We start from the raw sequence: 140,733 nt of genomic DNA on the forward strand, positions 1-140,733 counted from the left end.
ACAAGAGTAAAGGATGAGTGTTCAGCTCTAAGAACACTCACATGAAAATCATAAAAGAGTTGACATTTCTTGAAAAAGTCATTCATATCAACAAATGACTACGGAATGTATCATTTTAACATACATCGCCCTCTGCTGGATACCACTTTATGACCCTAATGTTTTATAAATATATTTTCACAGAAGAGGAATCACCAAGCCTAAACTGAGCATGTATCATATTAAATGCACATGCTTTTTTTTTTTGGTGTCTCAAAGTGAACTATACTATAAAGCAAAAACATGAGGATCTGGAAGGAGGATTTCTCCGTAGAAATAAGAGTAATAAATATCATCATGTGGGAATTCAAAAGATACAGTCCAGATTAAGCCAATTAAAATCCTATTCATTGTAATCCAATTAAATCCAATTAATTCAAATCCAAATAAGTCCAATTCATACAATGCCAATTAAAAATAAATAAGTTGTCTGGCTAAGAAAACCAACGGATCTCATTGAAAATTGTCTTCAATTCAATCCCCCATCCTGAGCATGCACGAGGCGACAGTGGAGAGGAAAACTCCCTTTTAACAGGAAGAAACCTCCAGCAGAACCAGACTCAGGAAGGACGGCCATCTGCCTCGACCGGCTGGCGCGCACTCACTTGTAGATTGTGCTTTCTGATGAAAAGCCATCGCCAAAGTCTTTACTGTCCAACTAACGTCGTTTACAGCTCTGCCTTTCTTCGCTGCTTGTACACTGTTCAGGGTCCATGGCCGTGCGCTTCCTCTTCTTTAGCGTTCTTGGATCCGTGAATCCGTCTGAGTCCATGTTAGAGCTTTAAGGGATGGACAGAAAACACCGTGAACACCATCAATTCCAAAACTGAACATGAGATTAACCATCAGAACATGTCAATAAACACTGAAAAACGCGACTCACAGTTTCACAGAAAGACGAGTACAGTTATGTTCCTGTATTAAAGTCCAAACACCTTCAGGTTACTAAAACACTTTTCAGACTTGGGGTGGTTGATATTAATGGCTTCATGGATCTATTAAAGTGAAAAACATTCTTTGACATTTCATTTGAACATTTCAGTATTCTTCACAGCTTCATTCAGACTTCCTGCTGCAGGAGTCTGAGAAAACAGAATATCTTTTGTAGTTCACCGACATGAATCCTGTTTTTAAATCAACGTGACTTTTTAATCTTCCATCAAATATTTGAGCTTTTGCTTCATCAGTGTCTGTTTTGTGTCAGCATTTTGTTCCGACTCTTACGTATCTCTCGTGAACAGGCTTTCCAGTGAGGGCCAAAATGTTTTGTTGCAGTCTGAGTCTTAGAGAGAGGAGACCTTCTCACTGTTTTTTTTTTCTGTGGCGATTGATTGAGTGTAAGGTGCTGACATGTATTGCTCTCATATCACAAACCTAACCTGCTCAAGAGCAGGAACCTCTGGAAACCTGGAGCTGAAGTTACCTCACCGAGCCTCTAAAGCTGCTTCAGGGTACAGGCCTCCAGATTTCTATAAGACTTCTAAATAAGTTGCAGTGATGCATGCCCTGCTGGCAGCTACAGATCTTAAAGCAAGAATGTACATCTGTCTGTGCTGTGAAGTTCAAACATCTAAGTGATCTAACATTTATGTGAACACATCTCTGAGTAGAGGCAGGACTTTCAGTCAGCACGAAGTCAAAGACACCAATACTAACCTGTTCTTGTGGTGCATTGTCGAGCTTATTTTAAATCTTTTAAAGTGCTGGAACTCTGAGCTGTAACCTCTCTGCTTTCTCAGATGATCAGCAGTCCTTTTGTGACCCTGACTCTCCCGTTTTGTAGCAGTAGCAGCAGAGGAACCACGGTACACTTTGCTGCAAACACAAAGAATACAAGATCAAAACTTTAGGCTGAAGTAACACGTTTATAGAGTGTCAGAAGAAAAAATAATGCAAATGTCAATACAACAAAGTAGATGTGCATAAATTATAGTCATTTTCATACCCATTCATACCCAAAAGAAGATTTGGATGGAACAGCAATGGCAGAAATGTTCTTTCTAAACTGAATATTAAACTTACTTTGGTAGACTGTGGTCAGTGTCTTGTCCATTAGCAGCAGCAGTCACAGAGGAAGAACTGCCGTGATTACTGCTGGAGATCTGAGGAACACAGACATTAAAATATTTCTCAATGAGATCATCAAACTTCTGTCAAAGCAAATTATAGTACACTAGAAGAAGGATCACTAATGTGAAAAGATTGAGCATCGCCTTTGTCGTGTTTGGTGTCAGCTGGGGATCTATGAAGCCATTGTTGTATTTGTGGAGGGTGGTGCTGATTTGAGGCGTCGCCGCCGGCTGTGGAGACACCTGAGCGGAGTTTCCTGGGTTATAGTCCCCAACTTCTGTCATATCCGGGGATCTAACAATGTGATGAAAGATGACATCAGCAAACTGAAGCATTTCATTGCCAGAAGCAAATGTACGGTGAAGTTGTTGGGTTTAACTACTTAAACCACTTTTTCCAAAAACAACAACAAAAAGTAGAGAATTTGGCAAAATGTCATGAACCTTTACCCTGGTATACAATCATTACCACAGCTAAAACAGTTTTTAATGATCTGGAAATATTACATTCATGCATTGTGTTTCCATTTACATTTCAAAGAGCATTCCAACTGTTTTTCTTTTTTTTTCGAAAGACAGTCGTGTTAATACTCTTTTTCTGTGGAATTGCCAACGTTCTGACTCCCTGCATGATGTTTTTCTTACCTGATGTAGAAAAGAAGATAAGCTTCTTCTTTGAGGACCGTATGGATGTCGCTCAAAGACAGTAGAGTCGTTTATCTTATACCACTGTCCGTCGCTGGCCTGTGAGACGCAACAAGAGATTTGTCAGGTTTCACTCTGTAGATTTAGTTTCTGAAATGGATTTCGAGTCTTAAATACAATAAAACCTGCTTAAAGGTAAGTACAAACAACATCATATGTGCTGTCATAGATTCCATTTCTGAATAATGTTGTGTTCATGTACCTTCCTGAGTTTCATTTAGTACATTTATTGATTGTACTTTTCAGTTAAGACCTCAGTCTGTTCAGACCACTATATGAAGGAGTTCTCCATTAATCTCTGCTGAAGTGAGTTCTTGGTGAAGTGTTGAGGAAAATGTGTGTGTGTGAGTGTATGAGGCAGTGTTCTGATGCACTGAAATCGTTGTTTGTGGGATAATCAGTACCTTAGTGTAGCAGAAGTAGTGTCCAGAGTGACAGTGGGCTCCAGAGTGAACCAGTACAGCGTGCAGCCCGTAGATCTGGGGCTCCCCTTCAGACTGAGACATGTAGCGCTGCAGGTCCAGGAACTCTGGATACTTCACATCCTGGTCAACACAAAAGAGAGGATTGATTTCAAAATACCATTCAAATATATGTGGTTGATAATTCAAACGCATGTGAATTGTTCCTATACAGTAAATATCAAAATATGGGTGTCACGGTACCTTTGTGATTTTTCTTGTAGAGAAGTTTGTGAATCGTTTGAGTGAGAGGGTGAGCACATTGGGGCTGCGGTGGATTTTAAATCCCTTTTTTGCTGTGACCATTTTATTGCACCTGAGGCAAAGATCGCCTAATTAGTTAGAAAAGTGATACATGACAAAGGAAATATGAGCATTTGTAGGAATTTTCATCACCCAGCTTTTCTGACTTGACAAAATGTTTCAGAGCCTTGGAGACACTGGAAGCTTCCTGCACGGAGAGAAAAATCAATTCAGAAGTTTAATGTGTTGTTTTTAGGAGCTCTGACCAAATCTAATGCTGTTACAGCAACAGAAATACAGAACATGTCAGCTCCACGAATGGATGAGGTGTAATTACCGTAACGTCCAGAGCAAGATGTAGAAAAGGCTCAAATGTATGAAAGCTGTGAAATATTAAAATGGGACTTCACACACAAAAAAAAGGATTTACTGAAAACTTACCTCGGGACCTGAGGCACCCGCCAAATACTTGATCGATGAAAGTTTGCCTGTCCATTCTGTCACCAGCATAGAAGAGGATGAAAATCAACTCATTGGGGCAAAGACACAAGTCATTGTGTCACAGGCAGTAATTCTTAATGTTTGTGGATGAAAACTCTCCTTCAGTCAAATACTTTTGACCTGAGAGGATTGTGTCCCTACTGATACCGTTCACCCTTTCCCACACCAGCTAGTACAGATTTTATCCAGGTGTGGAAGATGTTTGCTTTGAACAACCTTGACAAATTAAAATCACACTCAGGTGGTTTCAGGTAAACAGGACCTGTGCATAGCTTCCACTGTGTACCGCAGGAACTCATGAGCATCTTCTTGGCTTCCATGGCTGAAGTGCTCCGCAATAACTGTGTGGGAAAACAAATAAAAGATGAAGAAGAAACGTCAGCGTGATTAAGTATATTGCAGTTAATCTGTACAAATGGAACACAGAGATTCTCCTGTATGGATGCTGCTCCATTCATCAAGTTTCCAAAAACTGAGCTGGGATTTTTCTGCAGGAATGAAAACGATCCAAACACTGGTCAGTCTTTGCTGCTCGATGCCGCTGTAGTGTTTGATGACATCAAAATGTCGTTTACTTCAACAAACTGAAAGTCTGATAAACGTGAGAGTCTCTCGCCGGGTGCTGTGGCGTGCGCCTGTAATCCAAGCTACCGGGAGGCTGAGGTTGGTGGATCGCCTGAGCTCAGGAGCTCATCACCTCTTTATTGGTTTGATTAATTGAATACGTCCACAGAGATTCTTTTGGGGTGAAAATGAGACACACACAACATATATACTGTATGCAAACATTTTAGAATTCTTACTGTTAAACAGCAGAAGTGTAAAGTGAAACATGCTGTGTGTGTTACTGTGCTCATGAGTATTATTTCATGTCTTCTGCTGTGACAGAGGTCGTACTAATTCTGTGAATTACAACATTCGCTTTGCTCCAATCGTGCAGTTGTGTGGCAACATCACACTTCCACTGATATTTTTATTTGAAAATGTCTCTGACTGTTTCTGCAGAGGTGACATGTGGTTTTATCACAAGTGCTTCTACTTCTGCTCAGTTAACATGTTAAACATGATCTTTTTAAAACAACCTGATGTGTAATTTAAAGTGTGCGTTTGTTGTACCCTTGAACAAGGGAAATAGCGATGGGAGAAGGAATAAATGAAACAGTCGCTCTCTCCTTCACTCCTCTTTACTGAGTCTTCATCAACCATAAGCACAGCAAATACAAAATACATATCTGGCATAATCACACCCCGCTTCAGGGCCACAGCAACCATGTCTAGCATACGTTTTTACCATTTTCTAAATCATCTTTTTAACATAACCTACTATATTGCCATGAAGATATGATAAATGTTTTTTTTTAACTTTTACTTATCTTGCTGCTGACACAAATTGAACTCGAACAAATAAAAGAGTAAGCACATTCCTTATGTTAACACTCTTAACTCGCTAGCGTAGCCACGAGGTACCTAGCCGCTTAGCTTGAACCTGTTTCCATGAGCTATACACGACTTCTAGACACTCAATAAAACGATTCTCCTTATGTAACAACCTACAATTACACAGAGAAAACTCTTATGAACATGATATTAACAAATTTACATTGCTTTTTACTTATAAATACCTTAAACAAGGGAAATAGCGATGGGAGAACGAATAAATGAAACAGTCGCTCTCTCCTTCACTCAGTGGCGGTCCGACACTGATTTATGCCCCGGGCGAAACCCGGTGTTGGTGCCGCCCCCCCTCGTTTTTTTTTTTTTTTTTTTTTTGTTGGGATAGTTTTTTTTGTTTTTTGTTTTTTTTCTCATCGTTTTTTTTTTGTACCCCCCCGCCCTGCTCACGGAGAGATGTTGCACTTCACTGTGCGTTGTGGTGGGAGCATCGGTGTAGTGTAGTGTTAGGTTAGCAGACTGACCTGTCATTATTTCCTTTTCCGTCCGTTTTCACCCATTTGGTCCATCACCACCTGTAGCCTAATACTGTGCTGGCTCATTCTGTCTTCTTCACTTTCCCATTCGTACTATTATTGATACCACGTTCGTCGCCCTCTGGCACAGAAACACCTCCAATATCTTTCTGTCTGTATCCATCAGGGGAACCTTCGTGGACGCCAAAACGAGGCTGGAACTCGGCTCACAGGACGCAGCAGGAGGTAAGAAAATGTTCATAAATGATATTGCTAATATGGGATGTCATACAGCTTCATGTCAAAAGAGGCGAACTATCCCTTTAATCTTAAAATGCATTTACATTCAAGACCAAATTAAACTACTTCTAACTAGCAACTGTATATATCAGTTATAATATTACTTATCACATACTCCCCCTCAAAAATAAATGTTGTCCTCAACATCATTACTTTTAACCTGAAATACCCAAATGCATTTAAGCATGCTCAAAGCACTTGTTACTCTTTTTACACATTCAATGTTTTCAGTCCACAAAACACATACTAGTAATTGTCGCATATCTGCAGAAATGTCAAAACTGTTCACAGTATGTCCCTTGCAGAAACCACAGTCAACTTTGTAACAAAGTCCTCAACTGTGCAATGTCTTTGACAGCAACACTCTTTGCTTAAAGTCCATGGATGAAAGACACTCTCAACTGTCCAAGGCAGAAATAAGTCAATTAGTTTACATCCCATACAAACAAAGGTGCTGGTTGTAATGCTGCACTGGCTGTGTCCATACTTGGGGCCTTACATAAAAGGGAAGTGCAGCAAGACTGTAGCAGGATGGAGTTCCAATTTTGTCATATCTGAGGGTCTTTGGTGGCCTGCGTTGTCTCTGAGGCCGCTGAGGTCTCTTCTCCATTTCAATTTCCTGTGCATCGTCCATTGAAGAAAGTGATGCCTCATCCTTTGTATCAGCTGCGTTGTCATCCTTGCCATCCTGGCTTTCTGGTAGGTTATCATCACTGTTCTCTATAAGAGGTGGTTCTGTTGCAGGTTTATTTGGTTCTGGTTCAAACACGTCACCTGGCATGACAGGAGTCTCTCTCACTGATTCTAATGGTTGAGCCATGATCTGAGGGGGCATGAAAGAATACTCATCCTCATTTTCTTCATCCTCTGACTCCTCTCTGACATTATCAATCACTGTAGCTTTCCTTCTTGGTGTCGCAGGTGGGTCTACTTCAGTTTCTAGCGGCAGGTGATCACATGGTAAAAGGAGGTTTCGATGCAGAATCCTAGACTTGCCTTTCCCATGTTCAGGTCTCAGCTCGTAAATGGGGACATCCTCTCCGACTTGCCGAACAACAGTATAAACCATGTCTTCCCAGGGATTCCTCAATTTTCCAGGTCCACCACGAGGAGTCATAATTCGGACCAAGACACCATCACCTGGGAAAAAAACTGAACTTGTGGATCGCTTGAGCTCAGGAGCTCTGAGCTGCAGTGGACTATGCCGATCGGGTGTCCGCACTCAGCTCGGTACCGATATGGTGCTCCTGGGGGAGCCCGGGACCACCAGGTCGTCTAAGGAGGGGAGAACCGGCCCAGGTCGGAAACGGAGCAGGTCAAAGCCCCCGTGCCGCTCAGTAGTGGGATCGCACCTGTGATTAGACGCTGCAGTGCAGCCTGAGTCATACAGCGGGACCCAGTCTTTTTACACTCTTTGTTCTCTCCAACAAAATACTGGGACAACACACACGCTCCAACATCACCTCTTTACACGTTACAGGAGTTTCTCTATCTTCTCTTTTCCATTGAAAAGCACAGCTGTTTCTTGGACCTGCAGCGCCCCCACCTGGAGAAGACGAGCAACGACCATCAGCCACATCACTCACCGCTGCTTCACAGATACACTCTGCTCCATCACTCATTCAATCAAGCTGCTGCTGTCACATCACACACACTTTGAGGAGACTTTTACTGCTTTGATTAATTGAATACGTCCACAGAGATTCTTTTGGGGTGACAATGAGACACACACAACATAAATATGCAAACATTTTAGACTGTCTATCGTGTGACCTTCTCTACAGTTCTTGGATGTTTGTTAGATTGTAATATCAGCACTTGACATCTCCGAGTGTGTGCAACACTCAGACTATAAGACAGTGATGCAGATGAACTGCAAGAATTCTTACTGTTAAACAGCAGAAGTGTAAAGTGAAACATGCTGTGTGTGTTACTGTGCTCATGAGTATTATTTCATGTCTTCTGCTGTGCTTCTACTTCTGCTCAGTTAACATGTTAAACATGATCTTTTCAAAACAACCTGATGTGTAATTTAAAGTGTGCGTTCTTTATCTCAACAGTTAGGTGTTAGAAATGAGCAGTTTCTCCTCTCTCAGGTAGATGTGGTATTTATCAAAATCCCTTCCTATAATTGTACATTTTAGTTAATAGAGTCAAATAATCTGAGATGGAGACAGGATTCTAAATTGTTAGTGTTGCTGGGTTTCAGGGTGAGAAATGAATTACATGTTAAAATGAAATGAGGGCTGAGTCTTTGTACTGACGAACAGAACTGGGAGTTCTATAGTTCACTTCCTGAAAAATACTAAAGAACAAACATGAAGATGGATCACTGAAGGTTTCTTCATACCTGTGATGGAAAACAAACACAGTTTTGTAGCTTCATATTTGTTTTAGCAGCAATTTAACTGAAAAAAAAACTTGAATTTAGATTTTTTTTCTGTATTAGATACATAAAAAGGAAGAAACTGAAACATTTCCCCTCAAATTTATATAAACTATAAACTGTAATTATCGTCTGACTCTGTCTGAATATTATTCATGTAAGAGAAGGAGTGGATCAAACACTGTAAACAAATACAACAGCACAATGTTAAAACATATTTTCATGAAAGACAGTTGAGGAAATCTCATCTGTTTCACTCATCGTGTAAAAAGTTCTATTATAAAATGATGAAGCTGAAAGGGAAACATGAAACTGTACAAATGGAACACAGAGATTCTCCTGTATGGATGCTGCTCCATTCATCAAGTTTCCAAAAACTGAGCTGGGATTTTCTGCAGGAATGAAAACGATCCAAATGTTACAGGTCTCGGGCACGATGACCACAATAACAAAAATAATTAAATCTATAAAATAAAGGTGGAGTCTTATTAGCAAGAAACACATATACAATTTACAACCAGTGCATTTTCTTGTCCTGTTTACATCATAGCTAAAGTCTAAATGAAGGTCTAAATAAAGGTAAATTTACAGCAATATGCATCTGTAATTATCGTAGCTGTTATTACTGCCTAATACAGTTTCAGTCGACTTACAGACTACATAAGGGATCCTTCAACACCACATTCAATTCAATTCAAAAATACTTTATTTATCCCAGAGGGAAATTAAATGTTGATGTAACTCAATTAAATCAAGGAGTTATTATAGATGCTGATGGCTGTGGGCAGGAAAGATTTCCTGTAGCGGTCCGTTTTGCATCCAAACTGAAGAAGCCTTTGACTGAAGAGACTCTGTTTTCCGATAACAGTCTCATGGAGAGGATGTTCAGGGTTGTCCATAATTCTCTTGATTTTATGCAAAATCCTTCTTTGCATTATTGTCTCCAGAGGTTCCACAGTCGTCCCCAGAACAGAACCAGCCTTCTTTATCAGGTTGTTGAGTCTTTTTAGGTCCCTGGTTCTGATGCTGCTGCCCCAACAGATGACGCCAGAGGAAATGACGCTCTCAACAACAGACTTGTAGAAGATCTGAAACATCTTGCTGCAAACCATGAAGGACCTTAGCTTCCTCAAGAAGTACAGTCTGCTCTGTCCTTTCTTGTAGATGGCTTCACTGTTGTGTCTCCAGTCCAGTCTGTTGTCCAGATGAACACCAAGGTATTTATATTCCTCAACCACCTCCACTTCTTCTCCCATGATGGAAACAGGGTTTGATCTGACCCTGTTTCCCCTGAAATCTACAATCATCTCCTTTGTTTTGTTAACATTCAAGATGTCCCCTAATTTCCCCTAAGTTCACTACCATAAACATATTGCAAAACTAAGGATTGCTCATCTGTTTTCTTATATAAGTGCATAACACTTATCAAAATATGGACATGCACTTTAGAAAGTATATCAATGACCTCAATATGACTTTACCAAAATATTCCCATGTAATAAACCGAAATATGTACAACATGGCAAATTACATTACTTTACAAACAGGGTCTTTTTTTTTATCAATCAATCTTTTTATAGCTACACATAGAAATTGGTATGAAGAGTTGAACATTAAATCATATATATTTATTTATACAGCTGATAAAACTATTCACAGGACAGAAGTCCTCAGCTTCCTGCTGGGACACATAGTCACATGTAAAGGTAATGTGTAAATTGTGGAAAACCAATCACTGTAATGTTATCTTTTTCAATTTGGGATTAGAAAGGCATTCTTTCTTATTTGAATTGAATTGAATCCTAACTCAAAGACTGTCCTTTTTCCAAATAAGGTACCAACTCCCTGTCAAAAGATTACATTTGACCCCTAACCATGATCATTTCCTAACCCTCGCTAAGAAGTCTGGATTTTTAAAGTCCCAACCCTGCGTTATTGGCTAAACCTAAACAGGAAGTGACAAAGTTCCATCCTAATGTGTTGTGTTTACATGTGAACAAGACCACAAGTAAAATGAACATTTCTTGGATGTGCTTCTGTAAGTGATTATGGTACAGAGAGGCCAGTTATTTCAAAGTAAAAGCTTAAGATCTGTCATATTTAGGAGCACTTTCACATGTGACTGTGTGGGTTTTTCCTTTGATCAGCTATCACAGTCTTGAAAAGCAGGTGTCCTGCCCAACAACGGGGTCAGCCCCACGTCCTCATAAGATGAGTTTTTTTTATCTTTCTTTGCTCAGAGGTGCTGTGATATTCAGGCTCAATAATTACTCTTAAACTATGATTCCGAGCTGCAGGACTTTCAGGTTAAGTTTGCAGTTCCGTGAGAGGATTCTTAGCTTTCTGGCCACAGCCCAGAGGAATTCCATGATCGCCATGGTTCCCTCCTCAGAAGCATCATCGCAGCATCATTTAAAAACAAACATAAACACCATCAGTCTACACAACTTTTTTTCTTCACATTTCACTCCACCAGTTGTGGAAGATTCTAACTTCTGCTGAGGACTTGTTGCATCCCAACATGAAGAAAACACTCTCAGAAACCCAGAAAAGTGGAACAACATACTTCCAACAGGAAAAATATCAGGTTTGAGAAATGTCAAAGTCTGCACTCTTTTCTAAAGTTTCCACTGAGAAGATTTTGAAAAAGTTCATAGTCACTCATATTCAAATGACCAAAAACCTCTGAAATAAACACTTCCCACCTTCAGCTTAAAGGCAAAGTATGCTGAAGTCAGGTTTAAACTCATTTCAATAGAAAAATCAGCATCCAAACATTAGCTCTTCTCAAATTGGACTAAGTGTAGAACAGGGTCTTTTTTTTTAATGAATCAATCTTTTTTATAGTTACACATAGAAATTGGTATGAAGAGTTGAACATTAAATCATATATATTCATTTATACAGCTGATAAAACTATTCACAGGACAGAAGTCCTCAGCTTCCTGCTGGGACACATAGTCACATGTAAAGGTAATATGTAAATTGTGGAAAAACAATCACTGTAATGTTATCTTTTTCAATTTGGGATTAGAAAGGCATTCTTTCTTGTTTGAATTGAATTGAATCCTAACTCAAAGACTGTCTTTTATCTAAATAAGGTACCAACTCCCTGTCAAAAGATTACATTTGACCCCTAACCATGATCATTTCCTAACCCTGGCTAAGAAGTCTGGATTTTTAAAGTCCCAACCCTGCGTTAATGGCTAAACCTAAACAGGAAGTGACAAAGTTCCATCCTAATGTGTTGTGTTTACATGTGAACAAGACCACAAGTAAAATGAACACTACTTGTATGTGTGTCTGTAAGTGATTATGGTACAGAGAGGCCAGTTATTTTGTTAAAATTGGCTTTGTTCTTAGACATTATGAATGAAATAGTCTCTTTACTTTTCCACGATGACCTAAAGTGATCCAGGAATGGGAAGACAAAACAATTGGGAAAGCAGGTGCAGATTCACCCACACACATTGTTTGGCTGATCCAGAGAATATGACGAAGCATGTTGAACCTACTCATGTCCAATCATACTCGGTCGAGTGTGAGTCCAACCTATGAGGCTATAAATGCAAATGATACCCGGAAATCGAGGCTCAGTCTGACGGATTTCCTGCAGGAGCTCTGTTCCACTGAGCCCAGCGCTGATATGCTTGACGTGTGACTACCAATAAACACTTTATTTAACTTGAGATTCCTCCGGCTTGTTCTTGAGCTTCCATTGAAAGAATCGATCTAACATTTTAAAATATAACTTTTACACTTTTAGATGAGTGAAACAGATGAGATTTCCTCAACTGTCTTTCATAAAGATTTGTTTTAACATTGTGTTGTTGTATTTGTTTACAGTGTTTGATCCACTCCTTCTCTTACATGAATAATATTCAGACAGTCAGATGATAACTTACAGTTTAGAGTTGATATGAACTATATGAGTGGAAATGAGTCAGTTTCTTCCTTTTTAAGTATCTTATACAGAAAAAAGAGTTCCTCTTTGAGTTAAATTGATGCTAAAACAAATATGAAGCAACAAAACTGTGTTTGTTTTCCATTACAGGTATAAAGAAACCTTCAGTGATCCATCTTCATGTTTGTTCTTTAGTATTTTACAGGAAGTGAACTATAGAACTCCCAGTTCTGTTCGTCAGAACAAAGAATCAGCCATGTAAATATTGGTAAATATCTTGAGACTCGGGCCCTTACAATCACTGACCAAGTTGGTAACCTCGGAGTGTTGATAGACTCAGATCTGACTTTCAGCAGCCACATCAAATCTGTCACCAAGGCAGCTTTTTACCATCTCAGAAACATCAACAGAATTAAAGGTTTCCTCTCCCAAAAACACCAGGAGAAACTCATCCATGCATTCATCTCCAGTAGACTCCATTACTGTAATGCTCTTTTAACTGGACTTCCCAAAAAGAGCATTAAACATCTGCAGCTCATCCAGAACGCTGCTGCTGGAGTTTTAACCCGGACTGAGAGATCTGAACACATCACAGCAGTTTTAAAATCTTTACACTGGCTTCCAGTCAGTCACAGAATAGATTTTAAAAGCCTGCTGATGGTTTACAAATCCCAGAACGGTTTAGGCTCAAAATACATCTGTGATATGTTCAGAGAATATAAACCTAGAAGAGCTGTTAGATCCAAGGACTCAGGTCAGCTGGTCCAGTCCAGAGTCCAGACTAAACATGGAGAAGCAGCATTTAGCTGTTATGCTGCAAACAAGTGGAACAAACTGCCAGTGGAGATTAAACTTTCACCAAATGTAGACATTTTTAAATCCAGGTTAAAAACATTTCTGTTCTCATGTGTCTATGCATGTAATCTGCACGATATCTTTGAACTTATCTAGACTGTTGCTTGTTTTTAATACTTCTAATAATTTAATTTGTTTCTCTTTATATTATTTTATGTATTTTTTTAATGCTTCTTCCACTCCCTGCTGAAATGCTTTTATTTTATGTAAAGCACTTTGAATTGTTTTGTACATGAAATGTGCTATACAAATAAATTTGATTTGATTTGATCATTTCACCCCGTGACCCGACCGACGGATTCAGCGGTATAGATAGTGGATGGATGGATTGATCATTCCACTTTAACGTGTAATTCATTTCTCACCCTGAAACCCAGCAACACTAACAATTTAGAATCCTGTCTCCATCTCAGAATATTTGACTCCATTAACTAAAATGTACAATTATAGGAAGGGATTTTGATAAATACCACATCTACCTGAGAGAGGAGAAACTGCTCATTTCTAACACCTAACTGTTGAGATAAAGAACGCACACTTTAAATTACACATCAGGTTGTTTTAAAAAGATCATGTTTAACATGTTAACTGAGCAGAAGTAGAAGCACTTGTGATAAAACCACATGTCACCTCTGCAGAAACAGTCAGAGACATTTTCAAATAAAAATCAGTGGAAGTGTGATGTTGCCACACAACTGCACGATTGGAGCAAAGCGAATGTTGTAATTCACAGAATTAGTACGACCTCTGTCACAGCAGAAGACATGAAATAATACTCATGAGCACAGTAACACACACAGCATGTTTCACTTTACACTTCTGCTGTTTAACAGTAAGAATTCTTGCAGTTCATCTGCATCACTGTCTTATAGTCTGAGTGTTGCACACACTCGGAGATGTCAAGTGCTGATACTACAATCTAACAAACATCCAAGAACTGTAGAGAAGGTCCCACGATAGACAGTCTAAAATGTTTGCATATTTATGTTGTGTGTGTCTCATTGTCACCCCAAAAGAATCTCTGTGGACGTATTCAATTAATCAAAGCAGTAAAAGTCTCCTCAAAGTGTGTGTGATGTGACAGCAGCAGCTTGATTGAATGAGTGATGGAGCAGAGTGTATCTGTGAAGCAGCGGTGAGTGATGTGGCTGATGGTCGTTGCTCGTCTTCTCCAGGTGGGGGCGCTGTAGGTCCAAGAAAAAGCTGTGCTTTTCAATGGAAAAGAGAAGATGGAGAAACTGCTGTAAAGTGTAAAGAGGTGATGTTGGAGTGTGTGTGTTGTCCCAGTATTTTGTTGGAGAGAACAAAGAGTGTAAAAAGACTGGGTCCCGCTGTATGACTCAGGCTGCACTGCAGCGTCTAATCACAGGTGCGATCCCACTACTGAGCGGCACGGGGGCTTTGACCTGCTCCGTTTCCGACCTGGGCCGGTTCTGCCCTCCTTAGGCGACCTGGTGGTCCCGGGCTCCCCCAGGAGCACCATATCGGTACCGAGCTTAGTGCGGACACCCGATCGGCATAGTCCACTGCAGCTCAGAGCTCCTGAGCTCAAGCGATCCACCAGCCTCAGCCTCCCGGTAGCTTGGATTACAGGCGCGCACCACAGCACCCGGCGAGAGACTCTCACGTTTATCAGACTTTCAGCTTGTTGAAGTAAACGACATTTTGATGTCATCAAACACAACAGCGGCATCGAGCAGCAAAGACTGACAAGTGTTTGGATCGTTTTCATTCCTGCAGAAAATCCCAGCTCAGTTTTTGGAAACTTGATGAATGGAGCAGCATCCATACAGGAGAATCTCTGTGTTCCATTTGTACAGTTTCATGTTTCCCTTTGAGCTTCATCATTTTATAATAGAACTTTTACACGATAATATGAAGCAACAAAACTGTGTTTGTTTTCCATTACAGGTATAAAGAAACCTTCAGTGATCCATCTTCATGTTTGTTCTTTAGTATTTTTCAGGAAGTGAACTATAGATCTCCCAGTTCTGTTCGTCAGTACAAAGACTCAGCCCTCATTTCATTTTAAAGGGGACATATTATGCAAAACTCACTTTTTGCAGGTCTTTGTGCTCATATTTTGGCCTCTACTGTTCTTTTAAACACTCCAAGCGCGAAAAAAACCCATCCATCCATTTTCTGTAGGTCAGTAGAAAGACTTTGGTGTCAAGAATAATATGCTGCTGTGAGCCATTTGGATGGCTCCCTTATGCTGACGTCACTCTAAGGGAATTTGCATATACCTGTCAAGTCCCCACCCACTAAATTAGTTGAAGATCCACCATCTAGTATCGAGCATCGAGCATATGAGCGCAATGGCTACGAAAGGAAAATCACACATGAAGTGTTGTGTTGTTGGCTGCACGGAGCAACACAAATCTTTGCATTTTCTCCCGAGCAAAGAAACTCGAAGAACTGCGTGGCTCCAATTAATTTTTGATGGCCATGTCCCTGCTACAATTGGAAAGAATCTTGTGGTGTGTGCGAACCACTTTTCAGCAGACTGCTTCGAAAACCTCGGACAGTACACGGCAGGACTAGCTAGCAAACTTCGGCTGACGGATGTCTCTGTGCCAACTATCCGTGGCAAGTCAGCAGATGAAGGAGATGTAAGTACTTTCAAATAATGAGTTTCATGTTTCTATTGCAGTTTCTATTTAGCCAAAGCTAACGTCGCTTCCTGTCAGCCCTGTACCTGCTTAGATTGAGAGATGTTTCTCTCCGTTCTATAAAGGCGGTACACCTATCAAACGGTAACGCAGGTGTCCGCTGTCTCGCTGCGATCTATTGAAAGTCAGCCCTCGATCCAAGGTTTTGTCGGCCGGACCAGGGTCCGGGGCGCGGTGCAAATACTAGCAAATACTAAATGTTGTAAAGAGATGGCATTATGTTTCTAAAAATAACCTTATTAGGCTACATAGTTGTGGCAGACTAAACATGGTAGGCTGACAACTAAGGAGAGATGCGATGGTAACAAATAAGTATATTTAAAAAGTTGACTTAAATCAATACTATGTAACATTTCTACCTTAAAATAACAGCTTGAAAAAAATTGTGCAGCTAGAATGAGTTTTAATATTATGATTGGCCTGTCTCCTATGCCCTTTGGGAGTCTGAGTTGGAATAACTGCGCTATGTAACTTTGCTGGACCGGCCCGGGAGCTGAGCGGAAGAACTTCGACTTGCTTTCTAGCACACCTACCGCAAAAACAAATAGACCCCTCTCACGCTCCCAGGTATAGGGCTAAGCGAGCGCAACATTGTCAGTACGATCATCATGGCAGAGGCACTGAAGAATCAGAAGAAGACGTTGACTGATGAAGCAACGTACATTACCTCCAAGCCTGTAGGGGGAGCTCCATAATGGGCTTTTTGAGAAGTTACATAGTATTGCTTTAACATTCAGAAACCACTTGCTGCATTCTTGCTGTTTGTGCAGGTGGATCCTCTTCCTCTTGTTCGGGATCGGGGTCCGACTCAGGGTCAAACATATGTGGTTGGATACCGGCTCTGTTTGCAGTCATTTTCACACGTGAAACGCACAGGGTAAACAGTACACGCAGCCGGAGGCTTCTCATGAGCGGGGCGGGGCGTGGCCAGCAACAGCTTATTTGCATAAAAGTGACAAAGCCCTTTAAACGGCTCAATTTGGGAGAGACTGAAACTGGCAAGAATAGAGCTGGTGAAATCTCTTTATGTGAGAGTGATTTTGTGCAAAGAACTTCATGAACATGTTTTGTATAGCCCATAGACCAATTCTAACTTGTTTAAAGAGGTAAAATATGTCACCTTTAACGTGTAATTCATTTCTCACCCTGAAACCCAGCAACACTAACAAATTAGAATCCTGTCTCCATCTCAGATTATTTGACTCTATTAACTAAAATGTACAATTATAGGAAGGGATTTTGATAAATACCACATCTACCTGAGAGAGGAGAAACTGCTCATTTCTAACACCTAACTGTTGAGATAAAGAACGCACACTTTAAATTACACATCAGGTTGTTTTAAAAAGATCATGTTTAACATGTTAACTGAGCAGAAGTAGAAGCACTTGTGATAAAACCACATGTCACCTCTGCAGAAACAGTCAGAGACATTTTCAAATAAAAATCAGTGGAAGTGTGATGTTGCCACACAACTGCACGATTGGAGCAAAGCGAATGTTGTAATTCACAGAATTAGTACGACCTCTGTCACAGCAGAAGACATGAAATAATACTCATGAGCAGTAACACACACAGCATGTTTCACTTTACACTTCTGCTGTTTAACAGTAAGAATTCTTGCAGTTCATCTGCATCACTGTCTTATAGTCTGAGTGTTGCACACACTCGGAGATGTCAAGTACTGATATTACAATCTAACAAACATCCAAGAACTGTAGAGAAGGTCACACGATAGACAGTCTAAAATGTTTGCATATTTATGTTGTGTGTGTCTCATTGTCACCCCAAAAGAATCTCTGTGGACGTATTCAATTAATCAAAGCAGTAAAAGTCTCCTCAAAGTGTGTGTGATGTGACAGCAGCAGCTTGATTGAATGAGTGATGGAGCAGAGTGTATCTGTGAAGCAGCGGTGAGTGATGTGGCTGATGGTCGTTGCTCGTCTTCTCCAGGTGGGGGCGCTGCAGGTCCAAGAAACAGCTGTGCTTTTCAATGGAAAAGACAAGATAGAGAAACTGCTGTAACGTGTAAAGAGGTGATGTTGGAGCGTGTGTGTTGTCCCAGTATTTTGTTGGAGAGAACAAAGAGTGTAAAAAGACTGGGGCCCGCTGTATGACTCAGGCTGCACTGCAGCGTCTAATCACAGGTGCGATCCCACTACTGAGCGGCACGGGGGCTTTGACCTGCTCCGTTTCCGACCTGGGCCGGTTCTCCCCTCCTTAGACGACCTGGTGGTCCCAGGCTCCCCCAGGAGCACCATATCGGTACCGAGCTTAGTGCAGACACCCGATCGGCATAGCCCACTGCAGCTCAGAGCTCCTGAGCTCAAGCGATCCACCAGCCTCAGCCTCCCGGTAGCTTGGATTACAGGCGCGCGCCACAGCACCCGGCGAGAGACTCTCACGTTTATCAGACTTTCAGCTTGTTGAAGTAAACGACATTGTGATGTCATCAAACACAACAGCGGCATCGAGCAGCAAAGACTGACAAGTGTTTGGATCGTTTTCATTCCTGCAGAAAATCCCAGCTCAGTTTTTGGAAACTTGATGAATGGAGCAGCATCCATACAGGAGAATCTCTGTGTTCCATTTGTACAGTTTCATGTTTCCCTTTGAGCTTCATCATTTTATAATAGAGCTTTTACATTTATTTACTTTCTTTTTTAAATGTTTTTTTTATTATTATTATTTTTATAAGAAATATCCAGAAATGAATATGGCTGGTTTAAGGAGTTTTAAACAACATCCTCCTCAGTACTATGCATGTTTCCAGATAAATTCATTAGACTGAGCCGGCCCTCTGGCAAAAAAACCTGAAATATTTCCACATGATGCAGCTGAAAGAGCTGTGATGTCATGTCATTGTTAAGGAAACCTGAAGAAAAACCTGTTAAATTACAGACTCTTGGATAATACAATTTAATTTGATGCACTTCAGTAGAAATGAGTAGAAAAAAAGCTTCTTCTGAGTTTTAAAGGCATTCTACCAACAGGATGATATCTACTGTAAACTGCCTCCCAGGTTTGTTCTGTCATATCTGTGGAATGAGGCTATTAGTCAAAGAAGAAAGACTAAATCAAATGTTATAGCTGATCATTTAGAATTCAGATGAGTAAAATATTCCTTATGTGTCTGACAGACTGCAGAAAGCTTTGTAGGGTCTGCTTTTAAGTGTTGCATCAGAAGATGGTCGTTCTCTGAGGCAAAGTTAATGTTTGGTGTTTCATTTAACAGAGGAGAGGGTAAGTGTAAAAACTGTTCATTTTTATTGATTCCAGCACCAAAGCAGCATGTAAAATGTAAATGCAAACCATTTTTTTAAATACATAATTTACAAACAATGTCTTTAAAGAACAACATTGTCCCACTGGTTGTCTTTCAGTCCCAAATGTCTGCGTCTTGTCTGGACTGTGTTATTTCTGCAGGTGTAGGTGAGCAGATCTTCTCTGTGTCTGTGAGGAAATTCACACACGGAGACGGCTTCATCTGTACGGCTCGGTGTGGGATGCTTTTCATCGTTTCAGCTGGGGCCGATCAACAGTCCGGTGTCTGGGAGCAGATTTGGTGCTGGAGTGTGTTCAGGGGACGGCTGTGCTGCTGGAGCTTCCTGGGAATGGTCCATGTCCACTGTGAGGTGCTACAAGGAAGACAGAAAGAAAGTCCTGATTTAAGCTTAAGCATAACTTTGTGACAATTTTGTCATATTTTCTTTTTAAAATAGCAGCTTGTTTCCTTACTTTTCTCTATAATATCAGCTAATATCATCTAAATGCAGTATTTAATGTGCCTTTTATTCACGTTCTGTGACACTAAAAAGGACCTACCCCAAGTCCTCCTTTATTTCTTTTTTTTTTAACACCAGCTTTCCTCATCCGGCTGGGAGCTCCTCGTCGTCACGAAAACCCTGGGTGCATATCCGGCAATGTCGGGTCCACAGTCTTTCTCCTTCGGACCTGCGCTCGAGTCTCATCTCATCCATGATCACCTCGGTAAAACACAGCAGGAAAAGGAAGGAAAAACTGCACAAGTACTCAACATGTGTGAGCTAGCACACATTCATTTCTGTAGATTTCATTCATTAGTTAGACGGAATCATGCACTCACCTGTTTTGCACAATACGTTACCTGCGGTAGCTCAGGTGTTCCACTTTGTCCTCCGTTGGTGTCAGAGTTGTTGTTTCTTTGTCATCCGCTGGTCCTTCCATCAGCAGGAAGCCCACAGAGGCTTTTTTGAGTAACTACCCCAACACTGGTTATCATTTAAGATACTTGTATTATGTCGCCAAGACGTGTTTTTCTTTTTATTGTCTATGTGTAGGGTCAGATAAACAGGTGAATGATACCCAGGCTCCGCCCTCGCAGTGACGCAACACCTTTGGCTCTGCTACACTTACTCAGGCAAACTGCTCATTCAGGTGGATTCGAGTTCCCGAAAAAATGGGAACTCCATCCACTTTGTCGGGAAGCAATCAACTTTGAGCAGCGCCAACGGCCCAGGGTAGAGGCGTGTTCAAGGTAGTGACATGGTTGAACTGCCACTCAACCCATGGATTGTACACGGAAGCGCTTCATTTAATATCAACATGGAGCAGCGTCAAGCTTTTGACACTGCTGTAGATGCTGTAATGAAAGTGTTCGACGGAAGATTCTCGTTAAAAATCGAGCAAAGAACAGCCCTTGAATCATTTCTTGACAGGAAAGACGTTTTCGCCTTGCTCCCTACTGGCTTTGGTAAGAGTTTAATCTACCAGTTAGCCCCGCTGGTAGCTAAATCATACGTCAGAGGAAAGAGTGGTGTGATTGGCTTAAGCTTAGGCACAGCCTTTTCTGGCCACAACCAGTAGCAACCCGAGGGAGGCCGGTTGACCAGGCCATTTCGAATCGTATTCGTTATGGTCTTGGTCAGACCAGAATCTCGAAGAGATTTGAAAGTCTATGTTAATCAGGCTAGGTGAATGACATCTCGAATCCCTATACTGCACTCTTTAAGTCTGTGTCTGTCAGAGTTATATGTAAAGAAATAGTCAATTCTTGAGTGCACTCTATGACTTGCTGAATAAAATGTATACCGTCTTTCTGTTGGGGGGAGCTCCCTCCATACATCAATCATCCCGAGCTCTGTCAACATGTGTCAGCAGGACACAGTTACTCTGGTGTGGGAGCAGATATCTTTAATGTGTTAGAGGAGTCTAGCTTACATTGTAGCTGCATATTCCAGTCTCCTCCACATATTAAAACCCCAGTGGCTTCGGAAGCAATCAAACCAAAAATTTCTCTAATACAGGAATTATCCTTGCCAGGTGGTACATACACATTAACTAGTGTGACCTCTTTCTGTTTAAGGAACCCCTAGATTTCAGAAACCACTTGGAAATTCACTCTATTACGAATCATTATTGCTACCCCTCTTTTTCTCCCTTTCTTATAACATGAGTAGAATGTATTTCTAAAACCATATTTTTTTTAACTTTTCATTCTGTCGAGATGGGTCTCCTGCCAGAATATTACATGCAGTTTCTCTCTCTTCATCTTTGCAATAACCTTGCCTCACTTGATTGGATTGTGTAAGCCCTTTACATTGAGGGTAACTACCCTATATTCCTGACATTGCATTTATATCCACAGATAACACAGGTAGGGGAATGACATTGCAAGATAAAACAAGCCAGTAAATGGAAAAACTACCCTGTGTACAACTCTTGTTTCACAGGGTACTGAAAAAGATTTCAGGAAGCTGACGCAACGGAACGAGAATGCTACGTAGGTAAATTGCTTGGCAAGAGGCTGTAGTATGCCCTCCACTTTAAGACTACTGCCGTGACATGCCCCAACAATTTCAGCAGGCATAAAAAGCTATTTGGGAGTTTTAAATGCTTTCGTCCAATTCCTTCAAATCAGATTTCCCTTTTCCATCACTGATCCGATCCATTACATTGCTCACCTAAGATCATTCTTTAAAAGGATGTCTGTACATACCTCGTCCGTTTGACTACACATAGCCCGCTGCTAAATGGACAACGAGGCACAAGAGGCAACATCCATAGTTCACAAAAATCAAAGGCTCCCTGGTGGTCTGCTGGCTAGGATTTGGTGTTTTCACTGTCATGGTGTAGGTCAGGAATGTTTTATTTATTTAGTCATCTATCAACTGTTTTTCTTGCAGGGCTATGACACACTCACTCTTACTCAGGAATCTTTCTATTTCTCCCTGAAATAAGAGAGAAGTCTAAAGCGTGAAACTTGTGCTTGCTTGGATTCATTCTCCAGATGCGCAGAATTGCTTTCATCTAAGGCTAAAATGTTCACAACTTCAGTACAATGCACTATGCCAATTAATTTGCCAGTTAGGAAGAGTTTACCACAGTGTTGCAACCTGTACCGTGTGCACTGCTTTCGGGTCCCTGATGGTCTAGTGCAGACCTGGGCATTGTACGGCCCCCGGGCCGCATACGGCCCCCGGGCCGCATACGGCCCTTTGGTTGACTCTGACCGGCCCGTGTAAGGTTAATTGGAAATTACAAAATAAACATATTTTCTTATTTTACGTGATGCATGGACTGAAGCTGCATTTTATTTTTATTTTGAAGTTGTTTTTTATTCACGTACATGATGATGTAAAACGTATATCGAGACATGCACATGATTGGATCGTTGTCACTAGCAAGTCACAAGACGACTTTAGCCCTCAGAAATGTCTGCTCATGCTAAAAAAAGAAAGGTAGATGCCGAATGCAGGGTTTTCAACAAAAATTGGACTGCTAAGTATTTATTTACTGAAGTCAGAGGTAAAGCCGTGTGTTTAGTTTGCGGGGAGCAGATCGCCGTGTTTAAGGACTACAATTTGAGTCAGCATTAGGAGACGAAACACGCGGAGAAATTCAAGAACGTGACTGATGCTGAAAGGGCGCGGACATCGGAAGCTTTGCTAGCTAAACTGCAAAAGCAGCAAGGCTTTTTTACCAAGCTTCACACATCCAGGGATGCAGCAACCAAGACCAGCTTTGTGATATCCCACAAAATCGCTAAAAACAGTAAGCCATTCTCGGAGGAGGAGTTTATCAAAGAGTGCTTGGTGGACTCTGCAGCACTAATATGCCCTGAACAAAAAGAAGCATTTGAGAAAGTCCCGCTCTCCAGGCGAACCATGACGAGAAGGGTCGAGGACATATCGGGGAATCTGGAGCTTCAGCTGCAACGTGAAGTGGCAAGTTTTGACTTTTTCTCCTTGGCTTTGGACGAAAGCTGTGATGTCCGTGACACAGCCCAGTTACTCGTATTTGTCCGCGGGATAACGCCGGACTTCAAGATTACGGAGGAGCTGGCAGCAATGCGGTCGATGAAAGGGACGACTCTAGGGAGCGATGTCTTCACGGAGGTATGCGTGCATGGACACACTGGGACTGAAATGGGACAGACTGGCAGGTGTCACAACGGACGGTTGTCCAAATCTTACAGGGAAAAATATGGGACTTTTAAAAAGTATGCAAGATAAAGTGACTGAAATCGACACAGATCAGAAATTGGTATTTTTGCATTGTATTATACACCAACATGTGTTGTGCAAGTCACTGCTAAAAATTAACCATGTTATTGATGTTGTTACTAAAATAGTAAACTTCATTAGGGCACGGGCATTGAATCACAGACAGTTTGTCGCACTTTTGGAGGACCATGAGTCTGAGCATAGTGACATCGGCTACCACACAGCTGTCAGATGGCTCAGCCTGGGCAAAGTGCTAAAAAGAGTTTGGGACCTGAAAACAGAGATTCAAGAGTTTTGTCAGATGAAAGGCAAAGACATCCCAGAGCTCTCAGATGAGGACTGTATGGCAGATTTTGCATTTTCTGTTGATGTGACTGCACTGATGAATGAACTGAACACCAAACTGCAAGGCAGGGGCCTTTTTGTTCATGAAATGCACACCCTGGTGAAGGCTTTCATGAGAAAGATGCTGTTTCTTTCAAGCCAACTGGAGAGCAACAATCTCACTCACATGCAAACCCTGAAAGAAGTCACACCATCAGCTGATCACCTCCACAGGTACTCATCCATGTTAGGAGCATTGCATTGTGAGTTTTTAAGGAGATTTGAAGATCTCAGAAAAATCGAGGATGAAATGCACATGATTTCCTCTCCCTTTACCTGCAGTGTAGATAATGCACCCAGTGATGTTCAGCTGGAACTCATTGACCTGCAGTCTGATGCAGTACTGGCAGAGCACTTTAAATCAGGATGTCTGCTGGATTTCTACTCTTCTCTCAAGGAGGAGAACTTTCCAAACATGAAGAGACATGCTCAGAAGATGTTGGTTCTCTTTGGCTCTACCTACATATGTGAACAAACATTTTCAATGATGAAGTTTACGAAGTCCAGGTATAGATCATCTCTCACTGACGACCATCTGTCAGCTGTACTTCGCATCTCCACCTCAGACATTCAACCTGACTTCGATGCACTTGTTAAAGGCACAAAACTGAAATAGCAGATCGATGGAATTTTTTTATGGTTTTAAAATAAATTTAGGCCCCTGGATAGTCCTGATTAGGCCCAATAAACTATCACCACATTTGACTCGAATAGCCCGCCATTTGGCAAACCGGAAGTAGCAGACGACAGGTGCGTGACGTCACGAGTGCCAGCTGCTGGAACAACCCCCAACAATCAACATGTCTGATACTAGTAGTTCTAGTAGCGAAGCCAGCAGTTTGCCAGACCTGGACAGCTTCTTCACGGCAAATTTCGATCCGAATATTGTTGATGACAATGAAGAGCCTGAAGAAGAAACGACTGTGTCAGTCACACAGAAATTCCTCGTTAGTATAATGGACAGTATCTCCGCCTGTCACGCGGAAGATCGGGGTTCGATTCCCAGACGGGGAGCAAATGGGCTTTTATCAGCTGCCTGCCACCAAGTAATGATTGTTTTGATACTCTCACCCATCTTCGGCCTAAATGTCAATAGCCCCCTTCAAATAGCCTAACATGAGGCCAGGTTTCTTCGGTCAAAAGCCCTTTCCCGTTTACTATGGTGTTAAGTGCAAACCAAGACCTTATAATCAACAATGTGCCTTTTGCTAATGAAGATTCTTATGCAACAAGTGTCTTGGCTGTTGTTTAACAGGGCTCCTGAGGCAAACAAAAAGTAGGCATAGCATTTGGAAGCAAGAACTGTTCGGAAGTAAAGCGGCCACAATAATCTTTAAACAAGATGATGCAGTGGCAGAATAGCAATACGACATGGTATTGCTAAGCAAGGAGTAAACTTGGGTTGCCTTGCCAGAGAAAATCGTTCTCTAGGAGAAGTCTGCAATGTCACAAGTGGGATTTGAACCCACGCTTCCAGGGGAGACTGCGAACTTAACGCAGCGCCTTAGACCGCTCGGCCATCCTGACTACTAAAAGAAATATTTGACGACACTGTCGGCGGGCCCAGGCATCATTCCAGCGAACATGTGGGTCTGCGTTGTGTTCGTGTTGAAGGGGAATATTGACGAGGCATGCAGCTTCATGGAAGACTCTCCTTCTGAGTGATGGGACTGTGATAGCAATTTTCCTGCACCTTGAAACGGGACACCAAAATCTTATTTCACTCCTTGGCGATAGTTGTCTTTTCGTCTGACGACTGTATCAATCACACAGAAATTCCTCGTTAGTATAATGGACAGTATCTCCACCTGTCACGCGGAAGATAGGGGTTCGATTCCCCGACGGGGAGAAAATGGGCTTTTATCAGCTGCCTGCCACCAAGTGATGATTGTTTTGATACTCTCACCCATCTTCGGCCTAAATGTCAATAGCCCCCTTCAAATAGCCTAACATGAGGCCAGGTTGCTTCGGTCAAAAGCCCTTTCCCGTTTACTATGGTGTTAAGTGCAAACCAAGACCTTATAATCAACAATGTGCTTTTGCTAATGATTCTGTCCTGCCCAAAGCACTGTAGAAGGTTGTGACAACACAGCTAGTTGAGCTGTGGTCAGAAGATTCTCATGCAACAAGTGTCTTGGCTGTTGTTTAACAGGGCTCCTGAGGCAAACAAAAAGTAGGCATAGCATTTGGAAGCAAGAACTGTTCGGAAGTAAAGCGGCCACAATAATCTTTAAACAAGATGATGCAGTGGCAGAATAGCAATACGACATGGTATTGCTAAGCAAGGAGTAAACTTGGGTTGCCTTGCCAGAGAAAATGGTTCTCTAGGAGAAGTCTGCAATGTCAGAAGTGGGCTTTGAACCCACACCTCCAGGGGAGACTGCGATCTTAACGCAGCGCCTTAGACCGCTCGGCCATCCTGACTACTAAAAGGAATATTTGACGACACTGTCGGCGGGCCCAGGCATCATTCCAGCGAACATGTGGGTCTGCGTTGTGTTCGTGTTGAAGGGGAATATTGACGAGGCATGCAGCTTCATGGAAGACTCTCCTTCTGAGTGATGGGACTGTGATAGCAATTTTGCTGCACCTTGAAACGGGACACCAAAATCTTATTTCACTCCTTGGCGATAGTTGTCTTTTCGTCTGACGACTGTGTCAGTCACACAGAAATTCCTTGTTAGTATAATGGACAGTATCTCCGCCTGTCACGCGGAAGATAGGGGTTCGATTCCCCGACGGGGAGAGCTTGGTCTTTTATCAGCTGCCTGCCACCAAGTGATGATTGCTTTGATACTCTCACCCATCTTCGGCCTAAATGTCAATAGCCCCCTTCAAATAGCCTAACATGAGGCCAGGTTGCTTCGGTCAAAAGCCCTTTCCCGTTTACTATGGTGTTAAGTGCAAACCAAGACCTTATAATCAACAATGTGCTTTTGCTAATGATTCTGTCCTGCCCAAAGCACTGTAGAAGGTTGTGACAAGACAGCTTGTTGAGCTGTGGTCAGAAGATTCTCATGCAACAAGTGTCTTGGCTGTTGTTTAACAGGGCTCCTGAGGCAAACAAAAAGTAGGCATAGCATTTGGAAGCAAGAACTGTTCGGAAGTAAAGCGGCCACAATAATCTTTAAACAAGATGATGCAGTGGCAGAATAGCAATACGACATGGTATTGCTAAGCAAGGAGTAAACTTGGGTTGCCTTGCCAGAGAAAATGGTTCTCTAGGAGAAGTCTGCAATGTCAGAAGTGGGATTTGAACCCACACCTCCAGGGGAGACTGCGACCTTAACGCAGCGCCTTAGACCGCTCGGCCATCCTGACTACTAAAAGAAATATTTGACGACACTGTCGGCGGGCCCAGGCATCATTCCAGCGAACATGTGGGTCTGCGTTGTGTTCGTGTTGAAGGGGAATATTGACGAGGCATGCAGCTTCATGGAAGACTCTCCTTCTGAGTGATGGGACTGTGATAGCAATTTTCCTGCACCTTGAAACGGGACACCAAAATCTTATTTCACTCCTTGGCGATAGTTGTCTTTTCGTCTGACGACTGTATCAATCACACAGAAATTCCTCGTTAGTATAATGGACAGTATCTCCACCTGTCACGCGGAAGATAGGGGTTCGATTCCCCGACGGGGAGAAAATGGGCTTTTATCAGCTGCCTGCCACCAAGTGATGATTGTTTTGATACTCTCACCCATCTTCGGCCTAAATGTCAATAGCCCCCTTCAAATAGCCTAACATGAGGCCAGGTTGCTTCGGTCAAAAGCCCTTTCCCGTTTACTATGGTGTTAAGTGCAAACCAAGACCTTATAATCAACAATGTGCTTTTGCTAATGATTCTGTCCTGCCCAAAGCACTGTAGAAGGTTGTGACAACACAGCTAGTTGAGCTGTGGTCAGAAGATTCTCATGCAACAAGTGTCTTGGCTGTTGTTTAACAGGGCTCCTGAGGCAAACAAAAAGTAGGCATAGGATTTGGAAGCAAGAACTGTTCGGAAGTAAAGCGGCCACAATAATCTTTAAACAAGATGATGCAGTGGCAGAATAGCAATACGACATGGTATTGCTAAGCAAGGAGTAAACTTGGGTTGCCTTGCCAGAGAAAATGGTTCTCTAGGAGAAGTCTGCAATGTCAGAAGTGGGCTTTGAACCCACACCTCCAGGGGAGACTGCGACCTTAACGCAGCGCCTTAGACCGCTCGGCCATCCTGACTACTAAAAGGAATATTTGACGACACTGTCGGCGGGCCCAGGCATCATTCCAGCGAACATGTGGGTCTGCGTTGTGTTCGTGTTGAAGGGGAATATTGACGAGGCATGCAGCTTCATGGAAGACTCTCCTTCTGAGTGATGGGACTGTGATAGCAATTTTGCTGCACCTTGAAACGGGACACCAAAATCTTATTTCACTCCTTGGCGATAGTTGTCTTTTCGTCTGACGACTGTGTCAGTCACACAGAAATTCCTTGTTAGTATAATGGACAGTATCTCCGCCTGTCACGCGGAAGATAGGGGTTCGATTCCCCGACGGGGAGAGCTTGGTCTTTTATCAGCTGCCTGCCACCAAGTGATGATTGCTTTGATACTCTCACCCATCTTCGGCCTAAATGTCAATAGCCCCCTTCAAATAGCCTAACATGAGGCCAGGTTGCTTCGGTCAAAAGCCCTTTCCCGTTTACTATGGTGTTAAGTGCAAACCAAGACCTTATAATCAACAATGTGCTTTTGCTAATGATTCTGTCCTGCCCAAAGCACTGTAGAAGGTTGTGACAAGACAGCTTGTTGAGCTGTGGTCAGAAGATTCTCATGCAACAAGTGTCTTGGCTGTTGTTTAACAGGGCTCCTGAGGCAAACAAAAAGTAGGCATAGCATTTGGAAGCAAGAACTGTTCGGAAGTAAAGCGGCCACAATAATCTTTAAACAAGATGATGCAGTGGCAGAATAGCAATACGACATGGTATTGCTAAGCAAGGAGTAAACTTGGGTTGCCTTGCCAGAGAAAATGGTTCTCTAGGAGAAGTCTGCAATGTCAGAAGTGGGATTTGAACCCACACCTCCAGGGGAGACTGCGACCTTAACGCAGCGCCTTAGACCGCTCGGCCATCCTGACTACTAAAAGGAATATTTGACGACACTGTCGGCGGGCCCAGGTATCATTCCAGCGAACATGTGGGTCTGCGTTGTGTTCGTGTTGAAGGGGAATATTGACGAGGCATGCAGCTTCATGGAAGACTCTCCTTCTGAGTGATGGGACTGTGATAGCAATTTTCCTGCACCTTGAAACGGGACACCAAAATCTTATTTCACTCCTTGGCGATAGTTGTCTTTTCGTCTGACGACTGTATCAGTTACACAGAAATTCCTCGTTAGTATAATGGACAGTATCTCCGCCTGTCACGCGGAAGATCGGGGTTCGATTCCCCGACGGGGAGAAAATGCGCTTTTATCAGCTGCCTGCCACCAAGTGATGATTGCTTTGATACTCTCACCCATCTTTGGCCTAAATGTCAATAGCCCCCTTCAAATAGCCTAACATGAGGCCAGGTTGCTTCGGTCAAAAGCCCTTTCCCGTTTACTATGGTGTTAAGTGCAAACCAAGACCTTATAATCAACAATGTGCTTTTGGTAATGATTCTGTCCTGCCCAAAGCACTGTAGAAGGTTGTGACAACACAGCTAGTTGAGCTGTGGTCAGAAGATTCTCATGCAACAAGTGTCTTGGCTGTTGTTTAACAGGGCTCCTGAGGCAAACAAAAAGTAGGCATAGCATTTGGAAGCAAGAACTGTTCGGAAGTAAAGCGGCCACAATAATCTTTAAACAAGATGATGCAGTGGCAGAATAGCAATACGACATGGTATTGCTAAGCAAGGAGTAAACTTGGGTTGCCTTGCCAGAGAAAATGGTTCTCTAGGAGAAGTCTGCAATGTCAGAAGTGGGATTTGAACCCACACCTCCAGGGGAGACTGCGACCTTAACGCAGCGCCTTAGACCGCTCGGCCATCCTGACTACTAAAAGAAATATTTGACGACACTGTCGGCGGGCCCAGGTATCATTCCAGCGAACATGTGGGTCTGCGTTGTGTTCGTGTTGAAGGGGAATATTGACGAGGCATGCAGCTTCATGGAAGACTCTCCTTCTGAGTGATGGGACTGTGATAGCAATTTTCCTGCACCTTGAAACGGGACACCAAAATCTTATTTCACTCCTTGGCGATAGTTGTCTTTTCATCTGACGACTGTATCAGTCACACAGAAATTCCTCGTTAGTATAATGGACAGTATCTCCGCCTGTCACGCGGAAGATTGGGGTTCGATTCCCCGACGGGGAGAGCTAGGTCTTTTATCAGCTGCCTGCCACCAAGTGATGATTGTTTTGATACTCTCACCCATCTTCGGCCTAAATGTCAATAGCCCCCTTCAAATAGCCTAACATGAGGCCAGGTTGCTTCGGTCAAAAGCCCTTTCCCGTTTACTATGGTGTTAAGTGCAAACCAAGACCTTATAATCAACAATGTGCTTTTGCTAATGATTCTGTCCTGCCCAAAGCACTGTAGAAGGTTGTGACAACACAGCTAGTTGAGCTGTGGTCAGAAGATTCTCATGCAACAAGTGTCTTGGCTGTTGTTTAACAGGGCTCCTGAGGCAAACAAAAAGTAGGCATAGCATTTGGAAGCAAGAACTGTTCGGAAGTAAAGCGGCCACAATAATCTTTAAACAAGATGATGCAGTGGCAGAATAGCAATACGACATGGTATTGCTAAGCAAGGAGTAAACTTGAGTGGCCTTGCCAGAGAAAATGGCTCTCTAGGAGAAGTCTGCAATGTCAGAAGTGTGATTTGAACCCACGCCTCCAGGGGAGACTGCGACCTTAACGCAGCGCCTTAGACCGCTCGGCCATCCTGACTGCTAAAAGGAATATTTGACAACACTGTTGGCGGGCCCAGGCATCATTCCAGCGAATATGTGGGTCTGCGTTGTGTTCGTGTTGAAGGGGAATATTGACGAGGCATGCAGCTTCATGGAAGACTCTCCTTCTGAGTGATGGGACTGTGATAGCAATTTTCCTGCACCTTGAAACGGGACACCAAAATCTTATTTCACTCCTTGGCGATAGTTGTCTTTTCCTCTGACGACTGTATCAGTCACACAGAAATTCCTCGTTAGTATAATGGACAGTATCTCCGCCTGTCACGCGGAAGATCGGGGTTCGATTCCCCGACGGGGAGAGCTAGGTCTTTTATCAGCTGCCTGCCACCAAGTGATGATTGTTTTGATACTCTCACCCATCTTCGGCCTAAATGTCAATAGCCCCCTTCAAATAGCCTAACATGAGGCCAGGTTGCTTCGGTCAAAAGCCCTTTCCCGTTTACTATGGTGTTAAGTGCAAACCAAGACCTTATAATCAACAATGTGCCTTTTGGTAATGATTCTGTCCTGCCCAAAGCACTGTAGAAGGTTGTGACAACACAGCTTGTTGAGCTGTGGTCAGAAGATTCTCATGCAACAAGTGTCTTGGCTGTTGTTTAACAGGGCTCCTGAGGCAAACAAAAAGTAGGCATAGCATTTGGAAGCAAGAACTCTTCTGAGGTAAAGCGGCCACAATAATCTTTAAACTAGATGATGCAGTGGCAGAATAGCAATATGACATGGTATTGCTAAGCAAGGAGTAAACTTGAGTGGCCTTGCCAGAGAAAATGGTTCTCTAGGAGAAGTCTGCAATGTCAGAAGTGGGATTTGAACCCACGCCTCCAGGGGAGACTGCGACCTTAACGCAGCGCCTTAGACCGCTCGGCCATCCTGACTACTAAAAGGAATATTTGACGACACTGTCGGCGGGCCCAGGCATCATTCCAGCGAATATGTGGGTCTGCGTTGTGTTCGTGTTGAAGGGGAATATTGACGAGGCATGTAGCTTCATGGAAGACTCTCCTTCTGAGTGATGGGACTGTGATAGCAATTTTCCTGCACCTTGAAACGGGACACCAAAATCTTATTTCACTCCTTGGCGATAGTTGTCTTTTCATCTGACGACTGTATCAGTCACACAGAAATTCCTCGTTAGTATAATGGACAGTATCTCCGCCTGTCACGCGGAAGATAGGGGTTCGATTCTCCGACGGGGAGAAAATGGGCTTTTATCAGCTGCCTGCCACCAAGTGATGATTGCTTTGATACTCTCACCCATCTTTGGCCTAAATGTCAATAGCCCCCTTCAAATAGCCTAACATGAGGCCAGGTTGCTTCGGTCAAAAGCCCTTTCCCGTTTACTATGGTGTTAAGTGCAAACCAAGACCTTATAATCAACAATGTGCTTTTGCTAATGATTCTGTCCTGCCCAAAGCACTGTAGAAGGTTGTGACAACACAGCTAGTTGAGCTGTGGTCAGAAGATTCTCATGCAACAAGTGTCTTGGCTGTTGTTTAACAGGGCTCCTGAGGCAAACAAAAAGTAGGCATAGCATTTGGAAGCAAGAACTGTTCGGAAGTAAAGCGGCCACAATAATCTTTAAACAAGATGATGCAGTGGCAGAATAGCAATACGACATGGTATTGCTAAGCAAGGAGTAAACTTGGGTTGCCTTGCCAGTGAAAATGTTTCTCTAGGAGAAGTCTGCAATGTCAGAAGTGGGATTTGAACCCACGCCTCCAGGGGAGACTGCGACCTGAACGCAGCGCCTTAGACCGCTCGGCCATCCTGACTACTAAAAGGATTATTTGACGACACTGTCGGCGGGCCCAGGCATCATTCCAGCGAATATGTGGGTCTGCGTTGTGTTCGTGTTGAAGGGGAATATTGACGAGGCATGCAGCTTCATGGAAGACTCTCCTTCTGAGTGATGGGACTGTGATAGCAATTTTCCTGCACCTTGAAACGGGACACCAAAATCTTATTTCACTCCTTGGCGATAGTTGTCTTTTCCTCTGACGACTGTGTCAGTCACACAGAAATTCCTCGTTAGTATAATGGACAGTATCTCCGCCTGTCACGCGGAAGATCGGGGTTCGATTCCCCGACGGGGAGAGCTAGGTCTTTTATCAGCTGCCTGCCACCAAGTGATGATTGTTTTGATACTCTCACCCATCTTCGGCCTAAATGTCAATAGCCCCCTTCAAATAGCCTAACATGAGGCCAGGTTGCTTCGGTCAAAAGCCCTTTCCCGTTTACTATGGTGTTAAGTGCAAACCAAGACCTTATAATCAACAATGTGCCTTTTGGTAATGATTCTGTCCTGCCCAAAGCACTGTAGAAGGTTGTGACAACACAGCTTGTTGAGCTGTGGTCAGAAGATTCTCATGCAACAAGTGTCTTGGCTGTTGTTTAACAGGGCTCCTGAGGCAAACAAAAAGTAGGCATAGCATTTGGAAGCAAGAACTCTTCTGAGGTAAAGCGGCCACAATAATCTTTAAACTAGATGATGCAGTGGCAGAATAGCAATATGACATGGTATTGCTAAGCAAGGAGTAAACTTGAGTGGCCTTGCCAGAGAAAATGGTTCTCTAGGAGAAGTCTGCAATGTCAGAAGTGGGATTTGAACCCACGCCTCCAGGGGAGACTGCGACCTTAACGCAGCGCCTTAGACCGCTCGGCCATCCTGACTACTAAAAGGAATATTTGACGACACTGTCGGCGGGCCCAGGCATCATTCCAGCGAATATGTGGGTCTGCGTTGTGTTCGTGTTGAAGGGGAATATTGACGAGGCATGTAGCTTCATGGAAGACTCTCCTTCTGAGTGATGGGACTGTGATAGCAATTTTCCTGCACCTTGAAACGGGACACCAAAATCTTATTTCACTCCTTGGCGATAGTTGTCTTTTCATCTGACGACTGTATCAGTCACACAGAAATTCCTCGTTAGTATAATGGACAGTATCTCCGCCTGTCACGCGGAAGATAGGGGTTCGATTCTCCGACGGGGAGAAAATGGGCTTTTATCAGCTGCCTGCCACCAAGTGATGATTGCTTTGATACTCTCACCCATCTTTGGCCTAAATGTCAATAGCCCCCTTCAAATAGCCTAACATGAGGCCAGGTTGCTTCGGTCAAAAGCCCTTTCCCGTTTACTATGGTGTTAAGTGCAAACCAAGACCTTATAATCAACAATGTGCTTTTGCTAATGATTCTGTCCTGCCCAAAGCACTGTAGAAGGTTGTGACAACACAGCTAGTTGAGCTGTGGTCAGAAGATTCTCATGCAACAAGTGTCTTGGCTGTTGTTTAACAGGGCTCCTGAGGCAAACAAAAAGTAGGCATAGCATTTGGAAGCAAGAACTGTTCGGAAGTAAAGCGGCCACAATAATCTTTAAACAAGATGATGCAGTGGCAGAATAGCAATACGACATGGTATTGCTAAGCAAGGAGTAAACTTGGGTTGCCTTGCCAGTGAAAATGTTTCTCTAGGAGAAGTCTGCAATGTCAGAAGTGGGATTTGAACCCACGCCTCCAGGGGAGACTGCGACCTGAACGCAGCGCCTTAGACCGCTCGGCCATCCTGACTACTAAAAGGATTATTTGACGACACTGTCGGCGGGCCCAGGCATCATTCCAGCGAATATGTGGGTCTGCGTTGTGTTCGTGTTGAAGGGGAATATTGACGAGGCATGCAGCTTCATGGAAGACTCTCCTTCTGAGTGATGGGACTGTGATAGCAATTTTCCTGCACCTTGAAACGGGACACCAAAATCTTATTTCACTCCTTGGCGATAGTTGTCTTTTCCTCTGACGACTGTGTCAGTCACACAGAAATTCCTCGTTAGTATAATGGACAGTATCTCCGCCTGTCACGCGGAAGATCGGGGTTCGATTCCCCGACGGGGAGAGCTAGGTCTTTTATCAGCTGCCTGCCACCAAGTGATGATTGTTTTGATACTCTCACCCATCTTCGGCCTAAATGTCAATAGCCCCCTTCAAATAGCCTAACATGAGGCCAGGTTGCTTCGGTCAAAAGCCCTTTCCCGTTTACTATGGTGTTAAGTGCAAACCAAGACCTTATAATCAACAATGTGCCTTTTGGTAATGATTCTGTCCTGCCCAAAGCACTGTAGAAGGTTGTGACAACACAGCTTGTTGAGCTGTGGTCATAAGATTCTCATGCAACAAGTGTCTTGGCTGTTGTTTAACAGGGCTCCTGAGGCAAACAAAAAGTAGGCATAGCATTTGGAAGCAAGAACTCTTCTGAGGTAAAGCGGCCACAATAATCTTTAAACTAGATGATGCAGTGGCAGAATAGCAATATGACATGGTATTGCTAAGCAAGGAGTAAACTTGAGTGGCCTTGCCAGAGAAAATGGTTCTCTAGGAGAAGTCTGCAATGTCAGAAGTGGGATTTGAACCCACGCCTCCAGGGGAGACTGCGACCTTAACGCAGCGCCTTAGACCGCTCGGCCATCCTGACTACTAAAAGGAATATTTGACGACACTGTCGGCGGGCCCAGGCATCATTCCAGCGAATATGTGGGTCTGCGTTGTGTTCGTGTTGAAGGGGAATATTGACGAGGCATGTAGCTTCATGGAAGACTCTCCTTCTGAGTGATGGGACTGTGATAGCAATTTTCCTGCACCTTGAAACGGGACACCAAAATCTTATTTCACTCCTTGGCGATAGTTGTCTTTTCATCTGACGACTGTATCAGTCACACAGAAATTCCTCGTTAGTATAATGGACAGTATCTCCGCCTGTCACGCGGAAGATAGGGGTTCGATTCTCCGACGGGGAGAAAATGGGCTTTTATCAGCTGCCTGCCACCAAGTGATGATTGTTTTGATACTCTCACCCATCTTCGGCCTAAATGTCAATAGCCCCCTTCAAATAGCCCAACATGAGGCCAGGTTGCTAAGGTCAAAAGCCCTTTAACGTTTACTATGGTGTTAAGTGCAAACCAAGACCTTATAATCAACAATGTGCTTTTGCTAATGATTCTGTCCTGCCCAAAGCACTGTAGAAGGTTGTGAAAACACAGCTAGTTGAGCTGTGGTCAGAAGATTCTCATGCAACAAGTGTCTTGGCTGTTGTTTAACAGGGCTCCTGAGGCAAACAAAAAGTAGGCATAGCATTTGGAAGCAAGAACTGTTCGGAAGTAAAGCGGCCACAATAATCTTTAAACAAGATGATGCAGTGGCAGAATAGCAATACGACATGGTATTGCTAAGCAAGGAGTAAACTTGGGTTGCCTTGCCAGAGAAAATGGTTCTCTAGGAGAAGCTTGCAATGTCAGAAGTGGGATTTCAACCCACGCCTTCAGGGGAGACTGCGACCTTAACGCAGCGCCTTAGACCGCTCGGCCATCCTGACTACTAAAAGGAATATTTGACGACACTGTCGGCGGGCCCAGGCATCATTCCAGCGAATATGTGGGTCTGCGTTGTGTTCGTGTTGAAGGGGAATATTGACGAGGCATGCAGCTTCATGGAAGACTCTCCTTCTGAGTGATGGGACTGTGATAGCAATTTTCCTGCACCTTGAAACGGGACACCAAAATCTTATTTCACTCCTTGGCGATAGTTGTCTTTTCGTCTGACGACTGTGTCAGTCACACAGAAATTCCTAGTTAGTATAATGGACAGTATCTCCGCCTGTCACGCGGAAGATCGGGGTTCGATTCCCCGACGGGGAGAGCTAGGTCTTTTATCAGCTGCCTGCCACCAAGTGATGATTGCTTTGATACTCTCACCCATCTTCGGCCTAAATGTCAATAGCCCCCTTCAAATAGCCTAACATGAGGCCAGGTTGCTTCGGTCAAAAGTCCTTTCCCGTTTACTATGGTGTTAAGTGCAAACCAAGACCTTATAATCAACAATGTGCTTTTGCTAATGATTCTGTCCTGCCCAAAGCACTGTGGAAGGTTGTGACAACACAGCTAGTTGAGCTGTGGTCAGAAGATTCTCATGCAACAAGTGTCTTGGCTGTTGTTTAACAGGGCTCCTGAGGCAAACAAAAAGTAGGCATAGCATTTGGAAGCAAGAACTGTTCGGAAGTAAAGCGGCCACAATAATCTTTAAACAAGATGATGCAGTGGCAGAATAGCAATACGACATGGTATTGCTAAGCAAGAAGTAAACTTGGGTTGCCTTGCCAGTGAAAATGTTTCTCTAGGAGAAGTCTGCAATGTCAGAAGTGGGATTTGAACCCACGCCTCCAGGGGAGACTGCGACCTGAACGCAGCGCCTTAGACCGCTCGGCCATCCTGACTACTAAAAGGAATATTTGACGACACTGTCGGCGGGCCCAGGCATCATTCCAGCGAATATGTGGGTCTGCGTTGTGTTCGTGTTGAAGGGGAATATTGACGAGGCATGCAGCTTCATGGAAGACTCTCCTTCTGAGTGATGGTACTGTGATAGCAATTTTCCTGCACCTTGAAATGGGACACCAAAATCTTATTTCACTCCTTGGCGATAGTTGTCTTTTCGTCTGACGACTGTGTCAGTCACACAGAAATTCCTCGTTAGTATAATGGACAGTATCTCCGCCTGTCACGCGGAAGATCGGGGTTCGATTCCCCGACGGGGAGAAAATGCGCTTTTATCAGCTGCCTGCCACCAAGTGATGATTGTTTTGATACTCTCACCCATCTTCGGCCTAAATGTCAATAGCCCCCTTCAAATAGCCTAACATGAGGCCAGGTTGCTTCGGTCAAAAGTCCTTTCCCGTTTACTATGGTGTTAAGTGCAAACCAAGACCTTATAATCAACAATGTGCTTTTGCTAATGATTCTGTCCTGCCCAAAGCACTGTGGAAGGTTGTGACAACACAGCTAGTTGAGCTGTGGTCAGAAGATTCTCATGCAACAAGTGTCTTGGCTGTTGTTTAACAGGGCTCCTGAGGCAAACAAAAAGTAGGCATAGCATTTGGAAGCAAGAACTGTTCGGAAGTAAAGCGGCCACAATAATCTTTAAACAAGATGATGCAGTGGCAGAATAGCAATACGACATGGTATTGCTAAGCAAGGAGTAAACTTGGGTTGCCTTGCCAGTGAAAATGTTTCTCTAGGAGAAGTCTGCAATGTCAGAAGTGGGATTTGAACCCACGCCTCCAGGGGAGACTGCGACCTGAACGCAGCGCCTTAGACCGCTCGGCCATCCTGACTACTAAAAGGATTATTTGACGACACTGTCGGCGGGCCCAGGCATCATTCCAGCGAATATGTGGGTCTGCGTTGTGTTCGTGTTGAAGGGGAATATTGACGAGGCATGCAGCTTCATGGAAGACTCTCCTTCTGAGTGATGGGACTGTGATAGCAATTTTCCTGCACCTTGAAACGGGACACCAAAATCTTATTTCACTCCTTGGCGATAGTTGTCTTTTCCTCTGACGACTGTGTCAGTCACACAGAAATTCCTCGTTAGTATAATGGACAGTATCTCCGCCTGTCACGCGGAAGATCGGGGTTCGATTCCCCGACGGGGAGAGCTAGGTCTTTTATCAGCTGCCTGCCACCAAGTGATGATTGTTTTGATACTCTCACCCATCTTCGGCCTAAATGTCAATAGCCCCCTTCAAATAGCCTAACATGAGGCCAGGTTGCTTCGGTCAAAAGCCCTTTCCCGTTTACTATGGTGTTAAGTGCAAACCAAGACCTTATAATCAACAATGTGCCTTTTGGTAATGATTCTGTCCTGCCCAAAGCACTGTAGAAGGTTGTGACAACACAGCTTGTTGAGCTGTGGTCAGAAGATTCTCATGCAACAAGTGTCTTGGCTGTTGTTTAACAGGGCTCCTGAGGCAAACAAAAAGTAGGCATAGCATTTGGAAGCAAGAACTCTTCTGAGGTAAAGCGGCCACAATAATCTTTAAACTAGATGATGCAGTGGCAGAATAGCAATATGACATGGTATTGCTATGCAAGGAGTAAACTTGAGTGGCCTTGCCAGAGAAAATGGTTCTCTAGGAGAAGTCTGCAATGTCAGAAGTGGGATTTGAACCCACGCCTCCAGGGGAGACTGCGACCTTAACGCAGCGCCTTAGACCGCTCGGCCATCCTGACTACTAAAAGGAATATTTGACGACACTGTCGGCGGGCCCAGGCATCATTCCAGCGAATATGTGGGTCTGCGTTGTGTTCGTGTTGAAGGGGAATATTGACGAGGCATGTAGCTTCATGGAAGACTCTCCTTCTGAGTGATGGGACTGTGATAGCAATTTTCCTGCACCTTGAAACGGGACACCAAAATCTTATTTCACTCCTTGGCGATAGTTGTCTTTTCATCTGACGACTGTATCAGTCACACAGAAATTCCTCGTTAGTATAATGGACAGTATCTCCGCCTGTCACGCGGAAGATAGGGGTTCGATTCTCCGACGGGGAGAAAATGGGCTTTTATCAGCTGCCTGCCACCAAGTGATGATTGCTTTGATACTCTCACCCATCTTTGGCCTAAATGTCAATAGCCCCCTTCAAATAGCCTAACATGAGGCCAGGTTGCTTCGGTCAAAAGCCCTTTCCCGTTTACTATGGTGTTAAGTGCAAACCAAGACCTTATAATCAACAATGTGCTTTTGCTAATGATTCTGTCCTGCCCAAAGCACTGTAGAAGGTTGTGACAACACAGCTAGTTGAGCTGTGGTCAGAAGATTCTCATGCAACAAGTGTCTTGGCTGTTGTTTAACAGGGCTCCTGAGGCAAACAAAAAGTAGGCATAGCATTTGGAAGCAAGAACTGTTCGGAAGTAAAGCGGCCACAATAATCTTTAAACAAGATGATGCAGTGGCAGAATAGCAATACGACATGGTATTGCTAAGCAAGGAGTAAACTTGGGTTGCCTTGCCAGTGAAAATGTTTCTCTAGGAGAAGTCTGCAATGTCAGAAGTGGGATTTGAACCCACGCCTCCAGGGGAGACTGCGACCTGAACGCAGCGCCTTAGACCGCTCGGCCATCCTGACTACTAAAAGGATTATTTGACGACACTGTCGGCGGGCCCAGGCATCATTCCAGCGAATATGTGGGTCTGCGTTGTGTTCGTGTTGAAGGGGAATATTGACGAGGCATGCAGCTTCATGGAAGACTCTCCTTCTGAGTGATGGGACTGTGATAGCAATTTTCCTGCACCTTGAAACGGGACACCAAAATCTTATTTCACTCCTTGGCGATAGTTGTCTTTTCCTCTGACGACTGTGTCAGTCACACAGAAATTCCTCGTTAGTATAATGGACAGTATCTCCGCCTGTCACGCGGAAGATCGGGGTTCGATTCCCCGACGGGGAGAGCTAGGTCTTTTATCAGCTGCCTGCCACCAAGTGATGATTGTTTTGATACTCTCACCCATCTTCGGCCTAAATGTCAATAGCCCCCTTCAAATAGCCTAACATGAGGCCAGGTTGCTTCGGTCAAAAGCCCTTTCCCGTTTACTATGGTGTTAAGTGCAAACCAAGACCTTATAATCAACAATGTGCCTTTTGGTAATGATTCTGTCCTGCCCAAAGCACTGTAGAAGGTTGTGACAACACAGCTTGTTGAGCTGTGGTCATAAGATTCTCATGCAACAAGTGTCTTGGCTGTTGTTTAACAGGGCTCCTGAGGCAAACAAAAAGTAGGCATAGCATTTGGAAGCAAGAACTCTTCTGAGGTAAAGCGGCCACAATAATCTTTAAACTAGATGATGCAGTGGCAGAATAGCAATATGACATGGTATTGCTAAGCAAGGAGTAAACTTGAGTGGCCTTGCCAGAGAAAATGGTTCTCTAGGAGAAGTCTGCAATGTCAGAAGTGGGATTTGAACCCACGCCTCCAGGGGAGACTGCGACCTTAACGCAGCGCCTTAGACCGCTCGGCCATCCTGACTACTAAAAGGAATATTTGACGACACTGTCGGCGGGCCCAGGCATCATTCCAGCGAATATGTGGGTCTGCGTTGTGTTCGTGTTGAAGGGGAATATTGACGAGGCATGTAGCTTCATGGAAGACTCTCCTTCTGAGTGATGGGACTGTGATAGCAATTTTCCTGCACCTTGAAACGGGACACCAAAATCTTATTTCACTCCTTGGCGATAGTTGTCTTTTCATCTGACGACTGTATCAGTCACACAGAAATTCCTCGTTAGTATAATGGACAGTATCTCCGCCTGTCACGCGGAAGATAGGGGTTCGATTCTCCGACGGGGAGAAAATGGGCTTTTATCAGCTGCCTGCCACCAAGTGATGATTGTTTTGATACTCTCACCCATCTTCGGCCTAAATGTCAATAGCCCCCTTCAAATAGCCCAACATGAGGCCAGGTTGCTAAGGTCAAAAGCCCTTTAACGTTTACTATGGTGTTAAGTGCAAACCAAGACCTTATAATCAACAATGTGCTTTTGCTAATGATTCTGTCCTGCCCAAAGCACTGTAGAAGGTTGTGAAAACACAGCTAGTTGAGCTGTGGTCAGAAGATTCTCATGCAACAAGTGTCTTGGCTGTTGTTTAACAGGGCTCCTGAGGCAAACAAAAAGTAGGCATAGCATTTGGAAGCAAGAACTGTTCGGAAGTAAAGCGGCCACAATAATCTTTAAACAAGATGATGCAGTGGCAGAATAGCAATACGACATGGTATTGCTAAGCAAGGAGTAAACTTGGGTTGCCTTGCCAGAGAAAATGGTTCTCTAGGAGAAGCTTGCAATGTCAGAAGTGGGATTTCAACCCACGCCTTCAGGGGAGACTGCGACCTTAACGCAGCGCCTTAGACCGCTCGGCCATCCTGACTACTAAAAGGAATATTTGACGACACTGTCGGCGGGCCCAGGCATCATTCCAGCGAATATGTGGGTCTGCGTTGTGTTCGTGTTGAAGGGGAATATTGACGAGGCATGCAGCTTCATGGAAGACTCTCCTTCTGAGTGATGGGACTGTGATAGCAATTTTCCTGCACCTTGAAACGGGACACCAAAATCTTATTTCACTCCTTGGCGATAGTTGTCTTTTCGTCTGACGACTGTGTCAGTCACACAGAAATTCCTAGTTAGTATAATGGACAGTATCTCCGCCTGTCACGCGGAAGATCGGGGTTCGATTCCCCGACGGGGAGAGCTAGGTCTTTTATCAGCTGCCTGCCACCAAGTGATGATTGCTTTGATACTCTCACCCATCTTCGGCCTAAATGTCAATAGCCCCCTTCAAATAGCCTAACATGAGGCCAGGTTGCTTCGGTCAAAAGTCCTTTCCCGTTTACTATGGTGTTAAGTGCAAACCAAGACCTTATAATCAACAATGTGCTTTTGCTAATGATTCTGTCCTGCCCAAAGCACTGTGGAAGGTTGTGACAACACAGCTAGTTGAGCTGTGGTCAGAAGATTCTCATGCAACAAGTGTCTTGGCTGTTGTTTAACAGGGCTCCTGAGGCAAACAAAAAGTAGGCATAGCATTTGGAAGCAAGAACTGTTCGGAAGTAAAGCGGCCACAATAATCTTTAAACAAGATGATGCAGTGGCAGAATAGCAATACGACATGGTATTGCTAAGCAAGAAGTAAACTTGGGTTGCCTTGCCAGTGAAAATGTTTCTCTAGGAGAAGTCTGCAATGTCAGAAGTGGGATTTGAACCCACGCCTCCAGGGGAGACTGCGACCTGAACGCAGCGCCTTAGACCGCTCGGCCATCCTGACTACTAAAAGGAATATTTGACGACACTGTCGGCGGGCCCAGGCATCATTCCAGCGAATATGTGGGTCTGCGTTGTGTTCGTGTTGAAGGGGAATATTGACGAGGCATGCAGCTTCATGGAAGACTCTCCTTCTGAGTGATGGTACTGTGATAGCAATTTTCCTGCACCTTGAAATGGGACACCAAAATCTTATTTCACTCCTTGGCGATAGTTGTCTTTTCGTCTGACGACTGTGTCAGTCACACAGAAATTCCTCGTTAGTATAATGGACAGTATCTCCGCCTGTCACGCGGAAGATCGGGGTTCGATTCCCCGACGGGGAGAAAATGCGCTTTTATCAGCTGCCTGCCACCAAGTGATGATTGTTTTGATACTCTCACCCATCTTCGGCCTAAATGTCAATAGCCCCCTTCAAATAGCCTAACATGAGGCCAGGTTGCTTCGGTCAAAAGTCCTTTCCCGTTTACTATGGTGTTAAGTGCAAACCAAGACCTTATAATCAACAATGTGCTTTTGCTAATGATTCTGTCCTGCCCAAAGCACTGTGGAAGGTTGTGACAACACAGCTAGTTGAGCTGTGGTCAGAAGATTCTCATGCAACAAGTGTCTTGGCTGTTGTTTAACAGGGCTCCTGAGGCAAAAAAAAAGTAGGCATAGCATTTGGAAGCAAGAACTCTTCTGAGGTAAAGCGGCCACAATAATCTTTAAACTAGATGATGCAGTGGCAGAATAGCAATATGACATGGTATTGCTAAACAAGGAGTAAACTTGAGTGGCCTTGCCAGAGAAAATGGTTCTCTAGGAGAAGTCTGCAATGTCAGAAGTGGGATTTGAACCCACGCCTCCAGGGGAGACTGCGACCTTAACGCAGCGCCTTAGACCGCTCGGCCATCCTGACTACTAAAAGGAATATTTGACGACACTGTCGGCGGGCCCAGGCATCATTCCAGCGAATATGTGGGTCTGCGTTGTGTTCGTGTTGAAGGGGAATATTGACGAGGCATGCAGCTTCATGGAAGACTCTCCTTCTGAGTGATGGGACTGTGATAGCAATTTTCCTGCACCTTGAAACGGGACACCAAAATCTTATTTCACTCCTTGGCGATAGTTATCTTTTCGTCTGACGACTGTATCAGTCACACAGAAGTTCCTCGTTAGTATAATGGACAGTATCTCCGCCTGTCACGCGGAAGATTGGGGTTCGATTCCCCGAAGGGGAGAAAATGAGCTTTTATCAGCTGCCTGCCACCAAGTGATGATTGTTTTGATACTCTCACCCATCTTCGGCCTAAATGTCAATAGTCCCCTTCAAATAGCCTAACATGAGGCCAGGTTGATTCGGTCAAAAGCCCTTTCCCGTTTACTATGGTGTTAAGTGCAAACCAAGACCTTATAATCAACAATGTGCTTTTGCTAATGATTCTGTCCTGCCCAAAGCACTGTGGAAGGTTGTGACAACACAGCTAGTTGAGCTGTGGTCAGAAGATTCTCATGCAACAAGTGTCTTGGCTGTTGTTTAACAGGGCTCCTGAGGCAAACAAAAAGTAGGCATAGCATTTGGAAGCAAGAACTCTTCTGAGGTAAAGCGGCCACAATAATCTTTAAACTAGATGATGCAGTGGCAGAATAGCAATATGACATGGTATTGCTAAACAAGGAGTAAACTTGAGTGGCCTTGCCAGAGAAAATGGTTCTCTAGGAGAAGTCTGCAATGTCAGAAGTGGGATTTGAACCCACGCCTCCAGGGGAGACTGCGACCTTAACGCAGCGCCTTAGACCACTCGGCCATCCTGACTACTAAAAGGAATATTTGACGACACTGTCGGCGGGTCCAGGCATCATTCCAGCGAATATGTGGGTCTGCGTTGTGTTCGTGTTGAAGGGGAATATTGACGAGGCATGCAGCTTCATGGAAGACTCTCCTTCTGAGTGATGGGACTGTGATAGCAATTTTCCTGCACCTTGAAACGGGACACCAAAATCTTATTTCACTCCTTGGCGATAGTTGTCTTTTCATCTGACGACTGTATCAGTCACACAGAAATTCCTCGTTAGTATAATGGACAGTATCTCCGCCTGTCACGCGGAAGATCGGGGTTCGATTCCCCGATGGGGAGAAAATGCGCTTCTATCAGCTGCCTGCCACCAAGTGATGATTGTTTTGATACTCTCACCCATCTTCGGCCTAAATGTCAATAGTCCCCTTCAAATAGCCTAACATGAGGCCAGGTTGATTCGGTCAAAAGCCCTTTCCCGTTTACTATGGTGTTAAGTGCAAACCAAGACCTTATAATCAACAATGTGCTTTTGCTAATGATTCTGTCCTGCCCAAAGCACTGTAGAAGGTTGTGACAACACAGCTAGTTGAGCTGTGGTCAGAAGATTCTCATGCAACAAGTGTCTTGGCTGTTGTTTAACAGGGCTCCTGAGGCAAACAAAAAGTAGGCATAGCATTTGGAAGCAAGAACTGTTCGGAAGTAAAGCGGCCACAATAATCTTTAAACAAGATGATGCAGTGGCAGAATAGCAATACGACATGGTATTGCTAAGCAAGAAGTAAACTTGGGTTGCCTTGCCAGTGAAAATGTTTCTCTAGGAGAAGTCTGCAATGTCGGAAGTGGGATTTGAACCCACGCCTCCAGGGGAGACTGCGACCTGAACGCAGCACCTTAGACCGCTCGGCCATCCTGACTACTAAAAGGAATATTTGACGACACTGTCGGCGGGCCCAGGCATCATTCCAGCGAATATGTGGGTCTGCGTTGTGTTCGTGTTGAAGGGGAATATTGACGAGGCATGCAGCTTCATGGAAGACTCTCCTTCTGAGTGATGGGACTGTGATAGCAATTTTCCTGCACCTTGAAACGGGTCACCAAAATCTTATTTCACTCCTCGGCGATAGTTGTCTTTTCGTCTGACGACTGTGTCAGTCACACAGAAATTCCTAGTTAGTATAATGGACAGTATCTCCACCTGTCACGCGGAAGATCGGGGTTCGATTCCCCGACGGGGAGAGCTAGGTCTTTTATCAGCTGCCTGCCACCAAGTGATGATTGCTTTGATACTCTCACCCATCTTCGGCCTAAATGTCAATAGCCCCCTTCAAATAGCCTAACATGAGGCCAGGTTGCTTCGGTCAAAAGTCCTTTCCCGTTTACTATGGTGTTAAGTGCAAACCAAGACCTTATAATCAACAATGTGCTTTTGCTAATGATTCTGTCCTGCCCAAAGCACTGTGGAAGGTTGTGACAACACAGCTAGTTGAGCTGTGGTCAGAAGATTCTCATGCAACAAGTGTCTTGGCTGTTGTTTAACAGGGCTCCTGAGGCAAACAAAAAGTAGGCATAGCATTTGGAAGCAAGAACTCTTCTGAGGTAAAGCGGCCACAATAATCTTTAAACTAGATGATGCAGTGGCAGAATAGCAATATGACATGGTATTGCTAAGCAAGGAGTAAACTTGAGTGGCCTTGCCAGAGAAAATGGTTCTCTAGGAGAAGTCTGCAATGTCAGAAGTGGGATTTGAACCCACGCCTCCAGTGGAGACTGCGACCTGAACGCAGCGCCTTAGACCGCTCGGCCATCCTGACTACTAAAAGGAATATTTGACGACACTGTCGGCGGGCCCAGGCATCATTCCAGCGAATATGTGGGTCTGCGTTGTGTTCGTGTTGAAGGGGAATATTGATGAGGCATGCAGCTTCATGGAAGACTCTCCTTCTGAGTGATGGGACTGTGATAGCAATTTTCCTGCACCTTGAAACGGGACAACAAAATCTTATTTCACTCCTTGGCGATAGTTATCTTTTCGTCTGACGACTGTATCAGTCACACAGAAATTCCTAGTTAGTGTATTGGACAGTATCTCCGCCTGTCACGCGGAAGATTGGGGTTCGATTCCCCGACGGGGAGAGCTTGGTCTTTTATCAGCTGCCTGCCACCAAGTGATGATTGCTTTGATACTCTCACCCATCTTCGGCCTAAATGTCAATAGCCCCCTTCAAATAGCCTAACATGAGGCCAGGTTGCTTCGGTCAAAAGTCCTTTCCCGTTTACTATGGTGTTAAGTGCAAACCAAGACCTTATAATCAACAATGTGCTTTTGCTAATGATTCTGTCCTGCCCAAAGCACTGTGGAAGGTTGTGACAACACAGCTAGTTGAGCTGTGGTCAGAAGATTCTCATGCAACAAGTGTCTTGGCTGTTGTTTAACAGGGCTCCTGAGGCAAACAAAAAGTAGGCATAGCATTTGGAAGCAAGAACTGTTCGGAAGTAAAGCGGCCACAATAATCTTTAAACAAGATGATGCAGTGGCAGAATAGCAATACGACATGGTATTGCTAAGCAAGAAGTAAACTTGGGTTGCCTTGCCAGTGAAAATGTTTCTCTAGGAGAAGTCTGCAATGTCAGAAGTGGGATTTGAACCCACGCCTCCAGGGGAGACTGCGACCTGAACGCAGCGCCTTAGACCGCTCGGCCATCCTGACTACTAAAAGGAATATTTGACGACACTGTCGGCGGGCCCAGGCATCATTCCAGCGAATATGTGGGTCTGCGTTGTGTTCGTGTTGAAGGGGAATATTGACGAGGCATGCAGCTTCATGGAAGACTCTCCTTCTGAGTGATGGTACTGTGATAGCAATTTTCCTGCACCTTGAAATGGGACACCAAAATCTTATTTCACTCCTTGGCGATAGTTGTCTTTTCGTCTGACGACTGTGTCAGTCACACAGAAATTCCTCGTTAGTATAATGGACAGTATCTCCGCCTGTCACGCGGAAGATCGGGGTTCGATTCCCCGACGGGGAGAAAATGCGCTTTTATCAGCTGCCTGCCACCAAGTGATGATTGTTTTGATACTCTCACCCATCTTCGGCCTAAATGTCAATAGCCCCCTTCAAATAGCCTAACATGAGGCCAGGTTGCTTCGGTCAAAAGTCCTTTCCCGTTTACTATGGTGTTAAGTGCAAACCAAGACCTTATAATCAACAATGTGCTTTTGCTAATGATTCTGTCCTGCCCAAAGCACTGTGGAAGGTTGTGACAACACAGCTAGTTGAGCTGTGGTCAGAAGATTCTCATGCAACAAGTGTCTTGGCTGTTGTTTAACAGGGCTCCTGAGGCAAACAAAAAGTAGGCATAGCATTTGGAAGCAAGAACTCTTCTGAGGTAAAGCGGCCACAATAATCTTTAAACTAGATGATGCAGTGGCAGAATAGCAATATGACATGGTATTGCTAAACAAGGAGTAAACTTGAGTGGCCTTGCCAGAGAAAATGGTTCTCTAGGAGAAGTCTGCAATGTCAGAAGTGGGATTTGAACCCACGCCTCCAGGGGAGACTGCGACCTTAACGCAGCGCCTTAGACCACTCGGCCATCCTGACTACTAAAAGGAATATTTGACGACACTGTCGGCGGGTCCAGGCATCATTCCAGCGAATATGTGGGTCTGCGTTGTGTTCGTGTTGAAGGGGAATATTGACGAGGCATGCAGCTTCATGGAAGACTCTCCTTCTGAGTGATGGGACTGTGATAGCAATTTTCCTGCACCTTGAAACGGGACACCAAAATCTTATTTCACTCCTTGGCGATAGTTGTCTTTTCATCTGACGACTGTATCAGTCACACAGAAATTCCTCGTTAGTATAATGGACAGTATCTCCGCCTGTCACGCGGAAGATCGGGGTTCGATTCCCCGACGGGGAGAAAATGCGCTTTTATCAGCTGCCTGCCACCAAGTGATGATTGTTTTGATACTCTCACCCATCTTCGGCCTAAATGTCAATAGCCCCCTTCAAATAGCCTAACATGAGGCCAGGTTGCTTCGGTCAAAAGCCCTTTCCCGTTTACTATGGTGTTAAGTGCAAACCAAGACCTTATAATCAACAATGTGCTTTTGCTAATGATTCTGTCCTGCCCAAAGCACTGTGGAAGGTTGTGACAACACAGCTAGTTGAGCTGTGGTCAGAAGATTCTCATGCAACAAGTGTCTTGGCTGTTGTTTAACAGGGCTCCTGAGGCAAACAAAAAGTAGGCATAGCATTTGGAAGCAAGAACTGTTCGGAAGTAAAGCGGCCACAATAATCTTTAAACAAGATGATGCAGTGGCAGAATAGCAATACGACATGGTATTGCTAAGCAAGGAGTAAACTTGGGTTGCCTTGCCAGAGAATATGTTTCTCTAGGAGAAGTCTGCAATGTCAGAAGTGGGATTTGAACCCACGCCTCCAGTGGAGACTGCGACCTGAACGCAGCGCCTTAGACCGCTCGGCCATCCTGACTACTAAAAGGAATATTTGACGACACTGTCGGCGGGCCCAGGCATCATTCCAGCGAATATGTGGGTCTGCGTTGTGTTCGTGTTGAAGGGGAATATTGATGAGGCATGCAGCTTCATGGAAGACTCTCCTTCTGAGTGATGGGACTGTGATAGCAATTTTCCTGCACCTTGAAACGGGACACCAAAATCTTATTTCACTCCTTGGCGATAGTTGTCTTTTCGTCTGACGACTGTGTCAGTCACACAGAAATTCCTAGTTAGTATAATGGACAGTATCTCCGCCTGTCAAGCGGAAGATCGGGGTTCGATTCCCCGACGGGGAGAGCTAGGTCTTTTATCAGCTGCCTGCCACCAAGTGATGATTGTTTTGATACTCTCACGCATCTTCGGCCTAAATGTCAATAGCCCCCTTCAAATAGCCTAACATGAGGCCAGGTTGCTTCGGTCAAAAGCCCTTTCCCGTTTACTATGGTGTTAAGTGCAAACCAAGACCTTATAATCAACAATGTGCTTTTGCTAATGATTCTGTCCTGCCCAAAGCACTGTGGAAGGTTGTGACAACACAGCTAGTTGAGCTGTGGTCAGAAGATTCTCATGCAACAAGTGTCTTGGCTGTTGTTTAACAGGGCTCCTGAGGCAAACAAAAAGTAGGCATAGCATTTGGAAGCAAGAACTGTTCGGAAGTAAAGCGGCCACAATAATCTTTAAACAAAATGATGCAGTGGCAGAATAGCAATACGACATGGTATTGCTAAGCAAGGAGTAAACTTGGGTTGCCTTGCCAGAGAAAATGTTTCTCTAGGAGAAGTCTGGAATGTCAGAAGTGTGATTTGAACCCACGCCTCCAGGGGAGACTGCGACCTTAACGCTGCGCCTTAGACCGCTCGGCCATCCTGACTACTAAAAGGAATATTTGACGACACTGTTGGCGGGTCCAGGCATCATTCCAGCGAATATGTGGGTCTGCGTTGTGTTCGTGTTGAAGGGGAATATTGACGAGGCATGCAGCTTCATGGAAGACTCTCCTTCTGAGTGATGGGACTGTGATAGCAATTTTCCTGCACCTTGAAACGGGACACCAAAATCTTATTTCGCTCCTTGGCGATAGTTGTCTTTTCGTCTGACGACTGTATCAGTCACACAGAAATTCCTCGTTAGTATAATGGACAGTATCTCCGCCTGTCACGCGGAAGATTGGGGTTCGATTCCCCGACGGGGAGAAAATGCGCTTTTATCAGCTGCCTGCCACCAAGTGATGATTGCTTTGATACTCTCACCCATCTTCGGCCTAAATGTCAATAGCCCCCTTCAAATAGCCTAACATGAGGCCAGGTTGCTTCGGTCAAAAGTCCTTTCCCGTTTACTATGGTGTTAAGTGCAAACCAAGACCTTATAATCAACAATGTGCTTTTGCTAATGATTCTGTCCTGCCCAAAGCACTGTGGAAGGTTGTGACAACACAGCTAGTTGAGCTGTGGTCAGAAGATTCTCATGCAACAAGTGTCTTGGCTGTTGTTTAACAGGGCTCCTGAGGCAAACAAAAAGTAGGCATAGCATTTGGAAGCAAGAACTGTTCGGAAGTAAAGCGGCCACAATAATCTTTAAACAAGATGATGCAGTGGCAGAATAGCAATACGACATGGTATTGCTAAGCAAGGAGTAAACTTGGGTTGCCTTGCCAGTGAAAATGTTTCTCTAGGAGAAGTCTGCAATGTCAGAAGTGGGATTTGAACCCACGCCTCCAGGGGAGACTGCGACCTGAACGCAGCACCTTAGACCGCTCGGCCATCCTGACTACTAAAAGGAATATTTGACGACACTGTCGGCGGGCCCAGGCATCATTCCAGCGAATATGTGGGTCTGCGTTGTGTTCGTGTTGAAGGGGAATATTGACGAGGCATGCAGCTTCATGGAAGACTCTCCTTCTGAGTGATGGGACTGTGATAGCAATTTTCCTGCACCTTGAAACGGGACACCAAAATCTTATTTCACTCCTTGGCGATAGTTGTCTTTTCGTCTGACGACTGTATCAGTCACACAGAAGTTCCTCGTTAGTATAATGGACAGTATCTCCGCCTGTCACGCGGAAGATCGGGGTTCGATTCCCCGACGGGGAGAGCTAGGTCTTTTATCAGCTGCCTGCCACCAAGTGATGATTGTTTTGATACTCTCACGCATCTTCGGCCTAAATGTCAATAGCCCCCTTCAAATAGCCTAACATGAGGCCAGGTTGCTTCGGTCAAAAGCCCTTTCCCGTTTACTATGGTGTTAAGTGCAAACCAAGACCTTATAATCAACAATGTGCTTTTGCTAATGATTCTGTCCTGCCCAAAGCACTGTGGAAGGTTGTGACAACACAGCTAGTTGAGCTGTGGTCAGAAGATTCTCATGCAACAAGTGTCTTGGCTGTTGTTTAACAGGGCTCCTGAGGCAAACAAAAAGTAGGCATAGCATTTGGAAGCAAGAACTGTTCGGAAGTAAAGCGGCCACAATAATCTTTAAACAAGATGATGCAGTGGCAGAATAGCAATACGACATGGTATTGCTAAGCAAGGAGTAAACTTGGGTTGCCTTGCCAGTGAAAATGTTTCCCTAGGAGAAGTCTGCAATGTCAGAAGTGTGATTTGAACCCACGCCTCCAGGGGAGACTGCGACCTGAACGCATCGCCTTAGACCGCTCGGCCATCCTGACTGCTAAAAGGAATATTTGACGACACTGTCGGCGGGCCCAGGCATCATTCCAACGAATATGTGGGTCTGCGTTGTGTTCGTGTTGAAGGGGAATATTGACGAGGCATGCAGCTTCATGGAAGACTCTCCTTCTGAGTGATGGGACTGTGATAGCAATTTTCCTGCACCTTGAAACGGGACACCAAAATCTTATTTCACTCCTCGGCGATAGTTGTCTTTTCGTCTGACGACTGTGTCAGTCACACAGAAATTCCTAGTTAGTATAATGGACAGTATCTCCGCCTGTCACGCGAAAGATCGGGGTTCGATTCCCCGACGGGGAGAGCTAGGTCTTTTATCAGCTGCCTGCCACCAAGTGATGATTGCTTTGATACTCTCACCCATCTTCGGCCTAAATGTCAATAGCCCCCTTCAAATAGCCTAACATGAGGCCAGGTTGCTTCGGTCAAAAGTCCTTTCCCGTTTACTATGGTGTTAAGTGCAAACCAAGACCTTATAATCAACAATGTGCTTTTGCTAATGATTCTGTCCTGCACAAAGCACTGTGGAAGGTTGTGACAACACAGCTAGTTGAGCTGTGGTCAGAAGATTCTCATGCAACAAGTGTCTTGGCTGTTGTTTAACAGGGCTCCTGAGGCAAACAAAAAGTAGGCATAGCATTTGGAAGCAAGAACTCTTCTGAGGTAAAGCGGCCACAATAATCTTTAAACTAGATGATGCAGTGGCAGAATAGCAATATGACATGGTATTGCTAAACAAGGAGTAAACTTGAGTGGCCTTGCCAGAGAAAATGGTTCTCTAGGAGAAGTCTGCAATGTCAGAAGTGGGATTTGAACCCACGCCTCCAGGGGAGACTGCGACCTTAACGCAGCGCCTTAGACCGCTCGGCCATCCTGACTACGAAAAGGAATATTTGACGACACTGTCGGCGGGCCCAGGCATCATTCCAGCGAATATGTGGGTCTGCGTTGTGTTCGTGTTGAAGGGGAATATTGACGAGGCATGCAGCTTCATGGAAGACTCTCCTTCTGAGTGATGGGACTGTGATAGCAATTTTCCTGCACCTTGAAACGGGACACCAAAATCTTATTTCACTCCTTGGCGATAGTTATCTTTTCGTCTGACGACTGTATCAGTCACACAGAAGTTCCTCGTTAGTATAATGGACAGTATCTCCGCCTGTCACGCGGAAGATTGGGGTTCGATTCCCCGAAGGGGAGAAAATGAGCTTTTATCAGCTGCCTGCCACCAAGTGATGATTGTTTTGATACTCTCACCCATCTTCGGCCTAAATGTCAATAGTCCCCTTCAAATAGCCTAACATGAGGCCAGGTTGATTCGGTCAAAAGCCCTTTCCCGTTTACTATGGTGTTAAGTGCAAACCAAGACCTTATAATCAACAATGTGCTTTTGCTAATGATTCTGTCCTGCCCAAAGCACTGTAGAAGGTTGTGACAACACAGCTAGTTGAGCTGTGGTCAGAAGATTCTCATGCAACAAGTGTCTTGGCTGTTGTTTAACAGGGCTCCTGAGGCAAACAAAAAGTAGGCATAGCATTTGGAAGCAAGAATTGTTCGGAAGTAAAGCGGCCACAATAATCTTTAAACAAGATGATGCAGTGGCAGAATAGCAATACGACATGGTATTGCTAAGCAAGAAGTAAACTTGGGTTGCCTTGCCAGTGAAAATGTTTCTCTAGGAGAAGTCTGCAATGTCAGAAGTGGGATTTGAACCCACGCCTCCAGGGGAGACTGCAACCTGAACGCAGCGCCTTAGACCGCTCGGCCATCCTGACTACTAAAAGGAATATTTGACGACACTGTCGGCGGGCCCAGGCATCATTCCAGCGAATATGTGGGTCTGCGTTGTGTTCGTGTTGAAGGGGAATATTGACGAGGCATGCAGCTTCATGGAAGACTCTCCTTCTGAGTGATGGGACTGTGATAGCAATTTTCCTGCACCTTGAAACGGGACACCAAAATCTTATTTCACTCCTCGGCGATAGTTGTCTTTTCGTCTGACGACTGTGTCAGTCACACAGAAATTCCTAGTTAGTATAATGGACAGTATCTCCGCCTGTCACGCGGAAGATCGGGGTTCGATTCCCCGACGGGGAGAGCTAGGTCTTTTATCAGCTGCCTGCCACCAAGTGATGATTGCTTTGATACTCTCACCCATCTTCGGCCTAAATGTCAATAGCCCCCTTCAAATAGCCTAACATGAGGCCAGGTTGCTTCGGTCAAAAGTCCTTTCCCGTTTACTATGGTGTTAAGTGCAAACCAAGACCTTATAATCAACAATGTGCTTTTGCTAATGATTCTGTCCTGCCCAAAGCACTGTGGAAGGTTGTGACAACACAGCTAGTTGAGCTGTGGTCAGAAGATTCTCATGCAACAAGTGTCTTGGCTGTTGTTTAACAGGGCTCCTGAGGCAAACAAAAAGTAGGCATAGCATTTGGAAGCAAGAACTCTTCTGAGGTAAAGCGGCCACAATAATCTTTAAACTAGATGATGCAGTGGCAGAATAGCAATATGACATGGTATTGCTAAGCAAGGAGTAAACTTGAGTGGCCTTGCCAGAGAAAATGGTTCTCTAGGAGAAGTCTGCAATGTCAGAAGTGGGATTTGAACCCACGCCTCCAGTGGAGACTGCGACCTGAACGCAGCGCCTTAGACCGCTCGGCCATCCTGACTACTAAAAGGAATATTTGACGACACTGTCGGCGGGCCCAGGCATCATTCCAGCGAATATGTGGGTCTGCGTTGTGTTCGTGTTGAAGGGGAATATTGATGAGGCATGCAGCTTCATGGAAGACTCTCCTTCTGAGTGATGGGACTGTGATAGCAATTTTCCTGCACCTTGAAACGGGACAACAAAATCTTATTTCACTCCTTGGCGATAGTTGTCTTTTCATCTGACGACTGTATCAGTCACAGAAATTCCTAGTTAGTGTAATGGACAGTATCTCCGCCTGTCACGCGGAAGATCGGGGTTCGATTCCCCGACGGGGAGAGCTTGGTCTTTTATCAGCTGCCTGCCACCAAGTGATGATTGCTTTGATACTCTCACCCATCTTCGGCCTAAATGTCAATAGCCCCCTTCAAATAGCCTAACATGAGGCCAGGTTGCTTCGGTCAAAAGTCCTTTCCCGTTTACTATGGTGTTAAGTGCAAACCAAGACCTTATAATCAACAATGTGCTTTTGCTAATGATTCTGTCCTGCCCAAAGCACTGTGGAAGGTTGTGACAACACAGCTAGTTGAGCTGTGGTCAGAAGATTCTCATGCAACAAGTGTCTTGGCTGTTGTTTAACAGGGCTCCTGAGGCAAACAAAAAGTAGGCATAGCATTTGGAAGCAAGAACTCTTCGGAGGTAAAGCGGCCACAATAATCTTTAAACTAGATGATGCAGTGGCAGAATAGCAATACGACATGGTATTGCTAAGCAAGGAGTAAACTTGGGTTGCCTTGCCAGAGAAAATGGTTCTCTAGGAGAAGCTTGCAATGTCAGAAGTGGGATTTGAACCCACGCCTCCAGGGGAGACTGCGACCTTAACGCAGCGCCTTAGACCGCTCGGCCATCCTGACTACTAAAAGGTATATTTGACGACACTGTCGGCGGGCCCAGGCATCATTCCAGCGAATATGTGGGTCTGCGTTGTGTTCGTGTTGAAGGGGAATATTGACGAGGCATGCAGCTTCATGGAAGACTCTCCTTCTGAGTGATGGGACTGTGATAGCAATTTTCCTGCACCTTGAAACGGGACACCAAAATCTTATTTCACTCCTTGGCGATAGTTGTCTTTTCGTCTGACGACTGTGTAAGTCACACAGAAATTCCTAGTTAGTATAATGGACAGTATCTCCGCCTGTCACGCGGAAGATCGGGGTTCGATTCCCTGACGGGGAGAGCTAGGTCTTTTATCAGCTGCCTGCCACCAAGTGATGATTGCTTTGATACTCTCACCCATCTTCGGCCTAAATGTCAATAGCCCCCTTCAAATAGCCTAACATGAGGCCAGGTTGCTTCGGTCAAAAGTCCTTTCCCGTTTACTATGGTGTTAAGTGCAAACCAAGACCTTATAATCAACAATGTGCTTTTGCTAATGATTCTGTCCTGCCCAAAGCACTGTGGAAGGTTGTGACAACACAGCTAGTTGAGCTGTGGTCAGAAGATTCTCATGCAACAAGTGTCTTGGCTGTTGTTTAACAGGGCTCCTGAGGCAAACAAAAAGTAGGCATAGCATTTGGAAGCAAGAACTCTTCTGAGGTAAAGCGGCCACAATAATCTTTAAACTAGATGATGCAGTGGCAGAATAGCAATATGACATGGTATTGCTAAACAAGGAGTAAACTTGAGTGGCCTTGCCAGAGAAAATGGTTCTCTAGGAGAAGTCTGCAATGTCAGAAGTGGGATTTGAACCCACGCCTCCAGGGGAGACTGCGACCTTAACGCAGCGCCTTAGACCACTCGGCCATCCTGACTACTAAAAGGAATATTTGACGACACTGTCGGCGGGTCCAGGCATCATTCCAGCGAATATGTGGGTCTGCGTTGTGTTCGTGTTGAAGGGGAATATTGACGAGGCATGCAGCTTCATGGAAGACTCTCCTTCTGAGTGATGGGACTGTGATAGCAATTTTCCTGCACCTTGAAACGGGACACCAAAATCTTATTTCACTCCTTGGCGATAGTTGTCTTTTCATCTGACGACTGTATCAGTCACACAGAAATTCCTCGTTAGTATAATGGACAGTATCTCCGCCTGTCACGCGGAAGATCGGGGTTCGATTCCCCGACGGGGAGAAAATGCGCTTTTATCAGCTGCCTGCCACCAAGTGATGATTGTTTTGATACTCTCACCCATCTTCGGCCTAAATGTCAATAGCCCCCTTCAAATAGCCTAACATGAGGCCAGGTTGCTTCGGTCAAAAGCCCTTTCCCGTTTACTATGGTGTTAAGTGCAAACCAAGACCTTATAATCAACAATGTGCTTTTGCTAATGATTCTGTCCTGCCCAAAGCACTGTGGAAGGTTGTGACAACACAGCTAGTTGAGCTGTGGTCAGAAGATTCTCATGCAACAAGTGTCTTGGCTGTTGTTTAACAGGGCTCCTGAGGCAAACAAAAAGTAGGCATAGCATTTGGAAGCAAGAACTGTTCGGAAGTAAAGCGGCCACAATAATCTTTAAACAAGATGATGCAGTGGCAGAATAGCAATACGACATGGTATTGCTAAGCAAGGAGTAAACTTGGGTTGCCTTGCCAGAGAATATGTTTCTCTAGGAGAAGTCTGCAATGTCAGAAGTGGGATTTGAACCCACGCCTCCAGTGGAGACTGCGACCTGAACGCAGCGCCTTAGACCGCTCGGCCATCCTGACTACTAAAAGGAATATTTGACGACACTGTCGGCGGGCCCAGGCATCATTCCAGCGAATATGTGGGTCTGCGTTGTGTTCGTGTTGAAGGGGAATATTGATGAGGCATGCAGCTTCATGGAAGACTCTCCTTCTGAGTGATGGGACTGTGATAGCAATTTTCCTGCACCTTGAAACGGGACACCAAAATCTTATTTCACTCCTTGGCGATAGTTGTCTTTTCATCTGACGACTGTATCAGTCACACAGAAATTCCTAGTTAGTGTAATGGACAGTATCTCCGCCTGTCACGCGGAAGATCGGGGTTCGATTCCCCGACGGGGAGAGCTTGGTCTTTTATCAGCTGCCTGCCACCAAGTGATGATTGCTTTGATACTCTCACCCATCTTCGGCCTAAATGTCAATAGCCCCCTTCAAATAGCCTAACATGAGGCCAGGTTGCTTCGGTCAAAAGTCCTTTCCCGTTTACTATGGTGTTAAGTGCAAACCAAGACCTTATAATCAACAATGTGCTTTTGCTAATGATTCTGTCCTGCCCAAAGCACTGTGGAAGGTTGTGACAACACAGCTAGTTGAGCTGTGGTCAGAAGATTCTCATGCAACAAGTGTCTTGGCTGTTGTTTAACAGGGCTCCTGAGGCAAACAAAAAGTAGGCATAGCATTTGGAAGCAAGAACTGTTCGGAAGTAAAGCGGCCACAATAATCTTTAAACAAGATGATGCAGTGGCAGAATAGCAATACGACATGGTATTGCTAAGCAAGAAGTAAACTTGGGTTGCCTTGCCAGTGAAAATGTTTCTCTAGGGGAAGTCTGCAATGTCAGAAGTGGGATTTGAACCCACGCCTCCAGGGGAGACTGCGACCTGAACGCAGCACCTTAGACCGCTCGGCCATCCTGACTACTAAAAGGAATATTTGACGACACTGTCGGCGGGCCCAGGCATCATTCCAGCGAATATGTGGGTCTGCGTTGTGTTCGTGTTGAAGGAGAATATTGACGAGGCATGCAGCTTCATGGAAGACTCTCCTTCTGAGTGATGGTACTGTGATAGCAATTTTCCTGCACCTTGAAACGGGACACCAAAATCTTATTTCACTCCTTGGCGATAGTTGTCTTTTCGTCTGACGACTGTGTCAGTCACACAGAAATTCCTAGTTAGTATAATGGACAGTATCTCCGCCTGTCAAGCGGAAGATCGGGGTTCGATTCCCCGACGGGGAGAGCTAGGTCTTTTATCAGCTGCCTGCCACCAAGTGATGATTGTTTTGATACTCTCACGCATCTTCGGCCTAAATGTCAATAGCCCCCTTCAAATAGCCTAACATGAGGCCAGGTTGCTTCGGTCAAAAGCCCTTTCCCGTTTACTATGGTGTTAAGTGCAAACCAAGACCTTATAATCAACAATGTGCTTTTGCTAATGATTCTGTCCTGCCCAAAGCACTGTGGAAGGTTGTGACAACACAGCTAGTTGAGCTGTGGTCAGAAGATTCTCATGCAACAAGTGTCTTGGCTGTTGTTTAACAGGGCTCCTGAGGCAAACAAAAAGTAGGCATAGCATTTGGAAGCAAGAACTGTTCGGAAGTAAAGCGGCCACAATAATCTTTAAACAAAATGATGCAGTGGCAGAATAGCAATACGACATGGTATTGCTAAGCAAGGAGTAAACTTGGGTTGCCTTGCCAGAGAAAATGTTTCTCTAGGAGAAGTCTGGAATGTCAGAAGTGTGATTTGAACCCACGCCTCCAGGGGAGACTGCGACCTTAACGCTGCGCCTTAGACCGCTCGGCCATCCTGACTACTAAAAGGAATATTTGACGACACTGTTGGCGGGTCCAGGCATCATTCCAGCGAATATGTGGGTCTGCGTTGTGTTCGTGTTGAAGGGGAATATTGACGAGGCATGCAGCTTCATGGAAGACTCTCCTTCTGAGTGATGGGACTGTGATAGCAATTTTCCTGCACCTTGAAACGGGACACCAAAATCTTATTTCACTCCTTGGCGATAGTTGTCTTTTCGTCTGACGACTGTATCAGTCACACAGAAATTCCTCGTTAGTATAATGGACAGTATCTCCGCCTGTCACGCGGAAGATTGGGGTTCGATTCCCCGACGGGGAGAAAATGCGCTTTTATCAGCTGCCTGCCACCAAGTGATGATTGCTTTGATACTCTCACCCATCTTCGGCCTAAATGTCAATAGCCCCCTTCAAATAGCCTAACATGAGGCCAGGTTGCTTCGGTCAAAAGTCCTTTCCCGTTTACTATGGTGTTAAGTGCAAACCAAGACCTTATAATCAACAATGTGCTTTTGCTAATGATTCTGTCCTGCCCAAAGCACTGTGGAAGGTTGTGACAACACAGCTAGTTGAGCTGTGGTCAGAAGATTCTCATGCAACAAGTGTCTTGGCTGTTGTTTAACAGGGCTCCTGAGGCAAACAAAAAGTAGGCATAGCATTTGGAAGCAAGAACTGTTCGGAAGTAAAGCGGCCACAATAATCTTTAAACAAGATGATGCAGTGGCAGAATAGCAATACGACATGGTATTGCTAAGCAAGGAGTAAACTTGGGTTGCCTTGCCAGTGAAAATGTTTCTCTAGGAGAAGTCTGCAATGTCAGAAGTGGGATTTGAACCCACGCCTCCAGGGGAGACTGCGACCTGAACGCAGCACCTTAGACCGCTCGGCCATCCTGACTACTAAAAGGAATATTTGACGACACTGTCGGCGGGCCCAGGCATCATTCCAGCGAATATGTGGGTCTGCGTTGTGTTCGTGTTGAAGGGGAATATTGACGAGGCATGCAGCTTCATGGAAGACTCTCCTTCTGAGTGATGGGACTGTGATAGCAATTTTCCTGCACCTTGAAACGGGACACCAAAATCTTATTTCACTCCTTGGCGATAGTTGTCTTTTCGTCTGACGACTGTATCAGTCACACAGAAGTTCCTCGTTAGTATAATGGACAGTATCTCCGCCTGTCACGCGGAAGATCGGGGTTCGATTCCCCGACGGGGAGAGCTAGGTCTTTTATCAGCTGCCTGCCACCAAGTGATGATTGTTTTGATACTCTCACGCATCTTCGGCCTAAATGTCAATAGCCCCCTTCAAATAGCCTAACATGAGGCCAGGTTGCTTCGGTCAAAAGCCCTTTCCCGTTTACTATGGTGTTAAGTGCAAACCAAGACCTTATAATCAACAATGTGCTTTTGCTAATGATTCTGTCCTGCCCAAAGCACTGTGGAAGGTTGTGACAACACAGCTAGTTGAGCTGTGGTCAGAAGATTCTCATGCAACAAGTGTCTTGGCTGTTGTTTAACAGGGCTCCTGAGGCAAACAAAAAGTAGGCATAGCATTTGGAAGCAAGAACTGTTCGGAAGTAAAGCGGCCACAATAATCTTTAAACAAGATGATGCAGTGGCAGAATAGCAATACGACATGGTATTGCTAAGCAAGGAGTAAACTTGGGTTGCCTTGCCAGTGAAAATGTTTCCCTAGGAGAAGTCTGCAATGTCAGAAGTGTGATTTGAACCCACGCCTCCAGGGGAGACTGCGACCTGAACGCATCGCCTTAGACCGCTCGGCCATCCTGACTGCTAAAAGGAATATTTGACGACACTGTCGGCGGGCCCAGGCATCATTCCAACGAATATGTGGGTCTGCGTTGTGTTCGTGTTGAAGGGGAATATTGACGAGGCATGCAGCTTTATGGAAGACTCTCCTTCTGAGTGATGGGACTGTGATAGCAATTTTCCTGCACCTTGAAACGGGACACCAAAATCTTATTTCACTCCTTGGCGATAGTTGTCTTTTCGTCTGACGACTGTATCAGTCACACAGAAGTTCCTCGTTAGTATAATGGACAGTATCTCCGCCTGTCACGCGGAAGATAGGGGTTCGATTCCCCAACGGGGAGAGCTAGGTCTTTTATCAGCTGCCTGCCACCAAGTGATGATTGTTTTGATACTCTCACGCATCTTCGGCCTAAATGTCAATAGCCCCCTTCAAATAGCCTAACATGAGGCCAGGTTGCTTCGGTCAAAAGCCCTTTCCCGTTTACTATGGTGTTAAGTGCAAACCAAGACCTTATAATCAACAATGTGCTTTTGCTAATGATTCTGTCCTGCCCAAAGCACTGTGGAAGGTTGTGACAACACAGCTAGTTGAGCTGTGGTCAGAAGATTCTCATGCAACAAGTGTCTTGGCTGTTGTTTAACAGGGCTCCTGAGGCAAACAAAAAGTAGGCATAGCATTTGGAAGCAAGAACTGTTCGGAAGTAAAGCGGCCACAATAATCTTTAAACAAGATGATGCAGTGGCAGAATAGCAATACGACATGGTATTGCTAAGCAAGGAGTAAACTTGGGTTGCCTTGCCAGTGAAAATGTTTCTCTAGGAGAAGTCTGCAATGTCAGAAGTGGGATTTGAACCCACGCCTCCAGGGGAGACTGCGACCTGAACGCAGCACCTTAGACCGCTCGGCCATCCTGACTACTAAAAGGAATATTTGACGACACTGTCGGCGGGCCCAGGCATCATTCCAGCGAATATGTGGGTCTGCGTTGTGTTCGTGTTGAAGGGGAATATTGACGAGGCATGCAGCTTCATGGAAGACTCTCCTTCTGAGTGATGGGACTGTGATAGCAATTTTCCTGCACCTTGAAACGGGACACCAAAATCTTATTTCACTCCTTGGCGATAGTTGTCTTTTCGTATGACGACTGTATCAGTCACACAGAAGTTCCTCGTTAGTATAATGGACAGTATCTCCGCCTGTCACGCGGAAGATAGGGGTTCGATTCCCCGACGGGGAGAGCTAGGTCTTTTATCAGCTGCCTGCCACCAAGTGATGATTGTTTTGATACTCTCACGCATCTTCGGCCTAAATGTCAATAGCCCCCTTCAAATAGCCTAACATGAGGCCAGGTTGCTTCGGTCAAAAGCCCTTTCCCGTTTACTATGGTGTTAAGTGCAAACCAAGACCTTATAATCAACAATGTGCTTTTGCTAATGATTCTGTCCTGCCCAAAGCACTGTGGAAGGTTGTGACAACACAGCTAGTTGAGCTGTGGTCAGAAGATTCTCATGCAACAAGTGTCTTGGCTGTTGTTTAACAGGGCTCCTGAGGCAAACAAAAAGTAGGCATAGCATTTGGAAGCAAGAACTGTTCGGAAGTAAAGCGGCCACAATAATCTTTAAACAAGATGATGCAGTGGCAGAATAGCAATACGACATGGTATTGCTAAGCAAGGAGTAAACTTGGGTTGCCTTGCCAGGGAAAATGTTTCTCTAGGAGAAGTCTGCAATGTCAGAAGTGTGATTTGAACCCACGCCTCCAGGGGAGACTGCAACCTGAACGCAGCACCTTAGACCGCTCCGCCATCCTGACTACTAAAAGGAATATTTGACGACACTGTCGGCGGGCCCAGGCATCATTCCAGCGAATATGTGGGTCTGCGTTGTGTTCGTGTTGAAGGGGAATATTGACGAGGCATGCAGCTTCATGGAAGACTCTCCTTCTGAGTGATGGGACTGTGATAGCAATTTTCCTGCACCTTGAAACGGGACACCAAAATCTTATTTCACTCCTTGGCGATAGTTGTCTTTTAATCTGACGACTGTATCAGTCACACAGAAATTCCTCGTTAGTATAATGGACAGTATCTCCGCCTGTCACGCGGAAGATAGGGGTTCGATTCCCCGACGGGGAGAGCTAGGTCATTTATCAGCTGCCTGCCACCAAGTGATGATTGTTTTGATACTCTCACGCATCTTCGGCCTAAATGTCAATAGCCCCCTTCAAATAGCCTAACATGAGGCCAGGTTGCTTCGGTCAAAAGCCCTTTCCCGTTTACTATGGTGTTAAGTGCAAACCAAGACCTTATAATCAACAATGTGCTTTTGCTAATGATTCTGTCCTGCCCAAAGCACTGTGGAAGGTTGTGACAACACAGCTAGTTGAGCTGTGGTCAGAAGATTCTCATGCAACAAGTGTCTTGGCTGTTGTTTAACAGGGCTCCTGAGGCAAACAAAAAGTAGGCATAGCATTTGGAAGCAAGAACTGTTCGGAAGTAAAGCGGCCACAATAATCTTTAAACAAGATGATGCAGTGGCAGAATAGCAATACGACATGGTATTGCTAAGCAAGGAGTAAACTTGGGTTGCCTTGCCAGTGAAAATGTTTCTCTAGGAGAAGTCTGCAATGTCAGAAGTGTGATTTGAACCCACGCCTCCAGGGGAGACTGCGACCTGAACGCAGCACCTTAGACCGCTCCGCCATCCTGACTACTAAAAGGAATATTTGACGACACTGTCGGCGGGCCCAGGCATCATTCCAGCGAATATGTGGGTCTGCGTTGTGTTCGTGTTGAAGGGGAATATTGACGAGGCATGCAGCTTCATGGAAGACTCTCCTTCTGAGTGATGGGACTGTGATAGCAATTTTCCTGCACCTTGAAACGGGACACCAAAATCTTATTTCACTCCTTGGCGATAGTTGTCTTTTAATCTGACGACTGTATCAGTCACACAGAAATTCCTCGTTAGTATAATGGACAGTATCTCCGCCTGTCACGCGGAAGATCGGGGTTCGATTCCCTGACGGGGAGAGCTTGGTCTTTTATCAGCTGCCTGCCACCAAGTGATGATTGCTTTGATACTCTCACCCATCTTCGGCCTAAATGTCAATAGCCCCCTTCAAATAGCCTAACATGAGGCCAGGTTGCTTCGGTCAAAAGTCCTTTCCCGTTTACTATGGTGTTAAGTGCAAACCAAGACCTTATAATCAACAATGTGCTTTTGCTAATGATTCTGTCCTGCCCAAAGCACTGTGGAAGGTTGTGACAACACAGCTAGTTGAGCTGTGGTCAGAAGATTCTCATGCAACAAGTGTCTTGGCTGTTGTTTAACAGGGCTCCTGAGGCAAACAAAAAGTAGGCATAGCATTTGGAAGCAAGAACTGTTCGGAAGTAAAGCGGCCACAATAATCTTTAAACAAGATGATGCAGTGGCAGAATAGCAATACGACATGGTATTGCTAAGCAAGGAGTAAACTTGGGTTGCCTTGCCAGTGAAAATGTTTCTCTAGGAGAAGTCTGCAATGTCAGAAGTGGGATTTGAACCCACGCCTCCAGGGGAGACTGCGACCTGAACGCAGCACCTTAGACCGTCGGCCATCCTGACTACTAAAAGGAATATTTGACGACACTGTCGGCGGGCCCAGGCATCATTCCAGCGAATATGTGGGTCTGCGTTGTGTTCGTGTTGAAGGGGAATATTGACGAGGCATGCAGCTTCATGGAAGACTCTCCTTCTGAGTGATGGGACTGTGATAGCAATTTTCCTGCACCTTGAAACGGGACACCAAAATCTTATTTCACTCCTTGGCGATAGTTGTCTTTTCGTCTGACGACTGTAACAGTCACACAGAAGTTCCTCGTTAGTATAATGGACAGTATCTCCGCCTGTCACGCGGAAGATCGGGGTTTGATTCCCCGACGGGGAGAGCTAGGTCTTTTATCAGCTGCCTGCCACCAAGTGATGATTGTTTTGATACTCTCACGCATCTTCGGCCTAAATGTCAATAGCCCCCTTCAAATAGCCTAACATGAGGCCAGGTTGCTTCGGTCAAAAGCCCTTTCCCGTTTACTATGGTGTTAAGTGCAAACCAAGACCTTATAATCAACAATGTGCTTTTGCTAATGATTCTGTCCTGCCCAAAGCACTGTGGAAGGTTGTGACAACACAGCTAGTTGAGCTGTGGTCAGAAGATTCTCATGCAACAAGTGTCTTGGCTGTTGTTTAACAGGGCTCCTGAGGCAAACAAAAAGTAGGCATAGCATTTGGAAGCAAGAACTGTTCGGAAGTAAAGTGGCCACAATAATCTTTAAACAAGATGATGCAGTGGCAGAATAGCAATACGACATGGTATTGCTAAGCAAGGAGTAAACTTGGGTTGCCTTGCCAGAGAAAATGTTTCTCTAGGAGAAGTCTGGAATGTCAGAAGTGGGATTTGAACCCACGCCTCGAGGGGAGACTGCGACCTTAACGCATCGCCTTAGACCGCTCGGCCATCCTGACTGCTAAAAGGAATATTTGACGACACTGTCGGCGGGCCAAGGCATCATTCCAGCGAATATGTGGGTCTGCGTTGTGTTCGTGTTGAAGGGGAATATTGACGAGGCATGCAGCTTCATGGAAGACTCTCCTTCTGAGTGATGGGACTGTGATAGCAATTTTCCTGCACCTTGAAACCGGACACCAAAATCTTATTTCACTCCTTGGCGATAGTTGTCTTTTCGTCTGACGACTGTGTCAGTCACACAGAAATTCCTCGTTAGTATAATGGACAGTATCTCCGCCTGTCACGCGGAAGATAGGGGTTCGATTCCCTGACGGGGAGAGCTAGGTCTTTTATCAGCTGCCTGCCACCAAGTGATGATTGTTTTGATACTCTCACCCATCTTCGGCCTAAATGTCAATAGCCCCCTTCAAATAGCCTAACATGAGGCCAGGTTGCTTCAGTCAAAAGCCCTTTCCCGTTTACTATGGTGTTAAGTGCAAACCAAGACCTTATAATCAACAATGTGCTTTTGCTAATGATTCTGTCCTGCCCAAAGCACTGTGGAAGGTTGTGACAACACAGCTAGTTGAGCTGTGGTCAGAAGATTCTCATGCAACAAGTGTCTTGGCTGTTGTTTAACAGGGCTCCTGAGGCAAACAAAAAGTAGGCATAGCATTTGGAAGCAAGAACTGTTCGGAAGTAAAGCGGCCACAATAATCTTTAAACAAGATGATGCAGTGGCAGAATAGCAATACGACATGGTATTGCTAAGCAAGGAGTAAACTTGGGTTGCCTTGCCAGTGAAAATGTTTCTCTAGGAGAAGTCTGCAATGTCAGAAGTGTGATTTGAACCCACGCCTCCAGGGGAGACTGCGACCTGAACGCAGCACCTTAGACCGCTCCGCCATCCTGACTACTAAAAGGAATATTTGACGACACTGTCGGCGGGCCCAGGCATCATTCCAGCGAATATGTGGGTCTGCGTTGTGTTCGTGTTGAAGGGGAATATTGACGAGGCATGCAGCTTCATGGAAGACTCTCCCTCTGAGTGATGGGACTGTGATAGCAATTTTCCTGCACCTTGAAACGGGACACCAAAATCTTATTTCACTCCTTGGCGATAGTTGTCTTTTCGTCTGACGACTGTATCAGTCACACAGAAGTTCCTCGTTAGTATAATGGACAGTATCTCCGCCTGTCACGCGGAAGATCGGGGACAGACAATATTTATCCTAAACAGGTTAATCAGTTAGTCATTGGGAAGAAATGGCTGCTTTCTTGATGCTGTGCTGCTCCCAAAATAGGATCTAACCACAAACATTTCTGTCCTGCAGCAAAGAACAACACAGGAGGAGAAACTGCAGTGGAGCAGTTCGGCAATTAATGAACAATTAATTAACAATTAATCATGGTTTACTAAAACTTCTCAAATTTTCCCAAAAATTCTGTGTGTGTTTTTGTCTTCTTTTGTTTTCTTCTTTCTTTTGTTCTGTGTTGTTTCTTTGATTTAATTTTTCTTTTCTTTTGTTTTTGTTTTGGTTTGGGGTCCATATGAAAAAATAAATAAATAAATGATGAATTGGGCATTAGGATTGAACCTTTCAAAGAGACATGCCCTAAGTATAAAAATACAGTGCAAATGACATTTTGCACTACTGCGCTGCACGATTTCTTGTCCTTCTAATATTATTCCACAGATTCAGAACCACTACAGGACGTACGGCTGGAGGACTCATAAGCTTGAGTTCTGGGAGGCCTTGCCCATCATGCCAAGATGATGGTGGAAAAACCACACAACAAAATGATCCCAAAAGAAGATTAGTTAGGAAAAAGGGTGGTAAATACCCTTTATGGAGTGACGTACTGGTAACCTCTCCTTCCAAGATTAGTTCCGGATCAGAATGCTGAACGGACGTTTAGCCAACAGGAGAACCAAGCACCAAGCAGTGACAGGATTGGACCAGAAGAGACCACACGACTCGTCACATAGTCATCAGAAAAAATATATGTATCATTTTTGTTCATTTAAAAGAAATGTTAATCATAATTTCGCAACAGGTTCATATACTCATGGTATCATGCCCTGGTTAAATTTGTATTTCTGTTTTCATTTTTAAATCATTTAGCGAATTCCTCTTAAATGTTGTTAATGAATCATTTTTAGTATGTCCATTGCCATTGGTGTGACTCAGCTGATCAGAGTGGGACCTTAGACATTGATTAATACTCCTGATATAGAAAGTTTAGCTAAAGCATTAGAATTATTTTTACTATTTCCACATGCCTGTGCAATGAAGACTTGCTTGCTGCTGTAATTGCAAAGAAGAACAGCTTACACATAAGCTTTCATAATGACACATGAAGTCACTTCAAAATGGAGATGGCAGAAATCTCCTATCTGATTGTGCTACATCTTAAAGGTAAGTGGCGTCTTGCAGCTTGGGGGGACTGCTAAAAAACTTGCTGCTGCTAAAACAGATGTGACACAATACAGAAGATTACATTCCTACCTCAGTTATTTGACTGAATTGGTTGAAATGATAGAAATCACTTCAAAAGGAATTGTTAAAATTGGCTTTGTTCTTAGACATTATAAATGAAATAAGTCTCAGTAGTTTTCCATCCAGGAATGGGAAGACAAAACAATTGGAAAAGCCTGGGAAAGCAAGGGCAGATTCACACACACACATTGGGCCTCATGCGAGAACCGTTCGTACGCACAGATTTGTTCTTAAACCGTGCGTACGAGTGATTTAAGAGAATTTGCGCATTCACCAATCTTTTCGTATTTTACTTTCAGGTTTTCTTTCAGGTACGAACAGAATTTACGAGTGATCCAGACCTGTCGTTAGCCTGGGAATTCCCATGCTGCTTTGCGCTCGATTTCATTCTCACTGCAAAGTCAGCCTGGAAACCACCGCCCTTATTTTTGCCAGAGTTTGGGAACCAATCACAGAACGGGAGGGGGGGGGGGGGGGGGGCAGCAAGACGATGACGACGTCTATGCGCTACACCGAAGCTTGTAGAGTGTTAATCCAACATGACAGCGGACACAACGTTACCGTTCGATGCAGCCTTAGAAAGTGTTTCGGAGTAGATTCACCCTAGGGTCATTTGAACCGTGATATCCAGCCAAGTAGCCCACCCGAAGTTTTTCCGATATTGGCTGAACATCAGCCGAGTTACTGAGTTATCCCGAATAGCTTAGTACAAGCGCTGACGGACCCTGGCAGTATCTCCAAAATGACCACACTAAAATCACATGCCATGACACCAAACTTCTACAGTAGCAAAAATATGGTCTGTACTCACAAAACGATGCATTTGGAAGTTTGTACATAGTCCAGGAGTTTATTATTATCAACACAAGCCTGATAGCTTTTCTGCTGCTAAAGCTTCGTTGACGTCACTTCTGGGAGCTGGGAGCTTCAAAGTAAGATGAGGGTTGATCTACTACTGTAGACAACAAAGCAGGGCTGCTCAATTTCTCCATTATTAAAATAAATTCACAACTCTACAACATAAAAATTCATGTAGAATATAGCATATAGGCCTACTTTGTTGTCAATTTAAGTAGCTTAGAGCGCAAGTTTACTTTTGTTTTACTTTTTTTTCTTCTTCCTCGTCGAATTTCTGTCGTCATCTGGTATAAGTGATACAATTGGCTATGAATTGCGCGCAAAGCAGCATGGGAAGAACCTGACGTCATTTGATAGACATTCGTAGCGCCCAATAAACGGCTCTAGGCATTCGTAAACCACGCCTCAAATACGAGAAAATGCACACCTAGTTCCCAGACCACCATCTCATCGAGATTGTGGACGCGTCAGCCAGGCTAACCTGTCGTAGGAGATTCGTAAAATAATCCGCTGTTATTCAAATCAAGTTTGCTTGACTAATGGATTGTATATTTAATTACTTTGAAGCAAACATAAATAAATATATACATTATACCCCATAATTATGCTGACATTATTCTGTTTGACTTAAATTAAAGGTTAATCTGACTCTGTATCTAACACGAACCAGCGGCTGACTTGCTACTTTTGGATACCTTAGTGCGTCAGGCTCTTGGAAGAGACCGTGTAGATATCCTGCGGAGACAGACGAATGGCTGACATCGCGATTAAGACTGCCAAGGACTGTGCTGCTGCAAATATGCAACTTGCTAGAGCCACAACTCCAGAGAGAAACACACTGATCTAACCCAATTCTACCACACGCCCAGGTCCTCACCACCCTTGGATTTTTGGCCACTGGAACCTTTCAGAGCGAGATTGGAGATAGATCGGGGGTGTCCCAGTCCTCTGTGAGTCGTGCGCTCCCCTTGGTCATCAAAACTCTCATCAGGTTATCACCCACGGTACATCAAATTCCCATACACCGCTGTCCAACAAGTGCAAATTAAATGAGACTTTCATGTCGTGGCTGGACTGCCAATCATAATTGGAGCACGAGACACATATACGCATCAAAGCACCCGTGCCGTTGTGCAGAGCACTGAGCTGAAGGCCAGGTGAGTGCGTTTCGATACAGCGGGGGGCAAACTGCTCTATAGCCCAGAGAAGGCATGCCAGATTTGCGCAATATTTCCATGAAACACTTAAGCTGGCCCTGGAGTTCCAGCAGTGGCTGTGACAACGTCTTTTTTTAAAAGCTATTTTCATATTAAACCATTTCTTTTTTTTATTATTTCGGTGACAACTACAGGTGACACGAAATTAACAGCACTCCTAATTGCTTCCCATTTCTTTGCTTTAGCAGGTCCCGTAATTCCACTGCTGACACTGCTAAAAATGACAGATTTTCCTTTTTGGATCTCTGAAAGCAGAACTTCAATCTCAGAGCCCCTAAAGTTGTTCTTTTTGCGCCTTGATGCCATTCTCATGACTCAACACTCAACACTTCCTTGCACAGGAGCGAGGGAGCGCAGCCTATTATGGTATAATCTTGGGCGTGGAGTATGCAAATCTACTATCCTCGTGCACGTGGATAGTAGATACGCACGAGTGGGATTCATCATTTACGCAGGTCGTTTACACACTTTTTCCGAAGTTAAGAGCGTTTGTTGAATCTGACGTGGCGTGGAGTGTTTATCAAAATCCCTTCCTATAATTGTACATTTTAGTTAATAGAGTCAAATAATCTGAGATGGAGACAGGATTCTAAATTGTTAGTGTTGCTGGGTTTCAGGGTGAGAAATGAATTACATGTTAAAGTGAAATGAGGGCTGAGTCTTTGTACTGACGAACAGAACTGGGAGTTCTATAGTTCACTTCCTGAAAAATACTAAAGAATAAACATGAAGATGGATCACTGAAGGTTTCTTTATACCTGTAATGGAAAACAAACACAGTTTTGTTGCTTCATATTTGTTTTAGCATCAATTTAACTAAAAAAAGAATTTGAATTTAGATTTTTTTTCTGTATTAGATACATAAAAAGGAAGAAACTGAAACATTTCCGCTCAAATTCATATAAACTATAAACTGTAAGTTATCGTCTGACTCTGTCTGAATATTATTCATGTAAGAGAAGGAGTGGATCAAACCCTGTAAACAAATACAACAACACAATGTTAAAACATATTTTCAAGAGAGACAGTTGAGGAAATCTCATCTGTTTCACTCATCGTGTAAAAAGTTCTATTATAAAATGATGAAGCTCAAAGGGAAACATGAAACTGTACAAATGGAACACAGAGATTCTCCTGTATGGATGCTGCTCCATTCATCAAGTTTCCAAAAACTGAGGTGGGATTTTCTGCAGGAATGAAAACGATCCAAACACTTGTCAGTCTTTGCTGCTCGATGCCGCTGTTGTGTTTGATGACATCAAAATGTCGTTTACTTCAACAAGCTGAAAGTCTGATAAACGTGAGAGTCTCTCGCCGGGTGCTGTGGCGCGCGCCTGTAATCCAAGCTACCGGGAGGCTGAGGCTGGTGGATCGCTTGAGCTCAGGAGCTCTGAGCTGCAGTGGACTATGCCGATCGGGTGTCCGCACTAAGCTCGGTACCGATATGGTGCTCCTGGGGGAGCCCGGGACCACCAGGTTGTCTAAGGAGGGGAGGACCGGCCCAGGTCGGAAACGGAGCAGGTCAAAGCCCCCGTGCCGCTCAGTAGTGGGATCGCACCTGTGATTAGACGCTGCAGTGCAGCCTGAGTCATACAGCGGGACCCAGTCTTTTTACACTCTTTGTTCTCTCCAACAAAATACTGGGACAACACACACGCTCCAACATCACCTCTTTACACGTTACAGCAGTTTCTCTATCTTCTCTTTTCCATTGAAAAGCACAGCTGTTTCTTGGACCTGCAGCGCCCCCACCTGGAGAAGACGAGCAACGACCATCAGCCACATCACTCACCGCTGCTTCACAGATACACTCTGCTCCATCACTCATTCAATCAAGCTGCTGCTGTCACATCACACACACTTTGAGACTTTTACTGCTTTGATTAATTGAATACGTCCACAGAGATTCTTTTGGGGTGACAATGAGACACACACAACATAAATATGCAAACATTTTAGACTGTCTATCGTGTGACCTTCTCTACAGTTCTTGGATGTTTGTTAGATTGTAATATCAGCACTTGACATCTCCGAGTGTGTGCAACACTCAGACTATAAGACAGTGATGCAGATGAACTGCAAGAATTCTTACTGTTAAAGGATAAGACCGGTTTTTTGACATTGGGCCCTTGATTTCACATTATAACATGATGTTCTACTCACCCCTGCTTGTTGTTTGTCATTTGGAGCTGTTCCGAAGATATTCGCGAGGCGTCTGGCTGCTCTCTTGAGATATTCGGCCATGAAACGGTTTCCTATGGGCAAGCTCATACAGGCACAAACTATGCTGTTTATAATTTATTAATTACTCTACACTAGCACTGATAACGTGGAGGTGCGTCGCTTACTTAAAAAAATCCGGGTTATTGTAATTTTGATTTTTTTGTCGTAAAGTGGGTGTTACTGACGTCATCGTCGTGCTACTGCCACAGACAGCCCACAGACCTGCTGCCTATTTATTCATTCGGCTAAAATTCAAAATTAGTAACCCGGATTTTTTTAAGTAAGCGACGCACCTCCACGTTATCAGTGCTGGTGTAGAGTAATTAATAAATTATAAACAGCATAGTTTGTACCTGTATAAGCTTGCCCATAGGAAACCGTTTCATGGCCGAATATCTCAAGAGAGCAGCCGGACGCCTCGCGAATATCTTCGGAACAGCTCCAAATGACCAACAACAAGCAGGGGTGAGTAGAACATCATGTTATAATGTGAAATCAAGGGCCCAATGTCAAAAAACCGGTCTTATCCTTTAAACAGCAGAAGTGTAAAGTGAAACATGCTGTGTGTGTTACTGTGCTCATGAGTATTATTTCATGTCTTCTGCTGTGACAGAGGTCGTACTAATTCTGTGAATTACAACATTCGCTTTGCTCCAATCGTGCAGTTGTGTGGCATCATCACACTTACACTGATTTTTATTTGAAAATGTCTGACTGTTTCTGCAGAGGTGACATGTGGTTTTATCACAAGTGCTTCTACTTCTGCTCAGTTAACATGTTAAACATGATCTTTTTAAAACAACCTGATGTGTAATTTAAAGTGTGCGTTCTTTATCTCAACAGTTAGGTGTTAGAAATGAGCAGTTTCTCCTCTCTCAGGTAGATGTGGTATTTATCAAAATCCCTTCCTATAATTGTACATTTTAGTTAACAGAGTCAAATAATCTGAGATGGAGACAGGATTCTAAATTGTTAGTGTTGCTGGGTTTCAGGGTGAGAAATGAATTACACGTTAAAGTGAAATGATCAAATCAAATTTATTTGTATAGCACATTTCATGTACAAAACAATTCAAAGTGCTTTACATAAAATAAAAACATTGCAGCAGGGAAGAAGCATTAAAAAATACATAAAAGAATATAAAGAGAAACAAATAAAATCATTTAAATGAATTTAAAAACAAGCAACAGTCCAGATAAGTTCAAAGATATCGTGCAGATTACATGCATAGACACATGAGAACAGAAATGTTTTTAACCTGGATTTAAAAATGTCTACATTTGGTGAAAGTTTAATCTCCACTGGCAGTTTGTTCCACTTGTTTGCAGCATAACAGCTAAATGCTGCTTCTCCATGTTTAGTCTGGACTCTGGACTGGACCAGCTGACCTGAGTCCTTGGATCTAACAGCTCTGCTGGGTTTATATTCTCTGAACATATCACAGATGTATTTTGGGCCTAAACCGTTCTGGGATTTGTAAACCATCAGCAGGCTTTTAAAATCTATTCTGTGACTGACTGGAAGCCAGAGTAAAGATTTTAAAACTGCTGTGATGTGTTCAGATCTCTCAGTCCGGGTTAAAACTCCAGCAGCAGCGTTCTGGATGAGCTGCAGATGTTTAATGCTCTTTTTGGGAAGTCCAGTTAAAAGAGCGTTACAGTAATGGAGTCTACTGGAGATGAATGCATGGATGAGTTGCTCCTGGTGTTTTTGGGAGAGGAAACCTTTAATTCTGTTGATGTTTCTGAGATGGTAAAAAGCTGCCTTGGTGACAGCTTTGATGTGGCTGCTGAAAGTCAGATCTGAGTCTATAGTCAGGTTCACTGTGTACTTTTGTGGGAATTTTTTGGGGATTTGTTGACCTATATATTTTTGGAATCTGCAGACCTTGGGGATTCCAAAAACCAATGTTGCCACTTGAACAGACACCTGTATGGCGGCCATTTTGGAATTTCAAAATGTGCGCCATAAAATACAGAATTTCAGCTACCTTGGCCTCTAAACAACCTAAAAACTTAATTTAACATGCCAATCCTATGTTTTCTTGGTCAAGGAATCCAATGGTGACTTCAAAATTATGCTCAGAATCGTGCTGTGGTGCCCCCAAGGGGTGGGAAAGAAAATCGCTACCCTTCTTACTGCCCCCTCAAGTAACATACATCCCTGATTCTTGAGAGTTGGGACAAAGCATGTCCCACATAGAAAAGTGAAATTTATATCAAAATTCAAGCAGTTCATGAATCCCATTAAAATCAGGAAAAAACATGGTCTGTGATATCCCTGAGGACCTCTTTCCATTCCTCTGCCTGTGGTGAATGCAAGAATACCACGCGCTTGTAAGTCAACCATTTTTAGCTATTTTGATATAAAATACAATAGTGGATTTAATTATAGAATTTTATTGAGATTATTAAGACAGTTGCTAGTTAGTAGCCTAACTGCCAAAATTAGCTGGCTGATTGCTGGAATGTTGGAACGATCAACAAATCCCCAAAAAATTCCCACAAAAGTACATTTTTGTACACAGTGAACCTGACTACTATTAAACTTTCCCCTTTGCATTAGGTCAGTTGGTTGAGTGAGCGTGTTATGTTGTTACAAGTTATTATTAGTAGAGTTTATTTTTTCACTTTGTTCTCCTTTAAGTAAGTAAGTAAACTTTATTTTATATTGCACCTTTCACAGATAAAGATCACAAAGTGCTTTACAATCAAATACATAAAAACAATTATAAGAAAACGCCACCAATAAAACAAATGAGTAATTATAAAGTCATAAAAGACGAAAGAGACCATACAAAGATATATATATATATATATGGGTTCATTGTCACATGCTCTTGATTGTTTTAAATTCTTTATCAATTATTTTCAGGTAAATAAAAACCCATTTCTGTCAGAAACACTTTCGTCAAAACGAGACGAGAACAGAGATGAATTTCAGAAGCTTAATCTGAATGCATACAATTTATGTTTGGCGGTATGGCTCTGTTCGGAGGAAGTTCCCGACTTTCCCATGAGCTCCATGGAAGCCAAGACAGGGAACAGCAGCATCCTCAGGTGGAGTGCCTTCCATTTGCTGTAAAGGCAACAAACCCCCCAAACAGACCATACTGAAACGCAGCCAGCCAATTGGATTGTTGGACCAGGGTGTCCTACAACCCCCCAAGTGACCATACCGGAATGCAGCCAGCCAATTGATAAGTTGGAACCAGGGTATCCTACCCCCCCCAACGATTTATTAGCTACCAACGTGTGACACCATTATGATTAGTAGTAGTATATTACAAAATAATTATTAAACCGCGACTAAGCTTGACGTTAAAAAGGTGGAACTGCCGTAGGCTCACATTAACACAGACTGAAATGTGATGCGAGTATTTAATTGGGGCAAGCATTGAACTCAACCACTTAGGTACACCATAAAAATATATTCAGTCTCCACAGCAGCGACAGCGCTTTGCGGCAGGGCAAAGCAGAGCAAGATCCAAGCAAAGCAGTAAGATCCAAGCAAGCAGAACAGGATCCAAGCAAGCAGAGCAACATCCGAGCCAAGACAGCAAAACGAGAGCCAAGCAAGCAGAACAAGATCCAAGCAAGCAGAACAGGATCCAAGCAAGCAGAGCAACATCCAAGCAAGCAGAGCAAGATCCGATCCAAGACAGCAAAACGAGATCCAAGCAAAGCAGAGCCTTAACACACTTCACCTGACCACCTAGGAAGTTAAAGTCACCGTGAGCTTGCATATTTTCCTATCCACACAATTGAAAAGCCATAAAGCATGACACAATGACCTCTGTCATTGCTGTTCGTGCCATCAATTCCGGGAGCGGTTTTAATGATTTGACTTCATCCCAAATTTATTTGCGATCTTAATCAGCATCTTTCATGCAAAGTTAAGCCCTACCAGTGGCTCTTGTTTTATTTAACAGAGGCACAGCTGCACGATTTTTTTTTTTTTTTATAAATACCAGTAGGCAGCTATTCTAAGTGGAAAAACCGTCAATGACCCATTGAAAACTACCTTCCCAACGCACAAACTCCAGCTAGCTAAACATCAGCTTATAGCAGGTTTAAGTAAAAATATACTGAAAATCTAGCTGTGGCAAGATGACACGTAGCATGGCAACTTGCATCAACAGGGCATCACAATGCTTAGTAAGCAGAGAACAGGATGCCATTTATTTCAACTTCCAAGAAGACCGGCAGCCTCCAAAATGACAAAATGAGAAGAGGCAAGTGCTTCCTAACACGAGCACATCACATGCATAAGTTGTATACAAATTCCCAGAGCAACACTCAGTATTTGCAAGCAAGAAACTAAAGGGAAGAAAGAAAAGCCTCCAGTGTTTCCTGCAACATGTTTCTCAGAGGTTCATCTTGCACCAGTACTTACTGGACAGATTGCTCTTTTATCAGTTCACAGCTGAAATCAGCTTTTACAGGCTGCTTCTCACAGAAGGAAAAAGGACAACGCTCCTCCTGAAGGGATAAAGGCTCGTGTATACTTCGCAGCAGTGTATCGCAGTGAGCTTGTCGCAGACACGACGCAGTTTTTTTTGATTTATGCCTTGAAGCACTGTCTGCGCTATGTTAATCCCACGCCACAACGCAAGAGGGACAATCACGAACAAGCTAGGATTGTGGGGTTACGGTTACGGAGGTCATTCAACAACAATGCGACTGGACGAACTGCTACAGATGTCAGATCCTTTAAATCAGAGTGCATCACTGATCTCAAGTGCCATCTTGTGTTTATGCTCAGCCTTTAAACACAAAACTGTTGGACGCATTGTGCCTGAAATTGTCCCCTAAATGGCCCCAAAGAAACGAGTGAGGACGGCAGGGATTGTTTGGACGGGAAGCACAAAGCCAGTTGCCAGTACTTATGATTCTCTTAGTATATGAGCATCGCAGCTCACACAGCAGTGCTCAGGAGAGCAGTATGTATCCTTATGATATGGTGTTATTTGTAGCTTAGAGGACTGGCTTAGAGCATAAGACTAGCTATCTTATTGTCAGTTATAGAGCGTTAAATAAAGGATTCCTGTTAGAGGCAATAGCTGTGTTTTACTGGACAAGTCTCTTTAAATCGCTCTATATGAGCGTCTGTAGAGACCTCCACTGTTTAAAAATTTATAATTCCCAGAGCTCATTTACCAGTTGAATATTTATTCAAAGGTAGTTCAGTCAGCCAAGTACACTTAGGCTCCATTGTTTAACGATTGCCTAGCTAATCAGCCTCTTACTGTTGCTTTTGTTAAGCATAAAATGCAGCTAAGTAGTGAAGTTTCACTGTAGGTCTCTGGAGGATGTTATACGACGAAGTGCATTCCTATAGCAAACAGGGTAGCATCCTGACGTTCTTCTCTTCAGGATCAAACCTTTTCAGGGCCTATCAACGATGAGCCGAATTAATACAAGCAGAACATACATGAGCAATAATAATCACAGTGGATCTACATGAGAGCAATTCGACCACAGCCACAGTTGGGCTTCATTCACAAAATGCTTTTGTATCCATCCATTCTTCATCCATTGAGCATGGGATTCAGTTCATGACACCGTGGTCATTTCAGCAGCAGAACAGCTCTGACTTTGCATTCTCCATGCACAGAATTGATTCTCCCTCCACTGAGTTCACAGTGAAACCCTGAAAACTTGTCAATGAATCTCTGATTTTATTATAAAAGCACTCACTTCACTTTACCTGGCAGCTTGCATTCAATACAGTGGGAAAAAATAAAAATAGACTTGCTTGCTAGTGGATAAACGAGCAATGCTGTAGCTAGCACTGGGAGGAGGAACTAGTCCAAACAATGATTCCGACATTGACCGAGGAAAGGCAATAGTTGTTAATCCTCTGACTCACATCACCTCCCACTGTATCCACAGGCACAAGCACTCACACCCGACACGACAGGTGACGCCGCACCCATCAGACTGTAATGCAGACAATGCCGATCAACAGCGTGTAGCGCCAGAGGCGCGCGCTCCACCTTAGAGCATCACCGCGAGGATCCACGGACCAATAGTCACGCAAAATCATGTGAATCGGTGTAAAATAAGCCGCGTGTCTAACCGCGGCAAGCCCTGCCACGTACAGGAGCCTGCCGCGGCCTACCTTGACTCTGACCGCGGCACGCTGTGACAGCTCGCCCGGTGTCGCGTCTTGGCTCGGCTGAATGTCCTCCACGCGTCCATCTCAGCCGAATCTCAGCCGAATCTCCGACTCCGCCGGCAGCGGGGATCCATGCAGGACGACAGGGTAAGCAGCACAATAATAATACTAGCGTCGGCGCGTATGCTAATCGGAGTTACGTCTTGTAAGCAGAAGCAAAACTTTTTGCCCCTACGCGGGGAGCTGCTGTGGAAGGCTGCAAGCAGAGAGCAAAAAAAAGCAGTGACAGCAAACCAAGTTTAAATGAAGTGCCCCAAATGCTAGCATCCAATTGCGAGCATCAGTTGATTACCCATTGAGCGCAGCTGGCCATAAGGATTGGGTCGGCGTCAGCCAATAGGCAAAGGAGAAACAAGCACATCACACATTGAATTTCATCCGAGCTGCTTCCTGGGTAAGTGTTAACTGAGCTATGTTTTGACCAGTTATCCTTAAACAGTCTGAGGAATCAGATGAGATCTGATTGTTATCATCCTGAAGATACCATTTTCTTTTTTTCCTTAACAGTGACAGTAAAATTAAGCAAGAACCAGTAAAGGGATAATCAGATTTTTTATTTTTTATTTCCAACTTCTGTCACAGCAATGCTGTGTGAACATGAAATGTTTACAATGTATGCATTAACAGCAACCTTTGGTGCACAAGGTTCTTCCTGTTAAATTATGATAACTAAAGAAATTAGTTTTTATTTTTTATTGTTTTTTTTATTTTTTTTTGCCGATCGTTGAAGTGATCATTGTTGAAGTGGAAAGATAGTGAATTAGGGTGATGGAGGACAGGAAGAGGAGTGGGATGGAAAGATGGAGGAAAGGAAGAGAGATAGAGGGGGTTGAAGAGAAGGAGGAAAGGAAGAGAGGGGGAGACAGGAATGCGGAGATGGTGGAATGGGTGAGGTAGGTCGATGACAAGTAGAGGAGGAGTGGAGAGAATGTGATGTAGGTGTGTGACTCAGCAGGTAAGATGGGAGAGGTGAGGATCAAGATAGATGGAGGCCAGGTCAGATAGAAGCATCTGTTTTTTCTGTTCCTCCGCATATTTTGTCATTTCCTCCTGAATTTCTTTCTTTTCCTTCTCCAAATCATTTTGAACTGCCTGCAGGCATTTGCTTCTCTCATCTAGATCTTTCTGTTGTTCTTGTAGATTTGTATTTTTTGGCCTAATTCTGTCCTCTCCTCTTGGAGTTCTTTCTTCTCCACCTCCAACTCTTTCTTTTCTGCTTCAAGTTTTAAGAATGCATCTTTTAATTGTTTAGCTTCGTCCTCTTGATGGCTTTGGGCTGTCCGCAGGAGTTTCATTTCCTCATTGAGGTCTTTCTGTTGTTCTTCTCGTTGTTTCTGTATTTGAGCCAAGGCTCTCCTCTCCTTCTGCAGTTCTTTTTTTTCTATCCGTGTCCTTTTAATTTCTTCTTTGAGATTTATGTTGATATCTTTAATTTAAATGTGTCACTATTATGGTAGTAGCTGGTCAAGAAGCAGCTTCTTTGTGATCCTTTGTGCAGAGCCAGCTCAAGAATCCCCACCTTCTCTTCTTCTTTCCTTTCGCTGTCTTAACTTCATTGTCTTGCTGCTCTTCCCCTGCATCTGTCTTTTGTTTTTTACTCTTCTTTCTGTGCAACGTCCACCAGCGTCTCTCCTTGTTTTTCAACTCACTCTTGTCCGACACTCTTTGCTTTTCCGCCTCCAGTCGTTGATTATCCTGAGGTGGCGTGTTCTTTTCTTTGTCCTGCTGCAGTTGTTTTGTCTCTTCGGCAATTTTCATCTTTTCCTCCTGAATTTCTTTCTTTTCCTTCTCCAAATCATTTTGAACTGCCTGCAGGCATTTGCTTCTCTCATCTAGATCTTTCTGTTGTTCTTGTAGATTTGTATTTTTTTGGCCTAATTCTGTCCTCTCCTCTTGGAGTTCTTTCTTCTGCACCTCCAACTCTTTCTTTTCTGCTTCCAGTTTTAAGAATGCATCTTTTAATTGTTTAGCTTCGTCCTCTTGATGGCTTTGGGCTGTCCGCAGGAGTTTCATTTCCTCATTGAGGTCTTTCTGTTGTTCTTCTCGTTGTTTCTGTATTTGAGCCAAGGCTCTCCTCTCCTCCTGCAGTTCTTTTTTTTCTATCCGTGTCCTTTTAATTTCTTCTTTGAGATTTATGTTGTCCTCCAACAGTACCTTCAAATGTGTGTTCTCTTTATGTAATTGCGTCTTTTCACTTTCTAATTGTTCCCTCTCATTGTCCAGTATTTTTTTAGACTCTTCCATCTCGTTGTTTATGATTTTTTTTGCCAGTTCAATCTGTTTTTTTTCTTCCTCGAAATATTTTGCCAGTTCCTCCTTTTTCTTGTTCAGTTTTACAATCGCCTCCTCTGTTTTATTCCTCTCCTCACATGATTTTTCCTCCTCTTCCGGCTGTTTTTTAAAGAGCAAATTTATCTTTGCTCTTTCAAGTTGTTCCGTCTGCTCGGCTTCCATTTTCTTTTGCTGCAGTTTTTTGTTTTTTGCTTCCATTTGAGCTTTTAGCTTTTTTTCCTCCATCTGCAGTTTCCTATTGTCCTCGTTTTCTTTTTTAACGGACTCTTCAAATTTTTCCTTGGCCTCCTTGAAAGCTCTCTTTACTGCTTTTCTTTCCTCTTGCTGAGCGGACGTCTCACTCTCAATAGAGGTATTCTTGGTCTCACACTTTCTCGACTGGAGAAGGTTTTGCCTTTCTGCCACCAGCTGATCCACTCTCTGTCTAAAAGCCATCGTGGTGAGAAACAAAGACACTGTACAGAAGAAAATAATTATATTGATAATGATAACCACAATAATGATAATAATTATACTGGAAATTAACTTAATTCTTATGGTAGTATACTTGTGGGGAAGTCAAGATGATGTCATCTTGATGATGTCATAAGCACTTTGATGTACTATGATGTCATAGTACATCAAGGTGCCTAAGCCCCTCCTCCAAAGAGTTGCTATGGAAACAAGTTTCTACACAAAAGTGCTCTGGAGAATTCAGTTCAATTCAATGATAATTTGTTAATCCCCAAAGGGAAATGATATTGCTGCAGTATGAATTAATTACACTTAAAGAGATGCTATATAAAAATCAATAACAGCATTAAACATGGCAAACATGTTAAAAATGGAAGTGTAGGAAGGAGGAAGGAATGGTAGATATCTTCAGAGATGGCCATCAGTGGGATGGGCTGTTGTTTTTGAAGCTGATGAGTGCACATGCAGCACATTGGAAGGTAACACTGGTGAACTCTCTCAGTTGACCACATGGACAGGAACTCACAGCCAAAAGTTTAACATCTGGGGTAAAGAGACAGGTATCATTGGAAAACTCAGTAAGCTGCTCCAAAAAAAAAAAGCTCAGTAGAAAATCCCAAGACAGTATGTCCAGAACTACTGCATCAGGCTGCCTGCCTCTAAGGCAGCGGCATTCTGGAACCTCTAGAATGGAGTTGTGTGGGGACATTTAACTTCTTAAAAGGAACTGGCTATCAAAATTTGGATAGAATATTTTTGTTTCAGTCAACAAATCTAAAGTTTGTATATTTTTTATTCCTCCCAATGAATTTTCATATCATTTCTTGCTAGATTTAACAGCTTCAGGGATCCTTTTATGCTGGCTGCATGATGCTGAAGGTTTGTACTGCCACTTCACGGCAAGAAGGTTGGTGGTTCAAATCTGAGCTGGAGCCTTTCCATGTGGAGTTTGCGTGTTCCCCCTGCGCATGTGTGGCTGCTCCCTGGACACTCCAGCGTCTTCCTACAGTCCAAACACTTGCATGTGAGCTTAATTGGTGATTCTAAATTGACCCTATGAGTGAGTGTGTGTGCATGGCTGTCTCATTTATTTCTGTGTTGGTCCTGGGATAGACTGGCTACCTGTCCAGGGTGTCACCTGCATCACGCTCAATGGCAGCTGGGATTGACGCCATGGAAGCTGCACTCTTTCATTTCAATATCAGAGATATGAAAAAAGTGAAAATGGTTATTATAAAGGTAATGTCCACAAAAATGTACCAGTTTTCCAGAATAAAGTAGTTTGTAAAGTGGTGGAAAATGAAAAATAATGGATTTGTTATTTATTTGTCTATTCAATGATATTTGTTCTGTTATAATATCTATATGTTTATCCTAACTTTATTCATTATTTGCATCATGTTATTCATAGCCAGGCCAATTCATTTCACTGGCACAGACATTTATTTAGTTACTTATCAATCTTTTTTTTGTTTGTTTGTTTTTTAACTTTTAACTAGAATGTATTCTCTAGAATAAATGTAACGTTCTCCAAAAAAAGAGCTCTAAAGTGACTGTGCTGAGAGAAACCAACGTGGCTTACAGTTATGTGGCTTCTTTAAAATACTGTCATTTTAGACATTTTTCTGAAATACAAGGACTTAGACTTTGTCAAAGGGCAAAAAGTTAGATCAGCGAGGTGATAGACAGTAAGTAATAGAGAGCCATAGTGGACTGCTGTGAATGTATCGCTTCAGCTTCAGAATACTTTTTTAAAAACTTCATTCGTACGAGATCACCTTCACTGTCATACTGCTCAGATTGTATTACGTTTAATTAGGAAGTATGTTTTATACATTTAAGTAAAAGTAACAACACAATTAGGGATGCACCGATACCACTTTTTTTCAAACCGATACGATACCGATACTTGGATCTACCACAAAAAAATGTAATGAATTGGAAGACAGGTTTTGGTCTCACTAGCCCAGTGGTTCCCAAACTTTTTGTGCCAAAGGCACACCAAAGGACAAGTAAAAATCTCAAGGCACACCTATTGTGCCAAATAGCCCTTATAACATGTGTTATCATTCATATCATGTAAAATATCTGTAAATGTGCATAATTATTTACTAATGCCAAATACAATGTGACAAGACAACTATTACTCATGAAATATTTATTAACAAAATATTTCAAAAATTAATTTGAAACTTTATCAAATGAGGCTTCATCAAAGCAGCAACAGTCATTTAAACCAGAGAGTCACAAAATTAAAAATGAGGCAAAGGAAACTCAGCACGCAGAAATTTAGCATAGAGAACTGTCAATGCAAGGAAGCCACTTTGTCCATGGTCCTGAACTACAAATTATTATTGCAACATTTCAGCGATCAGCATGGATGGCTGAGTTGTCTAAGGCACTGCGTTCAGGTCGCAATCTTCCCTGGAGGCGTGGGTTCAAATCCCACTCCTGACATTGCAGACTTCTCCTAGAGAAATATTTTCTCTGGCAAGGCAACTCAAGTTTACGCCTTTCTTAGCAATACCGTGTCGTATTGCTATTCTGCCACTGCATCATCTAGTTTAAAGATTATTGTGGCCGCTTTACCTCCGAAGAGTTCTTGCTTCCAAATGCTATGCCTACTATTTGTTTGCCTCAGGAGCCCTGTTAAACAACAGCCAAGACACTTGTTGCATGAGAATCTTCTGACCACAGCTCAACAAGCTGTGTTGTCACAACCTTCTACAGTGCTTTGGGCAGGACAGAATCATTAGCAAAAGCACATTGTTCATTGTAAGGTCTTGGATTGCACTTAACACCATAGTAAACGGGAAAGGGCTTTTGACCGAAGAAACCTGGCCTGATGTTAGGCTATTTGAAGGGGGCTATTGACATTTAGGCCGAAGATGGGTGAGAGTATCAAAGCAATCATCACTTGGTGTCAGGCAGCTGATAAAAGACCGAGCTCGCCCCGTCAGGGAATCGAACCTCGATCTTCCGCGTGACAGGCGGAGATACTGTCCATTATACTAACGAGGAATTTCTGTGTGACTGACACAGTCGTCAGAAGAAAAGACAACTATCGCCAAGGAGTGAAATAAGATTTTCGTGTCCCGTTTCAAGGTGCAGGAAAATTGCTATCACAGTCCCATCACTCAGAAGGAGAGTCTTCCATGAAGCTGCATGCCTCGTCAATATTCCCCTTCAACACGAACACAACGCAGACCCACATATTCGCTGGAATGATGCCTGGGCCCGCCGACAGTGTCGTCAAATATTCCTTTTAGTAGTCAGGATGGCCGAGCGGTCTAAGGCGCTGCGTTCAGGTCGCATTCTCCCCTGGAGGCGTGGGTTCAAATCCCACTTCTGACATTGCAGACTACTCCTAGAGAACCATTTTCTCTGGCAAGGCAACTCAAGTTTACTCCTTGCTTAGCAATACCATGTCGTATTGCTATTCTGCCACTGCATCATCTAGTTTAAAGATTATTGTGGCCGCTTTACCTCCGAAGAGTTCTTGCTTCCAAATGCTATGCCTACTTTTTGTTTGCCTCAGGAGCCCTGTTAAACAACAGCCAAGACACTTGTTGCATGAGAATCTTCTGACCACAGCTCAACAAGCTGTGTTGTCACAACCTTTTACAGTGCTTTGGGCAGGACAGAATCATTAGCAAAAGGCACATTGTTGATTATAAGGTCTTGGTTTGCACTTAACACCACAGTAAACGGGCAAGGGCTTTTGACCGAAGCAACCTGGCCTCATGTTAGGCTATTTGAAGGGGGCTATTGACATTTAGGCCGAAGATGGGTGAGAGTATCAAAACAATCATCACTTGGTGGCAGGCAGCTGATAAAAGACCTAGCTCTCCCCGTAGGGGAATCGAACCCCAATCTTCCACGTGACAAGCAGAGATACTGTCCATTATACTAACGAGGAATTTCTGTGTGACTGACACAGTCGTCAGACGAAAAGACAACTATCGCCAAGGAGTGAAATAAGATTTTCGTGTCCCGTTTCAAGGTGCAGGAAAATTGCTATCACAGTCCCATCACTCAGAAGGAGAGTCTTCCATGAAGCTGCATGCCTCGTCAATATTCCCCTTCAACACGAACACAACGCAGACCCACATAATAACTGGAATGATGCCTGGGCCCGCCGACAGTGTCGTCAAATATTCCTTTTAGCAGTCAGGATGGCCGAGCGATCTAAGGCGCTGCGTTAAAGGCCTACAGAAAGCTGACACTACACTCAATACATAATGATAATACATACACAGAGGAACAATAATGATCATTGGACCCTACACCAAAACATTTCATAAACCCAGAAATTTGCCGCTTGGAAATCCTTCCTGGAATTCCAGACTGAGGGCGGGGCTTCCGTGTGACGTCACAGGTGCCATGGGTTTTCCTGGCTGCCGCCATTGTAGTATGTTTGTTGAGTGGTGAAGGCTAGTGGTGCAACGGATCATCATTGATCCGTGATCCGTTCGGATCAATTATTTCAGTTCGGCACACACATGATCCGCGGATTGATTTATGAAAAAAAAAATTGTGGGCTTGTTCAGTCCTCATACAGCCGTTACCATTCCGCTAGTTCCAGGGACAGAGCTACTTTCCATGCTCTGGGTAAAAGTCTGCAACAGTTCCCTCCTCAATAAGCAAACAGTCCTATGGCTCGATTGTGATTTATTGTCCTCAGCATAGAACATGTAGAACAGTGGGCATGGAAAATAAAAGTAGGCTAGACTTCGGTGACGATAACTGCTGCCTCTAGTGCTACGTCTGTTTCCATATACTCGCGCTGCCACACAAACCTGTCGCCTAGGTTACCACACAGACATAACACGTAGCTGACATAGCGATAGCTAACATAAATAAAACCCCTAACCTGCAACACAGCGTGGTCATGGCGAGCGGAGGAACAGAGGAGCTTGAACGCCCCACGTCATTTAAATCCCCTGTTTGGGAGCATTTTGGCTTCCCTGTCAAATTTAATGAAGAAGGAAAGAGGTTGGTGGATAAAACCGTGACGGTGTGTAGGCACTGTGGTACAAGAAAGCCACACAACAGTGGAAACACATCGAGCATGGCCACGTATTCGCAGCGATATCACCCCGGTGTTTCACTGACAGGAGTGAAACCGAAAGCGGCTCAACAACCGCTCATCACCGCGTTAAGCAGCCCCCTTCCTTCACAATCCGACCGGGCTAAAGCGATCACAAACGCTAGAGACTGGTAAGTCTGACAAGAAGCTATTAAAATTGTGACCCAGCATTCCAGTCTGCACTCACTGACTCCGGCACTGTGTAAAAAGTGTGTTGACAGGCTGTCAGTGTCAGTTAGCTTCAGTTGTCAGTGCAGTGCTTATCCCTCTTGACAAAATTATTTATGCCTCATCAACATCGTCCAGACTCGTGGCCTAGACCAAACACAGTGTATGCTCACCAATCGGCATTCTGAAGACGACCAAAATCACCATCATCGTCCCCACTGCTCTCGGACTCGGACTCTGACCCACTGTCACTGGCAATGGCTGGCTCGAACCTGTATGGTTCTAGCCCCAATCCCTCCTCAGTTTCTTCTTCAGGCTCTTCATTGTCATCAACAATATTCGGATCAAAATTTGCCGTGAAGAAGCTGTCCAGGTCTGGCAAACTGCTGGCTTCGCTACTAGAACTACTAGTATCAGACATGTTGATTGTTGGGGGTTGTTCCAGCAGCTGGCACTCGTGACGTCACGCACCTGTCGTCTGCTACTTCCGGTTTGCCAAATGGCGGGCTATTCGAGTCAAATGTGGTGATAGTTTATTGGGCCTAATCAGGACTATCCAGGGGCCTAAAATTATTTTAAAATCACAAAAAAAATCCATGGTATATAAGGAATCGATCTGCTATTTCAGTTTTGTGCAAAAAATCACCTTTCTGTAGGCCTTTAACAAGTGCATCGAAGTCAGGTTGAATGTCTGAGGTGGAGATGCGAAGCACAGCTGACAGATGGTCGTCAGTGAGAGATGATCTATACCTGGACTTCGTAAACTTCATCATTGAAAATGTTTGTTCACATATGTAGGTAGAGCCAAAGAGAACCAACATCTTCTGAGCATGTCTCTTCATGTTTGGAAAGTTCTCCTCCTTGAGAGAAGAGTAGAAATCCAGCAGACATCCTGATTTAAAGTGCTCTGCCAGTACTGCATCAGACTGCAGGTCAATGAGTTCCAGCTGAACATCACTGGGTGCATTATCCACACTGCAGGTAAAGGGAGAGGAAATCATGTGCATTTCATCCTCTATTGTTCTGAGATCTTCAAATCTCCTTAAAAACTCACAATGCAATGCTCCTAACATGGATGAGTACCTGTGGAGGTGATCAGCTGATGGTGTGACTTCTTTCAGGGTTTGCATGTGAGTGAGATTGTTGCTCTCCACTTGGCTTGAAAGAAACAGCATCTTTCTCATGAAAGCCTTCACCAGGGTGTGCATTTCATGAACAAAAAGGCCCCTGCCTTGCAGTTTGGTGTTCAGTTCATTCATCAGTGCAGTCACATCAACAGCAAATGCAAAATCTGTCATACAGTCCTCATCTGAGAGCTCTGGGATGTCTTTGCCTTTCATCTGACAAAACTCTTGAATCTCTGTTTTCGGGTCCCAAACTCTTTTTAGCACTTTGCCCAGGCTGAGCCATCTGACAGCTGTGTGGTAGCCGATGTCACTATGCTCAGACTCATGGTCCTCCAAAAGTGCGACAAACTGTCTGTGATTCAATGCCCGTGCCCTGATGAAGTTTACTATTTTAGTAACAACATCAATAACATGGTTCATTTTTAGCAGTGTCTTGCACAACACATGTTGGTGTATAATACAATGCAAAAATACCAATTTCTGATCTGTGTCGATTTCAGTCACTTTATCTTGCATATGTTTTAAAAGTCCCATATTTTTCCCTGTAAGATTTGGACAACCGTCCGTTGTGACACCTGCCAGTCTGTCCCATTTCAGTCCCAGTGTGTCCATGCACGCATTTACCTCCGTGAAGAGATCGCTCCCTGTAGTCGTCCCTTTCATCGACTGCATTGCTGCCAGCTCCTCCGTAATCTTGAAGTCCGGCGTTATCCCGCGGACAAATACAAGTAACTGGGCTGTGTCACGGACATCACAGCTTTCGTCCAAAGCCAAGGAGAAAAATTCAAAACTTGCCACTTCACGTTGCCGCTGAAGCTCCAGATTCCCTGATATGTCCTCGACCCTTCTCGTCACGATTCGCCTGGAGAGCGGGACTTTCTCAAATGCTTCTTTTTGTTCAGGGCATATTAGTGCTGCAGAGTCCACCAAGCACTCTTTGATAAACTCCTCCTCCGAGAATGGCTTACTGTTTTTAGCGATTTTGTGGGATATCACAAAGCTGGTCTTGGTTGCTGCATCCCTGGATGTGTGAAGCTTGGTAAAAAAGCCTTGCTGCTTTTGCAGTTTAGCTAGCAAAGCTTCCGATGTCCTCGCCCTTTCAGCATCAGTCACGTTCTTGAATTTCTCCGCATGTTTCGTCTCCTAATGCTGACTCAAATTGTAGTCCTTAAACACGGCGATCTGCTCCCCGCAAACTAAACACATGGCTTTACCTTTGACTTCAGTAAATAAATACCTAGCAGTCCAATTTTTGTTGAAAACCCTGCATTCGGCATCTACCTTTCTTTTTTTAGCATGAGCAGACATTTCTGAGGGCTAAAGTCGTCTTGTGACTTGCTAGTGACAACGATCCAATCATGTGCATGTCTCGATATACGTTTTACATCATCATGTAAGTGAATAAAAAACAACTTCAAAATAAAAATAAAATGCAGCTTCAGTCCATGCATCAGGTAAAATAAGAAAATAGGTTTATTTTGTAATTTCCAATTAACCTTACACGGGCCGGTCAGAGTCAACCAAAGGGCCGTATGCGGCCCGGGGGCCGTACAATGCCCAGGTCTGCACTAGACCATCAAGGACCCGAAAACAGTGCACACGGTACAGGTTGCAACACTGTGGTAAACTCTTCCTAACTGGCAAATTAATTGGCATAGTGCATTGTACTGAAGTTGTGAACATTTTAGCCTTAGATGAAAGCAATTCTGCGCATCTGGAGAATGAATCCAAGCAAGCACAAGTTTCACGCTTTAGACTTCTCTCTTATTTCAGGGAGAAATAGAAAGATTCCTGAGTAAGAGTGAGTGTGTCATAGCCCTGCAAGAAAAACAGTTGATAGATGACTAAATAAATAAAACATTCCTGACCTACACCACGACAGTGAAAACACCAAATCCTAGCCAGCAGACCACCAGAGAGCCTTTGATTTTTGTGAACTATGGATGTTGCCTCTTGTGCCTCGTTGTCCATTTAGCAGCGGGCTATGTGTAGTCAAACGGACGAGGTATGTACAGACACCCTTTTAAAGAATGATCTTAGGTGAGCAATATAATGGATCGGATCAGTGATGGAAAAGGGAAATCTGATTTGAAGGAATTGGACGAAAGCATTTAAAACTCCCAAATAGCTTTTTATGCCTGCTGAAATTGTTGGGGCATGTCACGGCAGTAGTCTTACCTACGTAGCATTCTCGTTCCGTTGCGTCAGCTTCTTGAAATCTTTTTCAGTACTCTGTGAAACAAGAATTGTACACAGGGTAGTTTTTCCATTTACTGGCTTGTTTTATCTTGCAATGTCATTCCCCTACCTGTGTTATCTGTGGATATAAATGCAATGTCAGGAATATAGGGTAGTTACCCTCAATGTAAAGGGCTTACACAATCCAATCAAGTGAGGCAAGGTTATTGCAAAGATGAAGAGAGAGAAACTGCATGTAATATTCTGGCAGGAGACCCATCTCGACAGAATGAAAAGTTAAAAAAAATATGGTTTTAGAAATACATTCTACTCATGTTATAAGAAAGGGAGAAAAAGAGGGGGAGCAATAATGATTCGTAATAGAGTGAATTTCCAAGTGGTTTCTGAAATCTAGGGGTTCCTTAAACAGAAAGAGGTCACACTAGTTAATGTGTATGTACCACCTGGCAAGGATAATTCCTTTATTAGAGAAATTTTTGGTTTGATTGCTTCCGAAGCCACTGGGGTTTTAATATGTGGAGGAGACTGGAATATGCAGCTACAATGTAAGCTAGACTCCTCTAACACATTAAAGAGATCTGCTCCCACACCAGAGTAACTGTGTCCTGCTGACACATGTTGACAGAGCTCGGGATGATTGATGTATGGAGGGAGCTCCACCCAACAGAAAGACGGTATACATTTTATTCAGCAAGTCATAGAGTGCACTCAAGAATTGACTATTTCTTTACATATAACTCTGACAGACACAGACTTAAAGAGTGCAGTATAGGGATTCGAGATGTCATTCACCTAGCCTGATTAACATAGACTTTCAAATCTCTTCGAGATTCTGGTCTAACCAAGACCATAACGAATACGATTCGAAATGGCCTGGTCAACCCGCCTCCCTTGGGTTGCTACTGGTTGTGGCCAGAAAAGGCTGTGCCTAAGCTTAAGCCAATCACACCACTCTTTCCTCTGACGCAGGGGCATCTGTAGCTTGAGCAAATATTCGGGGCTGTAGCCCAGACATGAAAATAATTTTTAACGGGGGTCAGGGGGTTTTTTTCCCCGGGATTTTTTTTTAAAAAAAGGGGGTGTTAAAATGAAAATTTAACACAGTTCATGACCAGCTGCTTAACATGTTGAATGCCGAGCTGTGAATGTTGGCATTCATGTTTTGATAAAATGCCGAGATCCATATATCCAAATGCTGACATTGTGTCTTTGTTAGCCTAAACGGTGCGTTCACACCAAACGCGATGCGAATATTCGCACCGCCTTCATCGCGCGATCGTTGCTGCAGGTGTAAATTAAATTCCATCCCCTCAAACGCCTCTTTCGCGCGAGTAAAAAACGAGTGAATAGCTCAAGGGGCTATCCATGGCTGATCGCGTCCTTGTACCTGCTGTGGCAGTCCGAGATTCGTCTGAAACGCACACGCCGTCGTGTCTGGGTCAGTGACATCATCCGGTGGTGCATTCAGCTCGGATAATTTCATCGCCTTCTCCAGGAGTTGCGTCTGGATGACGGCCGCCTCCAGTGGCACCCCAGGCCCACCAGGACCCAGCCCGACGACCCGCTTGGGAGGACCGGCGCCTTCAGCCGGCGTCCCGCCGAGAGATCACGGCACCGATCCTCCCGAGCAGGCCACCAAACTGGGTCCCGGTGAGCCCGAAACACCGCTGGAAGCGGCCGCCACGGGAGGATCGGTGCCGTGATCTCTCGGCGGGACGCCGGCTGCAGGCGCTCCGCAGCTGGGCCGAGAGATCGCGGCGCCGGTCCTCCATGAGTTCCGTCTGGATGACGGCCGCCTCCAGCGGCACCCCAGGCCCACCAGGACCCAGCCCGACGACCCGCTTGGGAGGACCGGCGCCTGCAGCCGGCGTCCCGCCGAGAGATCACGGCACCGATCCTCCCGAGCAGGCCACCAAACTGGGTCCCGGTGAGCCCGAAACACCGCTGGAAGCGGCCGCCACGGGAGGATCGGTGCCGTGATCTCTCGGCGGGACGCCGGCTGCAGGCGCTCCGCAGCTGGGCCGAGAGATCGCGGCGCCGGTCCTCCATGAGTTCCGTCTGGATGACGGCCGCCTCCAGCGGCACCCCAGGCCCACCAGGACCCAGCCCGACGACCCGCTTGGGAGGACCGGCGCCTGCAGCCGGCGTCCCGCCGAGAGATCACGGCACCGATCCTCCCGAGCAGGCCACCAAACTGGGTCCCGGTGAGCCCGAAACACCGCTGGAAGCGGCCGCCACGGGAGGATCGGTGCCGTGATCTCTCGGCGGGACGCCGGCTGCAGGCGCTCCGCAGCTGGGCCGCGGCTCCGTTTCAGCTGCGGGGCGCCTGTGGTTGGTGTCCTGCCGAGAGATCGCGGCGCCGGTCCTCCCGAGCGGGTCGTCGGGCTGGGTCCTGGTGGGCCTGGGGTGCCGCTGGAGGCGGCCGTCATCCAGACGGAACTCCTGGAGAAGGCGGTGATTTAATTTTTTTATTTTATTTAGTCAGGGACCATGTGCAAAGTACATTAATTACAAAGTAAAGAAATGACCTGCACCAGATTGTAGCTTAGAAGCTAATTTCCATGTGCAGTCCCATCTGCATGTCACAGACAGCGCCTGTCCATCTGTCTCCACGTCACTGTCGTCCAGAATCTCAACGCTGATAGGCTGTCTGGCGCGAATATTTCGCCAAAGTTGGATTTTTTGAACTCGCGCGAATCGCATATTTTCAATCGCGCGGCGGCCACCGCATCACCGCACTGCCTCACCGCGCCTCAGAATCCTGCGGAGCTGGTTACAAAGTTGCATGATGACAGCAGCGCCGCGGTAGTCTATCACCGCTCAAAGTGTGGTCCCGTGACGGAGCTCTCCTTCTTTTTCTTCTTCTTCGTTCTTCTTATTATTATTATTATACATATTTTTCTTTATGTCAGTCCAGAGAGATTGACCAGGTCTCTCGACGCGCATGCTCTGACGTATGATTTAGCTACCAGCGGGGCTAACTGGTAGATTAAACTCTTACCAAAGCCAGTAGGGAGCAAGGCGAAAACGTCTTTCCTGTCAAGAAATGATTCAAGGGCTGTTCTTTGCTCGATTTTTAACGAGAATCTCCCGTCGAACACTTTCATTACAGCATCTACAGCAGTGTCAAAAGCTTGACGCTGCTCCATGTTGATATTGAATGAAGCGCTTCCGTGTACAATCCATGGGTTGAGTGGCAGTTCAACCACGTCACTACCTTGAACACGCCTCTACCCTGGCCCGTTGGCGCTGCTCAAAGTTGATTGCTTCCCGACAAAGTGGATGGAGTTCCCATTTTTTCGGGAACTCGAATCCACCTGAATGAGCAGTTTGCCTGAGTAAGTGTAGCAGAGCCGAAGGTGTTGCGTCACTGCGAGGGCGGAGCCTGGGTATCATTCACCTGTTTATCTGACCCTACACATAGACAATAAAAAGAAAAACACGTCTTGGCGACTTAATACAAGTATCTTAAATGATAACCAGTGTTGGGGTAGTTACTCAAAAAAGCCTCTGTGGGCTTCCTGCTGATGGAAGGACCAGCGGATGACAAAGAAACAACAACTCTGACACCAACGGAGGACAAAGTGGAACACCTGAGCTACCGCAGGAAACGTATTGTGCAAAACAGGTGAGTGGATGATTCCGTCTAACTAATGAATGAAATCTACAGAAATGAATGTGTGCTAGCTCACACATGTTGAGTACTTGTGCAGTTTTTCCTTCCTTTTCCTGCTGTGTTTTACCGAGGTGATCAGGGATGAGATGAGACTCGAGCGCAGGTCCGAAGGAGAGAGACTGTGGACCCGACATTGCCGCTATGCACCCAGGGTTTCCGTGACGACGAGGAGCTCCAAGCCGGATGAGAGAAGCTGATGTTAAAAAAAAAGAAATAAAGGAGGACTTGGGGTAGGTCCTTTTTAGTGTCACAGAGCGTGATTAGTTAAAAGGCACATTATGTACTGCATTTAGATGATATTAGCTGATATTATAGAGAAAAGTAAGGAAACAAGCTGCTATTTTAAAAAGAAAAGATGACAAAATTGTCACAAAGTTATGCTTAAGCTTAAATCATGACTTTCTTTCTGTCTTCCTTGTAGCACCTCACAGTGGACATGGACCATTCCCAGGAAGCTCCAGCAGCACAGCCGTCCCCTGAACACACTCCAGCACCAAATCTGCTCCCAGACACCGGACTGTTGATCGGCCCCAGCTGAAACGATGAAAAGCATCCCACACCGAGCCGTACAGATGAAGCCGTCTCCGTGTGTGAAGCTCCTCACAGACACAGAGAAGATCTGCTCACCTACACCTGCAGAAATAACACAGTCCAGACAAGACGCAGACAATTGGGACTGAAAGACAACCAGTGGGACAGTGTTGTTCTTTAAAGACATTATTTGTAAATTATGTATTTAAAAAAATGGTTTGCATTTACATTTTACATGCTGCTTTGGTGCTGGAATCAATAAAAATGAACAGTTTTTACACTTACCCTCTCCTCTGTTAAATGAAACACCAAACAATAACTTTGCCTCAGAGAACGAGCATCTTCTGATGCAACACTCTTAAAAGCAGACCCTACAAAGCTTTCTGCAGTCTGTCAGACACATAAGGAATATTTTACTAATCTGAATTCTAAATGATCAGCTATAACATTTGATTTAGTCTTTCTTCTTTGACTAATAGCCTCATTCCACAGATATGACAGAACAAACATGGGAGGCAGTTTACAGTAGATATCATCCTGTTGGTAGAATGCCTTTAAAACTCAGAAGAAGCTTTTTTTTCTACTAAAGTGCATCAAATTAAATTGTATCATCCAAGAGTCAGTAATTTAACAGGTTTTTCTTCAGGTTTCCTTAACAATGACATGACATCACAGCTCTTTCAGCTGCATCATGTGGAAATATTTCAGGTTTTTTTGCCAGAGGGCTGGCTCAGTCTAATGAATTTATCTGGAAACATGCATAGTACTGAGGAGGATGATGTTTAAAACTCCTTAAACCAGCCATATTCATTTCTGGATATTTGTTATAAAAATAATAATAATAAAAAACATTTAAAAAAGAAAGTAAATAAATGTAAAAGCTCTATTATAAAATGATGAAGCTCAAAGGGAAACATGAAACTGTACAAATGGAACACAGAGATTCTCCTGTATGGATGCTGCTCCATTCATCAAGTTTCCAAAAACTGAGCTGGGATTTTCTGCAGGAATGAAAACGATCCAAACACTTGTCAGTCTTTGCTGCTCGATGCCGCTGTTGTGTTTGATGATATCAAAATGTCGTTTACTTCAACAAGCTGAAAGTCTGATAAACGTGAGAGTCTCTCGCCGGGTGCTGTGGCGCGCGCCTGTAATCCAAGCTACCGGGAGGCTGAGGCTGGTGGATCGCTTGAGCTCAGGAGCTCTGAGCTGCAGTGGGCTATGCCGATCGGGTGTCCGCACTAAGCTCGATACCGATATGGTGGTCCTGGGGGAGCCTGGGACCACCAGGTCGTCTAAGGAGGGGAGAACCGGCCCAGGTTGGAAACGGAGCAGGTCAAAGCCCCCGTGCCGCTCAGTAGTGGGATCGCACCTGTGATTAGACGCTGCAGTGCAGCCTGAGTCATACAGCGGGACCCAGTCTTTTTACACTCTTTGTTCTCTCCAACAAAATACTGGGACAACACACACGCTCCAACATCACCTCTTTACACGTTACAGCAGTTTCTCTATCTTCTTTTTTCCATTGAAAAGCACAGCTGTTTCTTGGACCTGCAGCGCCCCCACCTGGAGAAGACGAGCAACGACCATCAGCCACATCACTCACCGCTGCTTCACAGATACACTCTGCTCCATCACTCATTCAACCAAGCTGCTGCTGTCACATCACACACACTTTGAGGAGACTTTTACTGCTTTGATTAATTGAATACGTCCACAGAGATTCTTTTGGGGTGACAATGAGACACACACAACATAAATATGCAAACATTTTAGACTGTCTATCGTGTGACCTTCTCTACAGTTCTTGGATGTTTGTTAGATTACAATATCAGCACTTGACATCTCCGAGTGTGTGCAACACTCAGACTATAAGACAGTGATGCAGATGAACTGCAAGAATTCTTACTGTTAAACAGCAGAAGTGTAAAGTGAAACATGCTGTGTGTGTTACTGTGCTCATGAGTATTATTTCATGTCTTCTGCTGTGACAGAGGTCGTACTAATTCTGTGAATTACAACATTCGCTTTGCTCCAATCGTGCAGTTATGTGGCAACATCACACTTCCACTGATTTTTATTTGAAAATGTCTCTGACTGTTTCTGCAGAGGTGACATGTGGTTTTATCACAAGTGCTTCTACTTCTGCTCAGTTAACATGTTAAACATGATCTTTTTAAAACTACCTGATGTGTAATTTAAAGTGTGCGTTCTTTATCTCAACAGTTAGGTGTTAGAAATGAGCAGTTTCTCCTCTCTCAGGTAGATGTGGTATTTATCAAAATCCCTTCCTATAATTGTACATTTTAGTTAATAGAGTCAAATAATCTGAGATGGAGACAGGATTCTAAATTGTTAGTGTTGCTGGGTTTCAGGGTGAGAAATGAATTACATGTTAAAATGAAATAAGGGCTGAGTCTTTGTACTGATGAACAGAACTGGGAGTTCTATAGTTCACTTCCTGAAAAATACTAAAGAACAAACATGAAGATGGATCACTGAAGGTTTCTTTATACCTGTAATGTAAAACAAACACAGTTTTGTTGCTTCATATTTGTTTTAGCATCAATTTAACTCAAAGAGGAACTCTTTTTTTCTGTATAAGATACATAAAAAGGAAGAAACTGACTCATTTCCACTCATATAGTTCATATCAACTCTAAACTGTAAGTTATCATCTGACTCTGTCTGAATATTATTCATGTAAGAGAAGGAGTGGATCAAACCCTGTAAACATATACAACATAACAATGTTAAAACCTATTTTCATAAAATGTTAGATCGATTCCTTCAATGGAAGCTCAAGAACAAGCCGGAGGAATCTCAAGTTAAAGTGATACTCCGGAGTAGATTCAACCTGGGGTCATTTGAACCGTGATATCCAGCCAAGTAGCCCAAAGCAAGGCTGCTCAGTTTCTCCATTGATAAAATAACTTCACAACTCTACAACATAAAAATTCATAAAAAAACATGTAGAATATAGCATATACTTTGTTGTCTACAGTAGTAGATCAACCCTCATCTTACTTTGAAGCTCCCAGCTCTCTGAAGTGACGTCGACACAGCTTTAGCTGCAGAGAAGCTATCAGACTTGTGTTGATAATAATAAACTCCTGGGGCCTCATGTACAAAGCGTGCGTACGCACAAAATAGTGGCGTACGCACCTTTTCACGTCAACGATCAGATGTATCAAGAACGAAAAGACCGTGGAAATGTGCGGTGCCTCACGGCAGCTTCAGGGCTGGCGTACGCACGTTTCTGCAGCTGTTGATTCTTTGGCGACACCTAAGGTGATGTTGGGAAACTGTTATAATAAATACATGTGAAAACAATTTGTCGTCAGACAGTGATGTGCACATTTGAGACACATGAACAATTAATACTGATAAACAATTAATACACCCATGTGTCTCCATTTACACGAGTGGATATAAAAGCAGCGCAAAGTGGTGCAATGCATACCATTAAAAACAATGGCTGCTTTAGCAGTATTAGAAGACTTTGCAAATGGTGCAATTAGAAGAGAGCGTGTGTTCACTACAACAGAGAGGATTTGTGGCATATGATGGCGACTGGCTCATCAGCCGTTTTGAGGGAAATCCTCCTGGAACTGTGCGCAGAGCTGCGGCCGGCGTTGGAGCGCAACACAGCGAGGAGCCATGCGCTGCCTGTGCTCACAGGTGATGTGCACACTGGGGTTCCAACCGGAGCATTCCAGAGGGAGCTGGCCAACCGATTGGGACTGTGCCAGCCGAGCCATGCCAGCCGAGCCATGCCAGCCGTGTGGGACAGAATTATCCGCATCTGAGCCACGTATATCAAATTCCCAACAGGCCAACATTAAAGCTCAATTTGCAGCGAGAGCCGGTTTTGTAATCGGGGCTATCGACTGCGCACACATTGCTATAAAAGCGCCATCACATGATGAATTTGTATGTTAACAGGAAACATTTTCATTCGATCGATGTACAGATCATATGTGATGCATAAATGCAATTAACCAACATTGTGGCGAGGTGGCCTGGTTCAACGCACGATTCATACATTCTGAGTAACAGCATCGTTGGGAACAGACTACAGGGTGGCACTGTGCGTGATGGTTGGCTTCTTGGTGTGTAACTTCATTCTTGTAATGGTCCTAATATTATTCCCGTGACGCGCATTGAGTATGTGCGCCCCCAGTTTCTATCCCGTCTTCACAGCATCATTATTAGGCTATATTATATATATTAGTCGGTGGTTAAAGTTAGTTTCTTGCTGTTTTTTGCTGGTTAAACTTCAGCTTAAGATCTTTCTAACAAGCCCCTGATCGTCTCTGTGGGCATATATCAATAACCCCGTGCGTAAAGTGTGAAATATCTCAATCAGCCTTTTCCCCGGCGCACTTCTGCACGTTACTGTATGAACACGTTGTTGTGAGTTACACAAAAACATCGGTATTTACCTTGGGGGTAATCAGAGTGACCCACATGAGCTCCCACCACCCCATGAGAGAGCAGTGTCACCCATAGTTGCGCCGACTCTCTGTTCAAACCGGGTCGGTCACCCCCCCACCCGCCTGTTTTGGCCACACTGCAACGGTGGGCAGCCAGTCTCCGCTTCACCTCCACCTTAATGTGGGACCACTTCTTCTTCACCTCTGCTTGTGAGGCTTCTCAGACCCCCCAGCATTAACAGCCTCAGGCTCTCCCACCCACTCCTCTTGCGTTTGCTGCTTATGCCGGATGACAGCGTACCAAAGAGTACATTTTTGCGCGCCTCCACTTCGGACAGTAGCACTTCCAATTCACTTTCAGTGTAATTTTTCTTTTTTCCCGTCTTACTCATGTTTTTTTTCTTTATTTTCTGATCGTACACAGAGGGGAATCGCAGGTGCAGGGCTCATTTAAATATGATTTGCGTATTTAAGTAGGGGCGTGGACAGGGAGGAGTTGGGTGCTCCGACATGTGCGCTCAATTCCACGTTGATTGGGATGTACAAACGAAATGTGCTTGGATACATGCGTGCGCACATATTCGTACATCCGACGTTGGAGGTCATTTTGGTTTGGCCGTACGCCATGTTTCAGTAGGAAATCCACGCAAGTCTTTGTACATGAGGCCCCTGGACTATTTTCAAACTTCCAAATGCATCGTTTGGTGAGTACAGACCATATTTGTACTACTGTAGAAGTTTGGTGTCATGGCATGTGATTTTAGTGTGGTAATTTTGGAGATACGGACCAGGATCCATTAACCCTTGTACGAAGCTATTCGGGATAACTCAGTAACTCAGCTGATGTTCAGCCAATATCGAAAAAACTGCGGGTGGGCTACTTGGCTGGATATCACGGTTCAAATGACCCCAGGTTGAATCTACTCCGGAGTATCACTTTAAATAAAATGTTTATTGGTAGTCACACGTCAATCATATCAGCGCTGGGCTCAGTGGAACAGAGCTCCTGCAGGAAATCCGTCAGACTGAGCCTCGATTTCCGGGTATCATTTGCATTTATAGCCTCATAGGTTGGACTCACACTCGACCGAGTATGATTGGACATGAGTAGGTTCAACATGCTTCCTCATATTCTCTGGATCAGCCAAAACAATGTGTGTGTGTGAATTTGCACCTGCTTTCTCAATTGTTTTGTCTTCCCATTCCTGGATAACTTTAGGTCATTGTGGAAAAGTAAAGAGACTATTTCATTCATAATGTCTGAGAACAAAGCCAATTTTAACAAAATAACTGGCCTCTCTGTACCATAATCACTTACAGACGCTCATAAAAGTAGTGTTCATGTGGCCAGAAAGCTAAGAATCCTCTCACGGAACTGCAAACTTAACCTGAAAGTCCTGCAGCTGGGAATCATAGTTTAAGAGTAATTATTGAGCCTGAATATCACAGCACCTCTGAGCAAAGAAAGATAAAAAAAAAACTCATCTTATGAGACAGTGGGGCTGACCCCGTTGTTGGGCAGGACACCTGCTTTTCAAGACTGTGATAGCTGATCAAAGGAAAAACCCACACAGTCACATGTGAAAGTGCTCCTAAATATGACAGATCTTAAGCTTTTACTTTGAAATAACTGGCCTCTCTGTACCATAATCACTTACAGACGCACATAAAAGTAGTGTCCATTTTACTTGTGGTCTTGTTCACATGTAAACACAACACATTAGGATGGAACTTTGTCACTTCCTGTTTAGGTTTAGCCAATAACGCAGGGTTGGGACTTTAAAAATCCAGACTTCTTAGCGAGGCTTAGGAAATGATCATGGTTAGGGGTCAAATGTAATCTTTTGACAGGGAGTTGGTACCTTATTTGGATAAAGGACAGTCTTTGAGTTAGGATTCAATTCAATTCAAACAAGAAAGAATGCCTTTCTAATCCCAAATTGAAAAAGATAACATTACAGTGATTGTTTTTCCACAATTGACATATTACCTTTACATGTGACTATGTGTCCCAGCAGGAAGCTGAGGACTTCTGTCCTGTGAATAGTTTTATCAGCTGTATAAATAAATATATATGATTTAATGTTCAACTCTACATACCAGTTTCTATGTGTAACTATAAAAAAGATTGATTCATTAAAAAAAAAGACCCTGTTCTACACTTAGTCCAATTTGAGAAGAGCTAATGTTTGGATGCTGATTTTTCTTTTGAAACGAGTTTAAACCTGACTTCAGCATACTTTGCCTTTAAGCTGAAGGTGGGAAGTGTTTATTTCAGAGGATTTTGGTCATTTGAATATGAGTGACTATGAACTTTTTCAAAATCTTCTCAGTGGAAACTTTAGAAAAGAGTGCAGACTTTGACATTTCTCAAACCTGATATTTTTCCTGTTGGAAGTATGTTGTTCCACTTTTCTGGGTTTCTGAGAGTGTTTTCTTCATGTTGGGATGCAACAAGTCCTCAGCAGAAGTTAGAATCTTCCACAACTGGTGGAGTGAAATGTGAAGAAAAAAAGTTGTGTAGACTGATGGTGTTTATGTTTGTTTTTAAATGATGCTGCGATGATGCTTCTGAGGAGGGAACCATGGCGATCATGGAATTCCTCTGGGCTGTTGCCAGAAAGCTAAGAATCCTCTCACGGAACTGCAAACTTAACCTGAAAGTCCTGCAGCTCGGAATCATAGTTTAAGAGTAATTATTGAGCCTGAATATCACAGCACCTTTGAGCAAAGAAAGATAAAAAAAACTCATCTTATGAGGACGTGGGGTTGACCCCGTTGTTGGGCAGGACACCTGCTTTTCAAGACTGTGATAGCTGATCAAAGGAAAAACCCACACAGTCACATGTGAAAGTGCTCCTAAATATGACAGATCTTAAGCTTTTACTTTGAAATAACTGGCCTCTCTGTACCATAATCACTTACAGACGCACATAAAAGTAGTGTTCATTTTACTTGTGGTCTTGTTCACATGTAAACACAACACATTAGGATGGAACTTTGTCACTTCCTGTTTAGGTTTAGCCAATAACGCAGGGTTGGGACTTTAAAAATCCAGACTTCTTAGCGAGGCTTAGGAAATGATCATGGTTAGGGGTCAAATGTAATCTTTTGACAGGGAGTTGGTACCTTATTTGGATAAAAGACAGTCTTTGAGTTGACAGCAGCAGCTTGATTGAATGAGTGATGGAGCAGAGTGTATCTGTGAAGCAGCGGTGAGTGATGTGGCTGATGGTCGTTGCTCGTCTTCTCCAGGTGGGGGCGCTGCATGTCCAAGAAACAGGTGTGCTTTTCAATGGAAAAGAGAAGATAGAGAAACTGCTGTAACGTGTAAAGAGGTGATGTTGGAGCGTGTGTGTTGTCCCAGTATTTTGTTGGAGAGAACAAAGAGTGTAAAAAGACTGGGTCCCGCTGTATGACTCAGGCTGCACTGCAGCGTCTAATCACAGGTGCGATCCCACTACTGAGCAGCACGGGGGCTTTGACCTGCTCCGTTTCCGACCTGGGCCGGTTCTCCCCTCCTTAGACGACCTGGTGGTCCCGGGCTCCCCCAGGAGCACCATATCGGTACCGAGCTTAGTGCGGACACCCGATCGGCATAGTCCACTGCAGCTCAGAGCTCCTGAGCTCAAGCGATCCACCAGCCTCAGCCTCCCGGTAGCTTGGATTACAGGCGCGCGCCACAGCACCCGGCGAGAGACGCTCACGTTTATCAGACTTTCAGCTTGTTGAAGTAAACGACATTTTGATGTCATCAAACACTACAGCGGCATCGAGCAGCAAAGACTGACAAGTGTTTGGATCGTTTTCATTCCTGCAGAAAATCCCAGCTCAGTTTTTGGAAACTTGATGAATGGAGCAGCATCCATACAGGAGAATCTCTGTGTTCCATTTGTACAGTTTCATGTTTCCCTTTGAGCTTCATCATTTTATAATAGAGCTTTTACATTTATTTACTTTCTTTTTTAAATGTTTTTTATTATTATTATTTTTATAACAAATATCCAGAAATGAATATGGCTGGTTTAAGGAGTTTAAACAACATCCTCCTCAGTACTATGCATGTTTCCAGATAAATTCATTGGACTGAGCCAGCCCTCTGGCAAAAAAACCTGAAATATTTCCACATGATGCAGCTGAAAGAGCTGTGATGTCATGTCATTGTTAAGGAAACCTGAAGAAAAACCTGTTAAATTACAGACTCATGGATAATACAATTTAATTTGATGCACTTTAGTAGAAATGAGTAGAAAAAAAGCTTCTTCTGAGTTTTAAAGGCATTCTACCAACAGGATAATATCTACTGTAAACTGCCTGCCATGTTTGTTCTGTCATATCTGTGGAATGAGGCTATTAGTCAAAGAAGAAAGACTAAATCAAATGTTATAGCTGATCATTTAGAATTCGGATTAGTAAAATATTCCTTATGTGTCTGACAGACTGCAGAAAGCTTTGTAGGGTCTGCTTTTAAGAGTGTTGCATCAGAAGATGGTCGTTCTCTGAGGCAAAGTTATTGTTTGGTGTTTCATTTAACAGAAGAGAGGGTAAGTGTAAAAACTGTTCATTTTTATTGATTCCAGCACCAAAGCAGCATGTAAAATGTAAATGCAAACCATTTTTTTTAAATACATAATTTACAAATAATGTCTTTAAAGAACAACACTGTCCCACTGGTTGTCTTTCAGTCCCAATTGTCTGCGTCTTGTCTGGACTGTGTTATTTCTGCAGGTGTAGGTGAGCAGATCTTCTCTGTGTGTCTGTGAGGAGCTTCACACACGGAGACGGCTTCATCTGTACGGCTCGGTGTGGGATGCTTTTCATCGTTTCAGCTGGGGCCGATCAACAGTCCGGTGTCTGGGAGCAGATTTGGTGCTGGAGTGTGTTCAGGGGACGGCTGTGCTGCTGGAGCTTCCTGGGAATGGTCCATGTCCACTGTGAGGTGCTACAAGGAAGACAGAAAGAAAGTCATGATTTAAGCTTAAGCATAACTTTGTGACAATTTTGTCATCTTTTCTTTTTAAAATAGCAGCTTGTTTCCTTACTTTTTTCTATAATATCAGCTAATATCATCTAAATGCAGTATATAATGTGCCTTTTAACTAATCACGTTCTGTGACACTAAAAAGGACCTACCCCAAGTCCTCCTTTATTTCTTTTTTTTTTTAACATCAGCTTCTCTCATCCGACTGGGAGCTCCTCGTCGTCACGGAAACCCTGGGTGCATAGCGGCAATGTCGGGTCCACAGTCTTTCTCCTTCGGACCTGCGCTCGAGTCTTCTCTCATCCCTGATCACCTCGGTAAAACACAACAGGAAAAGGAAGGAAAAACTGCACAAGTACTCAACATGTGTGAGCTAGCACACATTCATTTCTGTAGATTTCATTCATTAGTTAGACGGAATCATGCACTCACCTGTTTTGCACAATACGTTACCTGCGGTAGCTCAGGTGTTCCACTTTGTCCTCCGTTGGTGTCAGAGTTGTTGTTTCTTTGTCATCCGCTGGTCCTTCCATCAGCAGGAAGCCCACAGAGGCTTGTTTCAGTAACTACCCCAACACTGGTTATCATTTAAGATACTTGTATTAAGTCGCCAAGACGTGTTTTTCTTTTTATTGTCTATGTGTAGGGTCAGATAAACAGGTGAATGATACCCAGGCTCCGCCCTCGCAGTGACGCAACACCTTCGGCTCTGCTACTCTTACTCAGGCAAACTGCTCATTCAGGTGGATTCGAGTTCCCGAAAAAATGGGAACTCCACCCACTTTGTCGGGAAGCAATCAACTTTGAGCAGCGCCAACGGCCCAGGGTAGAGGCGTGTTCAAGGTAGTGACGTGGTTGAACTGCCACTCAACCCATGGATTGTACACGGAAGCGCTTCATTCAATATCAACATGGAGCAGCGTCAAGCTTTTGACACTGCTGTAGATGCTGTAATGAAAGTGTTCGACGGGAGATTCTCGTTAAAAATCGGGCAAAGAACAGCCCTTGAATCATTTCTTGACAGGAAAGACGTTTTCGCCTTGCTCCCTACTGGCTTTGGTAAGAGTTTAATCTACCAGTTAGCCCCGCTGGTAGCTAAATCATACGTCAGAGGAAAGAGTGGTGTGATTGGCTTAAGCTTAGGCACAGCCTTTTCTGGCCACAACCAGTAGCAACCCGAGGGAGGCGGGTTGACCAGGCCATTTCGAATCGTATTCGTTATGGTCTTGGTCAGACCAGAATCTCGAAGAGATTTGAAAGTCTATGTTAATCAGGCTAGGTGAATGACATCTCGAATCCCTATACTGCACTCTTTAAGTCTGTGTCTGTCAGAGTTATATGTAAAGAAATAGTCAATTCTTGAGTGCACTCTATGACTTGCTGAATAAAATGTATACCGTCTTTCTGTTGGGGGGAGCTCCCTCCATACATCAATCATCCCGAGCTCTGTCAACATGTGTCAGCAGGACAGAGTTACTCTGGTGTGGGAGCAGATCTCTTTAATGTGTTAGAGGAGTCTAGCTTACATTGTAGCTGCATATTCCAGTCTCCTCCACATATTAAAACCCCAGTGGCTTCGGAAGCAATCAAACCAAAAATTTCTCTAATAAAGGAATTATCCTTGCCAGGTGGTACATACACATTAACTAGTGTGACCTCTTTCTGTTTAAGGAACCCCTAGATTTCAGAAACCACTTGGAAATTCACTCTATTACGAATCATTATTGCTCCCCCTCTTTTTCTCCCTTTCTTATAACATGAGTAGAATGTATTTCTAAAACCATATTTTTTTTAACTTTTCATTCTGTCGAGATGGGTCTCCTGCCAGAATATTACATGCAGTTTCTCTCTCTTCATCTTTGCAATAACCTTGCCTCACTTGATTGGATTGTGTAAGCCCTTTACATTGAGGGTAACTACCCTATATTCCTGACATTGCATTTATATCCACAGATAACACAGGTAGGGGAATGACATTGCAAGATAACACAAGCCAGTAAATGGAAAAACTACCCTGTGTACAACTCTTGTTTCACAGGGTACTGAAAAAGATTTCAGGAAGCTGACGCAACGGAACGAGAATGCTACGTAGGTAAATTGCTTGGCAAGAGGCTGTAGTATGCTCTCCACTTTAAGACTACTGCCGTGACATGCCCCAACAATTTCAGCAGGCATAAAAAGCTATTTGGGAGTTTTAAATGCTTTCGTCCAATTCCTTTAAATCAGATTTCCCTTTTCCATCACTGATCCGATCCATTATATTGCTCACCTAAGATCATTCTTTAAAAGGGTGTCTGTACATACCTCGTCCGTTTGACTACACATAGCCCGCTGCTAAATGGACAACGAGGCACAAGAGGCAACATCCATAGTTCACAAAAATCAAAGGCTCCCTGGTGGTCTGCGGGCTAGGATTTGGTGTTTTCACTGTCGTGGTGTAGGTCAGGAATGTTTTATTTATTTAGTCATCTATCAACTGTTTTTCTTGTAGGGCTATGACACACTCACTCTTACTCAGGAATCTTTCTATTTCTCCCTGAAATAAGAGAGAAGTCTAAAGCGTGAAACTTCTGCTTGCTTGGATTCATTCTCCAGATGCGCAGAATTGCTTTCATCTAAGGCTAAAATGTTCACAACTTCAGTACAATGCACTATGCCAATTAATTTGCCAGTTAGGAAGAGTTTACCACAGTGTTGCAACCTGTACCGTGTGCACTGCTTTCGGGTCCCTGATGGTCTAGTGCAGACCTGGGCATTGTACGGCCCCCGGGCCGCATACGGCCCTTTGGTTGACTCTGACCGGCCCGTGTAAGGTTAATTGGAAATTACAAAATAAACCTATTTTCTTATTTTACCTGATGCATGGACTGAAGCTGCATTTTATTTTTATTTTGAAGTTGTTTTTTATTCACGTACATGATGATGTAAAACGTATATCGAGACATGCACATGATTGGATCGTTGTCACTAGCAAGTCACAAGACGACTTTAGCCCTCAGAAATGTCTGCTCATGCTAAAAAAAGAAAGGTAGATGGCGAATGCAGGGTTTTCAACAAAAATTGGACTGCTAAGTATTTATTTACTGAAGTCAGAGGTAAAGCCGTGTGTTTAGTTTGCAGGGAGCAGATCGCCGTGTTTAAGGACTACAATTTGAGTCAGCATTAGGAGACGAAACAAGCGAAGAAATTCAAGAACGTGACTGATGCTGAAAGGGCGCGGACATCGGAAGCTTTGCTAGCTAAACTGCAAAAGCAGCAAGGCTTTTTTACCAAGCTTCACACATCCAGGGATGCAGCAACCAAGACCAGCTTTGTGATATCCCACAAAATCGCTAAAAACAGTAAGCCATTCTCGGAGGAGGAGTTTATCAAAGAGTGCTTGGTGGACTCTGCAGCACTAATATGCCCTGAACAAAAAGAAGCATCTGAGAAAGTCCCGCTCTCCAGGCGAACCATGACGAGAAGGGTCGAGGACATATCGGGGAATCTGGAGCTTCAGCTGCAACGTGAAGTGGCAACTTTTGACTTTTTCTCCTTGCCTTTGGACGAAAGCTGTGATGTCCGTGACACAGCCCAGTTACTAGTATTTGTCCGCGGGATAACGCCGGACTTCAAGATTACAGAGGAGCTGGCAGCAATGCGGTCGATGAAAGGGACGACTACAGGGAGCGATCTCTTCACGGAGGTAAATGCGTGCATGGACACACTGGGACTGAAATGGGACAGACTGGCAGGTGTCACAACGGACGGTTGTCCAAATCTTACAGGGAAAAATGTGGGACTTTTAAAACGTATGCAAGATAAAGTGACTGAAATCGACACAGATCAGAAATAGGTATTTTTGCATTGTATTATACACCAACATGTGTTGTGCAAGTCACTGCTAAAAATGAACCATGTTATTGATGTTGTTACTAAAATAGTAAACTTCACCAGGGCACGGGCATTGAATCACAGACAGTTTGTCGCACTTTTGGAGGACCATGAGTCTGAGCATAGTGACATCGGCTACCACACAGCTGTCAGATGGCTCAGCCTGGGCAAAGTGCTAAAAAGAGTTTGGGACCTGAAAACAGAGATTCAAGAGTTTTGTCAGATGAAAGGCAAAGACATCCCAGAGCTCTCAGATGAGGACTGTATGGCAGATTTTGCATTTGCTGTTGATGTGACTGCACTGATGAATGAACTGAACACCAAACTGCAAGGCAGGGGCCTTTTTGTTCATGAAATGCACACCCTGGTGAAGGCTTTCATGAGAAAGATGCTGTTTCTTTCAAGCCAAGTGGAGAGCAACAATCTCACTCATATGCAAACCCTGAAAGAAGTCACACCATCAGCTGATCACCTCCACAGGTACTCATCCATGTTAGGAGCATTGCATTGTGAGTTTTTAAGGAGATTTGAAGATCTCAGAACAATCGAGGATGAAATGCACATGATTTCCTCTCCCTTTACCTGCAGTGTGGATAATGCACCCAGTGATGTTCAGCTGGAACTCATTGACCTGCAGTCTGATGCAGTACTGGCAGAGCACTTTAAATCAGGATGTCTGCTGGATTTCTACTCTTCTCTCAAGGAGGAGAACTTTCCAAACATGAAGAGACATGCTCAGAAGATGTTGGTTCTCTTTGGCTCTACCTACATATGTGAACAAACATTTTCAATGATGAAGTTTACGAAGTCCAGGTATAGATCATCTCTCACTGACGACCATCTGTCAGCTGTGCTTCGCATCTCCACCTCAGACATTCAACCTGACTTTGATGCACTCGTTAAAGGCCTACAGAAAGGTGATTTTTTGCACAAAACTGAAATAGCAGATCGATTCCTTATATACCATGGAATTTTTTTATGATTTTAAAATAAATTTAGGCCCCCGGATAGTCCTGATTAGCTGTGGTCAGAAGATTCTCATGCAACAAGTGTCTTGGCTGTTGTTTAACAGGGCTCCTGAGGCAAACAAATAGTACGCATGGCATTTGGAAGCACGAACTCTTCGGAGGTAAAGCGGCCACAATAATCTTTAAACTAGATGATGCAGTGGCAGAATAGCAATAAGACATGGTATTGCTAAGCAATGAGTAAACTTGAGTTGCCTTGCCAGTGAAAATGGTCCTATAGGAGAACTCTGCAATGTCAGAAGTGGGATTTGAACCCACGCCTCCAGGGGAGACTGCGCCCTTAACGCAGCACCTTAGACCGCTCAGCCATCCTGACTACTAAAAGTCATATTTGACGACACTGTCGGCGGGCCCGGGCATCATTCCAGCGAATATGTGGGTCTGCGTTGTGTTCGTGTTGAAGGGGAATATTGACGAGGCATGCAGCTTCATGGAAGACTCTCCTTCTGAGTGATGGGACTGTGATAGCAATTTTCCTGCACCTTGAAACGGGACACGAAAATCTTATTTCACTCCTTGGCGATAGTTGTCTTTTCATCTGACGACTGAGTCAGTCACAGAAATTCCTCGTTAGTATAATGGATAGTATCTCCGCCTGTCACGCGGAAGATTGGGGTTCGATTCCCCGACGGGGAGAGCTAGGACTTTTATCAGCTGCCTGCCACCAAGTGATGATTGCTTTGATACTCTCACCCATCTTCGGCCTAAATGTCAATAGCCCCCTTCAAATAGCCCAACATGATGCCAGGTTTCTTCGGTCAAAAGCCCTTTCCCGTTTACTATGGTGTTAAGTGCAAACCAAGACCTTATAATCAACAATGTTCCTTTTGCTAATGATTCTGTCCTACCCAAAGCACTGTAGAAGGTTGTGACAACACAGCTTGTTGAGCTGTGGTCAGAAGATTCTCATGCAACAAGTGTCTTGGCTGTTGTTTAACAGGGCTCCTGAGGCAAACAAATAGTAGGCATAGCATTTGGAAGCAAGAACTCTTCGGAGGTTAAGCGGCCACAATAATCTTTAAACTAGATGATGCAGTGGCAGAATAGCAATACGACATGGTATTGCTAAGCAAGGAGTAATCTTGATTTGCCTTGCCAGTGAAAATGGTCCTCTAGGAGAACTCTGCAATGTCAGAAGTGGGATTTGAACCCACGCCTCCAGGGGAGACTGCGACCTTAACGCAGCGCTTTAGACTGCTCGGCCATCCTGACTACTAAAAGGAATATTTGACGACACTGTCGGCGGGCCCAGAAATCATTCCAGTGGGGTGCCATGACCTAAACGTGTGGAAAGTTATAAATCATATCTGTCCATTTAGCCTTCTTACACTTGCTCTGACTTAAACTGCTACTGTGTCAATGCTAAATGATGAAAAAAAGTTCTAACTCAAAGGTCACAACAATAAGGATCAAAAGAAATGTGTGTCCCTGTACAGGTCGCTCACTGTGTAAGGAGAAACCGAGTCCTTTCAGGCACTAGATCTCAACGAAGAAAAGACTTGAGCCTGAAAAGTTGTCCACAAGACAAAATGTATAAAATATGAAGTATACTATTAATTTAAGATGGCTCTGTCAGAAGTCAGCCATGGTGCCTGAGAACTTTAAGCAATGGACCTGTATTTAATTTGGCCAAAGGTCATAGGTTCTATCCTTGCCCTTGTTTTAGCATGTGCATGTGCATGCCCTTGTTCCTGGATCAGGCTATGGTGTGAGGACGTACGGCCAGCATGCATAGCCTCTGTCCCCAAGCAGGACACCATTGAACTCTCCTGCAGAATAAGAGAAATGTTGGATGGATATACATGTGTTAAGACTTGGCAATTTAATGCAATATGTGCCTTATATGGCTATCTATAATAAAGTATGACGAGCACTTTAAATTCCTTAAGATGACCTCTACACCTGACCTCTCATTACATTACCAAAATTCTGCCTATGCTACACCTTACTTCAAAAGTACACTCCTTCAGGTAAGTAAAATTCTTGCACCTTGTGCAAACCTCTGTGCCAGGATGCTCGGAAGATCCTAGAATCATGAACTGATCCTGGCCATTTAGCCTCAATGTTGGAAATGAAATGACCTCCATCACAGATCATCTGTATGCTCGGAGGATAGGACTCAATGATGAGGTTTCACAGGGCATAAATGTAACATTGCTCAGCATTACTCAAAGGGGTTGATGTGGTGTTTTTCAAAATGAGAAATCCAGTTCAGAGTCTATGGACAATTATCCCCAAGTGTACCTGTACATTTAGCATATGGAAAAATGTTCGGTGTACATAGTCAGCCTCCACGGGTCCAGCAGGGGCCTGGACAATGTGACAATGTTTAAATCCAGACTGAAAGTTCTATTTAGATGTGCATATGACACCTGAAAGTATTTCATCTGCACTCTTCACTTTTAAATGAATTAATTAATGATATTTTTGTTTTTTGGAATGATTTTATTGCCGCCTTGTGATTTTATGTAGCTGTAAAGCACTTTGAATTGCCTTGTGTATAAATTATGCTCTACAAATTGCCTTGCCTTGGATGCGTACATGGGTACAGTGTAGTGCACCGATAACATTGGGGATGCCTGAGGGAGATGATGAACTTAATGCAAATACTTAATTCAGTAGGTTGTTTTACATTATCGGCTACTGTAAATGTGGAGCAGCAGCCTTAAAGGACAGAAATCTCGCCCTCCGACATTCGCAATACTGACACTCTCCCTCTGTTCAAGTCTTAACTCAAAACCCATCCGTTTAACTTTGCTTACCTCCATTTATTGCGCCGTTCTGTGTATTTTTAATATGGTAAGATTTTTTAATTCCTGCGTTTTATCTAATATCTTGTTTGTACAGTCCTTGACTGTTTTGAAAGGAGCTTTCAATAATTTGTATCATTAACATTATTACCTGTCCCCCATTTTTCTGAGTCTGGTCCTACGTGGGTGTAGATCGGATGTTTGTTAGGTATTGATTAGTTTTAATGAATACCATGTTCTCTGTCATTTAATTTAATGTTCAATACGTGTGTATAGTTGCGTTTTTTTAGTTGCACTGGCACCGACTGATTGATTTTTCGAGACAGTGAAAGTGGTGATATGATAACCACAGTCGGTCGGACATTTTTTGAGTTGCAGCTAAGCTAAGCATCAACTTTAGCCTGCCCGGGACCAGGCTAGTTCAGCAGCATAAATTACCATGGTTACTCAGCGGGCGTTCAAATAAGCCACCTTTATGGAATGGAAGTCTCGCTAAATTTAGCCAGAAGTAGCGAAATAAGCCAGGCTTTCCGCTAAGCCAGCTTCTAGGAATACCCCCCAGGTGGGTAAAGGATCTCTGGAAAATGGCAACAACCCACTTCAATTGCAATTTAATGAGAAACAAGATGGTATGGTTCAATTCAATCTGTGCTCAGTCATAACATGTGGTTGAAAGAAAAAGGATATGAATTAGGATGAATAAAGAAATAAAATGAACCTATGTTTTTAATATCTGTATGGAAACATGTTATGGTATCATGTGATGTTAGAAACAGCTCTGATGTCATACTGTTGGTACCACATGAGGGGTTTCTAATTCAATTAGAACCGGAAAAAAACCAAAAACTTAATGCTGATCCTGAACTGTCTGTGGACGGCTCAGCATCCCGAAACACAGACACTGGTAAGAATTAAACAACATTATTACTAACTAACAAGTGAGAATTAAGCAGATTATGCTGAAATTTTATTTTTAACGCTCTGACCTTAATTAAGAGAGGACAGACAATATTTATCCTAAACAGGTTAATCAGTTAGTCATTGGGAAGAAATGGCTGCTTTCTTGATGCTGTGCTGCTCCCAAAATGAGATCTAACCACAAACATTTCTGTCCTGCAGCAAAGAACAACACAGGAGGAGAAACTGCAGTGGAGCAGTTCGGCAATTAATGAACAATTAATTAACAATTAATCATGGTTTACTAAAACTTCTCAAATTTTCCCAAAAATTCTGTGTGTGTTTTTGTCTTCTTTTGTTTTCTTCTTTCTTTTGTTCTGTGTTGTGTTGTGTTGTGTCTCTGTGTTGATGTGTTCTGTTAGATTCGGTTCTTTTAGTAGGAAGCTCAAGAACGGACCGAAGTAATTCAAGTGAAAATGAAGTGTTTATTTGTAGTCACACGTCAAAGCATATCAGCGCTGGGCTCAGTGGGAAAGAGTCCCCGCAGGAAGTCTGTCAGACTGCGCGCTGATTTCCGGGTATCATGTTTATTTATAGTCTCATAGGTTGGACTCACATTCGACCGAGTATGATTGGACATGAGTAGGTTCAACATGCTTCGTCATATTTTCTGGATCAGCCCAAAACAATGGCCCTCATTTATCAAACTTGCGTAAGACGAAAAACGTGCGTAGGTCGTGTGTACGTTCTTTTCTGCGCAAAGGTTGGCATTTATCAAATCCATCGTGAGCGCAGGAAAGATGAAATCGCCACGACAGGTCTGAGGCCGTGTACGCACTTTTCCATTTTGACTTGCGGTGACTGCAATACAGCAGCGTCACTAGTGCGTGCTCAGGAGTCGCAACAAATCCCTTGGTTAAAATTACAGACTCATCACTTTAAAGAAGGCCCATGTTTTATTTGACTTCAACATAAATATAAACATAAACGCAAATTAAATAAATTAAACAAGTACAACTCCGTAATTGGAAGAGTGATGGCTCATTATTCAACCGTGCACCCTCACACCAAACAAGAGAGGCGCTTTAACACTGCGCATTCGCGCACGCGTGCCACTGTGGAGAGGTGTATAGGGCTCCTAAAGCTGGATCTGTCTCTCGGCTGCGGGGGGAACCCTATCCGCCCGAAAAGGTATGCAATATTATTATTGCATGCGGGGATCTCCATAACATTGCCCAAAAAAATGGAGTGCCATTTCCAGATGTACATCCAGAGGACCCCGTACCCAGAGATCCCTACCACCAGCCTGCACAGCCAAGAGCGCTCAGGAGGAGAGAGGAACTTATTCAGCGATTCTGACTTTCGGTAAGCATTCTGTTATTCAAGGAAAAAAGAAAGGAGAACAACGATTTCTTTCAGCATTTATTCTGTGACTTCAGTGTTTCATTTATGTCTTTCAATGTACTGTCGATAGATTGCATGGTGTGTGTTAAAGCCATCATCCACTTCACGATCTCTGTTTGTCTTTCTAGGACCTCTGTGGTTAACACGGCTGGCCGGTGTGACGCTGCAGACCGGGGGGCAGAGGCAGAGGCAGAGGCTTCGGATGTTGACGGGCCGCGTATTCGTTGCGCGGGTCAGGTTGCCTGGATGCCACTTCGGATTCATCTGTGAATGAAAAATATTAGTTTGATTAGGAACCTCATTTGTGTTGAAAATTAAAGCAACTGTTTTATTTAAACGTCTTGGGTGTGCAGTCATTCTTACCATTCTCGAGCTCTAGCATGGGCGCATCAGTGTCAAGTTTCCCTGCCCCCCCCCCCCGTTTGTGACATGCTGCGTTGGAGAGCTGCGACCTTCTTTTTTGGCCAATTTCATATCGGACCACTTCTTCCTGATCTACCTGGAGAAAAAGTAAAACATCGTTCAATTTTAGATTTTATTTAATCTGGAGTTTATCACATTTTATTGACCATCACAGTAGGGGAAAATACATAACTCGTCCGGTCTGCGATTTACATCGCCAACGCTGTTGACAGCGTTTCTTTGCCGCCTTTCGTCAATCCATGTCGCAAACTCTAGAGGTGCGGCCTCTCAACCCCCTTTTGTAGAAGGCGTGGTTAGGATCATTACGATGGATTTCAGCCACCGGATTTATCAACAGCCGCTCGGTCTTACGATGGGATTGGTGTGGTACGCATGTTCTGTAAATCTCACTTGAGCCTCTGCGTACGACGAGTTCTCCGCTCATATCTACGATGCTTTCTACGACGGCTTGATAAATGAGGGCCAATGTGTGTGTGTGAATCTGCCCTTGCTTTCCCAGGCTTTCCTAATTGTTTTGTCTTTCTACTCCTTGATCACTTTAGGTCATAATGGAAAAGTACTGAGACTTATTTCATTCATAATGTCAAAGAACAAAGCCAATTTTAACAGTTCTCTAAATGATTTGAATTTTTTCCACAACAGAATAAGTTGATAATACAGAATTTCTCATGAATGCTGGACAGCAACTTGGTGAGAATTCTCGTATTGTCCTAAAAACAAGGGTTATCCCAACTGGCCAGTTGTTTTGTTTTGGTTTATGTTTATTTTATGATTTCTTTGATTTCATTTTTCTTTTCTTTTGTTTTTGTTTTGGTTTGGGGTCCATATGAAAAAATAAATAAATAAATGATGAATTGGGCATTAGGATTGAACCTTTCAAAGAGACATGCCCTAAGTATAAAAATACAGTGCAAATGACATTTTGCACTACTGCGCTTCCCGATTTCTTGTCCTTCTAATATTATTCCACAGATTCAGAACCACTACAGAACGTACAGCCGGAGGACTCATAAGCTTGAGTTCTGGGAGGCCTTGCCCATCATGCCAAGATGATGGTGGAAAAACCACACAACAAAATGATCCCAAAAGAAGATTAGTTAGGAAAAAGGGTGGTAAAGACCCTTTATGGAGGGACGTACTGGTAACCTCTCCTTCCAAGATTAGTTCCGGATCAGAATGCTGAACGGACGTTCAGCCAACAGGAGAACCAAGCACCAAGCAGTGACAGGATTGGACCAGAAGAGACCACACGACTCGTCACATGGTCATTAGAAAAAATATATGTATCATTTTTGTTCATTTAAAAGAAATGTTAATCATAATTTCTCAACAGGTTCATATACTCATGGTATCATGCCCTGGTTAAATTCGTATTTCTGTTTTCATTTTTAAATCATTTAGCGAATTCCTCTTAAATGTTGTTAATGAATCATTTTTAGTATGTCCATTGCCATTGGTGTGACTCAGCTGATCAGAGTGGGACCTTAGACATTGATTAATACTCCTGATATAGAAAGTTTAGCTAAAGCATTAGAATTATTTTTACTATTTCCACATGCCTGTGCAATGAAGACTTGCTTGCTGCTGTAATTGCAAAGAAGAACAGCTTACACATAAGCTTTCATAATGACACATGAAGTCACTTCAAAATGGAGATGGCAGAAATCTCCTATCTGATTGTGCTACATCTTAAAGGTAAGTGGCGTCTTGCAGCTTGGGGGGACTGCTAAAAAACTTGCTGCTGCTAAAACAGATGTGACACAATACAGAAGATTACATTCCTACCTCAGTTATTTGACTGAATTGGTTGAAATGATAGAAATCACTTCAAAAGGAATTGTTAAAATTGGCTTTGTTCTTAGACATTATAAATTAAATAAGTCTCAGTACTTTTCCATCCAGGAATGGGAAGACAAAACAATTGGGAAAGCCTGGGAAAGCAAGGGCAGATTCACACACACACATTGGGCCTCATGCAAGAACCGTTCGTACGCACAGATTTGTTCTTAAACCGTGCGTACGAGTGATTTAAGAGAATTTGCGCATTCACCAATTTTTTCGTATTTTACGTTTTCTTTCAGGTACGAGTGATCCAGACCTGTCGTTTGCCTGGGAATTCCCATGCTGCTTTGCGCTCGATTTCATTCTCACTGCAAAGTCAGCCTGGAAACCACCGCCCTTATTTTTGCCAGAGTTTGGGAACCAATCACAGAACGGGGGGGGGGGGGCAGCAAGACGATGACGACGTCTATGCGCTACACCGAAGCTTGTAGAGTGTTAATCCAACATGACAGCGGACACAACGTTACCGTTCGATGCAGCCTTAGAAAGTGTTTCGGAGTAGATTCACCCTAGTGTCACTTGAACCGTGACATCCAGCCAAGTAGCCCACCCGAAGTTTTTCCGATATTGGCTGAACATCAGCTGAGTTACTGAGTTATCCCGAATAGCTTAGTACAAGCGCTGACGGACCCTGGCAGTATCTCCAAAATTACCACACTAAAATCACATGCCATGACACCAAACTTCTACAGTAGTACAAATATGGTCTGTACTCACAAAACGATGCATTTGGAAGTTTGTACATAGTCCAGGAGTTTATTATTATCAACACAAGCCTGATAGCTTCTCTGCTGCTAAAGCTTCGTTGACGTCACTTCTGGGAGCTGGGAGCTTCAAAGTAAGATGAGGGTTGATCTACTGCTGTAGACAACAAAGCAAGGCTGCTCAATTTCTCCATTATTAAAATAAATTCACAACTCTACAACATAAAAATTCATGTAGAATATAGCACATAGGCCTACTTTGTTGTCAATTTAAGTAGCTTAGAGCGCAAGTTTATTTTTGCTTTACTTTTTTTTCTTCTTCCTCGTCGAATTTCTGTCGTCATGTGGTATAAGTGATACAATTGGCTATGAATTGCACGCAAAGCAGCATGGGAAGAACCTGACGTCATTTGATAGACATTCGTAGCGCCCAATAAACGGCTCTAGGCATTCGTAAACCACGCCTCAAATACGAGAAAATGCACACCTAGTTCCCAGACCACCATCTCATCGAGATTGTGGACGTGTCAGCCAGGCTAACCTGTCGTAGGAGATTCGTAAAATAATCCGCTGTTATTCAAATCAAGTTTGCTTGACTAATGGATTGTATATTTAATTACTTTGAAGCAAACATAAATAAATATATACATTATACCCCATAATTATGCTGACATTATTCTGTTTGACTTAAATTAAATTAATCGGACTCTGTATATAACACGAACCAGCGGCTGACTTGCTACTTTTGGATGCCTTAGTGCGTCAGGCTCTTGGAAGAGACCGTGTAGATATCCTGCGGAGACAGACGAATGGCTGACATCGCGATTAAGACTGCCAAGGACTGTGCTGCTGCAAATATGCAACTTGCTAGAGCCACAACTCCAGAGAGAAACACGCTGATCTAACCCAATTCTACCACACGCCCAGGTCCTCACCACCCTTGGATTTTTGGCCACTGGAACCTTTCAGAGCGAGATTGGAGATAGATCGGGGGTGTCCCAGTCCTCTGTGAGTCGTGCGCTCCCCTTAGTCATCAAAACTCTCATCAGGTTATCACCCACGGTACATCAAATTCCCATACACCGCTGTCCAACAAGTGCAAATTAAATGAGACTTTCATGTCGTGGCTGGACTGCCAATCATAATTGGAGCACGAGACACATATACGCATCAAAGCACCCGTGCCGTTGTGCAGCGCACTGAGCTGAAGGCCAGGTGAGTGCGTCTCGATACAGCGGGGGGCAAACTGCTCTATAGCCCAGAGAAGCCATGCCAGATTTGCGAAATATTTCCATGAACGAGGGTCTCCACCTGAACCAGCCCAGGCAGACCAGAAGGTGTGGTGCCAGAAGACCCCCCTCATGGACCACCCCATCAAAGAGCCATCATTTTTTATTTTATTTCTTTTATTTAACCTTTCTTTAACCAGGAAATGGTCCCATTGAGTTACAATAACTCTTCTGCCAGGGAGCCTGGCCAAGAAGGCGGCTTAAAAAAGATACATTACAATAAAACACAAGAGACCAGACAAAACCACTACTACATCACATCTAAACAGAAGTAGACATATTAAAAACTGAGTATACACAGACACTAAAAATCCTGATGAAGCAACAACTGATTGCACGGCTTTAGTTGCAGTCATCGAGCGCCTGCCTATGGCGAGACGTCTGTCACGCTTTGATGAGAAGTGTGGACCCCGGAGCGGATACACAGAGACAGGTGAAGTAGATGGTATTCCAAAGTATATTTATTTTAGGATGACGTAACCCAATATTCCAAAATTCCAAAAACATGAAACAAGACGATAACTCTGAAAGACCAGGATAACGCAGCTAACGCAAAAACAATCTGGCAAAGAAAAGGGGAAAAAACCAAATATTTATAGAAGGAAGAATAATTAACAAACAATAGAAAACTGGTGTGTCATGGAAGCATGGCATCCCCTCCTGCTGGTGGAAGGAAAAACCAGGAAAAGAAAAGAAACACTTAAAGCTATACAATGTAACTTCTCAAAAAGCCCACTCTGGAGCTCCCCCTACAGGCTTGGAGGTAATGTACGGTTACACTGTCGTAAATACAACACCCTTTCACTTTCACTTTTCACGTTTGTTTACGAACCGGCGAGGAGTCAGAAGGTGCAAGCTATGTCGACCGAGAAGGTAAGAGTAATCAAATGTACCTGGGAGCGTGAGAGGGGTCTATTTGTTTTTGCGGTAGGTGTGCCAGAAAGCAAGTCGAAGAACTTCCGCTCAGCTCCCGGGCCGCTCCAGCAAAGTTACATAGCGCAGTTTTTCCAACTCAGACCCCCGAAGGGCATAGGAGACAGGCCAATCGTAATATTAAAACTCATTCTAGCCGCACAATTTTTTTCAAGATGTTATTTTAAGGTAGAAATGTTACATAGTATTGCTTTAAGCTGGCCCTGGAGTTCCAGCAGTGGCTGTGACAACGTCTTTTTTTAAAAGCTATTTTCATATTAAACCATTTCTTTTTTTTATTATTTCGGTGACAACTACAGGTGACACGAAATTAACAGCACTCCTAATTGCTTCCCATTTCTTTGCTTTAGCAGGTCCCGTAATTCCACTGCTGACACTGCTAAAAATGACAGATTTTCCTTTTTGGATCTCTGAAAGCAGAACTTCAATCTCAGAGCCCCTAAAGTTGTTCTTTTTGTGCCTTGATGCCATTCTCATGACTCAACACTCAACACTTCCTGGCACGGGAGCGAGGAAGCGCAGCCTATTATGGTATAATCTTGGGCGTGGAGTATGCAAATCTACTATCCTCGTGCACGTGGATAGTAGATACGCACGAGTGGGATTCATCATTTACGCAGGTCGTTTACACACTTTTTAAGCAGTTAAGAGCGTTTGTTGAATCTGACGTGGCGTGTTCTGAGTGTTTATCAAAATCCCCTCCTATAATTGTACATTTTAGTTAACAGAGTCAAATAATCTGAGATGGAGACAGGATTCTAAATTGTTAGTGTTGCTGGGTTTCAGGGTGAGAAATGAATTACATGTTAAAGTGAAATGAGGGCTGAGTCTTTGTACTGACGAACAGAACTGGGAGTTCTATAGTTCACTTCCTGAAAAATACTAAAGAACAAACATGAAGATGGATCACTGAAGGTTTCTTTATACCTGTAATGGAAAACAAACACAGTTTTGTTGCTTCATATTTGTTTTAGCAGCAATTTAACTGAAAAAAGAAGATTTTTTTTCTGTATTAGATACATAAAAAGGAAGAAACTGAAACATTTCCGCTCAAATTCATATAAACTATAAACTGTAAGTTATCGTCTGACTCTGTCTGAATATTATTCATGTAAGAGAAGGAGTGGATCAAACACTGTAAACAAATACAACAACACAATGTTAAAACATATTTTCAAGAGAGACAGTTGAGGAAATCTCATCTGTTTCACTCATCGTGTTAAAAGTTCTATTATAAAATGATGAAGCTGAAAGGGAAACATGAAACTGTACAAATGGAACACAGAGATTCTCCTGTATGGATGCTGCTCCATTCATCAAGTTTCAGAAAACTGAGCTGGGATTTTCTGCAGGAATGAAAACGATCCAAACACTTGTCAGTCTTTGCTGCTCGATGCCGCTGTAGTGTTTGATGACATCAAAATGTCGTTTACTTCAACAAGCTGAAAGTCTGATAAACGTGAGAGTCTCTCGCCGGGTGCTGTGGCGCGCGCCTGTAATCCAAGCTACCGGGAGGCTGAGGCTGGTGGATCGCTTGAGCTCAGGAGCTCTGAGCTGCAGTGGGCTATGCCGATCGGGTGTCCGCACTAAGCTCGGTACCGATATGGTGCTCCTGGGGGAGCCCAGGACCACCAGGTCGTCTAAGGAGGGGAGAACCGGCCCAGGTTGGAAACGGAGCAGGTCAAAGCCCCCGTGCCGCTCAGTAGTGGGATCGCACCTGTGATTAGACGCTGCAGTGCAGCCTGAGTCATACAGCGGGACCCAGTCTTTTTACACTCTTTGTTCTCTCCAACAAAATACTGGGACAACACACACGCTCCAACATCACCTCTTTACACGTTACAGCAGTTTCTCTATCTTCTCTTTTCCATTGAAAAGCACCGCTGTTTCTTGGCCCTGCAGCGCCCCCACCTGGAGAAGACGAGCAACGACCATCAGCCACATCACTCACCGCTGCTTCACAGATACACTCTGCTCCATCACTCATTCAATCAAGCTGCTGCTGTCACATCACACACACTTTGAGGAGACTTTTACTGCTTTGATTAATTGAATACGTCCACAGAGATTCTTTTGGGGTGACAATGAGACACACACAACATAAATATGCAAACATTTTAGACTGTCTATCGTGTGACCTTCTCTACAGTTCTTGGATGTTTGTTAGATTGTAATATCAGCACTTGACATCTCCGAGTGTGTGCAACACTCAGACTATAAGACAGTGATGCAGATGAATTGCAAGAATTCTTACTGTTAAACAGCAGAAGTGTAAAGTGAAACATGCTGTGTGTGTTACTGTGCTCATGAGTATTATTTCATGTCTTCTGCTGTGACAGAGGTCGTACTAATTCTGTGAATTACAACATTCGCTTTGCTCCAATCGTGCAGTTGTGTGGCATCATCACACTTACACTGATTTTTATTTGAAAATGTCTCTGATTGTTTCTGCAGAGGTGACATGTGGTTTTATCACAAGTGCTTCTACTTCTGCTCAGTTAACATGTTAAACATGATCTTTTTAAAACTACCTGATGTGTAATTTAAAGTGTGCGTTCTTTATCTCAACAGTTAGGTGTTAGAAATGAGCAGTTTCTCCTCTCTCAGGTAGATGTGGTATTTATCAAAATCCCTTCCTATAATTGTACATTTTAGTTAATAGAGTCAAATAATCTGAGATGGAGACAGGATTCTAAATTTTTAGTGTTGCTGGGTTTCAGGGTGAGAAATGAATTACACGTTAAAGTGAAATGATCAAATCAAATCAAATTTATTTGTATAGCACATTTCATGTACAAAACAATTCAAAGTGCTTTACATAAAATAAAAACATTGCAGCAGGGAAGAAGCATTAAAAAATACATAGAAGAATATAAAGAGAAACAAATAAAATCATTTAAATTAATTTAAAAACAAGCAACAGTCCAGATAAGTTCAAAGATATCGTGCAGATTTCATGCATAGACACATGAGAACAGAAATGTCTTTAACCTGGATTTATAAATGTCTCCATTTGGTGAAAGTTTAATCTCCACTGGCAGTTTGTTCCACTTGTTGGCATCATAACAGCTAAATGCTGCTTCTCCATGTTTCGTCTGGACTCTGGACTGGACCAGCTGACCTGAGTCCTTGGATCTAAGAGCTCTGCTGGGTTTATATTCTCTGAACATATCACAGATGTATTTTGGGCCTAAACCGTTCTGGGATTTGTAAACCATCAGCAGACTTTTAAAATCTATTCTCTGACTGACTGGAAGCCAGAGTAAAGATTTTAAAACTGGTGTGATGTGTTCAGATCTCTTAGTCCGGGTTAAAACTCCAGCAGCAGCGTTCTGGATGAGCTGCAGATGTTTAATGCTCTTTTTGGGAAGTCCAGTTAGAAGGTTCTATAGTTCACTTCCTGAAAAATACTAAAGAACAAACATGAAGATGGATCACTGAAGGTTTCTTTATACCTGTAATGGAAAACAAACACAGTTTTGTTGCTTCATATTTGTTTTAGCATCAATTTAACTAAAAAAGGAACTCTTTTTTCTGTATAAGATACTTAAAAAGGAAGAAACCGACTCATTTCCACTCATATAGTTTATATCAACTCTAAACTGTAAGTTATCATCTGACTGTCTGAATATTATTCATGAAAGAGAAGGAGTGGATCAAACACTGTAAACAAATACAACAACACAATGTTAAAACAAATCTTTATGAAAGACAGTTGAGGAAATCTCATCTGTTTCACTCATCTAAAAGTGTAAAAGTCATATTATAAAATGTTAGATGGATTTTTCAATGGAAGCTCAAGAACAAGCCGGAGGAATCTCAAGTTAAATAAAATGTTTATTGGTAGTCACACGTCAATCATATCAGCGCTGGGCTCAGTGGAACAGAGCTCCTGCAGGAAATCCGTCAGACTGAGCCTCGATTTCCGGGTATCATTTGCATTTATAGCCTCATAGGTTGGACTCACACTCGACCGAGTATGATTGGACATGAGTAGGTTCAACATGCTTCGTCATATTCTCTGGATCAGCCAAAACAATGTGTGTGTGTGAATCTGCACCTGCTTTCTCAATTGTTTTGTCTTCCCTTTCCTGGATAACTTTAGGTCATCGTGGAAAAGTACAGAGACTATTTCATTCATAATGTCTAAGAACAAAGCCAATTTTAACAAAATAATGTTTTGACAGAGAGTTGGTACCTTATTTAGATAAAAGACAGTCTTTGATTTAGGATTCAATTCAATTCAAACAAGAAAGAATGCCTTTCTAATCCCAAATTGAAAAAGATAACATTACAGTGATTGTTTTTCCACAATTTACACATTACCTTTACATGTGACTATGTGTCCCAGCAGGAAGCTGAGGACTTCTGTCCTGTGAATAGTTTTATCAGCTGTATAAATGAATATATATGATTTAATGTTCAACTCTTCATACCAATTTCTATGTGTAACTATAAAAAAGATTGATTCATAAAAAAAAAAATGACCCTGTTCTACACTTAGTCCAATTTGAGAAGAGCTAATGTTTGGATGCTGTTTTTTCTTTTGAAACGAGTTTAAACCTGACTTCAGCATACTTTGCCTTTAAAGCGGCACTATGCAACTTTCAGTAATACGGGGTTTGTTTACCATGCAATACACACCCCAAAGCTGTAGGGGGAGCTCCGTAGAAAATAAGGCGACAGTCTAGGCATATTATATATTACTACTCTAGAAGCTAACCACATTCCATTTAGCCGTCGACAGCTAATGGAGAGAGGTGTGTCTTATCAGGCTCCCTGGCTCGGCTCAGAGCCCTTTAGACCTGCCGTGAAGCAGTAGTTCTCGGCTCTCGTGTGTCGCGAGACTTCCAGAGGTAAACAAAGCACGCGGCGCCACAGGCAAAGTTGCAAGCGCTGTTTCGGGCTAGGGTCACCAGATGGAGATGGAAATGTCACCGTTTTCATCAGAACAGGTCAGCCAAGCTATCTGATGATTGCCAAGCAATTTTATGACCATGAAAAAGTTGCATAGTGCCGCTTTAAGCTGAAGGTGGGAAGTGTTTATTTCAGAGGTTTTTGGTCATTTGAATATGAGTGACTATGAACTTTTTCAAAATCTTCTCAGTGGAAACTTTAGAAAAGAGTGCAGACTTTGACATTTCTCAAACCTGATATTTTTCCTGTTGGAAGTATGTTGTTCCACTTTTCTGGGTTTCTGAGAGTGTTTTCTTCATGTTGGGATGCAACAAGTCCTCAGCAGAAGTTAGAATCTTCCACAACTGGTGGAGTGAAATGTGAAGAAAAAAAGTTGTGTAGACTGATGGTGTTAATGTTTGTTTTTAAATGATGCTGCGATGATGCTTCTGAGGAGGGAACCATGGCGATCATGGAATTCCTCTGGGCTGTGGCCAGAAAGCTAAGAATCCTCTCAGGGAACTGCAAACTTAACCTGAAAGTCCTGCAGCTCGGAATCACAGTTTAAGAGTAATTATTGAGCCTGAATATCACAGCACCTCTGAGCAAAGAAAGATAAAAAAAACTCATCTTATGAGGAAGTGGGGCTGACCCCGTTGTTGGGCAGGACACCTGCTTTTCAAGACTGTGATAGCTGATCAAAGGATATGACAGATCTTAAGCTTTTACTTTGAAATAACTGGCCTCTCTGTACCATAATCACTTACAGACGCACATAAAAGTAGTGTTCATTTTACTTGTGGTCTTGTTCACATGTAAACACAACACATTAGGATGGAACTTTGTCACTTCCTGTTTAGGTTTAGCCAATAACGCAGGGTTGGGACTTTAAAAATCCAGACTTCTTAGCGAGGCTTAGGAAATGATCATGGTTAGGGGTCAAATGTAATCTTTTGACAGGGAGTTGGTACCTTATTTAGATAAAGGAGAGTCTTTGAGTTAGGATTCAATTCAATTCAAACAAGAAAGAATGCCTTTCTAATCCCAAATTGAAAAAGATAACATTACAGTGATTGGTTTTCCACAATTTACACATAACCTTTACATGTGACTATGTGTCCCAGCAGGAAGCTGAGGACTTCTGTCCTGTGAATAGTTTTATCAGCTGTATAAATAAATATATATGATTTAATGTTCAACTCTTCATACCAATTTCTATGTGTAACTATAAAACAGATTGATTTATAAAAAAAAGACCCTGTTTGTAAAGTAATGTAATTTGCCATGTTGTACATATTTCGGTTTATTACATGGGAATATTTTGGTAAAGTCATATTGAGGTCATTGATATACTTTCTAAAGTGCATGTCCATATTTTGATAAGTGTTATGCACTTATATAAGAAAACAGATGAGCAATCCTTAGTTTTGCAATATGTTTATAGTAGTGAACTTAGGGGAAATTAGGGGACTGTACTCTCACCATTCCTGTTCACTCTGTACACTTCAGACTTCCAGTACAAGTCAGACTCCTGTCATCTACAGAAATATTCAGATGACTCTGCAGTTGTCGGGTGTATCAGAGATGGACAAGAAGCTGAGTACAGAGAGCTGGTGGACCGCTTTGTGGCATGGTGTGGGAACAATCATCTCATCTTGAATGTTAACAAAACAAAGGAGATGATTGTAGATTTCAGGAGAAACAGGGTCAGATCAAACCCTGTTTCCATCATGGGAGAAGAAGTGGAGGTGGTTGAGGAATATAAATACCTTGGTGTTCATCTGGACAACAGACTGGACTGGAGACACAACAGTGAAGCCATCTACAAGAAAGGACAGAGCAGACTGTACTTCTTGAGGAAGCTAAGGTCCTTCATGGTTTACAGCAAGATGTTTCAGATCTTCTACAAGTCTGTTGTTGAGAGCGTCATTTCCTCTGGCGTCATCTGTTGGGGCAGCAGCATCAGAACCAGGGACCTAAAAAGACTCAACAACCTGATAAGGAAGGCTGGTTCTGTTCTGGGGACGACTGTGGAACCTCTGGAGACAATAATGCAAAGAAGGATTTTGCATAAAATCAAGAGAATTATGGACAACCCTGAACATCCTCTCCATGAGACTGTTATCGGAAAACAGAGTCTCTTCAGTCAAAGGCTTCTTCAGTTTGGATGCAAAACGGACCGCTACAGGAAATCTTTCCTGCCCACAGCCATCAGCATCTATAATAACTCCTTGATTTAATTGAGTTACATCAACATTTAATTTCCCTCTGGGATAAATAAAGTATTTTTGAATTGAATTGAATGTGGTGTTAAAGGATCCCTTATGTAGCCTGTAAGTCGACTGAAACTGTATTAGGCAGTAATAACAGCTACGATAATTACAGATGCATATTGCTGTAAATTTACCTTTATTTAGACCTTCATTTAGACTTTAGCTATGATGTAAACAGGACAAGAAAATGCACTGGTTGTAAATTGTATATGTGTTTCTTGCTAATAAGACTCCACCTTTATTTTATAGATTTAATTATTTTTGTTATTGTGGTCATCGTGCCCGAGACCTGTAACATTTGGATCATTTTCATTCCTGCAGAAAATCCCAGCTCAGTTTTTGGAAACTTGATGAATGGAGCAGCATCCATACAGGAGAATCTCTGTGTTCCATTTGTACAGTTTCATGTTTCCCTTTCAGCTTCATCATTTTATAATAGAACTTTTTACACGATGAGTGAAACAGATGAGATTTCCTCAACTGTCTTTTTTGAAAATATGTTTTAACATTGTGTTGTTGTATTTGTTTACAGTGTTTGATCCACTCCTTCTCTTACATGAATAATATTCAGACAGAGTCAGACGATAACTTACAGTTTATAGTTTATATTAATTTGAGGGGAAATGTTTCAGTTTCTCCTTTTTATGTATCTATTACAGAAAAAAAATCTAAATTCAAGTTTTTTTTCAGTTAAATTGCTGCTAAAACAAATATGAAGCAACAAAACTGTGTTTGTTTTCCATTACAGGTATAAAGAAACCTTCAGTGATCCATCTTCATGTTTGTTCTTTAGTATTTTTCAGGAAGTGAACTATAGAACTCCCAGTTCTGTTCGTCAGTACAAAGACTCAGCCCTCATTTCACTTTAACATGTAATTCATTTCTCACCCTGAAACCCAGCAACACTAACAATTTAGAATCCTGTATCCATCTCAGATTATTTGACTCTATTAACTAAAATGTACAATTATAGGAAGGGATTTTGATAAATACCACATCTACCTGAGAGAGGAGAAACTGCTCATTTCTAACACCTAACTGTTGAGATAAAGAACGCACACTTTAAATTACACATCAGCTTGTTTTAAAAAGATCATGTTTAACATGTTAACTGAGCAGAAGTAGAAGCACTTGTGATAAAACCACATGTCACCTCTGCAGAAACAGTCAGAGACATTTTCTAATAAAAATCAGTGTAAGTGTGATGATGCCACACAACTGCACGATTGGAGCAAAGCGAATGTTGTAATTCACAGAATTAGTACGACCTCTGTCACAGCAGAAGACATGAAATAATACTCATGAGCACAGTAACACACACAGCATGTTTCACTTTACACTTCTGCTGTTTAACAGTAAGAATTCTTGCAGTTCATCTGCATCACTGTCTTATAGTCTGAGTGTTGCACACACTCGGAGATGTCAAGTGCTGATATTACAATCTAACAAACATCCAAGAACTGTAGAGAAGGTCACACGATAGACAGTCTAAAATGTTTGCATATTTATGTTGTGTGTGTCTCATTGTCACCCCAAAAGAATCTCTGTGGACGTATTCAATTAATCAAAGCAGTAAAAGTCTCCTCAAAGTGTGTGTGATGTGACAGCAGCAGCTTGATTGAATGAGTGATGGAGCAGAGTGTATCTGTGAAGCAGCGGTGAGTGATGTGGCTGATGGTCGTTGCTCGTCTTCTCCAGGTGGGGGCGCTGCAGGTCCAAGATACAGCTGTGCTTTTCAATGGAAAAGAGAAGATAGAGAAACTGCTGTAACGTGTAAAGAGGTGATGTTGGAGCGTGTGTGTTGTCCCAGTATTTTGTTGGAGAGAACAAAGAGTGTAAAAAGACTGGGTCCCGCTGTATGACTCAGGCTGCACTGCAGCGTCTAATCACAGGTGCGATCCCACTACTGAGCGGCACGGGGGCTTTGACCTGCTCCGTTTCCGACCTGGGCCGGTTCTCCCCTCCTTAGACGACCTGGTGGTCCCGGGCTCCCCCAGGAGCACCATATCGGTACCGAGCTTAGTGCGGACACCCGATCGGCATAGTCCACTGCAGCTCAGAGCTCCTGAGCTCAAGCGATTGAGCTCATTAAGTTCAGTTTTTTTTCCAGGTGATGGTGTCTTGGTCCGAAATATGACTCCTCGTGGTTGACCTGGAAAATTGAGGAATCACTGGGAAGACATGGTTTATACTGTTGTTCGGCAAGTCGGAGAAAATGTCCCCATTTACGAGCTGAGACCTGAACATGGGAAAGGCAAGTCTAGGATTCTGCATCGAAACCTCCTCTTACCATGTGATCACCTGCCGCTAGAAACTGAAGTAGACCCACCTGCGACACCAAGAAGGAAAGCTACAGTGATTGATAATGTCAGAGAGGAGTCAGAGGATGAAGAAGATGAGGATGAGTATTCTTTCATGCCCCCTCAGATCATGGCTCAACCATTAGAATCAGTGAGAGAGACTCCTGTCATGCCAGGTGACGTGTTTGAACCAGAACCAAATAAACCTGCAACAGAACCACCTCTTATAGAGAACAGTGATGATAACCTACCAGAAAGCCAGGATGGCAAGGATGACAACGCAGCTGATACAAAGGATGAGGCATCACTTTCTTCAATGGACGATGCACAGGAAATTGAAATGGAGAAGAGACCTCAGCGGCCTCAGAGACAACGCAGGCCACCAAAGACCCTCAGATATGACAAAATTGGAACTCCATCCTGCTACAGTCTTGCTGCACTTCCCTTTTATGTAAGGCCCCAAGTATGGACACAGCCAGTGCAGCATTACAACCAGCACCTTTGTTTGTATGGGATGTAAACTAATTGACTTATTTCTGCCTTGGACAGTTGAGAGTGTCTTTCATCCATGGACTTTAAGCAAAGAGTGTTGCTGTCAAAGACATTGCACAGTTGAGGACTTTGTTACAAAGTTGACTGTGGTTTCTGCAAGGGACATACTGTGAACAGTTTTGACATTTCTGCAGATATGCGACAATTACTAGTATGTGTTTTGTGGACTGAAAACATTGAATGTGTAAAAAGAGTAACAAGTGCTTTGAGCATGCTTAAATGCATTTTGGTATTTCAGGTTAAAAGTAATGATGTTGAGGACAACATTTATTTTTGAGGGGGAGTATGTGATAAGTAATATTATAACTGATATATACAGTTGCTAGTTAGAAGTAGTTTAATTTGGTCTTGAATGTAAATGCATTTTAAGATTAAAGGGATAGTTCGCCTCTTTTGACATGAAGCTGTATGACATCCCATATTAGCAAAATCATTTATGAACATTTTCTTACCTCCTGCTGCGTCCTGTGAGCCGAGTTCCAGCCTCGTTTTGGCGTCCTCCACCACAACGCACAGTGAAGTGCAACATCTCTCCGTGAGCAGGGCGGGGGGGGGTACAAAAAAAAAAAACGATGAGAAAAGAAAAACAAACAAAAAAAACTATCCCAACAAAAAAAAAAAAAAAAACCGGGGGGGGGGGTGGGGGGGGTGGGGGCACCAACACCGGGTTTCGCCCGGGGGATAAATCAGTGTCGGACCGCCACTGAGTGAAGGAGCGAGCGACAGACTGTTTCATTTATTCGTTCTCCCATCGCTATTTCCCTTGTTTAAGGTACAGTATTTATAAGTAAAAAACAATGTAAATTTGTTAATATCATGTTCATAAGAGTTTTCTCTGTGTGATTGTAGGTTGTTACATAAGGAGAATCGTTTTATTGAGTGTCTAGAAGTCATGTATAGCTCATGGAAACAGGTTCAAGCTAAGCGGCTAGGTACCTCGTGGCTACACTAGCGAGTTAAGAGTTTTAACATAAGGAATGTGCTTACTCTTTTATTTGTTCAGTTCAATTTGTGTCAGCAGCAAGATAAGTAAAAGTTAAAAAAAAAACATTTATAATATCTTCATGGCAATATAGTAGGTTATGTTAAAAAGATGATTTAGAAAATGGTAAAAACGTATGCTAGACATGGTTGCTGTGGCCCTGAAGCGGGGTGTGATTATGCCAGATATGTATTTTGTATTTGCTGTGCTTATGGTTGATGAAGACTCAGTAAAGAGGAGTGAAGGAGAGAGCGACTGTTTCATTTATTCCTTCTCCCATCGCTATTTCCCTTGTTCAAGGGTACAACAAACGCACACTTTAAATTACACATCAGGTTGTTTTAAAAAGATCATGTTTAACATGTTAACTGAGCAGAAGTAGAAGCACTTGTGATAAAACCACATGTCACCTCTGCAGAAACAGTCAGAGACATTTTCAGATAAAAATCAGTGTAAGTGTGATGTTGCCACACAACTGCACGATTGGAGCAAAGCGAATGTTGTAATTCACAGAATTAGTACGACCTCTGTCACAGCAGAAGACATGAAATAATACTCATGAGCACAGTAACACACACAGCATGTTTCACTTTACACTTCTGCTGTTTAACAGTAAGAATTCTTGCAGTTCATCTGCATCACTGTCTTATAGTCTGAGTGTTGCACACACTCGGAGATGTCAAGTGCTGATATTACAATCTAACAAACATCCAAGAACTGTAGAGAAGGTCACACGATAGACAGTCTAAAATGTTTGCATATTTATGTTGTGTGTGTCTCATTGTCACCCCAAAAGAATCTCTGTGGACGTATTCAATTAATCAAACCAGTAAAGAGGTGATGAGCTCCTGAGCTCAAGCGATCCACCAGCCTCAGCCTCCTGGTAGCTTGGATTACAGGCGTGCGCCACAGCACCCGGCGAGAGACTCTCACGTTTATCAGACTTTCAGCTTGTTGAAGTAAACGACATTTTGATGTCATCAAACACTACAGCGGCATCGAGCAGCAAAGACTGACAAGTGTTTGGATGGTTTTCATTCCTGCAGAAAATCCCAGCTCAGTTTTTGGAAACTTGATGAATGGAACAGCATCCATACAGGAGAATCTCTGTGTTCCATTTGTACAGATTAACTGCAATATACTTAATCACGCTGACGTTTCTTCTTCATCTTTTATTTGTTTTCCCACACAGTTATTGCGGAGCACTTCAGCCATGGAAGCCAAGAAGATGCTCATGAGTTCCTGCGGTACACAGTGGAAGCTATGCACAGGTCCTGTTTACCTGAAACCACCTGAGTGTGATTTTAATTTGTCAAGGTTGTTCAAAGCAAACATCTTCCACACCTGGATAAAATCTGTACTAGCTGGTGTGGGAAAGGGTGAACGGTATCAGTAGGGACACAATCCTCTCAGGTCAAAAGTATTTGACTGAAGGAGAGTTTTCATCCACAAACATTAAGAATTACTGCCTGTGACACAATGACTTGTGTCTTTGCCCCAATGAGTTGATTTTCATCCTCTTCTATGCTGGTGACAGAATGGACAGGCAAACTTTCATCGATCAAGTATTTGGCGGGTGCCTCAGGTCCCGAGGTAAGTTTTCAGTAAATCCTTTTTTTTGTGTGTGAAGTCCCATTTTAATATTTCACAGCTTTCATACATTTGAGCCTTTTCTACATCTTGCTCTGGACGTTACGGTAATTACACCTCGTCCATTCGTGGAGCTGACATGTTCTGTATTTCTGTTGCTGTAAAAGCATTAGATTTGGTCAGAGCTCCTAAAAACAACACATTAAACTTCTGAATTGATTTTTCTCTCCGTGCAGGAAGCTTCCAGTGTCTCCAAGGCTCTGAAACATTTTGTCAAGTCAGAAAAGCTGGGTGGTGAAAATTCCTACAAATGCTCATATTTCCTTTGTCATGTATCACTTTTCTAACTAATTAGGCGATCTTTGCCTCAGGTGCAATAAAATGGTCACAGCAAAAAAGGGATTTAAAATCCACCGCAGCCCCAATGTGCTCACCCTCTCACTCAAACGATTCACAAACTTCTCTACAAGAAAAATCACAAAGGTACCGTGACACCCCTATTTTGATATTTACTGTATAGGAACAATTCACATGCGTTTGAATTATCAACCACATATATTTGAATGGTATTTTGAAATCAATCCTCTCTTTTGTGTTGACCAGGATGTGAAGTATCCAGAGTTCCTGGACCTGCAGCGCTACATGTCTCAGTCTGAAGGGGAGCCCCAGATCTACGGGCTGCTCGCTGTACTGGTTCACTCTGGAGCCCACTGTCACTCTGGACACTACTTCTGCTACACTAAGGTACTCATTATCCCACAAACAACGATTTCGATGTATCAGAACACTGCCTCATACACTCACACACACACATTTTCCTCAACACTTCACCAAGAACTCACTTCAGCAGAGATTAATGGAGAACTCCTTCATATAGTGGTCTGAACAGACTGAGGTCTTAACTGAAAAGTACAATCAATAAATGTACTAAATGAAACTCAGGAAGGTACATGAACACAACATTATTCAGAAATGGAATCTATGACAGCACATATGATGTTGTTTGTACTTACCTTTAAGCAGGTTTTATTGTATTTAAGACTCGAAATCCATTTCAGAAACTAAATCTACAGAGTGAAACCTGACAAATCTCTTGTTGCGTCTCACAGGCCAGCGACGGACAGTGGTATAAGATAAACGACTCTACTGTGTCTTTAAGCGACATCCATACGGTCCTCAAAGAAGAAGCTTATCTTCTTTTCTACATCAGGTAAGAAAAACATCATGCAGGGAGTCAGAACGTTGGCAATTCCACAGAAAAAGAGTATTAACACGACTGTCTTTCAAAAAAAAAAAAACAGTTGGAATGCTCTTTGAAATGTAAATGGAAACACAATGCATGAATGTAATATTTCCAGATCATTAAAAACTGTTTTAGCTGTGGTAATGATTGTATACCAGGGTAAAGGTTCATGAAATTTTGCCAAATTCTCTACTTTTTGTTGTTGTTTTTGGAAAAAGTGGTTTAAGTAGTTAAACCCAACAACTTCACCGTACATTTGCTTCTGGCAATGAAATGCTTCAGTTTGCTGATGTCATCTTTCATCACATTGTTAGATCCCCGGATATGACAGAAGTTGGGGACTATAACCCAGGAAACTCCGCTCAGGTGTCTCCACAGCCGGCGGCGACGCCTCAAATCAGCACCACCCTCCACAAATACAACAATGGCTTCATAGATCCCCAGCTGACACCAAACACTACAAAGGCGATGCTCAATCTTTTCACATTAGTGACCCTTCTTCTAGTGTACTATAATTTGCTTTGACAGAAGTTTGATGATCTCATTGAGAAATATTTTAATGTCTGTGTTCCTCAGATCTCCAGCAGTAATCACGGCAGTTCTTCCTCTGTGACTGCTGCTGCTAATGGACAAGACACTGACCACAGTCTACCAAAGTAAGTTTAATATTCGGTTTAGAAAGAACATTTCTGCCATTGCTGTTCCATCCAAATCTTCTTTTGGGTATGAATGGGAATGAAAATGACTATAATTTATGCACATCTACTTTGTTGTATTGACATTTGCATTATTTTTTCTTCTGACACTCTATAAACGTGTTACTTCAGCCTAAAGTTTTGATCAGTCGCTTGTATTCTTTGTGTTTGCAGCAAAGTGTACCGTGGTTCCTCTGCTGCTACTGCTACAAAACGGGAGAGTCAGGGTCACAAAAGGACTGCTGATCATCTGAGAAAGCAGAGAGGTTACAGCTCAGAGTTCCAGCACTTTAAAAGATTTAAAATAAGCTCGACAATGCACCACAAGAACAGGTTAGTATTGGTGTCTTTGACTTCGTGCTGACTGAAAGTCCTGCCTCTACTCAGAGATGTGTTCACATAAATGTTAGATCACTTAGATGTTTGAACTTCACAGCACAGACAGATGTACATTCTTACTTTAAGATCTGTAGCTGCCAGCAGGGCATGCATCACTGCAACTTATTTAGAAGTCTTATAGAAATCTGGAGGCCTGTACCCTGAAGCAGCTTTAGAGGCTCGGTGAGGTAACTTCAGCTCCAGGTTTCCAGAGGTTCCTGCTCTTGAGCAGGTTAGGTTTGTGATATGAGAGCAATACATGTCAGCACCTTACACTCAATCAATCGCCACAGAAAAAAAAAACAGTGAGAAGGTCTCCTCTCTCTAAGACTCAGACTGCAACAAAACATTTTGGCCCTCACTGGAAAGCCTGTTCACGAGAGATACGTAAGAGTCGGAACAAAATGCTGACACAAAACAGAAACTGATGAAGCAAAAGCTCAAATATTTGATGGAAGATTAAAAAGTCACATTGATTTAAAAAAAGGATTCATGTCGGTGAACTACAAAAGATAGTCTGTTTTCTCAGACTCCTGCAGCAGGAAGTCTGAATGAAGCTGTGAAGAATACTGAAATGTTCAAATGAAATGTCAAAGAATGTTTTTCACTTTAATAGATCCATGAAGCCATTAATATCAACCACCCCAAGTCTGAAAAGTGTTTTAGTAACCTGAAGGTGTTTGGACTTTAATACAGGAACATAACTGTACTCGTCTTTCTGTGAAACTGTGAGTTGCGTTTTTCAGTGATTATTGACATGTTCTGATGGTTAATCTCATGTTCAGTTTTGGAATTGATGGTGTTCACGGTGTTTTCTGTCCATCCCTTAAAGCTCTAACATGGACTCAGACGGATTCACGGATCCAAGAACGCTAAAGAAGAGGAAGCGCACGGACATGGACCCTGAACAGTGTACAAGCAGCGAAGAAAGGCAGAGCTGTAAACAACGTTAGTTGGACAGTAAAGACTTTGGCGATGGCTTTTCATCAGAAAGCACAATCTACAAGTGAGTGCGCGCCAGCCGGTCGAGGCAGATGGCCGCCTGTTATATTGTGTATATATTGCATCAAAAGAGGTCCCCGGGGACATGACCCCTTAAATATGGTTCCGCAGGACAGTAGCGAGTTGGAGGGGGGGGTAGGGGAGTGTGTAAATATGTTTATTCATGTATATATGTTTGGGTGTTAAGTAATAGTTTAGGGGTTTGTAAATAGGTGATTATATTGTGTATATATTGAAATTATGGATGTATGTACATATTTATGAGTTATTGATAATTATGTGAATATTTGAACCTACCTGTTAATGGTTTGGTCTAATTGGTCATGTGACTAAGGGTAGGGTTTTAAAAGTGAGGCAAAATGTTTTTGTTGGGGGTAGAGTGTTGGAGATTTGAGACTGATGAGTATTGTTGTTGTAAAGAGTTTGGCTTTTGCATGTGTTTCATTAAACACACCTTCATTGCCACTTAAAGGATTATTCCTTGGTTTTTGCCTCCGGACCGCTCGACAAGTTGACACCGTCCTTCCTGAGTCTGGTTCTGCTGCAGGTTTCTTCCTGTTAAAAGGGAGTTTTCCTCTCCACTGTCGCCTCGTGCATGCTCAGGATGGGGGATTAAATTGAAGACAATTTTCAATGAGATCCGTTGGTTTTCTTAGCCAGGCAATTTATTTATTTTTAATTGGCATTGTATGAATTGGATTTATTTGGATTTGGATTAATTGGATTTAATTGGATTACAATGAATAGGATTTTAATTGGCTTAATCTGGACTGTATCTTTTGAATTCCCACAAGATGATATTTATTACTCTTATTTCTACGGAGAAATCCTCCATCCAGATTCTCATGTTTTTGCTTTATAGTATAGTTCACTTTGAGGCACCAAAAAAAAAAAGCATGTGCATGTAATATGATACATGCTCAGTTTAGGCTTGGTGATTCCTCTTCTGTGAAAATATATTTATAAAACGAAAATCCTGAAAATTGTCAACTTTAGGGTCATAAAGTGGTATCCAGCAGAGGGCGATGTATGTTAAAATGATACATTCTGTAGTCATTTGTTGATATGAATGAGTTTTGTCATAAATGTAAACTCTTTTATGATTTTCATGTGAGTGGTCTTAGAGCTGAACACTCATTCTTTACTCTTGTCTAATTTACAAAAGCTGACAAATCAGCTCAGCTCAGTGAAGTAAAGTGAACAACAACAGTCCTTAAAAAGATAACAGTAATAAAGGTGAATGAACATCCAATACAGAAGTCACTGTGTTTTATTGAGAAAAAAAAATGACTAAACTGGTCAACACAATGACAAGCTACTCTGAAGAAAGCTTGTGGCAGTAACTATGTTCCCCATGATGGGTGTGCTTACATCAGTAAGTCTTAAGTGGATCAATAGGCTGCTTGATTAATCCGGTCTTTACTCATAAAGTTACGTTCATTAGAGCAAACACAAAGCAAAAAGTCACTTTCAAATAATGAGCCAACATTATTCTGATACAGCAATGCACACTTAATTCTGCCATTGTGTATTGTGCACACGTTACATGTAACAGTGAAACTACGAGGAGTGAAATAATAAAAGGTCATTTTACCCATTTAAACTACATACCAGCAGTGAAATCTAAATCGGGGTGGGATCCGTGGCTCAGGCCGAGCACGGTGGGTGTTTTATTCAAAGGGCAAACCTAAACAGAGCCTTATTCTGTATACATATTTATTTAAATACTCCATACAAACCTCCTGAATATAAATATCCTTGTCTTTTAAAACTGCACTCACAAGACAAACCCCTTTCCAAACAGGTCACTCTTCCTTCATTCTCACCACCTGTTTATAACGATGTTTCTAATAAGACAAATATAATTAGAATAAAAATAGAAGATTTTTTTTTTGTCCTTTTTTGGCAAGTCAGGAAGGCAGCCTGGGTGCTGGTCTGTTTCATCAGTATCGCCTCACGATCGTGTCTCCCTGCATCTGTTTAGTCCGTATAAAAACATGAGCGTGGTATGAGCATCCTTTACTCTTACAAGTTCTCAAAGGGACAGCTCACTCCAAAGGCTGGATGCAGGTCTTTCGCAGGTCCTCTGCAGTTGTCAATACACACAAGAAAAGTATTGTAGAAATGTGCTGAAATTTGGATTAATTAGAGGCCAATTCTTGCTTTGGATTTTATTCCTAATGTACTTATACTTTTTGGAAAATATGGCCCGCCAACACATCTATTCTGTAATTACATTCATATACATGGTGGATTTTACTGTTCGTGAGTAGATCTCAGATGACTACTCCCTTATGCATGCAAGGAATTCACAGGAAATGATGCAAGCATGTTATCCAGTGCTTTTTCCCCGCTACTACATACATACTATATCGCACGTTGGCTTTTATTGCATGACAGTCAAAGAAACTTGCCAAGTCGCGTTGATTAGATCATTGGACACCTCTTTTAATTTCAAACTTCTATGTATCAAGATGTATTTTTTTCAATCATGCGGTCTTCAGCAGCTCTTAAATTTAGATAATTACAACCTCAGGTGTTCAATATTTACTGAACAAAAACTAAACCAAAATGCAGAAGCAGTGTTTGAAAAACTAAGTATATCATATCATCAATGCGTCTTCTATAGGAAGTAGAAGCTAAGTAACAAACAGACGCTGCTAATCAAACACATCTGATTAAGTGATCGTGTGAGCACCTCTATAAAAGCAGTTTTAGGCAGTTTGCATATTTGGAGCATTTAGGTGTACAATGCAAAGAAGGAAAGGACATAGAGAAGCAATTGTTGCAGCCCATTAATCTGGGAAGGGTGATGAAGCCATTTCCAAACTATTTGGGTCCATCATACAAGAAAGAAACATTATTCGATTGTTGAGAAAGCTGCCAATCATCCTGTGGAGTGGACATTCCAGCGAGTTCTTCACAAGGTCAAACTGCTGCTGAGTTACATCTCAGACTATAGGCACAGTTGGCCAGGAAAGTTGTCAGGGTTAGGGTTAGGGGTTATAAAGACTCTTCATCTCTTCAGCACAATTTAGGTTTACAAAGTATATTTGCATCCGAACAACCTACAAGACTTGGACATCTTGGAGTTACTGGGTTGACCATGAACTCCTCTGTATACAGAGCCGGACAGTAACGGAGTACATTTACTTGAGTACAGTACTTAAGTACAATTTTGAGGGATCTGTACTTTACTCGAGTATCATTTTTGGGGAGTACTCATGACTTTACTCAAGTACATTTGAGAGGCAAATATTGGAGGAGGAGGATGTGATCACGATGCAGCGGACTAACTACCGTCGCCCGATACCCCCGGATCAGCGCCTGTACATCTGCCTGCGGTTCTTGGCCACAGGAGACTGCTACCAAACAATTGCCAACAGTTACCGTCTGGGGAAGAGGACGGTGGCAAATATCGTCAACCAGGTGACCTGGGCCATCTGGGATGCCCTGGTGGAGGAGTACATGCCAACGCCGACAGCCGAGGACTGGAGGAGCATCGCGGAGGGCTTCCGGCGTCGGTGGGACTTTCCCAACTGTGTCGGTTCCATTGACGGCAAGCACGTCGTGTGCAAGGCCCCGGGTAAGTCCGGTTCCTTGTTCTTCAAGGGCTCGTACTCCGTCGTCCTGATGGCTGTGGTGGACCACAAGTACTGCTTTCGAGTGGTGGACGTGGGTTCCTATGGGAGGACCAGTGATGGTGGCGTGCTCGCGAACTCCAAGTTCGGCAAGAAGCTGCAGAAGGGACAACTGGACCTGCCCAGGGATGCGCTGCTGCCGGGAGCGGAGCACCTGGGACCACAGCCTCACGTATTTGTGGGTGACGAGGCCTTCCCTCTGCGCCGCAACCTCCTGAGGCCGTTCCCGGGTCACCAGACTGGCAGCCACAGAAGCTTCAATTTCAGGCTGTCGCATGCGAGGATGGTCGTGGAGAACACCTTCGGCATTCTCACGTCCCAGTGGCGTATTTACAAAGGCGTCATTGAGCTTAGTCCACAGAATGTAGATGCCTGCGTTAAAGCAACCTATGTGCTGCACAATTATCTGGCGCACCGCCCCTCACGACCTGGCACTGATGACGGCTTTACCCACGGATGCAGACAGCAATGCAGCTGGCCTCCAGCCCGTATCCAGAGTAGGCAGCAACAACGCCACTCGTGAGGCCATTCGGGTGAGGGAGACGTTCATGGTCTACTTCGCCAATGAGGGGGCGGTCACCTGGCTGCCTTGACACCCGGCCACACAACGGCTCTTTTCAGAGCCACCAAATGCATTTAAGGCATATTCCATACTTCCATGTCATTAGCCATAAAATAACCTTTCAGTTCTTCACAGGAGCGCAACCGATGCAATCTTCACAAGCACAACTTTAGCAGGTGCGGGTTTACTGTATATAATTTGTCATAATGCATAATTCGTACAGATAGTACTAATGATAAGATAACATAGTGATAAGATAATGATAAGATAACATAGTGATAAGATAATGATAAGATAACATAGTGATAAGATAATGATAAGATAACATGGTAGGGCCTACTAATGATAAGTGCACTTAACAGACTATAGGAAGTCTACAAAAGGTGTGGGGAACCTTTTTCAATCGAGGGGCCACTTCAAATTTTACAAGTCCTCCCTATAGGCCTACAATGAACACAAACTAGGATACAACAACACAGGCATGCACATCCATGGCTGGATGGTTTTATAAATTAGACATTTGGTCAACCAGTAGACATTTGGTTATACAGTGGAAACCGCTTATAGTGATCACGTTGGTCCAGAGCCAATTTGAACACTATAAGCGGTTGATTACTAAAACCGAAGTTGTATTACAGTACAGGTATTTCACTTATTTTTTATGGAGAATATCATCTAAATGCCATTTGTATCGTTTTTCAATGAGAAAAAATAAATGAAACGGATAGCTTCAGCATTTACTGAATTTTATTATCATGCAAATTTAATTACAGTACTGCGCAGTGCGCAGACATACTGTAGGCTAACTCAAATACAGTACGTTACTTATTCTCTGCTGTGCCGCCGGTGCATTTTTTTTCTTACAAGTCAGAAAATAAAGTTTGAATTCAATCCGCCTTTCAGCACCCCTGCTCGGATCTATGCTCCTCCGTGCCGGTGTTCTGTCGATTTGTGCTACTTGGCGTGAAAACGAAACTTAGGCTGCGGCTACACGGAAACGTTTTTCACTGTAAACGATACTTTTTCTTATCGTTTCGCTGTCGCGGCCACACGGAGCCGGCGTTCCCACTACCCCAAAACGATAGTTTTTGAAAACGGGTTCCAGAGTGGGAAAGTTTGAAAACGGCCTCGTTTCGTTTCCATTGTTACAGCTAAAACGTTTTTGCGTCAGTCACACGTTGACGCTGGGAGCCAATTTTAACACTTCTCTATTGTCTCACAGCGTGGCGTGACACAGTGGCGTGTGTACTGCCTCGTTTCATCGTTTTCGTCTGGACAGCAGCGCGTTTCCGTGTGGTCGCAAGAATTTTCGAACCCGTTTTCAAAAAAAACCTCGTTTCGTTTTCGTGTAGCCGTAGCCTTAGAAAATCGGCTTGGCGCATGCGCAAAACCACAAAGTAGCAATTCTCGACAAGTAGGAGAAATCGAATGAGCACCGGCCTCCCATCTTACAAGAACCAGCCTGGAGCTTCCAGCGGTCACACGCGCATTCAATCCGCTCTCCAGCACCCATCCTCGGACACATGCTCCTCCATGACTTCCTTTTTCCAGCCATGATTCGCGCGCTTGCTGCCCGGTGTCAACTCGTTATGTTAGCTAGCGAGGCAGAAGCAGACGTCCAGAAAGGAATCAAGGGAGTAAAAAATAAAATAGCTACACGTAGTTTTAAAATTATTTTTGCACATGTTTACATTCATAAAATGGCCAAAAATGAACATTATAAGCGGATTTCTTGATCACTATAAACGAATTATTTAAACAGCATTTGTATAGAAATGATTCCGTCCCAAGCCTTTTGATCTATATAAGCGGTTGATTACTATATCCGTGACCACTATAAGCGGTTTCCACTGTAGATGCTTGTGTGTATGTGAAAAAAGCCTACACTTAATGTGTACAGGTTAATGTTTTCTGCACATTTATGGCTTGATGATATTAATGGGAAAATTTTACAATTAATGTGTCCAGGTTAGTGTTTAATGCACTCTCTCCTTAAGTGCACTCTAGAGGATCTTGCAACTTACTCTGGGTTGTAGTCTACACCAATAACACTGCCATACACATGGATGGATGGATAGGTAGGATGGAGATATGAAAAACTCCACAATATGGCAACTTCCCAAGACCGTTTTGCTAATGCATTACTTCCCATACATTACTGCTAATTCTTAGTAACTTGTGATTGTGCATCAGGACGCATGTGATTTCTAGAGCTACATTTCGTCTCTCACCAGACTTACCCATTTCATTGAACCACTCCAATTGACCAACTACAGTGTTTCCCACTATACTGAAAAAACGTAAGGGCAATCAGCATGAACCAGTTTAACTATAGTATAAAGAATAACCACAATAACATGTTTGCAGATTGTAAGTAGTGAAACTGGATGTGTATGTGTATGTCATCACATAACAACAGGAATTATTTATAATATTGTTTTATTTAACAATACAAATTAACTCACTCACTCACTCACTCACTCACTCACTCACTCACACACTCACTCTCTCTCACACACACACACACACACACACACACACACACACACACACACACCTCACAAATTTCCATACTCTGGTGCCTCACCCCAGCCCTCCCTTTGCTTGGCCTCATAGACCATTTGGTAGAAATTAAATTTCAGATCCTGTCTGGTT

General features: G+C 43.4%; 2 protein-coding genes, 44 non-coding genes and 1 pseudogene across 46 annotated transcripts; 14 read left to right on the forward strand and 33 right to left on the reverse strand.

Annotated features, from left to right (window-relative positions):
* Window positions 1-23,404: 23,404 nt before the first annotated feature.
* Window positions 23,405-24,526, forward strand: LOC142380546 (general transcription factor II-I repeat domain-containing protein 2B-like). Its single transcript, XM_075466461.1, has 2 exons — window positions 23,405-24,084; window positions 24,193-24,526. Exons 1-2 carry the CDS (start codon window positions 23,405-23,407, stop codon window positions 24,524-24,526), a joined length of 1,014 nt encoding a protein of 337 aa, XP_075322576.1.
* A 1,725-nt stretch (window positions 24,527-26,251) lies between these two features.
* Window positions 26,252-26,334, reverse strand: trnal-aag (transfer RNA leucine (anticodon AAG)). Its single transcript has one exon. It is a non-coding gene; the product is annotated as a tRNA-Leu (tRNA).
* An 814-nt stretch (window positions 26,335-27,148) lies between these two features.
* On the reverse strand, window positions 27,149-27,231 carry trnal-aag (transfer RNA leucine (anticodon AAG)). The gene has a single exon. It is a non-coding gene; the product is annotated as a tRNA-Leu (tRNA).
* An 814-nt stretch (window positions 27,232-28,045) lies between these two features.
* trnal-aag (transfer RNA leucine (anticodon AAG)) lies at window positions 28,046-28,128 on the reverse strand. Its single transcript has one exon. It is a non-coding gene; the product is annotated as a tRNA-Leu (tRNA).
* An 814-nt stretch (window positions 28,129-28,942) lies between these two features.
* trnal-aag (transfer RNA leucine (anticodon AAG)) lies at window positions 28,943-29,025 on the reverse strand. Its single transcript has one exon. It is a non-coding gene; the product is annotated as a tRNA-Leu (tRNA).
* Window positions 29,026-29,839: 814 nt separating this feature from the next.
* On the reverse strand, window positions 29,840-29,922 carry trnal-aag (transfer RNA leucine (anticodon AAG)). The gene has a single exon. It is a non-coding gene; the product is annotated as a tRNA-Leu (tRNA).
* Window positions 29,923-30,736: 814 nt separating this feature from the next.
* trnal-aag (transfer RNA leucine (anticodon AAG)) lies at window positions 30,737-30,819 on the reverse strand. The gene has a single exon. It is a non-coding gene; the product is annotated as a tRNA-Leu (tRNA).
* A 250-nt stretch (window positions 30,820-31,069) lies between these two features.
* Window positions 31,070-31,141, forward strand: trnad-guc (transfer RNA aspartic acid (anticodon GUC)). Its single transcript has one exon. It is a non-coding gene; the product is annotated as a tRNA-Asp (tRNA).
* A 493-nt stretch (window positions 31,142-31,634) lies between these two features.
* trnal-aag (transfer RNA leucine (anticodon AAG)) lies at window positions 31,635-31,717 on the reverse strand. Its single transcript has one exon. It is a non-coding gene; the product is annotated as a tRNA-Leu (tRNA).
* An 814-nt stretch (window positions 31,718-32,531) lies between these two features.
* trnal-cag (transfer RNA leucine (anticodon CAG)) lies at window positions 32,532-32,614 on the reverse strand. The gene has a single exon. It is a non-coding gene; the product is annotated as a tRNA-Leu (tRNA).
* Window positions 32,615-32,864: 250 nt separating this feature from the next.
* On the forward strand, window positions 32,865-32,936 carry trnad-guc (transfer RNA aspartic acid (anticodon GUC)). The gene has a single exon. It is a non-coding gene; the product is annotated as a tRNA-Asp (tRNA).
* A 493-nt stretch (window positions 32,937-33,429) lies between these two features.
* trnal-aag (transfer RNA leucine (anticodon AAG)) lies at window positions 33,430-33,512 on the reverse strand. The gene has a single exon. It is a non-coding gene; the product is annotated as a tRNA-Leu (tRNA).
* An 814-nt stretch (window positions 33,513-34,326) lies between these two features.
* Window positions 34,327-34,409, reverse strand: trnal-cag (transfer RNA leucine (anticodon CAG)). The gene has a single exon. It is a non-coding gene; the product is annotated as a tRNA-Leu (tRNA).
* Window positions 34,410-34,659: 250 nt separating this feature from the next.
* On the forward strand, window positions 34,660-34,731 carry trnad-guc (transfer RNA aspartic acid (anticodon GUC)). The gene has a single exon. It is a non-coding gene; the product is annotated as a tRNA-Asp (tRNA).
* Window positions 34,732-35,224: 493 nt separating this feature from the next.
* Window positions 35,225-35,307, reverse strand: trnal-aag (transfer RNA leucine (anticodon AAG)). The gene has a single exon. It is a non-coding gene; the product is annotated as a tRNA-Leu (tRNA).
* A 1,711-nt stretch (window positions 35,308-37,018) lies between these two features.
* Window positions 37,019-37,101, reverse strand: trnal-cag (transfer RNA leucine (anticodon CAG)). Its single transcript has one exon. It is a non-coding gene; the product is annotated as a tRNA-Leu (tRNA).
* A 250-nt stretch (window positions 37,102-37,351) lies between these two features.
* Window positions 37,352-37,423, forward strand: trnad-guc (transfer RNA aspartic acid (anticodon GUC)). The gene has a single exon. It is a non-coding gene; the product is annotated as a tRNA-Asp (tRNA).
* Window positions 37,424-37,915: 492 nt separating this feature from the next.
* On the reverse strand, window positions 37,916-37,998 carry trnal-cag (transfer RNA leucine (anticodon CAG)). Its single transcript has one exon. It is a non-coding gene; the product is annotated as a tRNA-Leu (tRNA).
* Window positions 37,999-38,248: 250 nt separating this feature from the next.
* Window positions 38,249-38,320, forward strand: trnad-guc (transfer RNA aspartic acid (anticodon GUC)). The gene has a single exon. It is a non-coding gene; the product is annotated as a tRNA-Asp (tRNA).
* Window positions 38,321-38,813: 493 nt separating this feature from the next.
* trnal-aag (transfer RNA leucine (anticodon AAG)) lies at window positions 38,814-38,896 on the reverse strand. Its single transcript has one exon. It is a non-coding gene; the product is annotated as a tRNA-Leu (tRNA).
* An 814-nt stretch (window positions 38,897-39,710) lies between these two features.
* trnal-cag (transfer RNA leucine (anticodon CAG)) lies at window positions 39,711-39,793 on the reverse strand. The gene has a single exon. It is a non-coding gene; the product is annotated as a tRNA-Leu (tRNA).
* A 250-nt stretch (window positions 39,794-40,043) lies between these two features.
* trnad-guc (transfer RNA aspartic acid (anticodon GUC)) lies at window positions 40,044-40,115 on the forward strand. The gene has a single exon. It is a non-coding gene; the product is annotated as a tRNA-Asp (tRNA).
* Window positions 40,116-40,608: 493 nt separating this feature from the next.
* On the reverse strand, window positions 40,609-40,691 carry trnal-aag (transfer RNA leucine (anticodon AAG)). Its single transcript has one exon. It is a non-coding gene; the product is annotated as a tRNA-Leu (tRNA).
* A 1,711-nt stretch (window positions 40,692-42,402) lies between these two features.
* trnal-cag (transfer RNA leucine (anticodon CAG)) lies at window positions 42,403-42,485 on the reverse strand. Its single transcript has one exon. It is a non-coding gene; the product is annotated as a tRNA-Leu (tRNA).
* Window positions 42,486-42,735: 250 nt separating this feature from the next.
* On the forward strand, window positions 42,736-42,807 carry trnad-guc (transfer RNA aspartic acid (anticodon GUC)). The gene has a single exon. It is a non-coding gene; the product is annotated as a tRNA-Asp (tRNA).
* Window positions 42,808-43,299: 492 nt separating this feature from the next.
* On the reverse strand, window positions 43,300-43,382 carry trnal-aag (transfer RNA leucine (anticodon AAG)). The gene has a single exon. It is a non-coding gene; the product is annotated as a tRNA-Leu (tRNA).
* An 814-nt stretch (window positions 43,383-44,196) lies between these two features.
* trnal-aag (transfer RNA leucine (anticodon AAG)) lies at window positions 44,197-44,279 on the reverse strand. The gene has a single exon. It is a non-coding gene; the product is annotated as a tRNA-Leu (tRNA).
* A 1,711-nt stretch (window positions 44,280-45,990) lies between these two features.
* On the reverse strand, window positions 45,991-46,073 carry trnal-cag (transfer RNA leucine (anticodon CAG)). The gene has a single exon. It is a non-coding gene; the product is annotated as a tRNA-Leu (tRNA).
* Window positions 46,074-46,887: 814 nt separating this feature from the next.
* Window positions 46,888-46,970, reverse strand: trnal-cag (transfer RNA leucine (anticodon CAG)). The gene has a single exon. It is a non-coding gene; the product is annotated as a tRNA-Leu (tRNA).
* A 250-nt stretch (window positions 46,971-47,220) lies between these two features.
* trnad-guc (transfer RNA aspartic acid (anticodon GUC)) lies at window positions 47,221-47,292 on the forward strand. Its single transcript has one exon. It is a non-coding gene; the product is annotated as a tRNA-Asp (tRNA).
* Window positions 47,293-47,784: 492 nt separating this feature from the next.
* Window positions 47,785-47,867, reverse strand: trnal-aag (transfer RNA leucine (anticodon AAG)). Its single transcript has one exon. It is a non-coding gene; the product is annotated as a tRNA-Leu (tRNA).
* A 250-nt stretch (window positions 47,868-48,117) lies between these two features.
* On the forward strand, window positions 48,118-48,189 carry trnad-guc (transfer RNA aspartic acid (anticodon GUC)). The gene has a single exon. It is a non-coding gene; the product is annotated as a tRNA-Asp (tRNA).
* Window positions 48,190-48,681: 492 nt separating this feature from the next.
* On the reverse strand, window positions 48,682-48,764 carry trnal-cag (transfer RNA leucine (anticodon CAG)). The gene has a single exon. It is a non-coding gene; the product is annotated as a tRNA-Leu (tRNA).
* A 1,711-nt stretch (window positions 48,765-50,475) lies between these two features.
* trnal-cag (transfer RNA leucine (anticodon CAG)) lies at window positions 50,476-50,558 on the reverse strand. The gene has a single exon. It is a non-coding gene; the product is annotated as a tRNA-Leu (tRNA).
* Window positions 50,559-50,808: 250 nt separating this feature from the next.
* On the forward strand, window positions 50,809-50,880 carry trnad-guc (transfer RNA aspartic acid (anticodon GUC)). Its single transcript has one exon. It is a non-coding gene; the product is annotated as a tRNA-Asp (tRNA).
* A 1,389-nt stretch (window positions 50,881-52,269) lies between these two features.
* Window positions 52,270-52,352, reverse strand: trnal-aag (transfer RNA leucine (anticodon AAG)). Its single transcript has one exon. It is a non-coding gene; the product is annotated as a tRNA-Leu (tRNA).
* A 1,711-nt stretch (window positions 52,353-54,063) lies between these two features.
* Window positions 54,064-54,146, reverse strand: trnal-cag (transfer RNA leucine (anticodon CAG)). The gene has a single exon. It is a non-coding gene; the product is annotated as a tRNA-Leu (tRNA).
* Window positions 54,147-54,958: 812 nt separating this feature from the next.
* On the reverse strand, window positions 54,959-55,041 carry trnal-aag (transfer RNA leucine (anticodon AAG)). Its single transcript has one exon. It is a non-coding gene; the product is annotated as a tRNA-Leu (tRNA).
* An 814-nt stretch (window positions 55,042-55,855) lies between these two features.
* trnal-aag (transfer RNA leucine (anticodon AAG)) lies at window positions 55,856-55,938 on the reverse strand. The gene has a single exon. It is a non-coding gene; the product is annotated as a tRNA-Leu (tRNA).
* A 250-nt stretch (window positions 55,939-56,188) lies between these two features.
* Window positions 56,189-56,260, forward strand: trnad-guc (transfer RNA aspartic acid (anticodon GUC)). The gene has a single exon. It is a non-coding gene; the product is annotated as a tRNA-Asp (tRNA).
* A 492-nt stretch (window positions 56,261-56,752) lies between these two features.
* Window positions 56,753-56,835, reverse strand: trnal-cag (transfer RNA leucine (anticodon CAG)). Its single transcript has one exon. It is a non-coding gene; the product is annotated as a tRNA-Leu (tRNA).
* Window positions 56,836-57,649: 814 nt separating this feature from the next.
* trnal-cag (transfer RNA leucine (anticodon CAG)) lies at window positions 57,650-57,732 on the reverse strand. The gene has a single exon. It is a non-coding gene; the product is annotated as a tRNA-Leu (tRNA).
* Window positions 57,733-59,443: 1,711 nt separating this feature from the next.
* On the reverse strand, window positions 59,444-59,526 carry trnal-cag (transfer RNA leucine (anticodon CAG)). Its single transcript has one exon. It is a non-coding gene; the product is annotated as a tRNA-Leu (tRNA).
* Window positions 59,527-59,776: 250 nt separating this feature from the next.
* trnad-guc (transfer RNA aspartic acid (anticodon GUC)) lies at window positions 59,777-59,848 on the forward strand. The gene has a single exon. It is a non-coding gene; the product is annotated as a tRNA-Asp (tRNA).
* Window positions 59,849-61,237: 1,389 nt separating this feature from the next.
* trnal-cag (transfer RNA leucine (anticodon CAG)) lies at window positions 61,238-61,320 on the reverse strand. The gene has a single exon. It is a non-coding gene; the product is annotated as a tRNA-Leu (tRNA).
* Window positions 61,321-86,040: 24,720 nt separating this feature from the next.
* LOC142380547 (general transcription factor II-I repeat domain-containing protein 2B-like) lies at window positions 86,041-89,187 on the reverse strand. The gene is made up of 3 exons (XM_075466462.1): window positions 89,177-89,187; window positions 86,518-88,019; window positions 86,041-86,189 (listed from the first exon to the last, which is right to left on the reverse strand). The coding sequence occupies exons 1-3, from the start codon at window positions 89,185-89,187 to the stop codon at window positions 86,041-86,043; spliced, it is 1,662 nt and encodes a 553-aa protein (XP_075322577.1).
* A 17,088-nt stretch (window positions 89,188-106,275) lies between these two features.
* Window positions 106,276-109,457, forward strand: LOC142380548 (general transcription factor II-I repeat domain-containing protein 2B-like; annotated as a pseudogene).
* Window positions 109,458-140,733: the final 31,276 nt, after the last annotated feature.

This window comes from Odontesthes bonariensis, chromosome 5 (assembly GCF_027942865.1).
Source record: "Odontesthes bonariensis isolate fOdoBon6 chromosome 5, fOdoBon6.hap1, whole genome shotgun sequence".
Lineage (NCBI taxonomy): Eukaryota > Metazoa > Chordata > Actinopteri > Atheriniformes > Atherinopsidae > Odontesthes > Odontesthes bonariensis.

Excerpts from the sequence above, each read along its gene's own strand:
- LOC142380546 (XM_075466461.1), top strand. The coding sequence starts at position 23,405 with ATGTCTTCACGGAGGTATGCGTGCATGGACACACTGGGACTGAAATGG. Across the intron at positions 24,085-24,192 it reads TCAGCTGATCACCTCCACAG|TGTAGATAATGCACCCAGTG; the intron begins GTACTCATCCAT and ends CTTTACCTGCAG.
- LOC142380547 (XM_075466462.1), bottom strand. Across the intron at positions 86,190-86,517 it reads TGTTAAAGGCCTACAGAAAG|AGCCTGAAGAAGAAACTGAG; the intron begins GTGATTTTTTGC and ends ATGACAATGAAG.